This window comes from Malus sylvestris, chromosome 8 (assembly GCF_916048215.2).
Source record: "Malus sylvestris chromosome 8, drMalSylv7.2, whole genome shotgun sequence".
Lineage (NCBI taxonomy): Eukaryota > Viridiplantae > Streptophyta > Magnoliopsida > Rosales > Rosaceae > Malus > Malus sylvestris.
Window position 1 is genome coordinate 14,386,577 of NC_062267.1, and position 118,026 is coordinate 14,504,602.

At 37.5% G+C, this 118,026-nt stretch overlaps 2 protein-coding genes, 4 long non-coding RNA genes and 2 other non-coding genes across 12 annotated transcripts; 4 read left to right on the forward strand and 4 right to left on the reverse strand.

Annotated features, from left to right (window-relative positions):
• Positions 1-23,730: 23,730 nt before the first annotated feature.
• On the reverse strand, positions 23,731-26,518 carry LOC126631830 (putative clathrin assembly protein At2g25430). 2 transcript variants are annotated; one of them, XM_050301990.1, is made up of 2 exons: positions 26,207-26,518; positions 23,731-26,103 (listed from the first exon to the last, which is right to left on the reverse strand). In XM_050301990.1, the coding sequence occupies exon 2, from the start codon at positions 26,055-26,057 to the stop codon at positions 24,075-24,077; it is 1,983 nt and encodes a 660-aa protein (XP_050157947.1). In that variant the 5' UTR covers positions 26,058-26,103; positions 26,207-26,518; the 3' UTR covers positions 23,731-24,074. The 2 variants fall into 2 exon arrangements, with proteins under 2 accessions (XP_050157947.1, XP_050157946.1); XM_050301989.1 differs by having other exon boundaries at positions 26,192-26,518.
• A 17,394-nt stretch (positions 26,519-43,912) lies between these two features.
• TRNAR-CCG (transfer RNA arginine (anticodon CCG)) lies at positions 43,913-43,985 on the forward strand. The gene has a single exon. It is a non-coding gene; the product is annotated as a tRNA-Arg (tRNA).
• An 8,772-nt stretch (positions 43,986-52,757) lies between these two features.
• On the forward strand, positions 52,758-81,302 carry LOC126631833 (uncharacterized). Its single transcript, XR_007626474.1, has 5 exons — positions 52,758-52,949; positions 53,064-53,147; positions 53,241-53,335; positions 53,449-53,758; positions 81,293-81,302. It is a non-coding gene; the product is annotated as an uncharacterized LOC126631833 (long non-coding RNA).
• Positions 58,195-58,299, forward strand: LOC126633625 (small nucleolar RNA R71). Its single transcript, XR_007627112.1, has one exon. It is a non-coding gene; the product is annotated as a small nucleolar RNA R71 (small nucleolar RNA).
• Positions 64,515-69,151, forward strand: LOC126631832 (uncharacterized). 3 transcript variants are annotated; one of them, XR_007626471.1, is made up of 6 exons: positions 64,516-64,775; positions 67,644-67,910; positions 68,167-68,405; positions 68,490-68,708; positions 68,820-68,918; positions 69,010-69,151. It is a non-coding gene; the product is annotated as an uncharacterized LOC126631832 (long non-coding RNA). The 3 variants fall into 3 exon arrangements; XR_007626473.1 differs by having other exon boundaries at positions 64,515-64,775; positions 68,167-68,387; positions 68,820-69,151; XR_007626472.1 differs by having other exon boundaries at positions 68,820-69,151.
• Positions 72,914-75,632, reverse strand: LOC126631831 (uncharacterized). Its single transcript, XR_007626470.1, has 3 exons — positions 75,355-75,632; positions 73,516-73,559; positions 72,914-73,227 (listed from the first exon to the last, which is right to left on the reverse strand). It is a non-coding gene; the product is annotated as an uncharacterized LOC126631831 (long non-coding RNA).
• Positions 81,303-84,117: 2,815 nt separating the features above from the next.
• LOC126633258 (uncharacterized) lies at positions 84,118-85,629 on the reverse strand. 2 transcript variants are annotated; one of them, XM_050303828.1, is made up of 4 exons: positions 85,090-85,629; positions 84,870-84,963; positions 84,698-84,775; positions 84,118-84,608 (listed from the first exon to the last, which is right to left on the reverse strand). In XM_050303828.1, the coding sequence occupies exons 3-4, from the start codon at positions 84,749-84,751 to the stop codon at positions 84,207-84,209; spliced, it is 456 nt and encodes a 151-aa protein (XP_050159785.1). In that variant the 5' UTR covers positions 84,752-84,775; positions 84,870-84,963; positions 85,090-85,629; the 3' UTR covers positions 84,118-84,206. The 2 variants fall into 2 exon arrangements, with proteins under 2 accessions (XP_050159785.1, XP_050159784.1); XM_050303827.1 differs by having other exon boundaries at positions 84,865-84,963.
• Positions 85,630-86,353: 724 nt separating this feature from the next.
• On the reverse strand, positions 86,354-89,099 carry LOC126631062 (uncharacterized). The gene is made up of 2 exons (XR_007626225.1): positions 88,952-89,099; positions 86,354-86,625 (listed from the first exon to the last, which is right to left on the reverse strand). It is a non-coding gene; the product is annotated as an uncharacterized LOC126631062 (long non-coding RNA).
• Positions 89,100-118,026: the final 28,927 nt, after the last annotated feature.

Below are 118,026 nucleotides of genomic sequence, written 5' to 3' on the forward strand. Positions count from 1 at the left end.
CTCATCATCAAGGAATTGGCCAAATTAATTTAAATTCTTTGCGGGTAACCGTGAAATTGACATAAATGCTTTAACATAAATGTCTTCTAAACAATTTTTGTAACCCAATAATACTTAGCATATATTATATTTACCTTCATTGGTAACAGTTAAAAATATCGTCTGTAAACTATTATTTCAATTATTGGAATTGTATAAGGACTTAAAAAATTAAAATATGGAAATGTATGATGAATGTACCTATAACGGTGTTTAATTGTCCAAAAAAAAAATTATGACAATTTTTTTTTTAATTTTCAAGTTGTTAAAAAACATGTAAACGGGTGAAAAATGGGTAATGGTAAAAAAAAAAGATAAACGGGTTAAAAAGGATAAATGGGTAAACGGGTATTAAACGGTTACGGTTAAATGGGTATGCGGTTATGGGTATGGTTAATCGTTTATAAACGGTTATGGGTATGGGTATTACCGTTTAGGCAATTACCCAATGGATAAATGGTTATGCGGGTATGAGTATAAACGGTTATGGATAAATAATCGCGGTTACCTGCCCGCCATAATCGTTGCCCATTCCTAGGCAGAGTCCCTCTTTCTTATTTTTCTTTTTCTTGTTTTTTAAATTGCTTTTGGCTTTATTGCCCCTCTTCCTATGTTCTGTGTGTTGTGTGAATTCACTTATGAGTTCAGAGTTTCAGATAGTATTTGTCATTGTCGGTTGCCTTTAATTAAGAAACCCGAACCTCACATTGTTAACAATGGCCGGTGGCCATCCCTTCCAATTCAACTCTACTTTCATCATCTGTGCAATTTACAATGCCAACTCTTGCCTCAATTATGCCATGCAACTGGAAAGATTAAAATACGTGGCGGGATGTGCAAACATGAGTTAAAAGCGACACCAGTATTTAAAAAATATTAAAATGTATGTTTACGTCGGATTAAAAACGACACCAGTATTTAAAAATATTAAAATGTATGTTTACGTCTGTTTAAAAGCGACACCATTATTTAAAAATATTAAAATGTATGTTTACGTCGGTTTAAAAGCGACACTAGTACTTTATGACGCTTATAAGCGACAGTAAATCCAACGTCATATTCAGTTAGTGTCTCAACTATCTTATCCACCACCATATTAAATTAAAGTGACACCACCTACTGACACTATAAGACCATTTTGTAGTAGTGGTTTGACGAGTTGGTAACAAAATTACATAAATATACTTGTATTCTCGCATTCATCTCTCATAGTAACGGCGTATGATAGGTTTTATGACGCTAAACCTAGTGAAGATACATAATCAATTTTGAGACACACTACCTCCACGATAGAGCATTTCCAACAACTTAGTTAAATGAGGCTTTTTGGCTACCTTAACAAAAAAAATGCAGAAAAACGAAACTCGAACATAAGGAAAAAGGGTTTGGATTGTCAAGTTTGAGAAAAAATAAATATTTTTTTTAACTAAGCTAAAATAGCTAGTATTGGTGAAAGCAGTGGCAGGCCAAATTAATATTTGAATTGCTAAAATAATACAAATTTAACCTAGTATTACTGAAGATGCTCTTAGTATCCCCAGTTCATGTCTCTCAAGTAAAGACTAATGGCTTTTTTATTTGGTTCAAACTTCATATTGCCAACGTCAATTTGTATCACGTTTTCAAAGGTGCGAACCGAATGTGGGCCGTTGGATGAAATCTAAATAGCTGAAAACCAATCCATCAAAATAAGCTTAAGGTGAAACCGGGTCATAAATGACCAATCACTTATGGGAAATGGTACCCATATAAACTTTGAAAGCTTCATATAAACGCAAGTCTAAAAATTCAAAGCAACATTGTCAAAGGAGTCTCTCTTAGTCGAGCTCGTCTTGAAAGGTTAACAGCTTGAGAGACTCAAACCGTAATAAGCATGGTAACGATTGGCCGGTTACGGGCACTAGGAAATAACGCCCTGACCCAGAAGTCCAATACACCTTCCGGCCTTCGAAAAGTTTATACAACTAAAACTAGCAAAGTTGTGGGCTATACCATTCAAACCTGGGCTCTACGCCATTCGAGGGAATAGTCAAAATGGCATTTCGGAAATCATCCAAAGGTGGCTCTGAACTCCGACACTGAGTACGACTACTTCTATCCCATACCAATATACTAAGTCAAGTATGTTTTGCAACATCGAAAGGGGCATCCAGACTAGGCAATCCCCAAAAGGAATTTTACCAACGAAGCTCCGATATGCGGAAATTCTTTGGCCAAGACAGCGAAGGTGGTCTGATCGAAAACGCTTAGGTTCGACACATAGGGTGCGACAAAATGATTCAAAAAATATTTCCAACCCACATGCTGCCGACCAAGTTTCCAAAATTTTTTTTGTTTAAGCTTCATTGGAAACAAACAGGCAATCTAGTCTAGAAAGAAAAATCGCTTTCTAGACTACATTGCAAGTATTGAAATCCTTGCCCTAAAGGATGGGGCAGGATAAAAAAATTGTTACTAATTCGCTCATCGCAGGTCATTCCAAATATAAGCATTGTACTTCTTCAATTCAATAAATATGTTAGTGAGCACGGAGCATAGTAAGGTGGTGCTCCGACTATCGCGATGAATCTTTACGAATGCTAAGATTGGGAGGTAAAGTTTCTTCAAATCAACGTTACCAATGGGGCTTTTGAGCTCTGTCCCAAGCCCACAAACTTATTAGCATTTTGCTATGTTGCTTACTTATTTCTTGAAGTTCATTTACTTAAAAAAAAATTATCAGTTTAAAAATCTTACATGAATATGAAGACATGTAAACAATCATGCAAGCACATGTTCATTATCAAATTCCCAGAGAGGGACTAAATAGATACAATGGTTTGGGGGAGGCAAGCCCTCACCCCGAGCAAAAGGAAATTTTGAAGACAATGCTACATATTAAACATAACTCGCCGATGATTGGACAAAGTACTACTATCAGATTAATTGCGTGCTATGTCCATCTTGATGTGTTTCGAGCACAACATTGTATTGAGGGCGACTATTCTGATAGAGATCTACCACTATTGTCGTCCACAAGCTGAGGAAGAGGAAGAAGGCAGTGATGAAGAGCCCCCGAAAGAATTTCAATCCCTTGAAGAGATTGGGATCATATTCAAATCCTACATCTAGAGTGCTATGATGGGATGAACGTATAAAACAAATCGCCAAAAGCAGGGGACATTAAGATGAGACTATGGCTAAATTAGGTGTTACTTAGCTTTGTTTGGAAGAAATTAGCGAGAACAAAGGAAGTTTTTATTTGCAGAATTTGAACATCTAAAGATCAGGGAGAAAACTGAGTATGGAAATGAAGATTTGGTTAGAACACATAAGTTCCATGTTGTAGAAACAAAAATGGTTGTGAAGATCTCAAAGGAAAAGTGTTTATATAATGACAAATCACTGAAAGAATTTACCATTGAAAATGGAGGGTCGTCACCTAGAGATTGACGGATGCAGGAATCAAAGCCAATCAAATTAAATGCGTGAGGAGCACGCACACAAGGTGGAGACATTTGTCATCATTGCGGTTGATTGTTTGCACGATTTTAGAGGATGCGTGACAGAAATTGAAGCGACTTAACTATCCCAAAATGTCAAGAGTCAAACCAGTGCATATAAAGATTAAAGACTAAGACGATACGTATTCCAGCCTACTCCAAAATGCATAGTCTTTGGGTAACTATCCATTCTCAAGAGGAACATATTGGCTCTCAGATGGATAGTTATGGGCAATTGTGGGACCCTGATTTTCGAGGGCCAAGTTAAGGCTGATCCGAATACAGTTACCTTAGAAGTCCGGTCATGGACTCACAGCTTGGTGCATAGCTGTATCAGATGGACCGCTGGTGCCACCATCACCGTGTTTCAGGGCAATAAGGGGAGTCCTAGTGACTCCGCTAGATGACTATGCTAGTTCCGCAAGACACGCAATCTGATCCAGATATGGACACAATCAAATCCTTTAAGTCTTGGAGTTCTTACAATCTAGGAATTAGCGTCTGCCGCAAGTAATCATAACTCCTAAGAGGGTGCAATGTCTACTTTTAGATATCTTCTAGGATTCTCCCGGCTTAGAACGAGGATTATATCCTAAAAAGGTCTCTCCCATGGTGTAAATACAGCCATCTAAGGTTTATCTCTGGTAATGCAATCTAAACACTTGAATTCTCTTGCCCACTGCTTGAGTCTAAACTCATTCACTAACTTGACCGTTGGAGAGTCTTTGGCCGACACAACCCCGCCTCCCCCCGGTTCTAAGGCTTGGTTACGGTTGTTTATTATTTTGCAAGTTGCTTGAGTTTGTGTACAACCACCACTCACGACAATGCACGAATTTGGTTCCAACAACGTGCAATGCACAGGACTTGTGTTCAGAGTTATTTCGGAATTTTGACCTCATTTTCACAATTTTTTTTATTTTAATACAAGAATACATTGACACTACAAGGTGGAGGAATAAATTGGTTTTGACATTTGACCTCCTTTTTACAAGTTACTTCTCTTTGGTACAACCCAAAAATTTTGGCTAGTTAAAAAAACTTGTTGTGTTCCCTTCAAAAACTTATGGTGAACTACTAAAAAAGTATATTAGGCTCATTACATGGAGTTTAACTAATTGCGAATTTTGAGAATTTAGTGCAGTCCACCTATTCTAAAAAAGAGGAGTTGAAATGTCCTAAATCATCCTGAAAGTGTGGGGGGAGTTATAAAGACCAAAATAACTTTGAAACTAAGTCATGTGCAAGGCCGATGAGTTATTTTAGATGGAAAACTTAATGGAATTATTGTGAAATGACAAATCCTTTATATGAGAAACTAAAAAATGTGCATAAGTTTATATGACATGTCAAAAAAAAATTCCTTTTCATATTTATAATTTACCATGATTATTCATACTACACCGTAACCACTAAACTTAAACCTGAAAGCGGAGTTCTAAGAGAAAGGGATTGTGTTGTAATATATTAAAGGCGCTAAAGGTGAAGAGGGTGTACGAATAATGACTTACCAACGAGAATCCAACCGTGGTCTGCCACGTGCATTTTTTGTTTTGCTTTAAAAGATATGTGCTACTAAGAACCAAATAGAACTTTCGATTGTTAGTATTTCATTTTACGTTTATTTAATAGATTAAAATTTCCACATTTTAGATGATCAAATACTTTAAATCTGGATGATTTTCAACAAATGACCTTTAAATTATGATTAAGCAATTCTAATCGTTGAAATGCATTGAGGAATAACCTTACTGCCTTAGGAAAGATGTCATTACCTTAAGAAGGTTAAAAACAATCTATCGTAAAAAGACTGTATAAACTATCTACCCACAATTATTTTCAATAATTCGTACGATGCTCCTTCAAAAACACCTTTGGTTTGTTGCATCTTGTTTAGGATCTACAACTTGTTATCTTTTTTGGTATAAGCAATAATGTGAAAATTGAACACATAACATTAGAAAAGATAGATACTCGTAATCATATGACCAAATCAACCTCACAATCAAAATTATAGCAATTTCATTTATTGTTCTAAAAATCCTCGCCTAGGTGCTAGGCGGTTGGTCACCATCCCGATTAGTCTCTAGGCATTTCAAAATTAAGAAAGTGCGCCTAGACTTGCTAGCCCGTCTAAACCCACATACATTGCGACTCTTACTTAGACAAAAAATCGATAATTTTCATTTTGTATTTTATTTTTCCAATAAAATGTAAGAGACTTGTTGAATACTTGGATGAGCACTAATTATATGTTTGCTCTCCATGTCTTCAATTGTTTTTAATATTTTATAATATGTCATATTATTTTGCAATTTATGTATGCAATTATGTTTTTTTAAGTATAATTAGCCACTTATTTATACAATATGTAATAAATTTACTTAAATCCATCTAGTTCGCCTAGACTCCTGCGTAGGCGCTAGGCTCTATCACACCGCCATACTAGCGCCTAACGTCTTTTAGTAATTCCAATATGTAGCATACATACATAAACCTACTACATGGAAGTTTGTTTTGGGTTTTTTTTATTAGCACCCCACAATATGTTGAATACACCCTTCATTAAAATTTAATATTAAATGACTTACATACCTAATTTGTAATGACAAATTTCGATCCCAAGTTTATTTATCTTCTTCAACTCTTGAAACCACTCTCATCATCCATTGTAGAATTAATGAAACTACAAACACGTTAATTGAAAAAATTATTCTTGACGAATGAAACGTGAAATCAACGTTCGGAAACTTTACATGAGGTAAGACTTCGTATTTTCATTGTTTTAGTGATTTCAATGACATTGGCATGCATATAGTTGCGTTATGAATGATATCGATTATAAACAAATATGATTGATAATGAGAATCACACACCTAATAAACCTTAGCCACATTAGATCACAAAAATCCCTTCATTTTAAAAGCAACGTAACAACCTAATCTCTTCCTCTAATTCAATGATTCAATAACTAAATCCATTCTCATGATTTGATCAAAGGAAAAGAAGAGGAATCATCATCATCAACCCTAATATTTATTTAATCCCCATTACCTAGTGCCATCGCTCCTACTCTATATAAAGCTCTACACTTCTATAGCTGCCATATTTTTTTTTGGATTTTTTTCTTCCTCATCTTCCTCATCCACTGGTACGGAACACCCACAACCTTCCACCACTTTCCATGGAAGGGATAGAGAAACTGTCACAACCCGTCCCGGAATTACATTATCGTTGATGTGAAAAGACGAAATTGCCCTTGACGGGTACTAAGGTACGTGTGACATAATATTTGGAATAATGCATACTCTCCTAATTTCTTGGAAAATAAACTATGTGGATTTATTTTGTATGCATTTTGTGTGGTTAGGGATTAAAGGATTTTGGATTTGGGCTTGTTTTGTATGGACCACACACACACACGGGACAAGTACTCCCCGTGCTCTATCTCTCCCTTTTCTCAGAACTCTCTCTTTCCATGTCGAACCGTACGGACATATTCACCCACGATCATCCAAACATGGATCGAAAGTTTTGAAGGCACCATTGTGCTCGTGAGGACCCTACGAACTCATCCATACACATTTTAGGTAAGAAATCTTTCGATTTCACGTTGAAAACTCAAGGTCCGATTTGAGTACTATTCATGAACTTTGTAATGGTTGGGTTTTAGGACAATCCAAGCTCACAGTGAGCTTTAGGAGGTTCTCACGAAGCTCAGGGACGTTCGTTTGTAGGTTTTGGACGTCGGGATCACAAGGTTCGAAGGTGGCCGGTTTTGGGTGAAATTTCCCGACGTGATTTCGAAGGTTTTGGAAGTTTTTAAAGGTATAGCCTTCTTCCTCTCATAATTTGTGAAGTTTTGGTGAAAATTTCATGGAAAATGGTTGAGAATCGAGTGAGAAAAGAGCGATTACAGGTCTGCCCAGTTTCCGATGCCGGCGACTTTTTCCGGCGACTAGAGGTAGGTGATGACGAGCGTGGGGCCGCGTGGACCCGTGCCTATCCCGGCGCGTGGGGGGGCGTGGCAAGTCCAAAAATTATTTTAAAAATACCTCGACGTCCGAGACGTCGAGTAGGTCACTGTGGTATATTCATATACCCAATTTGAGCATCGTATGAGAAGTTATTACGTACTGTCGGTTATGCGCTTTAAATAACGTTTTTATAGTTGTTTCGCATATAGGTGATACCTATCCTGAGGACGAGTGCATTCAAGGACGTCACGGGGGTTACGACCCTTCGACTTACCAGTAAGTGGGCCGTATTTTCTGTATTTACCTATATACTATTGATTCTTCACAGAAATTGAATTTAAATGAAAGTGTGTTTTAAAATGTCATGCATGCATATTATATGAAATATATGAATTAGTATTTGATGCATATATGTGAATTGGTGTTGTGGACGCATAGGTGAGTATCAGGTGAGTTTTATGTTTTTTCATATGGTTTATTGATGATGTGAATTGTATTGAAAGCTCAAACATGCACCCCTGGTGTTAGTGCTTATATTATTCACCCCGCACCACACGCTCACCTTGGATCCAAGTAGGTGCATGTCGTACAGACCATTAGAGGGTTCCGACATGTCGTACAGACCATGGGAAGTGGTTCCGACTTGTAGGTGATTTTAGATTATTATACAGCTGTTGATGAGAAAAGCACTAGAGCGTATTCTTACACCTTTCTTATCGTACAGACTACTTCAAGTAGTTCCGATTTACGTGCAGAGTAGCGCCGCACAAGTCATTGTGGTGACTCTGGTTGGATTGGATTTTGAGCTTTAGAATTAACCATACAGGACCAACTGCAGGGTCTCCGGTTGATTCCTCATTTCACCTGTTATAATGTTGCATCCTTATTTTGTTATTGACGTTGGCATGGCATACTTTCTAGTTTTTGATAAAGATTGGTGATTTGAGATATATGAAGATTTATATGTATATTATGTTATTTTCAGGGAAAGTGTACAAGTTTTACAACGAGGAGTTAGAAATGTTATTAATTGAAATGTGTTCAAAAAGCTTTGTTTTACTGACCCACTCAATTTTGTTTTGCGCCCCTCTAGGTTCTAGTTAGCGGTGTGGTGGCTCACGAGGATTCCCACGGCGTTCTGACAGACTACATAAATGTAGGACTCACCTGCGGGTGTTGTAATTTAGTTATGGTCCTACTTGACTGCACCTAGTATTTATACTCTGAATATGTGTGTTTCACACCTAAACTCACCCTAGCACGTTACTTGGTTATTATTGTTAGTATTTGGTTTTAATTTCTTCGTATTGCTCTTATCTATTGCTTCCGCGTCGCACTTTTTGTTACGTCACGCCCACGTGACGGCCAGCACGCCTTGATTTAGGATCGGGGTGTCAGTTTGGTATCAGAGCCTAGGTTGCAGTCCTATATAAATTGTTAATGCTCTAATGATCTTTTGATGTCTTCTGTCAGAACTATGCCGCCTCGTAGGGAATCACGTCGTGCTTCTGAGCCTAATTTACCTGATATAACTCAATTAGGGGAAGCGATGGCACATGCCTTTCAGAATGCAATCTGTCATCCTCCTCCTCAAAGAACACCCTTGGAAACTATGTATAATCTGAAATTGGACCGTTTCATGGGTAATGAGGGTCATGAAGGGGCAGAAAAGTGGTTAGACCATATTGAGAAGACTTTTCAGGTGATGCAGAGTCAAGGGAATCTTCCTGCTAATAGATGTGTTGATACCACTTCTTGGTTTTTAGGGCGAGAGCCAGCAGCTTGGTGGGTAAATCAAACTCAGTTTATGTCACCTGAGATGGCAACTGATTGGGAAGTATTCAAAGAGAATTTTAAGAAAATATTTGTTCCTCCGAAGTACATTAATCGTAAGAAGCAGAAGTTCACTCAATTGAAGCAAAAGAATATGTCGGCGCATGAGTATTACAGGAAGTTTACAAACTTATCTCGTTATGATCCTGATACAGTTGGTAATCAGGCAGAGATGCTTCGCCGTTTTAAGCTGGGAACTAAAAGGAAATGGCGGACTTTTGCTAGTGCACTTCCTTGCACCACTTATCATGAGTTTTCTGAGATTTTGGTTCGGATGGAGGATTCTGACAACCTTCCTAGTAATAGTGATGAAGATAAAGATAAGAATGATAATCAGAAGAAAGATGATAGGAGTAAAGGTATCTCCACTCAGGGACCCCGTAAGACACAGAATTTCAAGAAAAGTGGAGAGAGCTCAAGTTCTTCCAGTGGAGGATTTAGTGTCACAGGCCCGATGAGAGGTAGAAGATTTGCTGGTGGACCCAAGTTTCAGAGACAGAGAGACTTTGGTGGTGCTGGTGGTTCTAGTGCTCCGTTGTGCCGTCATTGTAATTTCAGACATCATGGAGAGTGTAGGAGAAGTGGTGGTGGTTACTACACTTGTGGACAGTTGGGACATAGGGCTGCTCAGTGTCCCCAGAGTCAGCAGAGATCTCAGCAGTCTGCTATGCCACCTCCAGCGACGATTCAGCAGAACTTTGGATCAGGCAGTTATGGTTAGACGGGTCGTGGTGGTGCTTACCACTATCAGGGTGATGCTGCTCCTTATGCTTCCGGATAGAATCAGTATTCCCAGGATCCTTATTTTCAGACTGGTATTCCCAAGATCCTGGAGGTTATACTTCATATCCTTCCATGCCAGCTAGCAGATCTCAGTGGTATCAGGAAGGTCAGCCTTGATAAGGAGAGGTTGCTGCTAGCGGTGCAGGACCGTCTAGGCAGTCTAGCCAGTCAAGATAGGGACGTACTTCTCAGGGGTGAGGTAACCAAGGTAACAGAGGTCGAGGTGGACGACAGCAAGCTCAGGGACGTGTTAATCACTCATCACTGCAAGATGTTCAAAATCATCCGGATTTGATTATGGGTACGTTAAATATTCTTGGTCACTTTGCTAGATTTTTGATTGATTTTGGTGCTACTCATTATGTGATTTCTCATACATTTGCTCAAATGACTCAACCTCACCCTACACCTCTAGGATTTGATTTAGAGTTTGCTATGCCTAGAGGGGACAAATGTTATGTTGATAGTGTTTATCCACGGTGTCCAGTGATGGTAGATGGTGTAGTTGTGCCAGCTAATCTTATCCCGTTAGATATTGTGGATTTTGATGTGATTTTAGGGGCGGATTGGTTGCATTATAATCGTGCCCATATAGATTGTTATTGGAAATCAGTTACTTTTTATCGTCCTGGACTATCAGAGGTTACTTTTGTGGGTGAAAGAAGTGGGGTGAGATATGGTGTTATTTCGGCCATGAAAGCAAAGAAGTTGTTGTCGAAAGGTTGTCAAGGATACTTAGTACATGTGGTGTTAAATGATGTTGTTCCTAGCAGTATGGAGGAAGTTGGAGTAGTTAGGCACTATCCTGATGTATTCCCAGATGATTTGCCTGGATTACCGCCAGATAGAGATGTGGAGTTTTCTATTGATTTGCTTCCAGGTACGGATCCTATATCTTTGACTCCATATAGAATGGCTCCAGCTGAATTGAGAGAGTTGAAAATTCAGTTACAGGAATTAACTGATAAAGGTTTCATTCAACCTAGTACTTCACCTTGGGGAGCTCCGGTGTTGTTTGTAAGAAAGAAAGATGGAACTTTGAGATTGTGCATTGATTACAGGCAATTGAATCGGGTAACGATTAAAAACTGTTATCCATTACCTCGTATCGATGATTTATTTGATCAGCTTAAAGGTGCGTGTGTGTTCTCTAAGATTGATTTGAGATCTGGCTATTATCAGTTGAAGATTAAAGATGATGATGTACCTAAAACGGCTTTCAAAACCCGTTATGGACATTATGAGTTTTTGGTGATGCCATTTGGATTGACTAATGCACCTGCAGCTTTCATGATGCTAATGAATGAAGTATTCCAGCAGTATCTTGATAGATTTGTCATTGTTTTTATCGATGATATTCTGGTATACTCTAAGTCAAAAGCAGATTATATTAGACATCTTAACTTGGTATTAAAGAAATTAAGAGAGCATCAGTTATATGCCAAGTTTAGCAAATGTCAGTTTTCTGGTTGAATCAAGTGGCATTTTTGGGACATGTAGTATCGGCACAAGGAATTCAAGTAGATCCTCAAAAGATTGCAGCAGTGGAGAATTGGGAACAGCCACAAACCGTCACTGAGGTGCGAAGTTTTCTTGGTCTAGCAGGTTACTATCGACGGTTTGTTCAAGATTTTTCTATGATTGTGTTGCCACTAACGAAGTTAACCAGGAAGGATGTTAAGTTCGAGTGGGACGAGAATTGCGAGCAAAGTTTCCAACAGTTGAAATATTGCCTCACTCATGCTCCAGTATTGGTACTTCCTGATGATAGCGATAACTTTGAGATTTACAGTGACGCTTCCTTGAATGGTTTGGGATGTGTTTTGATGCAGCATAATAGAGTGATCGCCTATGCTTCTCGACAGTTGAAGATTCATGAAAGGAATTATCCTACTCACGATCTTGAGTTGGCAACCATTGTCTTTGCTTTGAAGATTTGGAGGCATTATCTCTATGGTGAGAAATGTAAGATCTTCATAGATCATAAGAGTCTTCAGTATCTTTTTACTCAGCATGATCTTAATCTTCGTCAACGAAGGTGAATAGAGTTACTAAGTGATTATGACTGCACTATTGAGTATCATCCGGGTCGTGCAAATGTGGTAGCTGACGCACTGAGTAGGAAACCTCAAGGTCGACTTAATGCTTTGTATGCTTGCCGTGTTCCTCTTCTTGCAGATTTGAGAGCTACTAGGAAAAAGTCTTTTGGACAGATGCAACCACTGCCCGTTCCTCAGTGGAAATGGGAAAATATAACTATGGATTTTGTGTATAAGCTTCCTCATACACAGAATGGATTTGATGGTGTTTGGGTAATTGTAGATCGGCTTACCAAGTCAGCACACTTCATTCCAGTGAGGGAAAAGTATCCCCTGAATAAATTGGCTTAGTTATTCATCACGAAGATTGTGAAGTATCATGGAGTTCCAGTGAATATTATTTCTGATCAAGATCCAAGATTTACTTCTAAGTTTGGGGTAACTTTTCAGGAAGCTCTTGGTACGAAACTGCTTTACAGCACTGCTTATCATCCTCAAACAGATGGACAATCAGAGAGGACTATTCAGACGTTAGAGGATATGTTGAGATCTTCAGTGTTACAGTTTGGTGATTCTTGGCATGATTGCCTAGACTTGATGGAATTTGCCTACAATAATAGTTTTCATTCGAGCATTGGTATGTCACCATTTAAGGCACTTTATGGTAGAGCTTGTCGCACGCCATTGTGTTGGTCAGAAGTTGGTGAAAAATTGCTAGAAGGTCCGGAGATTGTGGATGAAACTACTCAAAATGTTCAGGTGATTAAGTCTAACCTGAAAGCGGCCCAGGATCGACAAAAGAGTTTAGCAGATAGACATGCTACTGATCGAGTATATGATGTGGGTAATTTGGTATTCTTGAAATTATCACCTTGGAGAGGTGTAGTGCGGTTTGGAAAGAAAGGCAAGCTAAGTCCTAGGTATATAGGACCTTATGAGATCACTGAAAGGATTGGTGAAGTTGCTTACAGATTGGAGTTGCCTCCGGAGTTATCTAAGGTACATAATGTGTTTCGTGTCTCGATGCTTCGACATTATGTTTCAGATCCTTCACATGTGATTCCTCCTCAACCTTTGGAGATTAATTCGGATTTGACGTATGATGAGGAACCAGTGACTATCTTGGATTGGAAAGACAAGGTTCTAAGGAATAAGACAGTGAGCTTGGTAAAAGTATTGTGGAGGAACCACTCAGTGGAAGAAGCTACTTGGGAGACGGAAGATCGAATAAGAGAGTTGTATCCGAGGTTGTTTTATGAATATTAATGGATTGTTCGGTTGTATGAATTTCGGGGATGAAATACTATAAGTAGGGTAGATTGTCACAACCCGTCCCGGAATTACATTATCATTGATGTGAAAAGACAAAATTGCCCTTGACGGGTACTAAGGTACGTGTGACATATTATTTGGAATAATGCATACTCTCCTAATTTCTTGGAAAATAAATTAAGTGGTTTTATTTTGTATGCATTTTGTGCGGTTAGGGATTAAAGGATTTTGGATTTGGGTTTATTTTGTATGGACCACACACACACACGGGACAAGTACTCCCCGTGCTCTATCTCTCCCTTCTCTTAGAACTCTCTCTTTCCCTGTCGAACTGTACGGACACATTCACCCACGATCATCCAAACACGGATCGAAAGTTTTGAAGGCACCATTGTGCTCGTGAGGACCCTACGAACTCATCCATACCCATTTTAGGTAAGAAATCTTTCGATTTCACGTTGAAAACTCGAGGTCCAATTTGAGTACTATTCATGAACTTTATAATGGTTAGTTTTTAGGACAATCCAAGCTCACATTGAGCTTTAGGAGGTTCTCACGAAGCTCGGGGACGTTCGTTTGAAGGTTTTGGACGTCGGGATCACGAGGTTCGAAGGTGGCCGGTTTTGGGTGAAATTTCCCGACGTGATTTCGAAGGTTTTGGAAGTTTTTAAAGGTATAGCCTTCTTCCTCTCGTAATTTGTGAAGTTTTGGTGAAACTTTCATGGAAAATGGTTGAGAATCGAGTGAGAAAATAACGATTACAGGTTTGCCCAGTTTCCGGTGCCGGCGAGTTTTTCCGGCGACTGGAGGTAGGGGATGATGCGCATGGGGGCGCGTAGGGGCGTGTGGACCCGTGCCTATCCTAGCGCGTGGGGGCGCATGGCAAGTCCAAAAATTATTTTAAAAATACCTCGACGTTCGTGACGTCGAGTAGGTCACTGTGGTATATTCATATACCCAATTTAAGCATCATATGAGAAGTTATTACGTATTGTCGGTTATGCGCTTTAAATAACATTTTTATAGTTGTTTCGCATATAGGTGATACCTATCCCGAGGACGAGCGCATTCAAGGACGTCACGGGGGTTACGACCCTTCGACTTACCAGTGAGTGGGCAGTATTTTCTGTATTTACCTATATACTATTGATTCTTCCCAGAAATTGAATTTAAATGAAAGTGTGTTTTAAAATGTCATGCATGCATATTATATGAAATATATGAATTAGTATTTGATGCATATATGTGAATTGGTGTTGTGGACGCACAAGTGAGTATCAGGTGAGTTTTATGTTATTCATATGGTTTATTGATGATGTGAATTGTATTGAAAGCTCAAACCTGCACCCCTGGTGTTAGTGCTTATATTATTCACCCCGCACCACACGCTCACCTTGGATCCAAGTAGGTGCATGTCGTACAGACCATTAGAGGGTTCCGACATGTCGTACAGACCATGAGAGGTGGTTCCGACTTATAGGTGATTTTAGATTATTATACAGCTGTTGATGAGAGAAGCACTAGAGCTTACACCATTCTTATCGTACATACTACTTCAGGTAGTTCCGATTTACGTGCAGAGTAGCGCCATACAGGTCACTGTGGTGACTCCGGTTGGATTGGATTTTGAGCTTTAGAATTAACCGTACATGACCAACTGCAGGGTCTCCGGTTGATTCCTCAATTCACCTGTTATAATGTTGCATCCTTATTTTGTTATTGACGCTTATGGCATGGCATACTTTCTAGTTTTTGATAAAGATTGGTGATTTGAGATATATGAAGATTTATATGTATATTATGTTATTTTCTGGGAAAGTATACAATTTTTACAGTGAGGGGTTAGAAATGTTATTAATTGAAATGTGTTCAAAAAACTTTGTTTTACTGACCCACTCAATTTTATTTTGCGCCCCTCTAGGTTCTAGTTAGCGGTGTGGTGGCTCACAAGGATTCCCACGGCGTTCTGACAGACTACATAAATGTAGGACTCACTTGCGGGTGTTGTAATTTAGTTATGGTCCTACTTGACTGCACCTAGTATTTATGCTATGAATATGTGTGTTTCACACCTAAACCTACTCTAGCATGCTAGTTGGATATTATTGCTAGTAGTTGGTTTTTATTCCTTCGTATTTCTCTTATCTATTACTTCCGCGTCGCACTTTGGGTTACATCACGCCCACGTGACTGCTAGCACGCCTTGATTTTAGAATCGGGGTGTGTCAGAAACATGAAGGGATAAACACATGCAAATAATCAAACAATTGTTGGCCCCACTCCAATAGAAAAAATTTTAAAAATTCGAAATCACACCAGCTTCAGATTTACACCAAGGTTACTTTTGGATGACCTTATGTATTTACACCTAAGATTTGAAGAGTGTGAGGTGTACGTAGAAAATAAAAGGTATATGGTGAGAGTGTGGGGTGTGAGTATTATAGGAAAGTAAATGGGGTGTATTAAGATAAGTTTTAATTAAAAAAGTAAATGTGGGGTGTATTCAACAATATGTGGGGTTTCAATATAATAAACCTTTGTTTTGTCACATATTTTTTCTCTTGAGAGGGAAATTTGAATACAAGCCTTAGGGCTTTGATTTAATGCTTCTGATGCTTTGCTTTGCACACCCAGATCCTAATTAATTTTAAAAATATTCAGATTTGGGCCACCGTTCAATGTTTTATCATCATCATTGACTATCTACCAACAAATAAATTAGCCCAACCCAAAAATATATAAGCGAAACTTTATGTATTTGGGCTTTGTAATTAGATCCACAGTGTGTCCTTTTTCTTTCTTTCTATTGGTGATAAAAATAAAAATTAAAGGGCCAATTATTTTTTTTTTTTATTACAAAGATATTACTACGCTAGACAAAATGAAAGGGGAGGACTTCAATTCAAGGTGGATGGAAGAAAAAGGTCCCATCCACCGCCAATTTATTAAGGTTACAATTTGTGAATTCGTTGAATCTCAAGAGCTTGTAACTCAAGTAATTAAAAGTGGGCTAGTAACTCAAGTAATTAAAAGTATTTATCCATGCATTCGATTTTCTAGATTTAGTTTCTCCCTCCCCCGATATTGCTAGTACAAAAAGGAGGCAAATGCTAGAAATAATCACCTACGCAGGCATGGGTACCCCCAACTCTAATACCTTATGGATTTCACATGCATTACGGGTTGGGAGCCAAGCATGATAAATATGCCTTTGCAACCACACACACACACACATATATACGGGTTGGGAGCCAAGCATGATAAATATGCCTTTGCAACCACACACACACACACACACACACACACACACATATATATATATATATATATATATATATATATATATATATATATATATTATATCTCTCTCATTGTGTGAGATAAATATGTGATGATTTGTCTTATCTGACATAAGACCATATATGTCACAACCTGTCCCGGAATTTCATTATCGTTGATGTGAAAAGACAAAATTGCCCTTGACGAGTACTAAGGTACGTGTGACATATTATTTGGAATAATGCATACTCTCCTAATTTCTTGGAAGATAAATTAAGTGAATTTATTTTGTATGCATTTTGTGTGGTTAGGGATTAAAGGATTTTGGATTGGGTTTGTTTTGTGTGGACCACACACACACACGGGACAAGTACTCCCCGTGCTCTCTCTTTCCCTTCTCAGTTTCTCTCTCTCTCTCCCTTCGAACTGTACGGATACACTCACCCACGATCATCCAAGCACAGATCGAAGGTTCCAAGGGCACCATTGTACTCGTGAGGACCCTACGAACTCATCCATACCCATTTTAGGTAAGAAATCTTTCGATTTCACATTGAAAACTCGAGGTCCGATTTGGGTACTATTCATGAACTTTGTAATGGTTGGTTTTTAGGACAATCCAAGCTCACAGTGAGCTTTAGGAGGTTCTCACAAAGCTCGGGGACGTTCCTTTGAAGGTTTTGGACGTTGGGATCACAAGGTTCGAAGGTGGCCGGTTTTGGGTGAAATTTCCCAACGTGATTTCGAAGGATTTGGAAGTTTTTAAAGGTATAACCTTCTTCCTCTCGTAATTTGTGAAGTGTTAGTGAAAATTTCATGGAAAATGGTCGAGAATCAAGTGAGAAAAGAGCGATTACAGGTCTGCCCAGTTTCCAGCGCCGGCGAGTTTTTCTGGCGACTGGAGGTAGGGGATGACGCGCGTGGGGGCACATGAACCCGTGCCTATCTCGGCGCATGGGAGCGCGTGGCAAGTCCAAAAATTATTTTAAAAATACCTCGACGTCCGTGACGTAGAGTAGGTCACTGTGGTATATTCATATACCCAATTTGAGCATCGTATGAGAAGTTATTACACATTGTCGGTTATGTGCTTTAATTAACGTTTTTATAGTTGTTTCGCATATAGGTGATACCTATCCCGAGGACGAGCGCATTCAAGGACGTCATAGGGGTTACGACTCTTCGACTTACCAGTGAGTGGGTAGTATTTTCTGTATTTACCTATATACTATTGATTCTTCCCAGAAATTGAATTTAAGTGAAAGTGTGTTTTGAAATGCCATGCATGCATATTATGAAATATGTGAATTAGTATTTAATGCATATATATATATATATATATATATATATATATATATATATATATGTGAATTGGTGCCGTGGATGCACAGGTGAGTATCAGGTGAGTTTTATGTTCATCATATGATTTATTGTGATGTGAATTGTATTGAAAGCTCAAACCTGCACCCTTGGTGTTAGTGCTTATATTATTCACCCCGCACCACACGCTCACCTTGAATCCAAGTTGGTGCATGTCGTACAGACTATTAGAGGGTTCCGACATGTCGTACAAACCATGAGAGGTGGTTCCGACTTGTAGGTGATTTTAGATTATTATACAGTTGTTGATGAGAGAAGCACTAGAGCGTATTCTTACACATTTCTTATCGTACAGACTACTTCAGGTAGTTCTGATTTACGTGCAGAGTAGCGCCGTACAGGTCACTGTGGTGACTCCAGTTGGATTGGATACTGAGCTTTAGAATTAACCGTACAGGACCAACTGCAGGGTCTCCGGTTGATTCCTTATTTCACCTGTTATAATGTTGCATACTTATTCTGTTGTTGACGTTTATGGCATGGCATACTTTCTAGTTTTTGATAAAAATTGGTGATTTGAGATATATGAAGATTTATATGTATTTTATGTTATTTTCTGGGAAAGTATACAGGTTTTACAACGAGGGGTTAGAAATGTTATTAATTGAAATGTTTTCGAAAAGCTTTGTTTTACTGACCCACTCAATTTTGTTTTGCGCCCCTCCAGGTTCTAGATAGCAGCGTTGGTTGCCCACGAGGATTTCCACGGCGTACTGACAGACTACATAAATGTAGGACTCACCTGCGGGTGTTGTAATTTAGTTATGGTCCTACTTGACTGCACCTAGTATTTATGCTCTGAATATGTGTGTTTCACACCTAAACCTACTCTAGCATGCTAGTTGGATATTATTGCTAGTAGTTGGTTTTTATTCCTTCGTATTTCTCTTATCTATTGCTTCCGCGTCGCACTGTTTACGTCACGCCCATGTGACGGCCAGCACGCCTTGATTTTAGGATCAGGGTGTGTCAATATAGGAGTCAAATTACAATTGATGGGTTATGTGGCAATTTGAAGCTTTATGTTAAATTTTGTACTTCTCCAACCAAATTGTCAAATGTTATTTTGTTATTTAAATAAAGTTTTAAATGGTTGTAATTATTAAAAAAATGTTGAAACACCGTTTTTATTGGTTGAAATGTCAGTGGAATAAGGGAGCCACTAGTAAAATGAATTAAAAATAAATTTGACATTAATGTCAAATTTGACTCCAAATCACAAAACTTTCAAATCCAGTCAACAAATAACACTTCGGTTGGAAAAACTTTTGATGTCAAATATGCACAGTGGCATTCCACCTAAAATTTTGACATCTTCTTTGAAGATGCTCTAAGACAGTTAAAAAATCATATCGTACATGAACTTATAAAAAATTTTACTTTCTATTGTCAATTAATTTTAAAGTGAAATCTTAAGTACCGAATGATGATAATGGGTGAAGGAGAACCCACCAAATTTCATAAATGTATCGAACAAAACGATTTGGCGCAAAGAAAATGATGGGAAAGAAATATAGCAACCAAAAGCTTGAAGCCCAGCATTATGAGCCTCATAAAGATATTTGGACCCATGACCCATCTGGCCCCATAGTTGAACAATGCCAAACTGCAAAATGGCCATTAGTTATCAGATCACAAGCAGGGTTGGTTCAACTGCAGAAAAAATGGTACAAATAATACTGCAGAGTTCAGAAATTAGGGTTTATATCAATCATGTGGTCCTCCACTCCCTCATTGACCACAGTTTAATGACTTCTCTTCATCTTCAGCCCCGCAAGATGCAGAAAGTGAAAATTCTAGAATGCATAAATGCATATGACATACATAGTGGAATTTAACGGTTATATCTGCGCTCAATAATTTGAGAGAATTTAGGAAGGGGATGTGATCTACTTAAAACACAATGTATAAGCCATTGGCCTATTAGTACAATATTTTTCTTCTTTATTTGTAAATGAGAGGTTTCACGTTTGACTAAATAAGTTGAGGTTCTACCATAAAATCAATTGACAATATACGGAATAGCCCAGCAACTTATAAGCACATGCAATGTCACTTTTTTCTCATATGTAGGATTCATACTAACGTGGGGACAGCACAAAATTGGGTGACTTGAACAACCTACTCTAATATCATGAAAAAGTTGAGGTTCCATCATAAAACCAGTTGTTAACAAGGAGAGTAGCCCAACAACATATAAGCACATGCAAATGCTACTTTTTCCCCGTTATGGAATTTATACTCTCAAAATCATCTCCTATAAATAGTGAGTTTGATAATAATAATTTTTTATTTAAAAAGAGGATTAATTGGTAGTCAACCCACGACATTCTATTTTTTCAAGGGTCGGGAAGACTCACAGAGACATTTTAGCCTCCTCCTAACTACTATCGTGTGATTCACAAACGCAAAAAATTTAACCCAAAACAAGTGGTGTAGGGGAACCTGAAATTCGTCTCAATCATTGAGTCATCCCGTAATGATTTAGTTCAATATTAATTTATTATGCTGATGATTTACCTCAAGTCCCCTATATTCCTTGACCATATAAGGTATTTGTACAGCTCTCTTGCAGTTGACCTCTCGATGTTGATTTGGTTTCGCCAACCATTTTAGGTAAAACGAATTATTTTTGAGGTTGCAGCTGCTTGTTACGAGGACCCAGCCATACCACCTTCATATATTGACGTGAAGTGTCAAAGGAATTGTATTTGTTTCCTATTAAGCCTCTATAATTGTATATATTATAAAACAATAACCGATACACCAGGCGGAGTGCAGATTGTAGTCACCGGGACACAGCCATACCACCGTCATTGACTTGGCAAGGCAAAGGAATGATACGAGCCGGTTGTTTTTTATTTTGAATAAATAATATTATTTACACTAAAGAAGATAAAGTATATTTACTCTCATAATGGACAAGCAATAATTTAGTTCAAATTCGTCTTTCGCAATAATTGAACTTAAAACCTCTCATTTACTAATGAAGAGAAATACCACTAGACCATAATGTTAAGTGGCACGAGCCAGTTGTTTAATACCCAAATTTCTGTGAATCATATAATTTAATTTTCTCCCCATCGGCAGTGCCAAAATGCCTATAGATTCTTTTTCTTCGGTTTTCTTTTTACATTTGGTCAACACAATGGGTTCAATAAAAGTTCAAATACCTGGCTACTACTCAAAATTACTGCCAAAAATTTCAGTACTTCTCTTACCGAATAAGATCAAAATACAAAGAATCTTCTATTTTCCGACAAAGGTATTTATGTATGAGATGGTCAAACGCCTCTATCCCAATTTTTCTTCAATGCCAAAACCCATCTAGGGCGTTTGTAATCCTATCAAATTCCTCTTTACGATCCATGTTCTCAAAAGGAAATTTATTCTAATTCTTAGTTTTTAAATTCACATTTTATTCTCAATACTTTATTTTTTAAAGCATAATTACAAACTAAGAATGAATAATGGTTGTCAATAAGACATGCCTATTTGCATGGTAGGATTAGCGAGAAGGTCCATGTTCAATTCAATCGCAGTATATGCATCATTTAGGGTTAAGCATTTTCATTTTTACGATCAAATTAGTCTATCAAATCTCGATATCTAAAGACGATTACATTATGATTCCCTAGTTATCATTGTATCATAGTGACAAACCAAGAGTGAGAGCCATGCCAAGTTGAATAGAGGATTAGCTATAAGGTTTAGGTAGAATCCAACCAATAAGAGCATAATAAATGTCAATTACACATAAAAAGTTGGAGAGTAGGTTTTATCAAACAAAAACAAAAGTGAAAGGTTAAAAGTCGAAAACGCACAAATACGATGTTAAAAAGAAAAAGAAAAGGAAGGAGTGTGTGCGTGTGTGCGTGCGTGGGAGGTGGGTGGGTCATGAGTCATAAACCAATTGGTGCCAAATTCATCTAGAAGTGGTGGTGGTGGATCCTCATATCATACAGAAAGGAACCTCTGCATTCCATTCCAATTGACAGCTGTTTTCCACAAGCCAAACGAAGACAATGTTGTTCTTTTCCTCACTACAATATTTGTTGTGTGTGGACTTTTTTAACCCACCTCAAAGCAAGCATGCATGTTTGATAACTATGATTAATTATGTTAATGTACGGTTTATGATGGACAAACATAGGCACCATTTTTATTGATTGTTAGGGGTTATACTTAGGGGTTATACTAATCTAAGAGACCATATTGGCTAAAAGGAACAAAAAATGGTTATGTGGTAGCTCACCAGACAATTTAACAATAATGCTAATAGATATTTCACGGAATGACCAAAATGATTTATGGTGAATAAACCTATGGACCGCTTCTATTGGTTTTCAATCTCAAAGACCAAAGTGAGTTATGCCAATATCATGAACCATTATGACTAAAAGGCCATATTTTATAAGAGTGAGAATTTGGATTGAACCCTGCAATGAACATGTCAATTGAGTCAAACTTACCAAATAAGTTGAACCTGCAACTTTCTACGTACAAGTTGAGAAGAATACCACTAACATTACGTAATGTTACTGGCACGAATTGCCAATTTAACAGCAAAGAACAGTTACTTGTTTTAAAGTAAGTTAAGAGGTTGCACCATAAAACTATATATCGGCAGTATGAGAAATAAATCAACTACTTATAAGCACATGCAAAATCCATTATTTCTCCAATGTCGATATGAAATTCAATCTCATGGTTTTATAACGTTCTTGTTTATATCCCAATATGCACTTGAAATACTAGAAACATTATGTGATGAGAAAGATACAATAGATGATGAAAAAGATAGAGAAATGAACTAACCCGTTTCATGTATGTTTTTTTTTTTTTCCACTTAACGAAGACCTTGGATTTGGATTTAGGATGCGTAAGTTGGGGTTATCCATTGTCACGGAGAATAAACATAGTAGTCCGAACTGGCATAGGAGGTCGTTTTCAGTTAATTCTCGTTGCTTTCTTTGACATGTGGAAGCTTCTTTGGACTATTGTCTATCGTATGTGTCGCAGGTCTTTGGTTATCCACGAATTAATCACGTATACCTCTCATTATTTTGTTCTAAATTCTAATCTCCCTTCAATCTGGACTGTCTTTTATCGGTTTTTTTTTTTTTAACAAACGATATTATCTACATTAAAGAAGAGTTAAGCTTAACCTCACAATGGACTAACAATAATATTGTTCAAATTCTTTTTTGACGAGAATCAAACATAAGACATCTCCCTTACAAGTGAAGAGAAATACAACTAGACCGTAATACTAAGTGACATGACCCTGTCTTTTGTCTTAGAGCCAAACCATCATCCGAATTATTAAGTCCAACTATGTCCAAATTTGGATCCACATCAAACATGGTTGAAAATAACAACATAAAGCATGCATATCAAAATTGTAATGAAGCTAAGTAGGAATAGACACGATTCAGTTTGGAGGACCGGTTTCACTCAGGCAAGCACGATTATGTACGCGTATTTTGTGCTTTGTTCATAAGTGGAATTCAATATCATTATTTCATCTATATACATACGAGTACTACTTCGCTCCTTACAAGCTAATCAAATTCAGACATACATGCAAAGCTAACCCATCATAATAACAAATGTAAAAGCTTACGCACACCCGTCAAACTATGATTTGTCTGTAAAAATATACCGCACAAGCCTAAAATAGGTTTTGCATCGTATACATAAATGGTTATCAAATCAAATGAATTAAATTTGGTTCTCAAGAAAAACGTAAGAGATTCTACTATTACAAAACACAAAAAGATCACAAATTTTATGTATATCCGAGCATTCAAAATCCAACCCCCTACCCCCCAACAAATGACTCATCTCTTCGTTTTAGGCCCCCTCTTCCCCCCACCATCTTAATGCACAACAGGCTTAGTACATTCAAGCAAGATATAAAATAAAGAGCTAGAAAAATAGCATACAAAATTAACAAAGAGGAGGCAGCCAAATGAGGATCACAAAAATCAGTAAGGAGCGTAGTACCCAGCCGGTGGCGGCATCCCCATTCCGTTCACCGGAGGCATTCCATAGGGTTGCATTGCCATAGGAGCTGCTCCGTAGTACCCGGCACTGCTCATTTTCTGCAAGCTACCTTGGCCTTGCATTCCTTCCTTGGCATATTGGTTCCACAGCTGCTGCTCCTGCGTAAGCAAGTGCTGCTTCTTCTCCAGATCCGCCATTTGCACATAGGAAGGTGGTGGAACGGTTAATGATGCGGCAAAGGGATCCTGATTCACCGCCTGGACTGTCCCGTCTGGAGCGGGAAGAGCTAACACCTGCGTTGCGCTCTTGCCCGGCCCGGGCAATGCTACACTACTTGCACTACCACCAGTCAATTGGGCAGTACTCACATGCTGCCTCACAATGCCCTGATCATACATGCCATCCAACAACAAGGGATCCATCCCACCACCAAGATTTTGCTTCTGCCTCGATAAATTACTCGCTGTCTCCACTAATGCCAGTTCCCAATCAGCCTTTCCCGGCTCTGCAGCTGGAGTCTGCCAAGCCGAGGTGACTTGGGGCTGCCCGTCTGATGGGAAAGCTTCCCACGATCCATTAGCACTTCCACCACCACCAGGACCGGCAAACAAAGCCAAAGCCAACTGATTCCCCTGTGCATCAGCTGAAACTCCATTATCCCTCAAATCCACCAAATCCCCTACCACTTCCTGCTTCACCTCAGCCTTGGCCACAACCTCAGGAGGTGGCGGGGGAGTGAAACTCTCTGGCGCAGGCAGCGCTTTAATCTCATTCATATCGGGTTGGGGCTCCTCCACTGGAGCCACAGGAGCAGCCTCCACCTTCCTCTCGGGACTCTTGGTTGCCTTGGACCTGTCCCTCACAAACTCCTCCAATGTTTCCAGCAACTTGCTCCCAATCCTCTGCACCTCCGGATACTCCGACGACCGAGCCAAACCGGAATCCTTACACCACCCATAAAACCCAACCAGCTCATCAATCTGCTTCGCCGCACTCACATAAGCATCGAAAGCCTTAACGCAATCCGGATACTCCATATCGAAAAACTTATCAAGTAAAACCGCCAATACCTCACAAATATCAGCATACAGCTGAAAGCTCTCCCTCACCAACGGGTACACAGCCACCAGAACCAACCGACTGTTCTTAGCCAATCCGGTGGGTCGGGTCGCCAAGAACCGATCCAACAGCCTCTGCAGATGACCCATTTTCGCGAAAATCCGCTCCGGCTTCATATCCCTCAATGGGGTCACACTCACAATTCTCTTCTCATCTCGCCCGTTTCGACTCACCGAGTCATTCATATCGCCGTACGACCTCGACCTCCTCATCCCTCCTCCATATTCATAATCTCGATCTCGCTCTCCTCCGTACTCATACTCGTAATTCCTCGGCGGCGGAGACCTGAAATTCGAAGACCCGCCGTTGAAGCCGCCAGAGCCCTGCCGATCTTCAGCACCAAGACCAGTTCCGCTGCCTCCTCCGCTGCTCTTTCTCTCAAACAGCATCAGCTCAAGCCTCTGATCCAAGTACAGAGCATAAGTCCTCACAAAGGCGGAGTGGTCCCACGAGCTCGAGTGCGCCTCGTCCCTGAAATCCGATAGATTCAGGAGGCGGGTACCCCTGCGGGTCGCGTACACGATCTCGTCCCCAAACACCGGGTCGCCGTCGTTCAGGAGACGGTGGACCAGCATCAGCGCCTTGAGCGCCACGATCCAGTCGCGCGTCTTCCCCAGACGCTTCGACACCGCCGACACGCAAGCGTTGACGTAGCCCCGGGACGATGACGTCAGCGTCAGAATCTCACGGACGTGCTTCTCGCTCGCCGGATCATCCTCGTGCGACGTCGCTTTGACGATAGCGACCTCGAGGTCCGGGGCCAGATTGCTGGCGACCTTGGCGATGCCGATGCTCGTCTGGTCCTTGACGGCTCCGATTGCTTTCCGGATCGTGCTCGGCGCCATCCCGGCCGTCGATCTGCGTTTCTTCCGATTTAATATACCGCGCGAGCTGAGATACAAAGGAAATGACGAAACGGTTCACTTCGTTTAATTTATTTGGAGAAAGATTGAGTTTCTAAAGATAGAAAGGGGCGTACATTTTGGTAATTTACCGTCGATGTCGGAGTCTCTAGATCTGAGGCGTGGGCAGTCCGGCGGGTCGGATCTCGGAGCAACCGACGACCAATCGAATTTCTCGGGTTTTTTTCGCTCCCTCTGTGCGTGAAACTAGAGAGAGGAGGGGAAGAGGTTGAATTTAAATAGTGGGTTGGAGTCCGGGATGACGTGGAGGGACGGGAGCCGTGGATTAGATCCGAGATCTGGGATCTAGCTGGGTAGCTGGGAGAGACTGGCGGTAGTGTCGGGCGGCGTGTCGGAAAGAATTACGAAACGACTGAGCGTGTTGGTGCGAAGACTTTCGGATTGGGTGCAGCAGGGTGTATTTTAGTTAAAGGAGGCGCGAAATTGAGCGTACGCCGTACCGGTTACGGTGATACTGACCTGAGAGAGACATCCTAAAGTAAACTAGTTTACCTAAAAAATTGTAAACGTGTGAAATTTACTCAAATAGATTCCTTTGTTTACCTCATAGCAAAACTTCTCTAAAGTTATACAGTTGTTTCTAAACTAATTTTATAACTTTAGAAAGGTGAATATTATGGACAGAGGAGTGAGCTAAGCATCACAATGAGTTAGCAATAATTTAGTTTAAATTCGTCTCTAGTGAGAATTAAATCTAAAACTTCTCAATTACAAGTGAATAAAAATATCACTAGACCGTAGTAAATTGACTAACAGAGCTATAGGTAAAAAAATATAAAAAGCTACTAGACCCACCTATTTGTCTTATTTTCCCTCCCACTTTATGTAACCACCCACCATAAAAAGTGCAAAAAAACTTATCCTCTCTTCCCACCTACTTGTGTTCCTAAACTATCCCTATTTTTTAAACATAGCAGCCTATCCATCTCGAAAGAAGATTCTCTTCCCTTCTAATCTCTCCCCACTTCCCTCCCCTCATACTTGGACGATTACGATTAAATCACGTCAACATCTTATATTGATTTTTTATAGAAACAATAAGACAAAAGCAAAGTGAGAGGAAGGGAAGAGATGGGAACATGAGGGGAGAGAATCTTATTCCCTCCACCTCTCCACCCCTCCACCTCTACGGCTCCACCCAGCAACCACAACCACTCAATCCTCTTCCCCAGCCTCCCATTTCCCTTAAAGAGACTTTGTAATATTTATGAAGAAAAGTGAGTTAGCTTTTTTTTTTTTTTTTTTTTTGGTCAATAGAACTTTCATTTCATGGAACACTAGTGCAAGGCCCAAAAGGAACCCCATAGACAACGATAGATAAAATAAAAGACTCAAGCAAAATGAGAGCTACAACCTAAGAAGACCCTCACAAACTTAGGCCGAAAGGCTACAACAACAAACAACAAAAAAACCCTAATCTCAAGCAGCATAAAGACTGCTGCCACATCCTCAGAGGAAACCAAACTCTAAATCGAGAGAATAGACACCAGATCCAAGTCTCCTTCACGAACCCCTGCAAATATATACAAAGAAAGTATCATATGGGTAGAGAGTGAGGCTAAGGGTATATGTAAAATACCCAACACTTAGCCTTGATGTGGATCTAACATGCCTGTTGGGGAGGGGAAGTGAGGGAGGGTAGTGGATCTAGTATCCAATTTCTCATCGGAGCCCACCGATCCAAGTACATGATAGGATGGGGATGGAGTATCATAGCTGAGGATGAGGGAGAAAGGAAAATTAAAAGATAGAAAGCAGTAAAAGTAGATGAAAAATGCCAGATAAGGGAATGAAGCCCAAATCTGAGACAAGCTTAGGGAATAGTTGAGACCTGGCTCAGGAAAAAGTGAGAAAAACTTAGGAGAGAATAGAGAATAAAAATGTAGGAAGGAGTCTGGAAAGGGGGAGGAAGAGGAGGTGGATGTAGGATGGGGATGAGGTAGAAGAGAAGAGAGGGGAGGAAAAAGATAAAAAGGGCAAAAGAGAAAAGAGGGAAGAATGAGTAGCGGGTTGCCACCTACCCCAAGCAAGAGTAAGCGGCGGTAGCTAAACGCTCGAAACTAGGGATGGAGCGTCTAGACCTGGACTTCTAGAGAGAGAAACAAAAAGAGAGACAAAATACGTTTTTGAGTTAGATAGCTATCTATCTCTATTTGTAATTTTGTCTTAAATCTAAATACAATTATTTATTGCTCCATCACAATGATTCGGAAACACAATTTTTATTTTTTTTGTCAATAGAACTTTCAATATATTAAAAAAACTAGTACAAGGCCCAAAAAGAACCTGATAAACAACAACAGATAAGGTAAATGGGTTTTCTAACTTTAATCCTTGAAGAAAATTGAAATTTAAAATAAATCTGATGTTAGATTACATATTGATTATAGTACCTTGATGTGTCCTTAATTCAAAATAGTTAATGTGTATTTTATTCAAAGTCTTCCATTAAATATTTAAATTTATTAATATACACATTTTAATATATTTTTTAACCGAACAAAAGTTTTTTTAATTTATTAATTTTATTTAACATTCTTCAAACTTGAAAAAAAAAACTCAATTAATGTACCTAAATGTTAGTACCGAAATGTATTATATTGAATTAATGTATTTAAATGTTAGTACTGAAATGTATGTACTCAAATGTATGCACCGAAATGTATTATATTAAACTAATGTACCTAAATGTGTGTACCGAAATGTATGTACCCAAATGCATATACTGAAATGTATTATATTAAACTAATGTACCAAAATGTATATACCGAAATGTATTATATTGAATTAATGTACCTAAATGTTTGTATCGAAAATATATGTAATGAAATGTGTGTACCTAAATGTATGCACCAAAATGTATTATAATGAATTTAATGTACCTAAATGAAGAAGACATAGTATATTGAAATATATTGTAAAATAAAAATTAATTTATCTAAATGTTTACAACAAAATATATTACGATGAATGAAATAAAAATTATAATTATAATGAAATAAAATTAATACATTAAAATTAAAGATAAATAATTAAAACATAAAAAATATAATTAATAAATGAGGTGATTAATGTATCAAGGGACTAAAATTAGATGTTGATCTTGCTCATGGTTTTAGTCCAAAAGTCATATTTGCCAATGATTAAAATGAAGTTTCCTATAAAGTAAAAGGCCAAAGCAAAGTGAGAGCTGCAACCCAAGATACAACGGGAAGTCCTCACAAATTTAGGTCCATATGTAGCAATAACAAACAACAAAAAAACCCTATCTCAAGCCACATAAACCAGACCCCTGCCGCCGTCATATCCTCGAAGGAAGCCAAACTCTGAACTAAGAGAAAAGACACTAGATCCAAGTCCTCTTCACGAACCCCTACAAATATATACAAACAAAGTATCATATGGATAGAGAGTGAGGCTAAGGGGGTATGTAAAATACCCAACATTTGGTTTTGATGAGGATCTGCATGCCAATTTGGGGAGGGGAAGTGAGGGAGGGTAGTGGATCTAGTATCTAATTTCTCATTGGAGCCCGCCGATCGGAGTACATGGGGGATGGGGATGGAGTATCACAACTAAGGAGAAGGGAGGAATGAAAATTAAAAGACAGAAAGCAGTAAAAGTAGGTGAAAAACACCAGATAAGGGGCATGAAGCTCAAATTCGAGACAAGCTCAGGGATAGTTGAGACCCGGCTCAAGGGAAACTGAGATAAACTCAGGGAACACTATTACAAAAGGGCTTTATTGTGTTGGTGGTTGGCGTCACTTTTATAAAACATAGTGGAGCTTAAGGCATTCCGACACTTACTTTACATGGTGTCGAAATTACTGTCGTTTATAACCGACATAAACTGTTAATGTCGCTTATAACCGACATAGATTTTAATATTTTTTAATAGTGGTGTTGCTTTTAACCGACATAAAGACTGGTGTCACTTTTTTCTGACGCTAATGATAGTTTTTAAATATTTTCAAAGCCAGTGTTGGTTGTAGCCGACATAAGTTTTAATTTTTATTAAATATTTTTAAACCCGGTGTCGCTTGTAATCAACATAAAGTTAGCATCGGTTAAAAGAAGATTGGTGTAGCTTATACCTGACACTAGAGAAAGTTTTTAAATATTTTCAAAGCCTGTGTTGCTTGTAGCCGACATAGATTTTAAATTTTTTTAAATATTTTGAAACCTAGTGTCGATTGCGACAGATTGGTGGCCTTTATATACCCTCTAGAATAGGTCTAGCAAACAGGTTGTGTCGTGTCACACCTATTAACTTAACCGGTCCTTAATAGATTGGGTCACTTTACCCAACAGGTAAAGTTACCCGACCCGTTAAGAAAAATATATTTTTTTCTTAAATTTGCACATAATATTTTGTGGTATCCACTAGTGTAAATATTTTAAATTGAAGATCGAGTTCTATCGTTGTATTCATATAGGGTCAAGGAGTATAGTTGTAAAAAATCATCAAAATCGGAGTTAAAATAACCGTTAAATTGTGATTTTTTATAGATAACCGTTGAAACGTTTTGTCTCGTTACTTGATCTCTGAATGCTTGTTTTTTGCAATTTTTGGTGTATACGATCTCGAAGTATATACAAACATGTTTGACGGTTGCTATGCTTGTAGATATGTGGAGAATGGTCACTTGCCAACATTATCAAGCCAAACAAATTTGGACCTTTGACGGTTGCTATGCTTGTAGATATGTGGAGAATGGCTCACTTGCCAACATTATCAAGCCAAACAAATTTGGACCTTTCCCAGAATCATTGGTAGCTGTGTACATTGCTCAGGTTCCGTAATATCCTTGCAATTTGTTATTTGTATGTGTAGGCGCATGCAAGTTAGATATTTGGACTTGATATTCGTTATGATACAGGTTCTGTAGGGGTTAGTATATTTACGTGAACAGGGCGTAATCCATCGGGATATCAAAAGTGCAAAAATATTGACTACTAAAGAGGTAACTTGCATGTGTATTTCTCATTTTTTACTAGACGAGTTTTCATATATGGTTACCATCATGTTCTTGTAAAGTATTTGTTCCATTGGGATATCAAGGGTGCAAAGATATTGATCTACCGTCTGTTGCTTGTGTACCTTTTCCTTTTTAGTAATAACTTATTGTATTTCTTGATCTGTATGAGGCATCCTTTTTAGGGACTTGTGAAACTAGCTGATTTCGGTGTTGCGACAAAACTGACTGGGGCGGATGCTAATACACATTCAGTTGTTAGAAAACAATATTGGATGACCCCGCAGGTATTATTTTTTTTCTTTTCCTTTTTTTCCCTTTCATTTTTTATGTTGAGAAGAAATATACTTGTACAGGTAATTCCTCCTGCCATATGGAAATTTCCACATTCGTGCACCTCCTGGAACCACATAAATTGCACCCTTTTCTCTAGCTCTGTTAGGCCCATACACTCCAAACAACCACCAATCTTACCATTATTCCCTGTAATAACTTTTTTGTTGAAACAGAGCCAACTCTATACCTTACCATGGTTCAGTTTATGTGATATAGTTGTCCTTATAATCCTAAAATTGTGAAATATCAGAATTGTTAAATTGTGCGTATAGTTTTACTTTCCTTATATTTTTTAGATTCTTTGGATTTATAAACATCCTCTGATCTTAGGGTGGTACGAGAAAAATTGAAGAATGTATTGGAGGTGTGTTTAATTTTCACTTCAACTACTCACTTGCATTATTTATGGTATAGATTGGTGGTTGCTATGCTCACACCTTGAGCAAAAATTATGCAAGGCTCTTCATTAGAGCTTATGTTTATTTTCTGATTTTCATTGTTTGAGTTTCTTACCAATTAACAAATATATTGTGCTTGATATAAGTTATCTTTTTTATTTATTTTATTATTTGTTTTATTTTTTGCAAAATAAAGATAATAATTGTGGATCAATGTTCGTAGCACTACATTCGAACTCCTTGACAATTGGTTAAAGTGGACATGAAAAACTAGCATTATAAGACATATCATAGGATTGTAACAAGTACTTGTAAAAATTTTACATTGATTTTTTTGTATATGTACTTGAATATATGATTATTAATATAAAACAGTTCTTTCAATAAAAAGTTATCAAATGTTTGTTATGAGTTTTTGTTAATGGTTGACTTGGCCTATAAATGATATATTAGTTGGAATTATTTTCATATAATTTTTTGTAATTATTATGAATTAAAAATTGATTTATAAATTTTATTTTTTATTTTTAATATATCTAGTGTCGCTTATAAGCGACGTCAGCTTGGTATTTTATTTATTTAACTCAAGTGATGTCGATTGGAAGCTATACCAAGTGTGATATTTTAATTATTTATTTGTTACTTAATGTTGGTTTTAACTGACATCATCTCGCCTTTCTATGTCGCTTATACGTTAGTGCCTATATCACTTTTAAGCGACGCCTTTGTTCCTTTTTATTTTATATTACTTTGCTTCATGGTGGCGGATTAATGGGCCTAAGCGACGTCAATACCCTTTTTGTGACGGTAGCATTGGTGTCGGTTCCTCTATCCGACATTGCACGATTTAATGTCGGATTTTGCCCCAATAATCCTACAGTAAGTGGTGTTTCTTGTCGTTTTTAATCCGACAGTAATATCCCCTTTTGTAGTAGTGGAAGAATCGGGAGTAATAATGTAAGAAGGAGACTGAGAAGGGTAGAGGAAAAGGAGATGGATGCAAAGAGGGGTATGAGGTAAATGAGATGAGAGAGGAGGAAAAATATGGAAAGGCAAAGGAGAAAGGAAGGAAGGATGAGGGAAGAAAGAGTAACGGATTGCCGCCTACCCTGAGCAAGAGCAAAGGGCAACGGTTGAAGATTGAAACTAGAGATGGAGCTTGTGGATCTGGGTTTCTAGAGAGAGAAACAAAGGGAGAGAAAACAAAGAAAACGGAAACACAAAATTCAAAATGTACTTTTGGGCGATTTCAAAAGGAAGAATCAAGTCAAAAACCTTACATCATATGGTTTTTCAAAATTTTCCAAATTCAATTTTTTTAGGACAAAAAATCTCCAACGCCTATGATCATTTCTCCCTCTATGTTCTTTTATTTTATATTCCGTATCGTTTCCTCTCTTTTCTCCTCTCAAAGAGACAAAGTATTCGCCAGATATTGTTCGATGTGTGCTACTTCTCCTCTTGGTGGGTGTTGCCTTCAACATTTGGGGATTCTTAATAAAAATATATTTATTCTTCTGTTCTTTATTGTGTAGGTCTTTACGTCATTTTACCAAGGATTAAACTTGCTATTCAAAATTTTGCTACTTAGTTCTACGGTTTAATGTTAATCTTTTTTATATGTAAGTAAGAAGTCTTAGGTTTATTTCTTGCCAAAAACGAATTTCACATTATTGCTAGTCCATTGTGAGGCTTAGCTACCCCCTCCCTTTAATAGAGTAAATTGTACAAATGGTCCCTCAACTTTAATCAAATTGGAGCAATGGTCCCTCAACTAAAAATCCAATACCATTGGTCCCTCAACTTATCAAAATGTGTAGCTATAGTCCTTTTCATTAATTTTGTCAAAATTTTGTCAAAATAAGCTATGTTGGAATGACCATTTATATAATTAGGGTCCCTCAACTCATCAAAGTGTATAATTATGGTTCTTTTCGTCAACTATGTCAAAAAATTTGTCAAAACGAGTTATATTGTAAGGACCATTGCTACAGTTGGATTAAAGTTAAAGGACCATTTATCCACTTGAATTAAAGTTCAGGGACAATGGTAATGGATTTTTAGTTGAGGGACCATAGCTGCACGTTTTGATAAGTTGAGGGACCAAAGGTAATGGATTTTTAGTTGAGGGACCATTGCTCCAATTGAGTTAAAGTTAAGGGACCATAGCTACAATTTCCTCCCCTTTAATATAGATAATATCGCTTATTCAAAAATAAAAATAAAAACTTGTTATTGAAAATTTTATTAAAATGTGACTGGAAAATATTAGCAGCCAAAATATATTATTGACTTATTTATTCTTAAAAAAATGTTGTATTTCCTAAATATTATTCGCCAACTATTTTATTTTTGGATACTTTTGTATTCATTGACAATTATAATTATGTTAAGGGTCTTTCCTTAGTATGGGACAAATAAAATTAAAACTTATTATAATATTGAGCTTATTCCAATACATAACTAATTTTTTTATTTTAACAAACGATATTATCCACACTAAGGGGGAAGAAGTGCGCTTAGCCTCACTGATAGGAGCATATTTATGTGACTTTGTTATCTTATTTCCATTTATTATAGTAATTTAAGCTATTTTTGTATTATTGTAGGTTCAATTGGTAAAGATAACAATAAATGGTCAAATGGAGCAATTTGGAGCAATTTTGGACTTAGATTGGATAGCATGCGTGGATAGCATATGGACTCGACGTTTTTGGGATTTAAAAGGTGTTAAACATGTGCTAAAATCTAGAGAATTTAAAGTTGAGGCTTGGAAGACAATGAATTACACAAGAAAGAGGAATCTTAGTTGAAGAGAAACATTACCTTATCCTATCTTATCTTATCTTATCTCCAGCTGCAAGGAAGATTCCTAATCACATTCTAACACTCTCCACCTGTTTCTTAGAGTCCTAAAATAATTCAAAACGCCTAATCCATTTCCTCCTTGGATTGAGTCGTGCCCTATATATATATGAAGTATCCTGCAATGTTTTAGAAATGTGCCGCGCCTACCATTCATCCATTGAGGTTGCTGGAATTTTTAAAGTTCTTTCTATCTTTGTTTTAAGTTTCAATGTTTATTTTAGATTGCTTTTCAGTTATGATGAACATGTGTAACTACGTTTCCTTTTTGCTAGAGGTGAATTCGAAGCCATGATCATATGTTTTATATAAATTAATTACATCCAATTATTGTTTGATAAAACTTGAATGCGATTTTCTAATCCGGTTTATAGAGAACTTATTCTCGTATTTTTATTAAGGGTGCACACCTAGTTTGCATGTAGGGATTTGATGCTAAAATATAAGGGAATTTCACCTAATCGTTATGAACTTATATTTGCAAGTAGTAAAAGTCACTAGTCATGATTGAGTTAATTAAATCTTTGGCAGGAGTATCATGCTTTTCATAGTTATGAATGTTTTGTCAATGCTTATGATTTTCACAGAATTTAATGATCCTCGAGATGTATCTCTATCATTCTTTTCATAATTAGGGAATTTGAGAAGAATAATTTGATTGCATCGTTGAGTCAAATTCAATGAACTTATGAAAATCTGAGAGTTAATTAGTATTGTTCACAGTTAATTTGGGGCATTGCCATTCATGGTTTATGGGAAGAATAACTTGAAATCGATTTGTATGCATATGATTCATGTGTGGAAAAGAATCCTTTAGCTATTCTTTCACCCATATTTCATTCACAACTTAATTTACTTGCTGCCATTTACTTTTGTTTTAATTAAATTTGTCCAAAATCCCCTCATCCATTGTTTTGTTGTTAGTCTAACTTAGTTTTCAGTTTTATAAGTTTAATTTGTGTTGATTAGCATCCCTTCTAATCCCCAAAATAGAACGATCCCTACTTACTTGTACTATGATTACATAATTTATAGGGTTTAATTTGTGTGTTGGTTTCTACCACATCAAATTTTGGCGCCGTTGCCGGGGATTGGTAAAATTGCTAATCACTCTGCTTTTTGCTTATTGTTCTTTTGATATTTGATTTAGTTTTATTTCTTTGATTTCAAGTACTAGAGAAGCAAGACATGGCAATTGTCTTACTTTTCTTACGTAGCAATATATCGAAAGGTCCACAATGCAAAGTGTGGCTACATTTGGTGTGTGCTATAGGCAAGGATATCATATTGATCAATGTCCTCAATTAATAGAGAATAGGGGATGGGAAAGTGCCAATGTCGTGGGTTACCAAAGCCAAAATCAACCAAGGAGTGACCTGTTTTCCAACACCTACAATCTGGGATGGAGAGATCATCCAAATATGAAGTGGAGGGAACCTCAACAAACTCAATAACAAGGCGGATATAGATAGCCACTTCTAGGGCTCTATCAAAGGTCATTTGCACCACCACAATCTCTCCCACAATAATTCCAACCAAATTCAAGTATGTCCATAAATCATGTTAAAATTCTTCAAATACTAAATACTTCTTGTGCTTCTTTGGCTCAAGATCTAGAAAACCAAGCTAATGAGATGGTCGAATTGAAAAATTAATTTGGACAAATCACAGAATTCATGGGACAAATTCGAGAACAAAACGAACTCTCTAGCTTAACTATTGTCAATTCGATGGGAGATTTTGAAATCACTAAAGCTATCACTTTGGAAAGTGGTATGGAGGTTGGAGTTGAACCAAAGATGTCCAAACATAGCCTAGAAGTGGACAAAGAGTTTATGTTTGAAGAGGAGGAGGAAGACTCGGCCACGACAAGCTTGGAAGAAGCCTTGATGTAGCACCCAATCATCTCTAATTCTATTGCCGCAACAACCCTAACTCCACCACCATCCAATTCTAGTAATGTTGTTCCGAATTCAATTCTTTCTAACCTTATTCCACCAAATGTACCTTGTCCTCGCAAGTTTATGCAATTCAAGAAAGAAGAGAGTGAAAAAAACTTCTTGGAAGCCTTCCGAAAGTTGCAAGTTAATATTCGATTCTTGGTACAATAAAGCAAGTTCCAGAATGTGTTGAATTTTTAAAGAGCTTTGTACAACAAGAAGAAGGATTTAAGAGAAAAAAGTTGCTAGGGAATATCTAGAATTCATCAAAGATGATGTACTTGAGACAACCATCCCCAAAGAAGTTGGATTTTATAACACAAGGCAAGTCACTGCCTTTACACCAAATTTGGCCGAGAGCAACATTCCTGAAACTTTCGAAGTAGTGTTTGTCCTTAAGTTCTTGTCGCAACACACAGGTAAGCCACCTCCTCAAATTTCAATTTCGTTTTCTACTAACATGTTGATTTCAATGATTTAGGCACCCACTCTATAATTTAAACCATTATCGGATCATTTCAAGTATCACCTTCCATTCAAAAATGGAGGTGTTGTCCGGCTAGAAGACGTTAAAGCAAGCGCTTCTTGGGAGGCAACTCATGTGTTCAAATAAAGAGACAATGAAATTTTCGACTCCTACAACCAGATTTGCTCTATTTTACCCTTTTCTTTATTGTTTTTACTTTGCCATGATAGTCTTGTTTTCTAGTCATCTTTCATTGCTCTCTTGTTTAAGTTTATTTTTGAAACATTGAGGAGAATGTTTGATTTAAGTGTAGGGGTAAACATATTGCTTTTCAAAATTTCTCTTCGAATTTCACTACCTATCACTACTAATGTTGTTATTCAATGTTTTGAAGTGATTTATTGTGCGTCACAAACACAAAATTTGAAAAAAAAAATCGAAAAAGTTCGAGAAAAGCCTTAAAGATTTGTTTTTGTTGCTTTTTTGTGTCTTAGGATACCTTCCAACACAATGATGAAGATTTGGTTTTTAATTGCATAATTGTTAAAGAAAGTTACAAACATGGGTGGAAGTTTGATATGTTCTTTGGTTAATACTTAGTTGTAGTTGTCATTTATGAATTGCATGTAATCACAAAGGAAAAAAAAAAAATCAGTTTTTGTAACATGCTTGAAGGAAGACACTCAAACTAATGCTACAATCCTGTGAGACTTAAGCCTATGCTTTATTTGGAGAGTTATTAATCTATGTTATTCTTGTTTTCTAAAGTTGTTGCATGATCTCATTATTTCTTTGCTTGGTTGCTACTTAGAAAGCGTTTTCATCATTTTAGTTCCAAATACTAGAACTCATGCCTGTTTCGTTCAAAGCATAAAATTGATTGCATAACAAATAATAAGATGAAGGTGTTTAGTTACCACCAGAGCCAAAAAGCCTTATCCCTTGCATATATATTGTAGGTTTAACCCCCTTGAGCCTTATTTAGCCTATTTTCTTTGTTAGCCTACATTATCCCTACATAACCTAGTATAAGAATATCCATACCCTTGTTCTTAAAGAATAGTGAAGCATGATTTATTGGGCATTCCTTTTGATCTATGATTGCAGAAAAAGCAAGTGTGGGGGAATGATTTGTTCTTTTGAATCCAGTGAAGTAGTGTTTATGTTTTATGTTTCAAGAAAGAAAAAGAAAAATGTTGAAACAAAAAGGTTGAAAAGAAGTGAGAATGAGTTCAAAAGTGTTGGTTGTTGAAAAAGGGTCAAAAAATATGAATCTGATCCTAAAGTTTGTACCAATCTCCCATTTGTGTTTATAGTTGGGTGCTGCAATCAAAAGTTGAATTCTAAGTGTTGATTTCATTACTTTGCTTACTATCACTTTAAGAACCTTTGTTTATTCTTAACCTTTCTTTGTTAGCCAATACCATAGCACTGTTACAGCCCTTAGACTTTTATCTTGATTGTTATGTGTTTCAATATGTGGAGTCTGAAATTGGTATGAGCATATGGAATCTTTGGTTTTCGCTTATAAGTAGTGACATTCCGTTCATGAGATCATATACATGTTTGTATTAATAATTCTAGAAAGTGCTTTCTTTGTTATAACATATGTGAATGCTAGTCTACATGTTTACATCAATCATCTCACATATACTTAGTATAGGGAGTGTAGTCAGAAAATCTGTGTGAAAATAAAGAGTATATTCGATGAGGAATTGAGTGAAATCTCCAAGGCATGTTACTACTTTCAAATGTTGTTTTAATTGATTAAAAACGAGCTATTGAGTGGTTACGACGGTTAAGTATAAGTTCAAGAGTAAGGATGGCTAAAATTTATGCAAGTAGTGATTTTTAACATGTTATGTTTCATTGGAGATCCATAAGGTAATTGTTGGAAGGTTTATGTTATGTTTTGTTTTCTTTGTTTTGCTCAGTGACTAGCAAAAGCTAACTGTGTGGGAATTTGATAAGAGCATATTTATACTTTTTAATCTTATTTCTTTTCATTTACTTAGTTAATTTCCATTTTATAGTAGTTTAAGTTATTTTTCGTATTATTGTAGGTCCAGTTGGTAAAGATGACAATAAATGATCAAATGTAGCAATTTGGAGCAGTTTTGGACGTGAATTGGATAGCATGCGTGGATAGGATATGGGCTTGACATTTTTGGTGTTTAAAAGGTGTTAAACATGTGCTAAAATATGGAGAAAATAAAGTTGAGGTTTGAAAGGCAAGGAATTACACAAGAAAGAGGAATCCTAGTTGGAGAGAAACATTATCTTATCCTATCTTATCTTATCTTATCTCCAGCTGCAAGGAAGAATCCTAATCACATTCCAACACTCTTCACCCGTTTCTTAGAGTCCTAAAATAATTCAAAACGCCTAATCCTTTTCTTCCTTGGATTCAACCGTGCCCTATATATATGAAATCCCCTGCAACGTTTTAGAAATGTGCCGCGCCTACCATTCATCCATTGAAGCTGCTAGAATTTTGTAGAATTCTTTCTATCTTTGTTTTAAGTTTCAATGTTTATTTTAGATTGCTTTTCAGTTATGATGAACATGTGTAACTAAGTTTCTTTTTAGTTAGATGTGAATTCAAGGCCCTGATCAAATGTTTTATATAAATTGATTACATCTAGTTATTGTTTCATAAAACTTGAATGCGATTTTCTTATCCAGTTTATAGAGAACTTATTCTTGGATGTTTATTAAGGGTGCACACTTAGTTTGCATGCATGGATTTGATGCTAGAATATAAGAGAATTTCACCTAATCGTTATGAACTTATATTTGCAAATAGTAAAAATCACTAGTCATAATTGAGCTAATTAAATCCTTGGCAAGACTATCATCATTTTCATAGTTACAAATGTTTTGTCAATGCTTATAATTTTCATAAAATTTAATGATCTTTGAGATGTATCTCTATCATGCTTTTCATAGTTAGGGAATTTAAGAAGAATAATTTGGTTGCGTCGTTGAGTCAAATTCAATGAACTTAGGAAAATTTGAGAGTTAATTAGTATTGTTCACAATTAATGTGGAGCATTATCATTCATGATTTATGGGGAGAATAACTTGAAATCGATTTGTATGCATATGATTCATGTGTGGAGAATAATACTTTAGCTATCCTTTCATCCATATTTCATTCACAACTTAATTTACTTGCTGCCATTTACTTTTATTTTAATTAAATTCGTCCAAAATCTCCCCAGTCATTGTTTTGTTATTAGTTTAACTTAGTTTTTCAGTTTTATAAGTTTAATTTGTGTAGATTAGCATCCCTTCTAATTAATTTGTGTGTTAGTTTCTACCATATCACTCACGATGGTCTAACAATAATATGGTTTAAATTCGCATTTGACAAGAATTAAACCTAAGACCTCTCACTTACAAGTGAAGATGAATACCTCTTGGGTGCGTTTGTTGCACCGGATTATCTCGGACTAGATTAGCTTCAGGGATTAAGCTGGATTGGCTTAGACTAGATTAAGCTGGACTGATTTAGTGAAGCGTTTGATGCAGTGTCGGATTAAGAAACAAAATAATTAATAAATTTTAATATTATATTTGTTTAATTCATAAATATTATATCATATTATTAATTTATCATTTTCCTTCCTACTCTCTCACTCTCCTCTCCCTCATTTTCTGCCTTTTTTTTCCTCCGGCCCACTGTTTTCTTCTTCCTTCCCACTCTCTCACTCTCCTCTCCCTCATTTTCTTCTCATTTTTTTCTCCGGTCGACCATCTTTCTCCTCTCTCTCTTTTTCTCCCCCATTTCTCCCAGTTTTCTTCCTCAAATGAGGATTTGTGTATTAAAAAGGAGGATATGTGCATTTTCTTCCTCCAAAAGAGGTCTTTTTTCTTGTTCCTCAAAGCAGAGAGAGCATTGCAAATTGGAAATCACATATCAAATTTCTACTATAATTTATGTTTTACAACTCCAAAGTTGATTTCATTTTTTCCTACAAATTTCTAGAGTAGTGCACTGCAACCCAAGGTAATAGATTTCTGGGTTTATCACATATTTTGATATTTTCTGTAATTGGGATTTATAAGCTTTAATCTTTGAATTGAATTGTTGTTTATGGTGGATTAAACTTATTGCAAGCTTAACTGGACAAATTCATCGCTGAAGCAAAGAGGGGGTTGGGTTTGTGGGACAGAGATCAGCGAGTTTCTGATTTGATGATTGGAGAAGGGGCTATAGCTCATGTACAAAGGAGAAGGTAAGATTTTGTGACTGGGTTCACGGGATGATGGAGATCAGCATCGCATGCTTGCAGACGACGCATGGACTAGAGACGGGACTAGCAATCTTCCAGTTTTTGGGGGGTCTCACTAAGAACAGCTAGTGAAGCTGTTAGTCGGTGCGAGTCTGACTTAGTGTCATTAACTTTAATCCTGGTGCAGACCAAACAAGGGACTATAGTCTAGTCCAGTCCAGTCCTTCCTAATCCGGTCAAACAAACGGGCCCCTTATTTATTATTAGTGCATGTTGTATTTCCTAAATAGGATTTTTTGGGGGCAAGTGTTTTATTTCTTGCATATTTTTGTACTCTTTGACAATTAGAACTATATAGAGGCGTGTTTCTTAAGAATGGACCGAAGAAAATTATAATGTATTATAACATAAAGTTATTCCAGCACATAACTAGTCCCAAGTTGAAATTGAATTTTTTTTGTGACTTTAAAAAGGTTACTCTATTATAGAATATTATTTTAGACAGGTTTTACTGTATTTTTTATTTTTATATAATCGTTTACCTTAATATCTTTCCTTTTTCCTCACTGATCCTAATCAATATTTTGATTATATGAACAAAGTAAGTTTGTTTATTTCCCATTAGGAGCTACGTCATTGGAGAAAACAATCAATGGAAGAAAATTCGCAAATTTTTTTTTTGGTCTGAAAATGAAGATGTGTATTCTGCTGAGTGTGTAACTCAATGTTTTATGTTTTGTTTTTTTAAGTTGCTATTATTACAGATGCAAATTTTGTACACATCTGATTTGATGAAATTTTACTTGCAAGAGAACAAACACTGTTAGCCTAATTGACGAACACCCTAAAAAAGGAGAGGCTATGTGGATGCAAATTTCTTCGTCCTTGATCTTGGACAAAATTGCACCTACAAAACAATTAACACCTTAGGTCAAGGCCAAGAGTCTCACGCGCCCACGATAAATGAGGGGGGCTTTGGCCGAAGAACCTCCGATGCCAAAGTTAGAATTGAGAGAGAAAAAGTGTTTGAGAATTCTAGAGAATTTTGGCAAGAGTTAAGTAGTTTTTGGGAGAGAATAGTGAGCTATATATAGGGATATGGTTGACCACATTAGCAAAATAGGGACCGGGCATTTAGGTATTTGTTGGGTGTAAATTGTGGTTAATTAGCCATTAATAGATTAATTAGGTAATAAATCTATTAATTGACTAATTAACATATTTTGAAAGAAATTATTTGGGGAGTTATGGAATGATTAAGATAATTAGCTAATTGATTAGCTAAAAAAGGGAAAATGAGGTATAAAATAGGTTTTGGGAGTTACCTTGTAGAAGGGATTTGATGAGATAGGTTTTGAATTGTTACCTATTTTGGGCACTTTTGACTTGGTTGAGGGATGATTACCCGCTGCTCGTGCGTAGGAATCTCGTTATGCCTCAAGAGTATTTTTGTCCTCTTTTGTCCAAAAAATTCACATGTCGCCTTGTGATTATTTTTGGCTCCACAGGCTGTATGCTAAATGGCGTCCGATGCTAAAGACGAGTAGTATAGAGAAAAGAGAACTTGAGACAATTCTGAGTATAGAAATGATGATTAACATTTTCTTTGTTTGACTTGCTAGTTATAAAGACTAAACCTTAACAGGCAACTGGGAGGGGAGGCTGCAGGCTATACTAGGAGGTTCTTAATGGTGCATGCCAGTCTCCACAGTACTGCCAACTAATAGTCTTGAAGGTTCATGCTAGTCTCCACAATACCGTAATAGTGAGCATTTAGTAGGCGTGTCATTCTTCTATTAGATGTGGTTAATATATGTTTCTCGAGCTGTGTTATTCCAAGTATAGAGAATTATAAATTCTGAAAGTTAACAGTGACATAACAAACAAAAAAAAAAGGTCATTTTTGTGTTTGTTCATAAGTTTGTGTATAATAATGTCAATGTGTGGGAGGGGTCATGCACAAATTGTAGAGTATTATTAAAGAGAGTTGAGTTAATCTCCGCTACAGACTTTCTTGTTAGGTTTTCTTTTATCAAACCTTGATTAGGATTTTAGTATTTTATTTATTTATTTATTTTTTAACAAACAGTATATTATTTACACAAAGTGTGAGGAGGTGGGCTTAGCCTCATAATGGCCAACAATAATTTGGTTCAAATTCGCCTTTGGCGAGAATCGAATCTTAAAACCTCTCACTTACAAGTAAAGAGAAATACCACTAAATCGTAGTTATAATCAATAAAGAATCAAAACAAATTTAGTGGTCCTTCTTTTTCTTGAAAATTACAAGACATCTAGCAATTACAATTTTTTTTATATTTTATTTCTAGCAATACATTTTGCAATAGATGTTTGAAATTAATATTTTATTTTAGTTTTTATACAAATATAGATTCCATTGAAAAGGAAAGGCTTTAGATTAATTTATAAATTAATGGACCTAAGGGAAAATATAAAAACGAAAGGTGAAAGAAAAGGGATATAACAACCAAAACTAGTTCGCATTTTAGTTTCAGGTTTACAGTCATATGAATAAAAGCGGAGCAATTGACAAAAGATCGCGTGGCCTAATGGATAAGGCGCTCGCCTCCGGAGCGGGAGATTGTGGGTTCGAGTCCCACCGTGATCGCCTTGCTTTAAGCCTTGCAATTTTTTTTTTAATTTCTTCCGACTTTTTTGGGTGTTTTCGGACATTTAATTGGTCAAGCAACTAATTTCATTAAAAATAAAACATACTAATCAAAGTGGAGGCAAGTGTGAAGACAGTCTACAACACTAAAGTAAAAGTGCAACCTGTTACAAAAGTAAAATAAAGAAACAAGCCCTAAAAGTGAGCCCATAACAATGCCAAAGTCGACCCTAGATCTAAAAAGGGTTTAGGGTTTAGGAAATTGAGACAAAGAATTGCCAACAATTGAGACAAAGCTTAAGAAAATTGAGACAAACTTAAAGCCAATTGCCAAAAATCAAGGGCCAAAGAAAAAAAAAAAAAGGAAGAAGATGGGGGTTAGGGAAGAAAGAGATGGAATTGCCACCGATCCCACCCAAGAGGAGGTCGTGGCTGGTGATCGTAAGATTGGGTATGGGGGTTCTTGACTTTGGGAGAGAGAGGGATAATTGAGGACTTGCTAATTGCTCAAAGAGTTTTAAAAATGCAAAAACACAATAAAAATAGACAAAGGAGAGAAGATTTGACATTCGGAAATAGGAATCGGAAAGTGGAGAAATATTGGCGATGTGGATGCTACTTTTCATACAACAAAACAAATAAGATTAATATCAGTACATGATAATTTTCATTCCCACAATTAAATAAATAAATAAACAAAATAACATAAAATCCTTTACTTTTATGAGCTCAACGTTATTCAATCACATATCATATCATCGATAATTTACATAACCAAACATAACTCACCTGAGCTTACTTGAGCGTCCACAACACCACAATTATATATAATGCATCATATACCAATTCATATACGAAATATAAATTCATATGCATGGCATTCAAGGCATAATCTCATTTAAACATATTTTCTAGGAAAATAACAAGTATATAAATATATACTGAAAACCAAAAGCCCACTCACTGGTATGTCGAAGGGTCATAGCCCCCGAGTCGCCCTTGAATGCGCTCGTCCTCGAGATAAGTCTCACCTATATGCGAATTAACTCTAAAAACGTTATTTAAAGCACATAGACAAAACTAGCTAATAACTTCTCAAACAATGTTCAAATGGGGTGTTTGAATATACCAATGTGATCTACACAACTCCACGAATATCCCCATATTTTTAGAAAAATTTTACGACCACCCACGCGCGGGCACGTGCCTGGCACACCAACGGCAACAGTGACACCGTTGAAATATTCCGTCAAAGTTGACGGAATATTCTGTCATCCCTAACCTCGAACCTCCGGCGACCGTCGCCGGCGCCGGCGCCGGAAACTGGGTAAAACTTAAAACCTTGATATCTCGGTCGATTTTCATCCAAATTTCATGAAATTAGTGCCAAATTAAAGCTCTCAACTTGTAGAACATTCCCATACCTGTTTTAAGACCTAAATCTCACAGAATTTCGCTGGAGAATTTCAAGAAAACCAACCAAGCTTGAAACTGACAATCCCGACGTCCAAATCGTTTGGTTTTTCTTCTCCGAGCTTCGTAGGGATGTTCTAAAGCTTCCTACAAGCTTCAAATCACATGAAACCTTCACATTTACGTGTGCATGGACAGTGCACCAAATCGGAGGTTATGGTTTCTCGGGTTTTTCAAGGTTTCACGTTTTAAAAATAGTATAGATGTACTCAAGAGCTTGTAAGGAACAAGAATATTACCCTTTTAATGTCGATCTGTGCCTGAAATGGATACTTGAAGCTTGTCCGTATGTGAGGGAAGAAGAGAGAGCACGAGAGGGAAGATAGAGAGAAGGGTACTTCTTTTTTTTGGGTGTGTGCGTGGTCCTTACACTCACACATCATCAACAACATTACACCATACAAATCATAAATTATTTAGGTCTAAGCTTGACCAAAATAAACTAGGGCAACAATATAATTCGAATATCTGCCCAATTCCAGCGATTTGATACATTCCTTAGGGGTAGTCCCGTCAAATTACATCATTGAAAATATAATACAATAAATCCAGGGACGGGCTGTGACATATTGATTTCCAATTCCATGTTAACTGAAAAAACTAATGGCAAAACTAAAATTAGTTGTATTTTGAAATATCCAACAAATTGCCAACAATCTCCAATTGAAATTGATACCAAGCAGAATCTTAGCAAAATATATAATCTTGTACACTAACCATTTATATATCTACCCCATAACACTCAAGATAAACTCTAAGTCGTACTAACACTAGTAGAAAAATAGCTTGCGCGACAAAACAAATTTTGTCGCCTAAGTGGCACGTGCGCGACGAAAAAATATATTCGTTGCTAAAAAATGGTAGGTTAGGAAAAAATAAATAAAATTTATGCGACAAAAATATTTGTTGCGTAAGAATACTTTGCGTGATGAACACTTGTGGTCATCATGGAAGAAAAAGCAGGAAATTTTTTTTTGCCGCCAAGTGTTTGCGCAACGAAAATTTCCACATGTTCGTCGCGCAAAGTTTCACTGAAACAGTCATATACCATTCAACCGTGCCCATTTATAACGCATTTTGCACAACGAACCTCTTCGTTGCGCAAAGTGTTACAAGTTCTATAAAAACAGAACTTCAGAAACCTAGTTTTCAAAGGTTTTGTTTCAAAGGCAATATAGCCGATTCGGGAGAAGGCTCTCATGAAAGGAAAGATGTATTACGAATAGAGAGGTACCATCATAAGCAAGTGCCCTACTTTGAAGACAAAAGTAGGCTAATGCATACGCCAAACTTAGGTTTGATATTGGGGGTTTGGTTCGGAGCTAATGTTCTGCCGAGCTTGAGTCTTGGAAAAAGGTGCCTAAGGAGTTGAATAAGTCCATGGTGGGGGAGTTATCGGTAAGTTTATATTAAATAATGTATAATTATTTTTGTTAAAAAGTAGTATTTTTTTTAAATTACTAATTTATTGTTATTGACATTAATATAGGTTCATTGGGATGTTGATGAAGCCGATGAGAAGCAGCGGAAGTATCTGGATGAGCTTTTCAAGATGCATTTCTGACAGTGGATGTTCAATGTGCTACGAGATGCGGAGTGAGGTGGCACAATTGAAAATGTTCAATTTCATTTAGTAAGGAATGGAATGGTTGAGACCTATAATACTTGGAACCATCATGGGGAACAAGTAGACAATGCTACATCTTCAAATGCCACAAGAGTGGGCAATGTTGAACCTAATATGGATCCTAATGAACAAGTCATGGATATTATAAATGATGTTTTTCCATTTGCATCGACAAACACCAATCAGGAAGGGGAAGATGACGTGCCTACACCAATGGACAATGTAGAGTTCGAACAATATGAAAAACTATTAAAAAATGCCAACCAAAAGTTATACCTGAGGTGCGAGACCTTTTCGATTCTCACGGCCATTATGGAACTAATGCACGGAAAAATAAAGTATCGTATGTTGAACCAGTGTTTTGATTACTTTTTGAGGGTTTTTAAGAGAATGCTTCCAAGGGACAATTGTTTGCCGAAAGACCATAGACATTTGCAAAAGGTGTTGAATGGTTTGGGATTAGGTTATGAAAAAAGTCACGCTTGCAAAAACAATTGTATTTTATTCTACAAAGAGAATAAAGCATTTGATAAATGCCCTGTATGCAATGAGTCGAGCTTCAAAATGACATCTCAGAATAGAACGACTAAGATCCCACAAAAAGACATGCGTTATCTACCTTTGAAACCTAGGTTGCAGTGATTGTATATGTTGACGCATACTGCCACCGACATGAGATGGCATAAGGAAAAATGGGTAGACAACGATGTGATAAGGCATCTTGCAGATGGGGAGGCATGGAAAGAGTTCGATCGAATGTTCCCCTAGTTTGTTGCTGATCCTTGAAATGTTAGATTGGGACTTGCCGCTAACAGATTCAATTTGTTCAGGGTTCTAAACCAATACCACAACACTTGACCGATTTTCTTATTTCCATATAATTTGCCGCCTTGAAAAGGAATGAAAAAAGAATACATGTTGATGACTCTTTTAATAACTAAGGATCCTGGTAGGTCAATCGATGTTTACTTATGACTGTTGGTTGAAGAGCTAAAGGATTTATGGACAAACGGTGTGCGCACGTACGATAAGTGTATTGGGAAGATGTTCACCTTGCGGGCAGTAATTATATGAACAGTGAATGATTTTCCTGCATATGCAATGGTTTCTGTTTGAAATCCCGTTCCAGGATTTCACTGTTATAATGTACGTATTTGTATTATTAAGATTTTATATTATTTTTCAAGAATTTATATTAATTTATTTGAATTTAGATTTCAATTAACCTAGTTACGAAGAGTGAAGTTTGGAAATTATTATTTACTCGTTGACCTTTCGAGGTCACAAGTAACGTTTTCGAATAGATCTTGAAACCATGAACATATAGGAGAAAGCTGTTTGTGAGTCTGAATTATTACGGTATAGTTACGGACGTTTGAAATCGTTTTACTAAACTATAGGTTATAAATTAATTAAAACTCCCATCATGTGGGAATGTTAACCAATCAAAGCTGATGGACCATTCAGACGGAAAAAAAAAAAAGAGTAAGGGACCAATTAAAAAGGAGGGAGGTTTCTTCAAAAAAGAAAAAAGAAAAAAGGATGATATGATTCTAACCTTTTTTTTGGGGGGGGGGGGGGGATGGACTCGTTAACCCATCAACTTGACCCGCTTGTATCTCCTCCGTCCGAGCTCCGTTTTGGGCGATCTTGGTGTCCATGAAAAGCTCTTGATGAGCCCTACATCTCTGTAGTGTTAGATTTCCCATTTTCTTTTCCATCTTTGCAATTCGAAGCCACAAAGCCCACGACTTTTTCGGCGGTTTTATCATTTTTCCGGTGATTCCGGCAACAATTTCCTTTGAGTGAGGTATGAAACTTCATCTACTCTTCATAATCTTCAAGTTGGTATGGTTAGTTTGTGCTTTCGTGTTCATTTTAGAGTTGGGTGTTTAGAACCCTAGAAATCCGGTTTTCTTCGGTGAATTTGGACAGTTTCCGGTTAGAATTTATCATCAGCCTAGTTGTGAAAAGTGTTTCCCTTGTTGAGCTCTAGCTACCATGTAAATTTGATCTCATTTAGTTAATGTTGAAAATTCGGGGTTTCTAAACCCTCCACCTTGGCTACCACCGCGTGTGGCGGTGTGTGGGACCGTCCACGAGTGTTGTCTAAGTACCAAATACCTTCTAGTGACCCTGTGAACCTATGTCTTGGTTTCCTGAAATTCAATTGTTTGGTGTGGTGATCAAATTGGACCGCCACTTGTTTGTGTGATTGACGATAATCCGACCGTTGGATCATAATGAAAATTTAGTATGTTATTCTAGAAGCGTAATGTGGACTTTGGGAAGTTATGGATCAAAAATCCGATGTGCGGATCTTCAGGATTGAATTACGTAGAGTTGTGGACTGATAGGATTTTTACTACTCATGTGAACAGGCTTAAATTTCCTATTTTACTTGCAAGAATCACAAGGTTATTGTAGTATAAACGGATCTCGCAAGGTCGTCTCCACATGGACTATTAAATAATTCGAAACTAATCAGATTCCATTTAATTATTGTAAAGTAGAAGTTTAGGTGATTGATTTTATAACCTAATTAAAATAAAAACGAAATTAATGAATTAAAATAAACAATCTGCAATATTAGAATTGGGAAAAAGAAAACAGTTTTGGGAGAATCAAATTAAGAAAGCACTAGGGTTCCACCATTACCTAGCAATCTTATGAATTTTTACCAATTACTTATAATCTACACATGCCACTTTGAAGGTTAGATTTTCCTAATTCATATTCAACTTGGAATCTCCAACATAGAACGTATATCTAACATGCAACCCGTCCGGACGTTCGGATCAAATCTAAACATGAAAGACTCATTATGCTTTATGAAAATCCTTTGAAAAACCATGCAATCCTTAAGACGTGATATTCATCCTAAGAGAAATTACAATTATTAATCACAAGAAGCCAACATCAATTTCAGGGAACCTTCCGACCAAAATTGCATCAAATTACTTTTCTAAAGATCCTAATGGTGATCAGGCATTACGACAATTAGATAGTTTTTATCCCGGTGATTAACAATTCAAAGTACGCATGCAATCAATCATAAGCAATTAAATAAAAATCACATATTCATGCTAAGGCTCAAGGCTTCGCCCTAGCAAAAGAAATTAGTTCCGCATACTCATAATTGAAATCATAGAAAATATCTTCAAGAAAAGGATTGCAAGCACCTTCAAGTAAAAAGTCTCCAAAACCCTAACAATTCTCTGTCTCCAAAATTGCATAAAAGAAAATGTAGTCTAAAACTGTAGACGGCCAAGCAATATATTTGCTAAACCCCCTCACAAACCCTAAAAACAGGTCCTTTCTTCCCACTAGGAAACTAATAATAATAATTAAATAAAATAGGAAACATAACCCTAAATTAAATGGTGAAATTCGCCTAAAATCTGAACACCCACGTTTTGGACCCATAAGCTGCTCCAAAACTGGCCCAATATAGCTGGATTTAATGTTTGGAATATTTTGAACACTTCTCCAGAAGGCCACGAACCCATCCGAGGTCATCTTGGGCTCCAAAAACGCAATTTAAGCCCAAAAACGTCATTTTCCAGCACTGCGCACTGCTTCTTTATTTTATCGCCAGAAAATAACTGCTTGGTGGAAAAATCCCAAATTTTGATATGATCAAGCTAAGTGACTCACGAACGTCCTCCAACTAGAATTACTCCAAAATGCATCCACTTGGTCCTGTTTTGCTCCAAAGGAAGTCGAAAGTCCTATATTGAAAATACAATTCAAAGTATCAAAATTCTTCCAATATATTAACCAAAATATACTAAGATTAGGGTAAAATATATAATATAAAATCTACTCATCAAATACCCCCAAACTTAGCTTTTTGCTTGTCCTCAAGCAAAACAAGACTCAAACAAAAATAAAAACTTAACAAACTAGACAACTAGCTAAAACTCAACCAAGACAAAACTTCCACCTTCAAGTTGCAATCCATAGCAAATTTTAAAAACTAGAACATCTTTTCAAAAGTTCCAACTAATCCCATCACAGAGTCTAAGCCATTTAGAATCAATTAGAAAAGAATTCACAAACTTCCTTTGGTGTAAAGGGAACCACATAGTTAAGGAGACTCGACTAAAACCCTTACCTCTCGTCCTTCTTTATTTCATACATACTAACTTTAAGTATAACTATTTTTCTTTTTCTTTTTCTTTTCAATTTTTTTTTATTTTTTCAGTAACAGTAGTGGTCGTGCAATGTCGGTTCACTTAAACTTTCAATCCAACCCATGTAGTGAGCTTTAGGTCAATGACTCACAAACCACTAGGGCTTTAGGGCACTAGGTGTAGAACACCCCTAAGGACTTATTAACCCGAATTGAAAAAGCTACGAAACCAACTAATCACCCTGCCCCATGCCAAAACTCTACCGTTTGACGCGGGAATCACTGCTGATTAGGCAGGACTGGCCCGGTTACTAGGCAAAACCTCGGGTGAGACAATTATTACTTTATTCACAATAATAACTGACTTTACTTAAAACAAAAATTAAAAATAAACTTAGACTAAAAGCAAGTGTTTCAATCTCACTCCCCACAAACCATGTTGGTGTGATGTGCAAAGTTCAAAGTATAATTCATGAATTAGTGTGTAAGTAACGATAAATAGCAAAGACTCTAATGTGGGACTAACCTTCACCATGTCCATTTGTTCTAACATTTAAAATAATCTATGGATATTAACTTAAAAAGAATGAACAATTTTAAACTGACACAATAATAAAAAAAAACTAAAATTTACTTTCCCACCCCCAAACTTATTTCACACGTTGTCCTCAAGGTGTGGAAACAAAAGGAAAACTAAAAGAACAATAAAATAAAATAAAACACAAAAACTCTAGCGGACAACACTATAAAAAGAAATAAATAAAAAGAAATAAATAAAAATAAAAATAATGATAAAATAAAATAAAATAACAAAAAATAACAAACAAAACAAAAATCAAAGAGCAAAGAACACCTGGCTTGTATGCGAAACCAGCAGGGCATGCCAAACTGTGGATTCCTTTGCTTGAAAGGCATGCAGTTGGCATGCAAGTGGAAAGGATGTCAGTCATGCAAACCACGCGCCAAGTCCATGTGCACAACAGGCGTGCACCAAAAACCGAGCACCAGTATGTGAACATTGGATTCTCTACGAGATGAATGGGATGCAGCTGGCATCCTCGAGCACTGAGCCAAACGACTCTTCTCCCCCTTTAATTCAAACCGTGTCCCGTGTCCCGTGTCATGCATCAGGAATGGTAGCTCCATAGGATTCCAAATCAAGGGTTAAGATCAATCCATTGGCCCATCTCTCTCTCTCTAGAAAATCTAAAAATGCTTTTAATCCTTCTCAGTTTGGCACCCCTCTGCATACAAACCTTCCATTTTCCTCAACCCACTCTCTCTTTCTCTCAGACCCCATTTTTCTTTAAAATGAAAAATGGTCCTTCGCCCCTCACATTTTTCTCTCATTGCTCTTAACCCGCACAGCCCTTTCATTTCTCAAATCTTCTCTGCCTGCAACTGAACAACGTACCCTTCCCGTAGTGTTTCAATAGCCCATCCGTGGTAGAAATCGGAAAAACTGAAAACCAAAGGTAAAATCATCCTCCAATCTTTTGGTTTCATTGTCAGATGTATTTGTTTTAGAGAAATGGAACATGATCTAACACATGCATGTGGTTTTATCTGTGTGAGGACCCTCAATAGTTGCAAATCCGAGACAGACAACACAAGGAAAATACCCCAAGTCGCCATCTCTTCTCAACCAAACCATGTTGCTCCCAAGCCTCACGTCATCACGGATTCGAGTTCTAAACATGCAGATCGAGACCATTTCGCACATGCAACGGTAATCATCTCCCACTTGGTTCAATATACATGTCTCTCAGCTTGCGAAAAATCTCTCAAAGCTATATTGTCGTGATGAGTCTACGTAGAAGCTTACAGTGATGTTCTTCTGTAGTAGGTACCCGAGATTTAGAAAGATACTGAAGAGACTAACTCAAAAAAAAAAAATTCCCAAACTCACGGATCTGCAAATTTTGAGGTAAAACCCGTAACCCTTTTAATGGATTGACAATGATCTAATATTTAAATAATATAACCACTACTGGGACTGAAAAATGACACTCAAATCCAGCGTATAACTGAGAGAAAACAAGCTTAAGTTGCCGGTCTAATGGTCCCAGAAGGCAAAATAAACGGCAAATGTCTCGGCCGCTGCAAATCATGAAGGTACAGATCTCGTTCTTCTGCAGTTGCTAAACTCAACATTTACATGTTCAACGACAGTTCATTATAATGCCATATTTAACCTGTATGTACTCATATTTTTGCTCTTTATGTAGGGGTATACGGATCCATGATAGAGCCAAGGAAACAGAAGTAAACACACAAGCTCAACGGATGAAAACAGCACAGGCCGCATGACCCAGATCGGTGCATCTGGGAGGTAAAATTTGAATCCTTGCAAGTGTAGTTATTGTAGATCTGGTAATAATAGCTGTACTCAGTTCTGTGGTGTATGGATCTGTGATTTAATTGTGCTTCCTCCATGCATCGCAAAACTGAGCTGCAGAAAATTAATTGCTCTAAATTATGTTTCTGTGCTGGATCTGCAACAATCACCCCCAAACTTGCATCTGTGAATGACTTTATGTTGACTGCTTTAAATTTCCAGCATAGGGTAGATGTGGTTGATGGAACGGTAGACTTGCTGCTGGGTGCAGGATTCCAGCATAAGACGTGCTTTATTTTCCATGTTCGCAACCTGCAATTAACCAATATGCGTTAAAAAAAAAAAAACTGGGTAAATAAAATCAACCTGCAATTTTCCATTTTTGAATTTTTCGTTTTTTTTTGTTTGTTTGTTTTTTTTATATTAAAGAGAAAATCAAACGAAAATTAAAATTAGGAAAAAGTTTAGAAAAATTGGGTTGCCTCCCAATTAGCGCTTTATTTTAAGTCTGTAGCTAGACGTTGCGGAAGTCCAATGGCTAGATCACTGGTTCCTTCAGAGTCAAAGACTCGTATGCAGTATCAAACGGTGACTCCACGTATGGTTTCAGCTTGTGACCATTCACCTTGAATGCGTTGCCTTGAGCCTCATTAGTTATTTCAACTGCCCCATGATAATAGATTTTAGTAACCAAATATGGCCCAGTCCAGCGAGATTTCAATTTCCCTGGAAACAGCTTTAGCCGTGAACTGAATAGCAAAACCTTTTGCCCTGGTTGAAATTCTTTTCGTAAAATTTGACTATCATGAAACGCCTTAGTTCTTCCTTGTAGATGCAAGAACTTTCATAAGCACCCTGACGAATTTCCTCCAGCTCATTGAGCTGCAATTTACGTTGTTCCCCAGCTGAGTCGTACGAAAAATTTAACTCTTTAATTGCCCAGTAAGCCTTATGTTCAAGCTCCATAGGTAGATGACATGCTTTCCCATAAATGAGTCGAAATGGTGACATCCCAATAAGAGTCTTATAAGCTGTCCTGTAGGCCCACAATGCATCATTTAATTTTGAACTCCAATCTTTACGTGTTGAACCAACTGTTTTCTCCAAAATGCGTTTTAATTCTCTGTTTGAAACTTCCACTTAACCAGATGTCTGTGGATGATAAGGTATAGCCACATAATGATTAATCCCATATTTTGCCCAAAATGTCCCCCACAAGCAAAATGATGAGCAAACTTTAAAACACTTTCCTGTTCGGCTTCAGGAATACACCTGCGAATAATCTGGTTTGGGCAATACTTAAATAGGTATGGCTCATCCCATAAATAATGCTTGACATCAGATAAAAGAATCCAATGAATTAATCGAGGCTTAGCATCTTTTTTAGACAACAAATATTTCAAAGCTGCATGATCTGTATAAACAATCATTTTAGCCCCAACTAAATACGAACGAAATTTTTCCAATGCAAAAACAACTGCCAACAATTCTTTCTCTGTTGTAGCATAGTTTAGTTGTGCATCATTGAGGGTTCGACTAGCATAATAAATAACTTGGGGAAGCCTATGTTTCCGCTGTCCAAGAACTGCTCCCACTGCATAATTTGATGCGTCACACATCAATTCAAAAGGTAGGCTCCAATTAGGTGCTGCAATAATGGGTGTTGTAGTGAGGAGTGTCTTTAACTTCTTGAAGGCCTCCAAACAAGCCTCATCAAAAACGAAAGGAGCATCCTTAGCCAATAAATTACACAATGGTCGGCTAATCTTGGAGAAATCCTTGATGAACCGTCTATAAAACCCGGCATGGCCTAGAAAAGACCGAACACTCTTAACAGTTGTTGGGGATGGCAACCTCTCAATTGCATCAATTTTAGCCTTATCAACTTTAATACCCCTGTTAGAAATCACGTGGCCTAGGACAATTCCTTGCTTAACCATGAAATGACACTTTTCCCAATTTAAAACCAGGTTGGTCTTAATGCACCTTTCAAGAACTAGAGATAAATTCTGTAAACATTGGTCAAAATAATCCCCAAAAACAGAAAAGTCATCCATAAATACCTCAACTACATGTTCAACTAACCCAGTAAATATGCTCATCATGCAACGCTGAAACGTGGCAGGCACATTGCACAAACCAAAAGGCATTCTTCTATATGCAAAAGTCCCAAAAGGACAAGTAAATGTTGTATTTTCTTGATCTTCAGGGGCAACTGGAATCTGGTTATACCCTGAATAACCATCCAAGAAACAATAGAAAGCACGACCAGCCAACCTTTCCAACATTTGATCAATGAATGGCAATGGAAAATGATCTTTTCTAATAACTGCATTGATCTTTCTATAATTAACACACATACGCCACCCAGTAGTCAAACGAGTAGGCACAAGTTCATTATTATCATTCTTTACAACTGTAATACCAGAACTCTTTGGCACCACTTGAGTTGGACTAATCCACTTACTATTTGAAATAGGATAGATCATCCCAGCATCTAAAAGCTTCATAACTTTATTACGAACAACTTCTTTCATAATTGGATTCAACCGACGTTGTGCGTCAATTGCAGGCTTTACTCCATCTTCCATCAAAATTTTGTGCATACAAATTGTAGGGCTGATCCCTTTAATGTCAGCTATAGTCCAGCCAATTGCATCTTGATAACTCCTTAAAATGCGCAACAGTTTATCTTCTTCTGTTGATGATAAATTAGCAGCAATAACAACTGGCAGCGAAGAATCTGCCCCCAAATAAGCATATTTCAAGTGTTCTAGAAGCACTTTTAACTCCAATTTAGGCGGCTGTACCTTAGAAGGCTGCAACAGCTTTTTGGGTTCCCCCAAACTCTAAAAAACGTGCCTCCAACGTGGGGGTTGAAAAGGACCACTTTCCAATGCTGAAACATACTCAAAAACCTCTTCATCTTCTGTATTTTTATTCTCAAACCCATGCAACACATTTAACAATGGATCAGATGTCAAATGTGGCATAATTTCGGCATGTAATAAGCTGTCAAGCACATCAACACGCATACAATCATGCACATCACCTGGCCTTTTAGTAGCTTCAAATAAACTGAACACAACAGATTGATCTTGCACTCTAAGTGTAAGTGTTCCAGCCTCTACATCAATTAACGTTCTAGCTGTTGCCATGAATGAACGTCCCAAAATAGTCGGTGTTTGCATATCTTCATCCATATCCAAAATCACAAAATCTGCAGGAAGATAGAGATTATCCACTTTAATAATTAGGTCTTCAATAATACCCCTTGGATAAGCAACTGAACGGTTTGTAGAATAACTGATGTAGGCTTGATTTCTCCTTGTCCCAGTCTCTGAAAAACAGAAAAATGCATTAAATTAATACTAGCACCTAAATCAATTAAAGCACGTTTAAAATGAGAATTTCCAATTGTGCATGAAATTGTAAAACTCCCTGGATCTTGTTTCTTTGGGGGCAACTTGTGTAGCAGGACAGCGCTGCACTGTTCTGTAAGAATCACTTTCTCAAAATCAACGAGCTTCTTTTTCTTTGTGCAAACATCCTTAAAAAACTTGGCATAAGACGAAATGTTCTTGATGGCATCAATTAACAGTAGATTAATCTGAACCTTAGACAAAGTCTTCATAAAATCAGTCAATTGTTGATCCTTAACTTTAGGTTTCAACCGTTCGGGATAAGGCATAGGTGGCTTATATATACGATCCGCAACAATATCTGCCCCATTTTCGGAACTGTTCAAGGCCTGTTCAGAATCTTTAAAATTGGCAAATTTTTCAACATTTCCCGAATCTGTTTTTGGCTGTGAAGCCACCTGCGAATTTCAAATACCATTTTCAACTCTATTATCAAAACTTTTGCCAGAACGCAAAACTCTAACTGCCTTGCAATCTGCACCTCCCCTTGGATTTGGTTCGGTTTGGCTGGGAAATGTACTGGGAGCCCTTTCTGAAACCTGCAAAGCAATCTGCCCCATTTGTTTTTCCATGTTTTTCATTGCAGCCTGTAGATTTTGGATTTCTTGAGTTGTGGTATTTATTAATTTTTCAATTGCAACCTCCCAAGCAGCCTTTGGTGCAGCAAGTTGCTGTACCTGCTGTTGAAATTGAGGCCTAGTGTGCTGTTCTTTGTCCCACTTTAGATTAGGATGATCTCTCAAACCTGGGTTGTAGAAATTCGAATACGAGTCATATTTGGGATGCTGGAAATTGTTAAATGCATTAACTTGCTCTGTTGTAAAATCTGGAGAAACATCTTTATGTGGGCAACTCATAAAATCGTGAGTTATCATGTTGCAGATGCTGCAGGCAGCTGGTATGGGCTGCTGTATAGCAACCTGTGAACCTGGTATTCTTTGTAATAACAAGTCAAATTTTGCATCAAACCTTTTCTCCATTTTTTCAATTTGTGCTGTAACATATGGAGAGCCGTTAGACATCTAAAAAACAGACCTAAATTGTGGCTGCTCAATTGCCAACTGTTGTGTATCCGCTGCCATTTTTTCAAATAACAAACAGGCCTCTTGTGCATTTTTATCCTTGTACGAACCTCCGCAAGATGCGTTGACAAGAGATTTTGTAGTCATATTCAACCATCTGAAAAATATGTGCATTTGATCAGTAGTGTTAATACCCGAATGTGGACATTTTCTAATTAACTCTTTAAACCGCTTCCACGCCTCATGAAACTCTTCATTTGGTTTTTGGGCAAAAGATAAAATCTGAGTTCTCATGTCAAGGGTCTTAGAAGCCGGATAATACTTGTTTAAAATTTTTTCACTAAGTTGGGCCCAAGTACTAATGCTTCCAGATGGGAGTGTGAGGAGCCATCTCCTTGCTTGATCTTTTAGAGTGTAAGGAAATAAACGCAGCTTAATAGATTCGGTTGAAAATCCCCTCACCAAAATATTTTTGCACCCCATTAAAAATTCTGCAATGTGCATGTTAGGATCATCAGATGATAACCCATGAAACGTAGGTAGAATATTCAATATGTGCTGCTTTATTTCAAATGTAGACCCTTCCTCCACTGCCGGATAAGTAATGCAACTTGGTATATTTGTGGTATGGGCTGTCAGTGAATCACCTAGGGGCAGACCAGCTTCTGGAATTACAAATGCCATTTTTTCTTTGCTGTGCAGGTCTTCAGAATTTAAAGATTGTAGACAAGTTACCTGCAAAGGAGGAAACCTCTGCAAAGTTCGCTTCCTGCGTTTCCTCCTTAAATTCTGCTCAAGTTCTGGATCAAATGGAATCAATTTCTGCACTGTTGAACGGGTGCTGACCATGCACAGATTTCTGAAATCTACACTGTTGTATTGTTGTAATCTGTAAAAATAAAATAAAAACGAAAATTAAATTTTTTTTATATGTATAAACAGCAATAACTAATTGAAAATCTGATTAGTAGGGATTATTTTAAATAATCCCCGGCAACGGCGCCATTTTCTTGATAGGATTTTTACTACTCATGTGAACGGGCTTAAATTTCCTATTTTACTTGCAAGAATCACAAGGTTATTGTAGTATAAACGGATCTCGCAAGGTCGTCTCCATAAGGACTATTAAATAATTTGAAACTAATCAGATTCCATTTAATTATTGTAAAGTAGAAGTTTAGGTGATTGATTTTATAACCTAATTAAAATAAAAACGAAATTAATGAATTAAAATAAACAATCTGCAATATTAGAACTGGGAAAAAGAAAACAGTTTTGGGAGAATCAAATTAAGAAAGCACTAGGGTTCTACCATCACCTAGCAATCCTATGAATTTTTACCAATTACTTATAATCTACACATGCCACTTTGAAGGTTAGATTTTTCTAATTCATATTCTACTTGGAATCTCCAACATAGAACGTATATCTAACATGCAACCCGTCCGGACGTTCGGATCAAATCTAAACATGAAAGACTCATTATGCTTTATGAAAATCCTTTGAAAAACCATGCAATCCTTAAGACGTGATATTCATCCTAAGAGAAATTACAATTATTAATCACAAGAAGCCAGCGTCAATTTCAGGGAACCTTCCGACCAAAATTGCATCAAATTACTTTTCTAAAGATCCTAATGGTGATCAGGCATTACGACAATTAGATAGTTTTTATCCCGGTGATTAAGAATTCAAAGTACGCATGCAATCAATCATAATCAATTAAATAAAAATCACATATTCATGCTAAGGCTCAAGGCTTCGCCCTAGCAAAAGAAATTAGTTCCGCATACTCATAATTGAAATCATAGAAAATATCTTCAAGAAAAGGATTGAAAGCACCTTCAAGTAAAAAGTCTCCAAAACCCTAACAATTCTCTCTGTCTCCAAAATTGCATAAAAGAAAATGTAGTCTAAAACTGTAGACGGCCAAGCAATATATTTGTTAAACCCCCTCACAAACCCTAAAAACAGGTCCTTTCTTCCCACTAGGCAACTAATAATAATAATTAAATTAAATAGGAAACATAACCCTAAATTAAATGGTGAAATTCGCCTAAAATCTGAACACCCACGTTTTGGACCCATAAGCTGCTCCAAAACTGGCCCAATATAGCTGGATTTAATGTTTGGAATATTTTGAACACTTCTCCAGAAGGCCACGAACCTATCCGAGGTCATCTTTGGCTCCAAAAACGCAATTTAAGCCCAAAAACGTCATTTTCCAGCACTGCGCACTGCTTCTTTATTTTATCGCCAGAAAATAACCGCTTGGTGGGAAAATCCCAAATTTTGATATGATCAAGCTAAGTGACTCACGAACGTCCTCCAACTGGAATTACTCCAAAATGCGTCCATTTGGTCCTGTTTTTCTCCAGAGGAAGTCAAAAGTCCTATATTGAAAATACAATTCAAAGTATCAAAATTCTTCCAATATATTAACCAAAATACACTAAGATTAGGGTAAAATATATAATATAAAATCTACTAATCATGGATCCTATCGTTGACCGAGAGTTGATTTGTGGTCAACATGTCTCAAAACGTTCTAAATAATAAAATTAGTACTACGGGACTAATTGAAGTCTAGTGGGCTTATATTGGTTAGATAGTGACTTGAATATATGAGATATGATTATTATCTTAATTTCTTATATTGGTATCATTTGTGAATATGATTTGGTCTTATAAATATGATTTCTATTGAAATGTGATTTTTATATATTTAGCCATAGACCTATGTTTATTACATATGATTTGGCTTGTGTACTAATGATGTTTGTGATATATATGTGTTTAATTATCTTTTTAATAATGTGAATGATAATTATGATGAATGTTATGACAATTATGGGATCTAATTATTGTTTGATAATTATTTGGATATGATTGCCAGCTGAATGCCAACTGAATACCTATTTGAACTTGGCATTACTACCTAGTATGTGATAGGGATGAAAGTCAGAAGATGAGTTAGGTACTTTATTAGATTTTTTAGTAGAAATAGTAATTAGGGGAATTCCTTGTGATGTGCTCTATATGACTAGATGCTGGTTGATATGTGGAATCGATAGTGTGTATACGTATAATTGGGTATAATGTGTGATGATGAGACCGCACTATGTAGTAGTGGTACATGGATGGTCCTGCTTGGTATATCCGCGATGGGGGACCATATGTATGCTAGGAGTCATCATGCTTGATATATCCGCAATGAGTGATCACTACCTAGAGTTATATGATACAGTCTTGCTTGGTATATCCGCGATGGGGGACTGTTAGGGGTGATCATGCTTGGTATATCCGCGGTGGGTGATCATTGTTTGCACGATGAGATTAGGCCTATGGTTCCGCTTGGTATATTCGCGATGGGAGACCATACGCATTCTAGAGGTGATGATGATTAGTTGTACTTGGTACATTTGATAGGCGGTCATATTTAGTTTGGTTCCGTTGAGTGGTATGGAACCCGAGGTTGTTGGATTTCGTAGAGTAGTCTGAAATCCCATTATTTGGAGAAGTAGGCTTGGTGTAACTGTGTCACTCTAACCTTAGTTTTATATATATATTTGTGTCAATGGTTTCGAGAATCTTGTGAATTGAGTTAGAAAAGATGTTGGAAGTTTGGGTGACTCATTCGGGATTTTCTATGATTCGATTACGATTTCATAAGGTTCACATTTAGAAGATATGGGAATGATTGTTATTACTTTGATCAAATTAATTAATTAATGTGGCTAGAGAATGGTTTTGTGTTTCGTCGATTCTAAAATATGATGTATGTTGTGAATTGTAATATCATGATGAGACATAATGATTTATATGTAGGATGGAAGAGAAATCATGATTTCATGACGGTTTGTTATGTAGCTTGAGCCCGGGAATTTCATGCTATCAGGTTATATTAAATGATTGAGGAATGTTATGCTTTTCTGCTTGAACTTAGTGGGATAAATGTCTGGTTTTTTGAATGGTGAACTACGAATGACTTGATCCCTATTTAGGGTATGTAGGCAGTCTAACGAGGATGTTAGATGCAACCATAAAGTATATGAAAAAAAAAATTAAAAATTACTACGCAAATTCGAGGCATGAGCTGAGCTTGATACATATCTCGGAGACGGGGTATGTTAGATAAACGGGTTTTTGATGATGTCACGTGTTGGTCTTGGACGTAGGTCGGGATTGGGGTGTGACATTCTGGGTGGAGCACTAGCAATATAGCATGCCCTATATCTAAGGATGATGTAACATTTGGTTGGCATGTTGGAAAGGTTTGTTACCTTGGTCATCGGAGATGGTTGCCATGGGACCACGAGTGGCGGGAAAAGGGTAAATAGTTTGACGGGAAAACAGAGCATCACCTCAAACCTAGATAATGGTCCGGTGATTAGATTTTGGAACAACTTAACCGTTTGGATTTTGCTCCATTTGGAAAAACAATGAGCAGGACCATATCTTCTACACATATGAACTGCACGCAAAAGTCTATGTTTTTTGAGCTCCCGTATTGTTTAAAACTAAAATTGAGACACAACCTCGACGTTATGCTTGTTTAGAAAAATGTATTTGACACATTGGTGGGCACCATTCTAGATATTGAGGGCAAGACAAAGGACATGATCAAAGCTTGTCTTGATTTGGAACGAATGGGAATACATAGGGGTTTATGGATGAATAGGGACATTGATAAAGCCAAAAGGGATCTTGCGTTTTTTTTCTTCCATGAAACTGAATGACAACAAAGAGTTTTTAAAGTTTTTATCATCTGTAAAGTTTCCCAATGGGTATGCTTCTAATATTACGCGTTGCATGAATGTTGACGCGGGTAAATTCACTGGACTAAAAAGCCATGAATGCCATGTGGTTATGCAACGCCTACTTCTTGGTATTCAACACCTATTGCCGGAAGATGTAGTAAAGCCAATCATATTGTTGTTTAGAATTTTTTCCAACGGATGGCAAGAACGCTGAGAAAGACAGATGTTAATCAATTGCGCAATGACATTGTCCAAATCCTATGCAAGTTTGAGATGATATTTCCTTCAGCTTTCTTCACAAGTATAATTCACTTGATGGTTCACTTGCCGGAATAGGCATTGCTTGCTGGTCTTGTCAACTATTGCTGGATGTATCCAATAGAAATGTATATAATCCTCATCATTTGTTTATTCATCATTAACTGACGCTTACTAATTTGACTCGCCTCGTTTTATTTTGGCAGGCTTCTTGGGGGGTTGAAAAAGTGTACGAAACAGGGCAAAACCTTATGTTTTTGCCCAATGTGCACAACCCTTTGGAGATAGCACCTTGGTTCGTACTGAACAATTGTGACGAGACAATGACATACCTAGATGAGCATGAAGAGATGATGAAGCGAGAACATCCATCACATTTGTATGCCAAGAAACACCGTGAATTGTTTCCATAGCGGTTTCTCGAATATGTAAGATATAAGTGTTTTGTATTTGACATATATATTGTAGTATTTAATTTTCTCAAGCTAACATGTGTATGTTTTTGTATAATGTTAGGTGAATAAATTGAAAGCATCGAATTCCCCCACTTATAATGAAGAGTTATATAACTTGGCGTTCGGACTGATTCGCACTGAATTGTTCTCGGGTTGCCATGTTAAATGCGTCAACTTTTTGGTGGCTGTACGAGATGACAAGCTGTGTACGCAAAACAACAATGTCCATGTCCCAGGTGGTCGCGAAAGTACAGACATTGATTTCTATGGCAAACTAACAAGTGTTGTGCAATTGCATTACAAAGACCAATGCAAGTGATCATGTTTAAGTGGCGATGGTTTGATACAAACCCATATAGGCAGGGAAGTGTTAAAATCGACCATGGCTTACTATTTGTAAACACTTACAGAACTTGGTATGATGATGACCCTTACATTTTGGCAAACATGGAAAAATAGTTTGTGTATCTAGATGACCCTAAAAATGGGAGATGTTGGAAAGTTGTTCAAAAGATGGATCAGAGGAATGTGTATGCTATACCAGAACAAGACCCTACTAACGATGACGTCGACAACATCGCTGTCCAACGTTTAGAATCTTCAATAGAAAATGATGCGGAAACATTTCGAGATACAAATCTTATCCAAGAACCATTTCAGATACAAGGAGTGGCTTCAATTGAAATACCGATTTAGTCAATTACAATTGACCTTGATAATCTTCCGCGATACGATGTTGCAGTGGGCCCGAACGACGACGGTGATGTACCTATTGAGGAGGAGGAATGAGAGACTGAAAATGATGATAATGATGATAATGAAAGTTATTGTAGTTCGAATGATGAATAATGCACTTATTTGTGACTTGTTTTGTAAAACATATTAAATCATATTTTTTGTATTTATTTATCTTATATTATAAATAAATTATTTTTATTTGAATAAATTTAAAATAAATAAAAAATTGATGCGTGAAAATTAAATTTTCAGCTCATTGCGCGATAAGCTGAATATATTCTATTCGTGGTGAGCTGAAAATTTAACTTTCTGGACGGGCACAAAAATAATTTCGTGAAAAGTTGAATTTTTGGGCGACAAATATATTCTATTCATCGCGCAAGATCAACGGGATTTAATTGAAATCGCGAACACTTTCCCTCAGCTCTTCCTCTCTGACAGCTCTCTCCCTCTGACAGCCCTCTCATACAACTAAATTTCTGTCAACCTCCCTCTCGGCCTCTCACCCTCTCGCCCCCTCGCACTCTCTCTTCCTCCTCCGACAACCCTCTATCTCTCTGAGGTAATTTTAGGATTATTTCATGCTTTGATAATTGCTTTATAATTAGGGTTCTAAGCTGCTTTGATTTTTATAATTAATTGCTTTCTGGTTGCTCGAAATCGAATGCTCTGAACTAGGGTTCGAATCTGCTTTGATAATTGCTTTGATTTTTATAATTGATTTTTATACACATAATTTGTCGAGTACAAATTCTGAATTAGGGTAGTAATACAAATTCATTGCTTGTTAGTTGTTTGCAAATTATTGGATAGCTTCTGTAAGTCCCGTAGAATTTACATTTTATTGATTTAAAAACTTATAATTCTTTGTTTGTTTTTCATTTTGTAATACCTGATCATATATGGATGAAAGAGGGAACGCTGGAAGATGTTGAATTCCAGAATGCGTGTGAAAAATGTCGATTGCTTTTACTTGTCTAGTTATTTGTTTGTTTGGAATTAAGGCACCTTCGTATGCATGGAGTCGAATAAGTATTGGAAGAAATATGTCCACTGGTCCTTTACTTTGATAGCAAAGTGAATTAGACTGTATAATGTGTATTTGCTTGGTAGTACTCTGTGGTGCAATGGCCGTTGAAATGAATAGTTAAAACAAAGAGTAGACATGTAAAAATGATAGAGTCCATTGCACTCCATAATTGTATCCATTCCCAATTAAAGAACATAGGTATATCCATTCCCAATTTTTTCCTCATCCAAGTCAACTCAAAAAGTCACATTGATAGGTGCAAACATGTAAAAATGATAGAGTCCATTGCACTCCATAATTGATATATGCAATTAAAGAGCTTAACAGATGGTAGATGAAATAGATAAGCTAAATTCTCAGGTTGCATAATCCTCTGTTAGCTGGATGGATCCTGAATTCAAGTTGTTGTGGACTATAGGCGGGTTAAGCTGGTGCATATACTTGAGGCAGTATGCCATGCCCATTGCGATTCTCAGTCGCATTCTCCAGTCCAAGTGCTCAGCTTCTTTTACTGCAGTTTTCACTAGCATTAGATATCTCATGCATAATTAGCACAAACACATACATTTGAGAGAATGTAACTATATGCTCACTGTGTAAATGCTCAAAAAGTGTCCCATTCGGAGCGTATTCAAAAACCATTATTCTGGTGAAAGGTTCCTCTTCCTTCTTAGAAAACTGTAATAGTGAAACTGATAGAAGGCTAGAAAAATTGCAAGCAGTGGTTGAATAGTTTTCTATATTCATCAATAGCAAAGGAACGAAAATATATACAAATACATCAATCCAATCATGCCTTCTTCTACGGCATAGAAAACGTGATCCGTCTAAACTGGGATTTGACCTACCTAATATAAGAAAGTGAATATCCTACAGTAATGATGATATATTACAAGGATTGTACAATATATTACAAGGATATTTCTTAATATTCCTCGCAGTACCCGATAAGGCTGCCAAAGTTCTTGTGGCTCAGTTTCGATAATTTTTCGATCTGAAACCATAACCATTGGAACATTAGGCCCTGCCAAAACAGATTAAGCAAGCATATATCAATGTTCAACTTTAATTGCAAATGGTAGATGAAATAGTTATGTATTTTCAATGATAAAGAGCTTAACAGACATTGAGTATATATGTGATTTCAATCATGTGTTTTTTCCTCTTTGGGTATATATGTGATTTCAATTATGTGCATGCTTCCGCTATTTTATTTCAATTGGAATCGCAAATTGAGAGGTATGTTGTGTTTTGATTAAATCGTAATAGTTTGTCAAGATTGAGTTTATCTTAGAACATATACTTGTCTAGAAACCAGTAACCATCTGTGTTTTATGAATGAGGAAAGCACATAGAATATAAGTCTATTTCGTTTGGTCAATATGAATGAAAGAATGATATCTCGTTTTGTATATATTGTGCCAAATATGAAATAAAATAAATTTGGTAAGCTTTTCTGGTGAGGTTTGAGAAAGCCATCACGGTGCTTTTAGTTAATTTCTTTTGTTTACTGCTTCACACTTGTTGGGGTATGTATTTAGTTTGCACCAAGCTGCTACCAGTGTTTCCCCTTCATCAAATCCACCAAGCTGCTACCAAGCTGATGAGTATGCTAGCTGACAATTTGTGGCTTAATCGACACATAAATGATTGTTAATCTAGACACATATTTTTTTGTACTTGTAAACTGCTATTTGCATGCATATTACCACATAAGCCTTATTAATTGTTATTGTGGTGTATTTGATCAAATTTCAATAACTGGTAAACATTTTCTGACAGTACTTGTCCGCACACCATTGTATTCACTTGAACTCACTGTACAATTTAGTTCCTCCTATTTTTTTGTCCATACAGTTTCATTGAAAGTTTCCATTTTGTTCTAACAATTTCCATTGTTTCTCTTGAATTCTTACTGGTTGTGATTATTTATAGTATCTTCAGTAATTGCTGCCTTCAACATAGTATGATTATTACTTTGGTGACATGAAAAGTATGTCTTTGTATGCTATGCGCTAATGGTAGTTTTGGTAGAGCTAGTGGCAGGCAAGAACTTTAACTGTCTTGTTCCAAGGGGTGTCTGATTAAATTTATTCATCAATAGAATTTCTCTTTTCCTCTTGGGTTTCTCTTGCTTGCATTTTCACATAGATGATTGGGAATTATGCGTCTATACGTGGGAAGAAGGGGAAATCTTAACTAGGGGAACTATAAAGAGACCAACCAGCTAGGAAAGAAGCTAAGCTTCATAGTGAGTGGGACCAGTTAGCAAGACAAACCAAAAGCAGGAGACACATATTGAATTGACTAGGAATAGAATAGTTATGCAGCAATATCACTTTTCCTCAACCCTATCTGCACTTCTATATGCATTAAATTTTTTTTCTTCTAATTGTGCAGATGTCCCAGCTTATTAGAAGTCATAAGGAGGTGATGACTGCACCTTGTTTGATTCCCCCGCCTCCTACTTCAACCGCCACTGCCCTAGTAGAAATGGACCCCAGGTAATTAATCCGGGTGATCCGGTTGGTCCCCAGGTCTCCCAGGTGCCGGAGTCATCAACCTCTTCAGTGGCGCTACTTGTTAGCGCCAGGCGTGGTCACCGTTGCCCTCGCATGCTTGATACGACATCGGCATCCACTGCTGATGCCTCGGGGTCACAACAAGGTAAAGTTAAATAACTCCCTTTATTTCCTTGTGAAATTAGTTATTCATATATTAAGTTCAATCAAAATCGTTACATACTGCAATTGTGCATTTGGTCCAAATTTGGCTTATTCAACTATTGTGATTGTTGTTGGATATCAAATACTATTTATTACAATGTCGAGGGTTTGGGAAATGTTATAATTTTAGGGGAGGTTCTGTCGAAATTTCGGTATAATTTGTAGTGTTTGTTTGACTTTTTTTTAAATTTTTTTAGCAAAGAAAAATACTCGGGGACCTTGTCGCTAGTTGAAGACAGTGAAGGTCACTCGAGTGACCAACGAACGTATCACAATTGGATACAACGACCTGCATCGGGCTACACCAACGGCGGAGCAGCATAGCGCATTGGCCCACGACATTGGTCCCATCGTTCGAACCTATTACCTTATGCGATGGAAGTCTTGGATGGCGATGCTAGACAAGGTGAGGACAAAGGTGCGTGATTGTTTGTTGGTACGTATCCTGACTTTTTATTGCTTTTTCTTTAAAGTTTATATATTTATATTAAATGTAAGTAATTAATTTGTTACATTGCAGACGAATTAAAAATTCGACGACATCAACAATGATATGTTGGTGTACGTCAACAGGCTCTTCGCTGAATGCTACAAGCAGTGGAAGAGCGACATGCACCAATATTTTCAGACATTTGATGATCCACAGGTTGCCCTTGAGGAGGGTTGCTCGAAGGAGTTCGAGGACCAAGAAGAAAATTAGGTGTGGCTGTGCAATCATTTTCAGGAACCCGGCTATGTGGTACCTTTTTTTTATTAAGTCTAAAAGTATTATATGTTTCTTACTAATGTTTATTGATTTTTTTATATTTCATTTAAATTACAACTAATACATTCATTTTGTGTGTAACAGAAGAAGGCGAAAGACAACAAGATTAATAAGAAGAAGAAGAATCTTCTCCACCATTCGGGTTCAAGGCCCTTCTCATATAGGATGGAGGCGCAACGACATGTAATAATAAAGCTATTCATATTCCATTTTTAATATGTCAGTAATATTTATTTTTTGTACTAACATTTTTCTTATCTTGTTCTATTCAAAGGGGTTCAAAATTCCCGAAGATTGATGTCTTTGCAGACGTTTATGTTTGACCCGGGGATGAGTTGCCCAAGTCCCTTCATGTAATTAAGTCTTTAGCTGTGATTACTATCTTACGCATTCAAGTATCATGGTTATTATTTCAATGTTATTATTAATATTTCATGTTATATTACATGGGAGACGATGATGGAGAAGAGGCAATCGATTCTTCAAGAGTTCGTCTCCCAACTTCCTTTCGAGACTATGATTGAGTCAGTGGATCCCCCCGAGGATTCGGGGTTTCAGATCCTTACAGACACCTTGGCAGACACTCAGGAGGAGGACGGGGACGTATTACAGGGGGATGGGGAATGCCCAACGGCGGGAACCTAAAGCCTCTTCATCCTCGCAATCAAAGGGCGAGATCACAGCTTTAACAGTAGAGGTGGTCGGCCTTAGGACTGAGCTTGCCTCGTATAAGAGCTAGATGTCATTGATTGTACATGCCCTCAGTCAGTCCGACATTCGTCTCTCGGATATTCGTCCCCCGTCAACGTCCGAGCCCCTCCAACTCGAGCATGCCCAAAACCTCGCCCCTTTGACCTTTGAGCCCATCCTCAACCCCAAGACCTTCTTGCCCCAAGCTTTCTAGCCGCTTGCGAATGACGACCCCTTAGATTGTTCCACCTTTTTTTCTTAGTTTTTTTTACCCCTGTACTTTTTAAACTTTTTCCTTGTACATACATTTTATTTTTATTTTAAATAAATTATTTTTCTCTTCATTACATTTTTTAATTGCAATTTAATTTTATTATTTTATTACAAAAATAAAACCAGAACAAATTTTTTTTTAAATATTGCAATTTAATTTTATATTTTTATTACAAAATTAAAACTAGAACAAAAAAATAAATTTTAAAAAATATATATTTTTCTTTTTGCGCGACAAATACCTTCGTCTTGCATAACTTTTTGTGACTAATCCATTTTTGTCCCGCAAGAATAACATGTCGTCTAGCAAAGTTTTTAGAGACGAAGATTAGTTGTCCCATGTATGTAGCCTAGCATTTTTGGCGATGAATATATTTGTTTCTAAAAATTTTATGCGTTGAAAGCAAAACCGTCGCGCCTTCTTCTCCGCGACTAATGTCTTTATTTGTCGCGCAAAGTCTTTCTTCATGATCTTTGCGCGGCGGATTTTGTGCGACGAAGTTTTCGTTGCGCATACGTTTGTGCAACAAAAATACGCTTTGCGCGACCAATTTGTGTTCGTTGTGCTAAATGTTAAATGTAGTAGTGTAACCATCAAGCAACATATATTATGGACATGCTCATACTAAGTGACATATTAAATTAGTACTACCAAGTAACACTTTGTTAACAGTCTATTAAAAGATAGACTCATACTGAGTGACATATTAAAATAGCAATATAAACATGAACCATCAAAAGCAAAAACACCACAAGATTTGTGTCACATGAGTGCACGTAAAAGAACAACACAATTTTATATATAAGACAAAGCACCAAATTAAGTAAAAATGAATTAATCAAGACACGTACGTTAAGAAAACATAATGCATTTCTAGTGGTTGAAATAATAATTCATTATTATCGGCTCTTATACTACCAATATTGTTTTCAAGCAAAGCCAAATAAATGTTTAAGTCATAAGCTTGCAAACAACCGATAAAAAATATGCCTTGCTCTTGGGCTTTAAAGATACAGATTCGTATAGTGACTTATCTCTTCGGAACACAATCACAAGTTCAAGAACAAAATATTAGAAATGTTTAAGTTAAAAATGTAAAACTTTGTTTGAATGGCAATGAAATGACAACTGGATTACTTGGGTTATGTATAACTTGTTATGCGAGTTATATGGAACACAAGGAATCTGAGAGCCTTAATAAAATAAAAGTCGTGGAGTTTTATTATGCGTAGCTAACTTATTGAAATCCTTATCAAGTATATACTGAGTGGAAGAGTCATGATGGGACTAATATACTAAAGAGATAGGACTTATCACTCTTATTGATAATAGGCTGGTATGAGTGAAATCCTAGCGTGATATACATGTGTATATATAGAAGTCCCTGCTTCCACACTAATCTGATACTCGAGAGCTAAAACCCTATTCGTTTGGAAGAGAACGCTGTTGTGGCCGGAAGTAGAAGACTACTTTCAGTTGGCTTCTCACGCTGTTGTGTGCTGGAAGTAGAAGACTACTTCAGTTGGCTTCTCAATGGCAACGCCTTCTGGTCAGAGGTTCTTACAGCATGTGTGATTTATATATTGGTTATTACTGATCTGTTTGTTGATGTTGGTAATCCTAGTGCCACGATGGTTTTATCGTTGGCTTAGTTATTTGTAGATTAGCCTTACATGTGGTATCTGAGCCAACCCACGTGGCTAGGGTTCCTTGTCTGCACAGAAGGACATGGTTAATTATTCGTAAATTGAATGATGTTATGATCCTGGTTAATTAATTGCTTCCGCTGCATACTAACCAGATAATTTTGATTTTTTTTTAAATCAAACAAATATAATGAATGATTAGCAATATGGGGAGTAGCCCAAGACCATATAAGCACATAGCAAACCTTGTCCCTCACCGATGTGGGACAACTCTCAACAATTACTTTGTTCCCTCCAGTTTGTGTTTGTTAAATTTATGCAGAGAAGTCAGTTCATCCAGATTGGTGACAGCACTAGGAAAACTCGATCCAATTGCCAAGAAGATCTTTTGGATTCATATTTTATTTGTCAACACTGAACTGATGAGTATAATGTGAATCATAAACAAGGATTTCAACATCTAATCTGCTAAAAAGTGTTTGGATTGTTGTTTTTGGCTTGACATCCAAGAAATTGGACTCGTGATTTGTTTGTAATAAGTGAATAATAATCTGCTCAAAAGTGTTTATTTATTCAAGTCAAACAAATGAATCAATGTATAGTGAAGCATTCGATTGACGAGATTACATTCTTCATCTGCTTAAAAATGTTGGAGTTACGTAAATTGCCCTTGTGTTTGATGCTTTGGCTATGCAACCCTAATATAAACAGTCTCTGTCATGATACTGTGGTTATATGATTATGTTCTGGGAACAATATTGAGATGATAATGGCTGACTGTTATAAATCTTTATGTTTTGTTTTTTCAGCACCTCACATGATCTCTCTGAATTTTACAAACATTGAGACCTTGACTGGTTCTAACTTCAAGAAATGGAAGGAAGACGTTGACATTGTACTTGGCCTTATGGATCTTGACTTTGGCATTGAGGGAAGAAAAACCTGCAGCTAAAGGGGGCATTCCAAAACAAGACAATGCAAAATAATTCTTGGCTGCAGTTGGGGAGAAGTTTACACAGTCAGAAAAAGTAGAAACTGGGACTTTTCTCACACAAATCACTACAATGAAGTATGATGGTGTGGGAAGTGTTAGGGAGCATATCTTGAAGATGGTTGATCTTGCCCAGAAACTGCAGGATCTTAAGGTACCTATGACTGACCAATTTAGTTCATTTGGCTTTGAACTCTTTACCTACAAAATATGGGCAGCTCGAGGTCTCGTATAATACTCAAAATGAGAAATGGGGCAAAAAAAAAAATCGTTGCCTAAGGGTTTGCACCACGCAACCTTCGTCGCGCGCTAACCTACATGCCAAGGCAGTGACGGTAGGATTAGCGTGACGAACAAGTAACGGGCGTCGCGCAAAAAAGGGATTAGCTCAACGCACGTCCTCCGTTGCGCAAAGGGGCTTTGTGCGATGTAGGATGTGCGTCATGCAAAGCTGCTTTGCACGACACAAGACGTGCGTTACGCAAAGTGGCTTTGCACGACATAGGCATGTGTCGTGCAAATCCTTTTTATTTTTTATTTTTATAAAAATTGTAATTAAATTCTAAAGAATAATTAATTAACCAAGCAAAAGTATTTAATTATAAAATATATGAAAATGTACATACAAGATGTCCAAACAAAAAAGAAAAACTACAAGTGAACTAGGTTTAATACATCAGGCTACTGGGTATCGGCAGGGCAAGGTGGCTCTGAGGTCGAAGGTGGAGCAAGATGAGGTGGTGGTAACGAGATTTGGAGGCTGGACATCTGTATGGCTTGTACAAGGTCTCTCACCGTCCCGGCATAGTTCCTCATCTCCTCGCCCTGGGCCCTCAGCTGCACCCTCATCTGCTCGCTCTGGGCCATCCTCTGCGCCCTCATCTGCTTGCCCTGGGACGTTTAAAAACGTAAAAGAACTTCCATTCAGAGGTCAACCAGATAACAAGCACACACAACTCAAAATTATTCATCCTTGTAACTATGATAACAGATCCATACAAACATTTGGAAACATAAAAGCACTTCCTGCCCCATCAACAACTATTATGAATTGCTCACCTGAACATAGCAAGCCAATGTAACAAACAAATCAGAAAACCTATGTCCGAAAATAAACATCTCACGGTGAAAATGAACTTTTGCGAAATCAAAGTGCATTTTTTTCTGTCATAGTATTACCTGCCTTACCTCTGGATGGGCTTCTTCAACTTTAAATTGCTCACCTGACAATTCAATGAAAAAAGTTAAGTAATTATGAATTAAGTGCATAAACTCAGAACAACTAAAGACGGAGAACATGATCAGACGGGGAAGTATTTCTTGATGCAAACAACGAAAAAGAACATAAAAGCAAACATTTTCACTAAGCAAAAGATAACTAACCACTACGCTATTGAAAGAATGAGAAAGAATAATGAATTTATAAAGATCTTGCCCTATAACCCAATGACTCCAATTAAGAGGGATTATCAGGACTTGCAACTTGTCATAGCCAGCAAGCACATTGGCACTTGCAACAGCACGCAATATGTTTGCTCTAGCACCCTTAAACAATGACTTAGCACCCTCGTTTTTTATATTTTTCTTAAATGCATCCAAAGAGCTACTATATTTAACTGCTGCTCCTTAGGTCATCATCATTCGTGGCGCACTGTGTAAATGGGGCTAAGAAGCTAATCTAGAACCAATCGTAATTCCCCATCCCAACAAGAAAACAAGAAGATAGCAAAGAAGCTACCATGCAGGCCACCGGTTAAAACCACACGTTTTAGAGAATCGTACATTCCAAAGTAAAGTCCATGATGCACGATAATTCCAACACAACTAAACCATTAAACTGCCTTTCAACCACCCTTCTTGGCAGCCTTGGCATCACTTGCCAAGCACTGTCCTTGTATTCAACGGAGCAAGTACAAAAAATACACAATTATTTTTTCATAGACCTCACATACTCGAGAAAAGTTGATGTAATCTTATTCAAGAACTGTGCCCAACTCACTCAATTAGTTTAAACTCTCACTCACTTCCCATTTTGTTTCTCCATCATTTGCTCTAGGATTGTGACTAGACAACAACATAAGTAGTTATCTACTACTTATCAACTTGACAAACACCAATAATCTTAACAAACTTAAGTCTAATTAAGAAATTATTAGGTTTTAACTAAAACAAATCTGTAAATTATCAAGAAGATGCCAATGGCAGATCTATAGGGAGAGTTTCTTTCTTTGTAATTTGTCGAGGGTCCAAGCTAGAAACCCCCACCTTCAATACATACTATCATCCCAACCATCCCATCACTATAATTTTACGTGTTGAGTATCTTTTTCTATACAAGCGACAATGGAAAGACATAATCAGACCTAAAGTCTCAAATGCAGAAATAATTGTTCTTAATCACTTGAGTTTAAGTTCGCTGCGAACCTACAAAAACAGTGAAGAAAAAACGGGTATCATACTAGCTAAGTCCTAGAGTGAAAATAATCGAACAGGACATTAAAATCGAGAATAAATACTCTTAACTACTTCAGTTACTGAATTCAACAACAAAATTATGTTACTCAATATTCTCATCGTAATCAAATCACAATCGTTAATCATAAATTCTACAAGTCCCCACCCTGCATGCACATTCAAAATGTAGTTCATATGCCAATCTTGCAAGTTTTGCTTGTACCTGGAAACAAATTGATACCAGTCCAAGGAGCTCAACTCATGCAACTACAAAACATTGAGGGTGGATGGATAGGGGCATTAATGTCATGGTCCTAAACGAACAAAAGGGATGATGCTATTGCAGATGGATGCCCAGAAATAATTGAACAGTGCCCAGAAATTGTTAGCATTTTCCTCCATGTTCATACACAAAACACACATAACGAAAAAAGCAATTTGACCCTAAACCAGAACCAACATCCAATTTTATTTGGAGATTTCGACAAAGTACTCAGAAATCAACATGCAATTTGAGCCTAAACCCTAAATAACAAAAACCCATTGAAAATCAGAAACCCTTACCTTGATTTTGGGACTTGATTCGCGTCGGCTTCGAGAGCGTGGCGGCCCGTCGTTTAGAATGAGGGGGAGAGATTCGCGTGGTGGTCTACGAGAAAGAGAGAGGGAGAGATTCGTGTGGTGGTTCAAGATTTGGGGTTCACGGGAAAGAGAGAGGGAGAGATGAGCGAGAGGGAAGAGAGAAAGAGTTGGAGGTCTTCGGGAAGAAAGCTTTGGGGTTCAACATTTGTTGGAGGTGCACGGCAAAGAATTGGAAAATTGAAATAAACCACCTATTTTTCACTATCACACTGCTAAAATTATCACAACTAGCGCGACGTGGGTATAAAATTTGATGTCGCACAAAGTGGTTTTGCGCGACGATCATATTAAGACGCGCACAAGGTTTTTTTTTCTTTCTAAATTTATTATAAGAATTACAGAAAATGTGACTTTCCTCCTTTCAAATTCAATTTTTTTTTTTACATAAACCCTACAATAAAATATTTTTCTAACAAAAACACACAATAATATATTTTTCTATCGTTTTGATGGGAAACGCATTGTACGAAACTAGTTTGAACGATCCAACCATCAAACTTGTTTGCATATGCTTCGAGATCGCATACGCCAAAAATCGCAAAAAACAAATATTCAGAGATCAAGTAACGGGACAAAACGTTTCGACGATTATAAACGAAAAATCATGATTTAACGGTTATATTAACTCCGATTTTGATGATTTTTTTATAGCTACACTCCTTGACCCTATATGAATACAACAAACTGATTTGATCGTCAATTTAAAATATTTACACAAGTTGATACCACAAAATCTTATGTTATAGTTGATGAAAGTATTAATAAATTCCAAGTGTTAGTGAATTTATCGTTTTGATGGGAAACGCATTGTACGAAACTAGTTTGAATGATCCAACTGTCCGATTTTGATGATTTTTTTATAGCTACACTCCTTGACCCTATATGAATACAACAAACTGATTTGATCGTCAATTTAAAATATTTACACAAGTTGATACCACAAAATCTTATGTTATAGTTGATGAAAGTATTAATAAATTCCAAGTGTTAGTGAATTTATCGTTTTGATGGGAAACGCATTGTACGAAACTAGTTTGAATGATCCAACTGTCAAACTTGTTTGTATATGCTTCGAGATCGCATACGTAAAAAATCACAAAAAAAAACATTTAGAGATCAAGTAACGGAACAAAACTTTTCGATTGTTATAAACGAAAAATTACGATTTAAGGGTTATATTAACTCCGATTTTGATGATTTTCTACAGCTACACTCCTTGACCCTATATAAATACAACGAAATAATTTGATCGTTAATTTAAAATATTTACACAAGTGGATACCACAAAATCTTATGTTATAGTTGATGAAAGTATTAATAAATTCCAAGTGTTAGTGAATCTATTGTTTTGATGGGAAACGCATTGTACAAAACTAGTTTGAATGATCCAACCATCAAACTTGTTTGTATATGCTTCGAGATCGTATACGCCAAAAATCGCAAAAAACAAATATTCAGAGATAAAGTAACGGGACAAAACTTTTCGACGGTTATAAACGAAAAATCACGATTTAACGGTTATATTAACTCTGATTTTGATGATTTTTTATAGCTACACTCCTTGACCCTATATGAATATAATGAACTCATTTGATCGTCAATTTAAAATATTTACACAAGTGGATACCACAAAAGAAAAAGGCAATGCAAGAACCCCCCCCCAAAAAAAAACTTTGCGCGACGTAGGTACCACTGCGTCGCGCAAAGTCTATTTTTTTTTTTTGCCCTTTTGCTTATGAGTACAAAATAAATAAATGAAAATGTACTTAGTAAATACACATAGCATTGATTTTGATGGGAAACGCATTGTACGAAATTAATTTCAACGATTCAACCGTCAAACTTGTTTGTATATACTTCGAGATTGCATATGCTAAAAATCGCAAAAAACAAACATTCAGAGATCAAGTAATGAGACAAAACTTTTTGGCGGTTATAAACGAAAAATTACAATTTAACGGTTATATTAACTCTGATTTTGATGATTTTTTACAGTTACACTCCTTGACCCTATATGAATACAACGAACTGATTCGATCGTCAATTTAAAATATTTACACAAGTGGATACCACAAAATCTTATGTTATAGTTGATGAAAGTATTAATAAATTCCAAGTGTTAGTGAATCTATCATTTTGATGGGAAACACATTGTACGAAACTAGTTTGAACGATCCAACCGTCAAACTTGTTTGTATATGCTTTGAGATCGCATATGCCAAAAATCGCAAAAAACAAACATTTAGATATCAAGTAACGAGACAAAACTTTTCGACGGTTATAAAAGAAAAATCACAATTTAACTGTTATATTAGCTCTGATTTTGATGATTTTTACCATGGTAATCTAACATGGTGTTTGAGGTTCGGTTCCAAGAGGTCTTGCTTTGAAACCTCTAATCCCGCACTCCCCATTTGATGGGGAAAACATATAAGCTCGATTAAATCCTAGAAAATAATAAAAAACATAACAACAAAAGGGTGTAATAAAAACCAGCAAATCCATGCAAATCTGAGTTAAACTCGATCGTAACGAACTTAAAAGGTTGTGGTTTAAAAAGCTCCAGCCTTTGATATGCCCTTACATAGCAAAAGAAATGGAAGCCAATAAAATTTTAATTAACACCATACTCTTCTGCCAAGGCATCAGGCTGTCTTCAAGCAAAAGGTCCAACACCATTTCAATTCCAAAATTTGTTTTTCGTTCTTAGTCAAACACTACATTTAACGACATAGGTAATGAGACTGTGAAGAAAACAACTCCTCTGCTTGATAAGCGATAACCTTTGTTCCATGATCTTAATAAGTTTTGGAAATGAATCGATAAGCAATAAACGCATATTAAAATTATACTACATGAATTTCAAAGAATGGGAAAAGGGGTAGAAGGTGAGTTTCATACGATTACATCACCAATTATTTTTTATGACTTTAATGCACGAATAATAAGGTAAATCCAAAAATCAGAAGCAAACTTAGCAAATGTATTGAATGCCCATAAAAAAATTGATTGCATTTGTGGTTTCACTTTCCACGATGCACATGGGCAGTCGTCGCGCAAAACTGCTTTGCGCGACACATAGGGGTAGGTGTTGCGCAAAACTGTTTTGCACGACGCTAGAATTCATCGTGCAAAGAAGTTTTGCACGACGCCTCGCTCAAAGCAGTTTTGCGCGACGACTGCCCATGTGGGTCGCACAAAGTTGGGAAAAAAACGGTAAATATCCTTCATTTGGCGCCAAAATCTTGCGCGACGCACAAGAGTTTCGCGCAAATGCCTTTTGCGTGACGCCACCTTCGTCGTGCAAAGTTTCGTTGCGCAAAAGACATTTGCGCGACGAAATTTGCTCCGTTGCGTGAATTTCTGTCGCGCAAATAGATTTTTGTACTAGTGTCAAGAAGAGGGTTGGCTCAAGAATGATAAGATTGTGGATGTGAATTTTGTGCAAGCTGAAAAACGCAAAAGGGATCCTGCTTTTGGTTCAACAATGGCTGCTGGTAAGAAGAAGAAGAAAGCAATTTCTTCTTCGTTTAAAAATGCTAACACCTCTAAGTGACCTCACAAAACCAAACTTGTTAATGCTGAGATTGACAAAGAAAAAGAATGTTACTTTTGCAAAGAAATGGGTCACTTGAGAAAGAATTGCATTGGCTTCAAAAATTGGCTTGTTAAGAAAGATAATGAAATAAATATTTTTGTATGTGTTGAGTCAAATTTAGTTTATATTCCTCCTCAAATTTGGTGGTTTGATATTGGCTGTTCTTTTCACATAACCAATTCCTTGCAGGGCTTCTCAAAAAACAAGGGAGATAAATAATGAAGTTTACAATGTTTACATAGGAAATGGAAGCAAGGTTGCCGTTGAATCCATAGGGAGTGTTAAGCTAGTCTTGCCATCTAGTTTTGTTTTAGAATTAAGTCCAGTTCTTTATGTACCTTCCATAAGAAGGAATTTAATTTATGCATCTAAGCTAGTTAAGTCGGGCTTTACATTTGTTAGTGACAATCAAATTGTAAAGGTTTTCCATTAAAATGATATGAATAAATTACTTGGCAATGCCTACCTTAAATTTGATATGTGGCAAATGGATTGTACTTATGAAATTGAAAGTTTTAACGTTCAAAGTGTTGGTTCAAAACGAGTGCTCACTAATGCAAAATCTTCAATGCTTTGGCACAAGAGGTTGGGGCACATCACTAAAGAAATGATCATCATCCTTACAAAACAAAACTTATTGCCACAACTTGATTTTAGTGATTTTAAAGAGTGCATTGATCGTTTTAAAGGAAAGCTCACCAACACTAGGAAGATGATATAGGATCAAACCGTAGCCAATCTCTATTAGAAATTGTTCACACTAACATGTGTGGTCGTTTTCCAAATAAAACTACATGTGGAAAATCATATTTTAGAACAGTTATTGATGATTTCTCACAGTTTACATATTTTTTTTTTCCTGAAAAGTCGGAAGCCTTGGATTGTTTTAAATTATTTCATTTGGAAGTCGAAAAACAACTTGAAATACACATAAAAATTGTGAGATCCGATAGAGGTGGTGAGTATTTTGGCGGGTACACTGAAGTTGGACAACACAAAGTCTAAAGGGAATTAAGTTCGATTGCCATAGCAGCCATTCTCAAATTATGGAAACACATAATGCCAAGTTCCTTGAAGATTTCAAAGAAACTGACTTATGTTCAATTGCAACTGTCTCTCCAGAATTCGAAGAAACACATCTTGATGATGAGTTACTTGGCCATCAAGAAACTCCCATGTTCACACCTGTTGAGATTCTGCCACTATTTCCTCGTGACAATTCACCCATATTGCCAGAAATACAGATCTCAAATGGTGCACATGATCCCCACGACACTGCACAAGAAACTGAAATGGGTGTTCTAGCACAGCCAATTGTGGGAGAATCCTCGAATCCTACAGTTGAAGTGCCAGTTAATATGAATATAAGAAGGGGTGTGCTATCCACACACCCCATTTTACTTCTCACACACCCCTTGATAATTTCTATCCATTGATCTTCTTCAATTCATCCGATCCAATGGCCGAAAATTAAAAAGCTGTGTGAGAAGTAAAATGGGGTGTGTGGATATCACACCCCTATAAGAAAGTCGCAGAGAGTTTGAAAGGTAGCTATATTGCCAGATTTTGTGTACCTTAATGAGGCAGAACAAAGTGTAGGTGATGATGATGACCTCATATCATACAACCAGGCCATTACTAGTGCACGATCAAAGTTGTGGAGCCAAGCTATGCATGAAGAATTGGAGTCTATGGAGAAAAATAAGGTCTAGAACCTAGTTCCAAAACTGACAGGGATCTCTAAAACTATTACTTGTAAATGGGTTTTCAAGACAAAGAGAGATTCACATGGCAACATAGACAAACATAAGGAAAGTTTAGTGGCGAAAGGTTTTACACAAAGGGAAGGAATTGATTACAATGAGGCATTCTCCCTAGTCTCAACTAAAGATTCCATGAGAATAATTCTAGCCCTCATAACTCATTTTGATTTCGAACTACACTAAATGGACATCAAAACATCGTTTCTTAATGGAGAACTTGAGGAAGATATTTATATGCATCAGCCACCAGGATTTGTTGAAAGGGGGAAAGTATCAATGTTTTGTAAATGGTGTAAGTCAATTTATGGCTTGAAAAGGCTTCGAGGCTGTGGAACAATAAATTCGATCAAGCGATGACGGCTTCTGGCTTCCAAGAAAACAAAATGGATGAATGTGTTTATCTCAAGGTTAGTGGCACCAAAATTATATTCTTAATATTGTATGTGGATGGTATTTTATTGGCTAGCTCCGACATGTCTCTACTACAATCAACCAAGAGTATGTTGACTCAAAGCTTTGATATGAAAGATTTGGGGTGGGGCTCAATTTGTTTTGGGGATAGAGATTATCAGAGATCGTGCCAAGAAATCACTTGACCTTTCATAAAGACAATACATCGATAGGGTCACCAAAAGGTTCAATATGGAAAAATGTTCAAGTGGGGAATTGCCCATTGGAAAGGGAGATAAAATGAGCTGCGAGCAATGTCCTAAAAATGAATTAGTGAAAGAAGGCATGAAAGACAAACCCAAGTATGCATGAGATCGGACTTAGCTTTTGCAGTAAGTGTATTGGGAAGATTTCAATCAAATCCTGGAACATCTCACTGGGTTGCGGCTAAAAAGGTGTTGAGGTATCTCAAGAGAACTAGGGATTTCATGTTAACTTATAGTCACGTTGACAAGCTTGAACTAGTGGCATTCTCAGATTCTGATCTGGCAGTGCGTGGATAGCAGGAAATCAACCAATGGGTACATCTTTCTTTTGGCAAACAGTGCAATATCATGAAAAATTCGAAGCAAAAGTGTGTAGCATCCTTGACTATGGAGGCTGAGTTTATAGGGTGCTATGCAGCGACTCAGCAAGCCATTTGGCTTAGAAACGTTGATAATCATTGATGACATTGAAAGGCCTCTTAAGTTGTATTGTGACAACAAAGCTGCAGTCTTCTTTTCGAAGAATAATAAGAGGTCTTATGCAAGTAGATTGATGGACATGAAGTACTTGAAGGTGAGGGATGAAGTGAAGATGGGAACTATTGATATAGAGTACGTAAACACAGGTTTTATGGTTGCTAATCCAATGACAAAGGCCTTAAAAGTGGGAGTTTTCAAGAAGCATGTGTTTAACATTGGTGTAAGAGAAGCTTTTGATTCAGTTAATGAGTGGGAGTAAGCACTCGATTAACTATGTTGAACTCTAAAAAATGGGGGTAAGGCTAGCCGACATTCACCTCTCCCAGACCCTGCGTAAAGCGGGAGCCTTGTGCACTGGGTACGACCTTTTTTTTTTATTGATTACTATCAGTTGCATTACAATTCATTGTTGATTGGTTATGGTAATTTAATCGAATGATTATTTATGTTTCTTTAAACAAATTTTGGTATTGAGAATAATTTCAGTTTGATTTGAGGAACTAACATTACATTTCCTAAGATCGTGACTTTCATAGTAACATAGTATTTTGAGTTAAGTGTATGCAAAATTTGTGTGCCTTGTTTTCTATGGTTCTGCATTTTTTAGAAGGGTAGTTGCAAGCTTTTGTAGACTCAATGATCATCATGAGTTTTGTTTCATTAAGGTATATCATTGACATTCAAGTGGGTTTTTATTATTTCCAACTAACTTATTGAAATCCTTATCAAGTATATACTGAGAGGAAGAGTCATGATGGGACTAATATACTAAAGAGATAGGACTTATCACTCTTACTGATAATAAGCTGGTATAAGTGAAATCCTAGCGTGATATACATATGTGTATATATAGAAGAAGTCCCTGCTTCCACACTAATCTGATTATCGAGAGCTAAAACCCGTTTCATTTGGAAGAGAATCCAGTTGTGTGCTGGTAGTAGAAGACTACTTCAGTGTGCTTCTCAATGGTGACGCCTTCAGGTAAGAGGTTCTTACAACATGTGTGATTTATATATTGGTTGTTACTGATCTGTCTGTTCATGTTGGTAATCCTAGTGCCACGACGGTTTTATCGTTGGCTTAGTTAAAATAATTTTCTGAACGTCTCTGGAACCCTTATATATAAAGCAATAAGACCTCACCCCTTTTCTTAGGGTTTTTTTAGTCAAAATGGTATTTGAGATTGGTATAACTCCTATCTTTGGTTCCTGACAATGAAAATCGATAGAACTGGTCCCTGAGTTTAATCACCGTAAATTATTTTGGTCATTCCATGAAAAATCTTTCAATATCCTCGTTAAATTGTCACGTGAACGACCACGTTACCTCCATGTAAAGGATATTTTTGTCAAACTAACCACTCCACTTTACAAGGATATTAACATATTTTTCACGAAATGACTAAAATGATTAATGGTGGACAAACTTAGAAACCACTTCTATCGATTTTCATTGTCAGGGAGCAAAGTGGGAAGCTATGTCAATTTCATAAACCATTTTGACTAAAAAGCCTTTTATTAATTCTCTGTGTGCCAAACACTTACTCCATTTTGTGGTTCAAAATGGTATCGTGAATTCATATATGTGATCAAGGAATGGTTGTAGCAGTATTCTAAGTGGCAACCAAAATCTACTCTTAAGGTTGTTGGAAATTTTGACGATGTAGATGCTACTTCTCCTACAACAAAACACATAAGATTAATGTTAGTGCATGATAATTTTTATTGCCACAATTAATTTTTTATTTTTTATTTAACAAACGATATTACTTATACTAAAGGGGAGGGGTTGGCTTTAGCCCACAATGGGCTCACTACTAGGAACAACTTCTTGGGTGACGAAGGGGATAGCATCGTGGAAAGGCCACAACCGTCGTCGAAAACATTGGGCGGCAAAGAGAGTGTCGTGCAAAACTCGTGATGTCAGGCATTGCATGACGGAGGGAAACTCTTTGTCTCGCAAATGAAGATTGCGCAACAAAACTGGTGGTTGTTGCGTGTTCCAAGTGACGAAACTGGGGTTCGACCCCTAAACTCTTGCACAACGGATATAGAGGCCGTTGCAGTAAGATTCTAAAATTAGTTTTTTAAATAATTTATTACTTATTTTTAAATTAGTTTTGTAAATAAAAATGTAAAGAAGAATATTGAATTAAACATTTATTGTAAATGTACATACAATGGAAAAAAGTATTTTTAAATTATAAAACAATTTAAAACAAACTAAAAAAAGTAGTCCTTGACGTCACAATCGCTGACTGGTGGTGTTATTACTGTGTCAGGGGGGTTGGGAGGTCGTTTCTGGAGGTGGTTCAACATCGGGGAAGTGAATGCCAGATATTTGAAGTGCACGACGTATTTGGTTCATCAAATTGTTTTGAGCCACAATTTGAGACTGCTGGGCCACAATCTGCTCCTTCAAGCCCGCCACTTCAAATGTTAGCGTTTGGACCTCTTCAGTTCTCTGCTTGGAGGATGAGGCAGACGAGTCCTGAAGGTGGGCTTTCCCAAGCCCCCGGTGAACATTCCCATGCCGACGACCAAGGGTTTGATCAAGTGTATCTGTCATGATCTGAAACCCAGCATCCTCACGAGGAAATACCTCCTCGATCGGGGTCTTTAGGAGAAGCTGGGAAACCACCTCATCCATAACGGTCTGGCCCTTCTTCATCATGGTGGACTAGAAAAATGAAAAAAAACAAATTAATTTGAATATACATGTAATTAATATTAATACTAATTGAATATTAAAAAATTGAAATAACTTACATGAAGCTGCTCCGTCAGCTCATCCCTGGGCAGAACATACACCTCCTTGAACATGTCAATTTCAGGAATTTTTACCCCCTAAAAAAAATTAAAAAGTGTTAACATAGATTACCAAATGTGTAATAAAGAGTAAAAAGATTGAAAACTTAAAATAAATATATGGTTACCTTACTTCACTCCTCCAACCTATATGAGAAGTGTCGTAAGCCTGATCGATGAACAAGTTTCTTCTTCAACCGATTGATCGAGTTTGCCGTCACTTTTTTCTGTTGAATTGAAAAAAAAAACGTATTATTTTAGATATTTATAACAAATGAATGAACAAATGAAAAATTTATTTAAAATTATATAATTTTTTATTAATATATTATTGAAATATATATTATACGTACCAGGTATTTCTCGTCTTGAAAATGGCCACAGAGCCAGTCCTATTTATCCTGACGGTCCACCAACTCTATAGGGCACCCAACTTCTAGAGCGACATTCGGACCATCATATAGCTCATAATGCTTGTGGAGGTCGCTCTTCCATTGAGTGAACCTACCGGAGCAAAGGTTGTTGATGTATTGCAGTTGATTGACATCAAGGTTGGAGAGCTCATAGTGATGCTGCAAAACTCAACAAATAAATAGTAGTTAAAACTTATAATCTTTGTATACTTTAATAAAAATTTAGTATTTGAGGTTAAAAATACTTATCGATAATTCATGAAAAACGACGTCTTTGACTTCTTGTGGGATAGCTCTCCATGACTCCCACATGAGGGGGCAATGGTTCTTGATAACTGACCCAACGTCGGTGCCCAACGCACTGTGATGCTCCTTTGTTGTAGCTGCACAATGTCGAGGATCCCACATAATGGTGATCTTCTCGGTCGTAGTGCGAGTGGTCTGTGACGTCTTAAGGAGTCTGCCAAGGCCCTTAGTTTTTTTTTTTTTTGACCTACCAAATAAACAAAGTAAACATTAGACGAATTCTAGTTTGAACCAAAAATTCGTTAGAACCTCCCTTAAAACTATAACATTTCCTAAAACCTGCAGACAATATAACAACAAAAACAACACATCCACCCAACAATTCAAACAGTTTATACCAATTGGGGATGCTAAAACAAAATTTACATCTTGTTGATATGACTCACAATTTACTCAGTGTTACTTAACAATAATTAATATAGGTCAAAATCACAATTCAAATTAACTAGCTAGCATGCATGTTATTCTCTGCAGAAAAGGGATCATCTCATCGTTTGACAAAGAAAGACGTAAAACCGGTTGATTGCTATTTAGCTTAGCATATTCAGACGAATATATCAATCTTTTATAGCTACAGATTAAAATGTTCAACCCAATAAAATCCACACCAATTTTTCTCTATAAAATTATTTGGAAAAATGGTTATATGTGTGTGTGTGTGTGCATGGGACAAACAGTTCAAACTAATACAAATACTCTAGTTGCAAGATAACTTAAGACTAGAAAACATTTGTATCCATTAATGGAGACTATTCTGAATTATTGTTAATTTGCAGCCAAAACTTGAGAAAATATTAGAAACCACATGTGACACTCGTATATTTGTAAGGAGCATAGCATTATGGCCATGAATAAAGATGAAACCAGAAGCAAGCTTATCAATGGACAAAGCAAGCTTACCTGTCTAAGACCCCTCTCCATGGACAGAGGAAGCCTCACCAGACTGCTGGGCCTCCTCAGAACTCCGGGGCCGTCGATGAGTCTTCCAGGTGCTTAGTACAGGATGCGTCATTGAAGAAGTCAATGACGCAGGAGCCGTAGACACTATTGGCCCCAAATTCTTGACCGAATGGACACCCGTCATGGCCATATCAAGTGTGGAGGTCGCAGCCGCACTACCTCCTGGAGAAGGTGTCAGACTGCTCGTCGGTTTGATATTAAGTTCAACATCTACAAAAACAATTAATTAAAAAGTTACATTCCACTACTTTAATCTGGTTTGGATATACTAAAACATATCCTCACCTTGACAATTAGAAATAAATAAATGAAATTGTAAACAAAGTTCCACATACATTCCTAAGTTACAAAACTTGTACAAATTATGAATGGAAAGCAGTTACAAAAATCGAAAAAACTGACAACAACTGGTACCATGACAGTTACAAAACTTCTCGCAACCATGTCCATGTGTAATGCAAATGTGAATGAGGGTAGAATGTGTGATATAGTAGCTCAATGTCTTAGCGAATGGGATGACATGACAAAGTTAAACACAGTGCTCAATTCCCACCAACCAAATAAAATGAGAACTTAGAGTAAGGTTTTACATTCTTAAAATGAGATGATGAAATTAATTCCAACTAATTATCAAATGCATGGCATTATAAAGTCAAAACCAACATATTATCAAATCAATAATAAGCAGCAGTTAGATTCTACATGGTGAAAATTAGTGAGGTTTTACCAATTAGAATTTGCAGTTAATTGATGATATTGTACATATGGAAGAAGAAACTCAGAAATGAAGGTAAAAATCTCAGACAAGGACTCCAACTTTTATTTCATTTCTTTGTATATGATTATAAGATTGAGGAACAAAAATATAATCCAAAGTATCATGACATTGACAATGAAAAATGCAATAGATAAGGTGTTAGTATTTTATTTCAAAAGTGTAACTAACTGCTCACATCATTTTTAGCAGTAAGGACTAAGAACTTATTTCCTCAATGAAGAACACATGAGCATAGCTCACATAGGGGTGGCAAATTTAGCGTTGTATCGCAGGTATAGTCATAGGCATTTTTTCTTTTCTTATACCTTTAAAAATAAAAGAGAAAATTAGGTCAAAATAGTATTTGGTAAGTGCTTGAAGGCATCATCAGGCTTTTATGGATAAAACCGACTTCTTTCCAAATCTGATATGCAACTGTTACTAATGTAGTAAATGAAAACTTCAAACTAATAAAGCAAATTAAGAAATTATGTAGCCTATTTAGTATGTTATAGTTATATCACTTTCATTCCGATACCACCGATAAAGTTAGAGCACCCAACCAAGGACCAATTGATATGAGTGGAGATGCACATGATGGTAAATATATTCATATGTGAGACTTCACATTCCAATTGTGTAAACACACTCAATGGTACCCTCATGTGTAGTGTAGAGTAACTTGAGCTAAACACATGGAGCTAAGAACGCGGACAACACATACATAGGATGACATGAGAGCACGTGTAACCGTTGAGGCTTGACACGTAGATTGTGTGCTTGGATACGTGATGTAAAATTATGTGCATGGCTTTGCAGTCCCGACGTAAAGATTTATACTCTAAATAATGACTACACCATTCTAAACCTAGACACACAAAACATATTGCAGCTACACACCTTCTCCATAACCAATAATTGAAAAGGTTCAAAACTCCATCTAAAACAAAAATTGATTACACATAATTGATACTGACATATCGGAAACATAAACAAATGCATCAAGATCCAATTTTGACGCTACACTAGGAACAACTATAGTAAGGTGGGTACCACATGCATGTTGTGACTACAAAGATGCTAATTTGAAGTCTCAACTCTGATAAGAAAAAAAGAACAAGCAACCCCTCTTCTCATGAAACACATATCATGTAAAAATAATCATCTCATTACCCCATTTGCATTGATTTTCTCAGCAAACAAACAGAATCACAGAACAACAAAATGATGCTAAAACAAAACAAAACTCAATAGAATCCAAATCACAAACCCTAAACCCAAACTTTAAACTTTATCATCAAATCTTCAACCCCATAAACCCTAAAACAAAAATTAAAACAAAAACCCAACATGCTAAAAGTGATTAATCAAACACAGAGGAACTGAATTATTCAGAAACAATGGGAGAAAAAAGTTTAGACCTTGGAGAGTTCAAGGAGCATGTTTTCACGAAGTTTCGCGTTTTCATCCTTTCAAATTTCTAACTATCATAATAAAAAAAATTGTCCTAGTAAAACACATTTTTCATTATCTAGAAACAAAATACGAATACATAATTATAATAAAAAATAATTAATAAATTAATCAATAACCCAAGATCCCCAATTCGAACCCTAAATTCATAACCTAGGATTCCTAAATCCCTTACCCAGGATTCCCAATTTCAACCCTAAATCCCTAAATGTTGTAATTAGAACAATTCAATAGAAAAATCAATGAAAATTGCACTTATAAATAATCGAATTAAGGGAGATGAATTAAGGAAGACTAGGTGCTTACCTAGTAATGTTGTGGCGTCGGGGAGAGGGCGTGGCGTCAAAGTGGGCAGATGTGATAGGGAGAGTGACAGAGAGACACACAAACAAATAGAGTGCGAGAAAGGGAGAGAGGATCTTGAGTTCGAACAAAATTGAGAGAGAGATTAAGTGCGTTTGAGATAGAAAGCGAGAGAGAGAGAGAGCTAAAGTGCCGAAATAAAAACGCGCCCAATTTTGGCAAAAAAATCAAAATTTTTCATGTTTGCGTGATGAGGGTGTTTAAACTTACGTCGCGCCACAGTTAAAAAAAATGAATTTTTCAATATTTTCGCGACAAACATTTATAAAACGTTGTTGCGCATATGTGTAAATTTAATTTATTTATTTTGTTTAAATAAATAAATAAATAAATAAATAAATTTATTTTGTTACAAAATTTAAAGGAAACTTTTGCTTGTATACAAAATAAATACCATTCAATACATATCATTACATTTACATCACAAATTTTCATTAATCCTTTGAACTAGAATAAATATAATCACTATCGTCAGATTCAGACTCCCATTCCTCCTCATTTGTAGGCTTGTCAACATCGTCGTTCGTGCGCTTGGGGGCATTGTATCGCAGTAGATCCCCGAGGGCAATCATAATGGAGTCGATCGGTATTTCGATTTCAAGACGTCCGACTACTTGATACGGTTCTTGTACAATAGTCATATCCCGTAGTGTATCTACACCAAGTACCATTGAAGTTTCCAATCGTTGGTTAGCAACGTCACCATAATCGTCATCGGCAGCAGGATCTCGGTTCGGAATATCATACAGCCCTCTGTGGTCAATCTTCTATGTAGAAAATTTGTTTGGCCATCGTTGCCAAAATGTAGGAGTAATCGTTATACCAACATCTGTGTGTTGACTGATAGTAAACCATCGTCTCGCTTAATACCTCTAACCCTACGTGGGTTTGTATCAAACCAACGACACTTAAACAGGATAACTTCACATTGGTCTTTGTAAAGCAATTGCACAACACTTGTCAGTTTTCCATAGAAATCAATGTCTGCAATGTCGCCTGCACCTGGGACTTGTACCCCATTATTTTTCTTACAAAGCTTGTCATTGCGATCAGCTGCCAAAAACTTGATGCCATTTACATGACGACTGGTGTAAAATTCTGCGTTTAGGGGCCTAACAACCATGTTGTACAATTTTTCAATGTAAGCGGGAAAATTCATTTCGTTCAATTTCTTCACCTAAATAAATGAGAAAAAGTTGCCGTGTTAGTTTAGCATTTACAATTACTCAAATAACCCAAAACACAAACAACTTACATTTTCACGAAACCATTGAGGAAACAATTCACGATGCTTTTTGACATATAAATGTGAAGGAAGTTCCCGCTTCATCAACCTTTCATGCTCATCTAGGTAGGTAATTGCCTCATCACAATTATTAAGTACAAACGAATGTGTTACCTCCATGTCCATTTTGTCAAACGACTCCCCTTTGATTGGTTCGCCAAATGGTCGTGTAATTTGGACACAAGCAAAAAGTTTTGCACTTCTCACACACCGTCATTATTGCGTTAATGTTAGTTGAACGTAGTCTCAACATCTTGTAGGTACATTGCACAAAATATAAGTGACTCAAATTCGATTCATGCCTCCACGATTGATCCTTTGGTCTTTGCCCTGTTACGTACACTCTTTTTTAATTCACCCAGTAGTCTGCATAAATAAGCAAATTATCGTATAAAATTAGTCAAATTGTACATACATCACAAATTAAAGTATTTATGGCGATTATATACCTTTCTATCGGATACATCCATCAATAGTTTAATGGTTCGGCTAGAAGTGCCTCATTCGGCAAGTGAATCATCACGTGGATCATGCATGTGAAGAAAGTTGGAGCAAATATTTGTTCAAAATTGCATAGCACTTCAATAATATCGTCGCACAACTGTTTAACATCGAACTTCTGCAAAGATCTTGCAGTTAATTGAGAAAAATATCTCGCCAACAACATAATTGGTTTCACCACATCTTCGGGCAAGAGATGTCGAATTCCCACTAGGACAAGGCATTGAAGTATGACATGACAATCATAACTCTTGAGGCCAGAAAATTTGCCTCCATCCACGTTTGCACAATGGCCGATGTTTGAAGCATACCCATATGGAAACTTTACAGAAGATGCAAACTGCAAAAGCTCTTTCCTCTTTTCCGGTTCCATTGAAAATGATGCGAGCTTCTTTCTAGCTATGTCTTCGTCCCTCGTCACCCACAAACCTGGCCTAATCCCATTTTTTCCAGATCAATTCGAGCTTTTATTGTGCCCTTTGTTTTTCCCTTGATGTCCAGTATAGTTTCGACCAATGTATCAAACACATTTTTGTCAACATGCATTACATCGATGTTGTGTCTCAATTTTAATTTGCACCAGTACAGGAGCTCGAACAACCTCATCTTATGTGTCCAGTTTAGATGTGTGTCTGGTCTTGTCCTATTTACGGATTTGCCTAAAGGAGCAAAATCTAACCGATTCACCTTAGCCAAAATTTCATCGCCGAACCATTCTCTAGGGCTTGGTCGAAGCTCTATGCTATTGAACAAGGTTGTCTCGTTCTGACGCCACTCATGGTCCCATGACAACCACCTACAATGGTCTAGGTAACAAACTTTTCCCGTGTACCGACTAGACGTCGTGTCCTCTTTGCAAACTGGGCATGCGTAATAGCCCTTAATGCTCCACCCAGACATCATAGCTTACGCAGGAAAATCTTCTATAGTCCACATCACGGCTGCTTTCAAAGTGAACATCTTCCCGATAGATTTATCGTATGTGGGAACACCGCTTTCCCATAATTCTTTTAGTACATTGACCAACGGTTGTAAATACACATCAATACACCTGCTCGAATCTCCAGTTATCAACAACGTCATCATCATATATTCTTTTTTCATGCACTTCCAAGGTGGCAAATTATACCGAATTGCGAAGATTGGCCAAGTGTTGTGGTTTTGGTTTAGAACCCCGAATGGATTAAACCCGTTTGTCGCAAGTTCCAATCTAACGTTTCGGGGCTCACGTGCAAATTCAGGGTACAATCGATCAAACTCTTTCCAAGCCTTTCCATCTGCTGGATGTTTCATAACCTCATGTCGCTTGCAACGTAGTGTATGTCGACATATACAATTGCTACAACTTGGGCTTTAATGGGAGATAACGCATAACTTTTTGTAGAATCTTCATTCTTTTATTATGAGATGTCATTTTAAACTACGACTCATTACATACAGGGCATTTATCCAATGCTTGATTCTCTTTGTAGAACAAAATGCAATAATTTTTCACGCATGAATTTTTTCATATCCTAATCCAAGACCACTCAACACTTTCTTTGCACTTTTATGATCTTTGGGAAGGCAATTTTCCTTTGAAAGAATCCTCTTGAAAACCCCCAAAAGGTAATCAAAACACTGGTTTGGCATACAAAACTTTGTTTTTCCATGCATCAACTCAATAATGGCCATGAGCACCGAAAATCCTTCGCAACCGAGGTATAATTTTGCTTGGCACTTTTTAATAGTTTTTCGTATTTTTCGAATGCTTCATTGTCCATGGTAGGAGGGGCGTCATCTTCTACGTCCACATTCGTATTCGGACTAGCGGTTGGAAAAGCATAATTTGGTCATTTGGCTCCACAATAGATTCAATTGTATCCACTACTCGGGTAATGTGGGAGGAAGAAGCATATTGTATTATTCCATGTAGTATAGGTTTACATCATCACTAAATGGTATCGAATAGTTTCAAAATATTCAATCATTAAGTTGTTACACTTTCTACAAGGACACCCAATTTGATTTGAACCGCGGTTGTTTGCAATTGCAAAATCGATTAACTGATTTATTCCATCCAAATAATCATCAACACATTTGTTAGAATTAAGTATCCATTGTTTGTCCATTTCACCTACAAACAAAAAAAATATTACAAGGGTTACAACAACCTCAATTATGATATGGCACCTTATGCCTCCGGTATAGGTCCTATCTCATTCGAGAATGCACAGTTACGTGTTGTAATTTATGATTCCAACACATTAGAGATCGTGCGTGGGAAAATTTTGGCAACATCTCCCTGCAGCTCTTCAAGTGCATGATGTAGATGCAAAAACCCACGATGCACCCGAAGAACACAAAGAGATGCTACCACATTTCCAACGTTCAAACTCTAATTCGGGAACTGCAAAATACAATATGTAAATGTGCAATCTCAAATTGTTCAAAATTTTGGGACAATTCAAGAATTAATTGGACTGCAGTCATGGTTTCGCATCCATTCACAAAATCCAACAAATTCTCAAACAAGAAACTAAGCTCATATAAACATTGCAAAACATTTTTTGTACATCTATACAAAAATGATTGCATACAAATACACAAACTCACAACACCTAAAAACTACATACACCACAATTTAAATGAATGGAAATTAAATAAGTTAGTTCATAAAATTTATACCTCAAACTATTGGAAATTCCATCAGGGAAGGCAGTTGCTGCAATTACCAAAATTTTGGACAATTTGAGATTGCACATTTACATGTATTTTGCGGTTCACGAATTAGAGTTTGAACGTTGGAAATGTGGTAGTATCTCTTTGCGTTCTTTGGGTGCATCGTAGTTTTTTGTATCTACGTTGTGCACTTGAAGAGTTGCAGTGAGATGCTGCCAAAATGTTCCCACACACGATCTCTAATGTGTTGGAATCGTAAATTACAACATGTAACTGTGCATTCTCGAATGAGATAGGACCTATACCGGAGGCATAAGGTGCCATATTATAATTGAGGTTGTTGTAACCCTTGTAATTTTTTTTTGTTTGTAGGTGAAATGGACAAACAGTGGATACATAATCACATACTTTTTTTAGGTGCCACTCAATTTTTTGGGCGCCATTCATGTTTTTTTCCATTCACTCTTCAATTTTTTTCAAACCATATACATATTTAATAAATAAGAACTTATTTCATTATACCATTTGTGCATATTTAATTAATATACATATTTATTAAAATGCATTAATTTTATTTATAATAAACTTTAAGTACATATTTAATAAAAAAAATTCATACTAAAAAAACTTAAAATTCATATGTAATTATTAAATAAGCAATAAAATTAAAATAAGAAACCCTATTCTACTCATCCACCTGTTGTTCTGGTTCTTATTGTAGTGCTGCAGCGCGCTCATTATCAAACTTCCACTTCTGGAATCTCAACTTGAACACGTTATCGATAGCCTTCATCAGATTTGGGTCACTTTTGTCAATGTCCCAATGTATGCAACAACAACAACAACAACAAAGCCTTTTCCCACTAAGTGGGGTCGGCTATATGAATCCTAGAACGCCATTGCGCTCGGTTTTGTGTCATGTCCTCCGTTAGATTTTCAAGTACTCTAAGTCTTTTCTTAGAGTCTCTTCCAAAGTTGTCCTAGGTCTTCCTCTACCCCTTCGGCCCTGAACCTCTGTCCCGTAGTCACATCTTCGAACCGGAGCGTCAGTCGGCCTTCTTTGCACATGTTCAAAATCACCGGAGCCGATTTTCTCTCATATTTCCTACAATTTCGGCTACTCCTACTTTACCTCGGATATCCTCATTCCCAATCTTATCCTTTCTCGTGTGCCCACACATCCCACGAAGCATCCTCATCTCCGCTACACCCATTTTGTGTACGTGTTGATGCTTCACCACCCAACATTCTGTGCCATACAACATCGCTAGCCTTATTGCCGTCCTATAAAATTTTCCCTTGAGCTTCGGTGGCCTACGACGGTCACACAACACGCCGGATGCACTCTTTCCATCCAGCTCGTATTCTATGGTTGAGATCTCCATCTAATTCTCCGTTCTCTTGCAAGATAGATCCTAGGTAGCGAAAACGATTGCTTTTTGTGATCTTCGCTAGATTGCTCCGGTCATTAGTGTGGATAAGTATATAAATGGATAGAGATAGGAAAGCAAACACAAGATGTACGTGGTTCACCCAGATTGGCTACGTCCACGGAATAGAAGAGTTCTCATTAATTGTGAAGGGTTTACACAAGTACATAGGTTCAAGCTCTCATTTAGTGAGTACAAGTGAATGATTTAGTACAAATGACATTAGGAAATATTGTGGGAGAATGATCTCGTAGTCACGAAACTTCTAAGTATCGGAGTGTGGTGTCGTCTTGACTTGCCTTATCTGTCTCATAGGTAGATGTGGCATCTTCTCTGGAAGTACTCTTCCTCCATCCAGGGGTGGTATCTTTAACTGGTGGAGATGCACAAGGTAATGTATCAATTTCACTTGAAGCTTACTTGTAGTTTCAGGCTTGGTCAAGCGCGATACAAACCATGTAGTAGGAGTCCCCCAAGTCGCCGAGCTAGGGGGTCTGCTGAAAGAGGTGACAGACAAGGTAAGCAATCAGAGCTCCGACTGATTGTTCACCTTCTCCCCATCTTGCAGCAGCATGAAGGATAAAGAGAAGAAAAATGAGAAGAGATGATATGAGATACTTTTGCTTTTGAAGAAGTAACTTTCCACAGGCTTATTCTTGAACTGAGCTGGAGGGTTTTCTGGTTTCCTCCAGAGTATAAGGCCGACTGAAGAATTTGAGGGTCAAAACAAGTCCATCAAATCTAGAGTACGTTCCACCCTGCTGATATGGGATACTTTTGCTTTTGACAGAGTAATGAATGTATCGGCACGTGTGCTGTTACGCTTGTCTCCACATGCTTCCTTGTATCCTTCGCACTTGCCCTATCTGTTCCTCAAGCAGATGCGGAATCTTCCCTGGAAACATAAGATGTTGAAGATGAGTACTCGAGAGCAATGCCAGGTAAGTAATCAGGTAAGGGGTTCCAGGCAGTCAGTTCCTGGCTGGAAGCTTGATTCCAAGTGCTGACTGATTGCTCTCTTTCTCCTTGTCTTGCAGGTAAAAATAAGGCCAAAAGAAAAGACAGGGAAAAAGCATGATATGGGATACTCTTGCTTTTAACCCTGATGATATGAGATATTCTTGCTCTAGTATAGCTTGTTTGCAGAGGTATTATCGGGGGGAAAGAAAGCTGAATATTTCGAAAGGCTTCGTTGGGAGTGCCCTCTCAGATATGATGAAGGGTTGAGCATTTTTGCAGGTCTGCCTGTCCGTTGGGGATGGAGGTCGACATATATAGGAGTCTCCCTAACAACAAGTAGTAATGCTATTCCTTTACCCTGCTTGGTCATAGCACAGTAGTGGGAGCTGCCAGTTTCACATGTTTTAACTCTGTCAGAGCACTTTGAAAAAGTGGTCTGTGGTATCTGGCTCTCGAGATTCGGAGAACGAAGCCTCTTCGATTTTTGAGAAAGCAATCATGCTGGGGGTATGACTCTCGAGATTCGGAGAGCAGTGTCTCTTCGATTTTTGAGGAAGTAATCATGTTGGGAGTCTGGCTCTCGAGATTCGGAGGGCGGTGCCTCTTCGATTTTGGAGCAAGCAATCTTGTTGGGAGTGTTGTCTCGAATGTGAGTAAAGGTTGGGCATGTTTGCTAGTCTACCTTGCCACGAAGCACAAAGGTTGACACACAGGGACTTTCCAATTATCCAGCAATGGTACTGTTCCTTTACCCTCTCTTCGATTTTGAGAAAGTAGTCATGTTGGGAGTCTGGCTCTCGAGATTCGGAGGACGGTGCCTCTTCGATTTTGGAGCAAGCAATCTTATTGGGAGTGTTTTCTCGAATGTGAGTAAAGGTTGGGCATGTTTGCTAGTCTACCTTGCCACGAAGCACAGAGGTTGACACACAGGGACTTTCCAATTATCCAGCAGTGGTACTGTTCCTTTACAGTTGTGGGTAATAATATGGTAGCTAGACCTTCAAAATTTATGTGTCTAAACTTTTGTTAGTGCTGTTTCTTTGCTATTCTTTTACCTTTCTTGGTCAGAGCGATGTAGTGGGAGCTGCAAGCTTCACGTGCTCAACTTTGGCAGAGAACTTTGGCAAAGTTATTTGTGGTACCCATGAGTTATTGTTGCGTGTGGGAAGTGGGTGATTGAACAGTAAGATTCATGTGCTTTCTACTTCACCAGAAGTCTTCGACAGAATGCCCATAATTTCTGCAAAGCTGAGTGTGCGTGTGACAGGTGCTGACAAGGCTAGAAAAGTAGGTGCCTCTTCGATTTCTGAGATCGGCCCTCGTGGTCTCTGAGCAGCCCAGCTTTTGAGAAAGCGAGCGCCTCTTCGATTGATTCGGAGAACGATGCCTCATCGATTTTTGAGAAAGCAATCATGCTGGGGGTCTGGCTCTCGAGATTCGGGGAGCAGTGTCTCTTCGATTTTTGAGAAAGTAATCATGTTGGGAGTCTGGCTCTCGAGATTCGGAGGGCGGTGCCTCTTCGATTTTGGAGTAAGCAATCTTGTTGGGAGTGTTTTCTCGAATGTGAGTAAAGGTTGGGCATGTTTGCTAGTCTACCTTGCCACGAAGCACAGAGGTTGACACACAAGGACTTTCCAATTATCCAGCAATGGTACTGTTCCTTTACCCTCTCTTCGATTTTTAAGAAAGTAGTCATGTTGGGAGTCTGGCTCTCGAGATTCGGAGGACGGTGCCTCTTCGATTTTGGAGCAAGCAATCTTATTGGGAGTGTTTTCTCGAATGTGAGTAAAGGTTGGGCATGTTTGCTAGTCTACCTTGCCACGAAGCACAGAGGTTGACACACAGGGACTTTCCAATTATCCAGCAGTGGTACTGTTCCTTTACCCTTGTGGGTAATAATATGGTAGCTAGACCTTCAAAATTTATGGGTCTAAACTTTGTTAGTGCTGTTTCTTTGCTATTCTTTTACCCTTTTTGGTCAGAGCGATGTAGTGGGAGCTGCAAGCTTCACGTGCTCAACTTTGGCAGAGAACTTTGGCAAAGTTATCTGTGGTACCCATGAGCTATTGTTGCGTGTGGGAAGTGGGTGATTGAACAGTAAGATTCATGTGTTTTCTACTTCCTCAGAAGTCTTTGACAGAATGCCCATAATTTCCGCAAAACTGAGTGTGCGTGTGACAGGTTCTGACAAGGCTGGAAAAGGCTTGAAAAGTAGGTGCCTCTTCGATTTCTGAGATCGGCCCTCGTGGTCTCTGGGGAGCCCAGCTTTTGAGAAAGCGAGCGCCTCTTCGATTTTTGAGATCGGCCTTCGTGGTCTTTGAGCAGCCCAACTTTTGAGAAAGCAAACGCCTCTTCGATTTCTGAGATCAACCCTCGTGATCTCTAAGCAGCCCAGCTTTTGAGAAAGCAAACGCCTTTTCGATTTCTGAGCAGGCGCCTCTTCGATTTCTGAAGCTTCGTCGAGTGCAGATTTTTATAGGGGCTGGCATTAAGTTCCAAAGCACACTTGAATCTCCACCAGTAGAAGCTTCATTCTTGCACTTCTAAGATCTTGATTTGTCCGACCTCTTCTCTCTTCAACACCTTTGAAAATGTCTGGCCCCTCCGACCGTCGTTTTGACTTGAACCTTGTTGAAGAGGCAGCCCCGCCTTCTCCAGACAACATATGGCGCCCATCCTTCGTCTCCCCTACTGGTCCTCTTACCGTTGGGGATTCCGTGATGAAGAATGATATGACCGCTGCGGTGGTGGCCAGGAACCTTCTCACTCCCAAAGATAACAGACTACTTTCCAAACGGTCTGATGAGTTAACTGTTAAGGATTCGCTGGCTCTCAGTGTTCAGTGTGCAGGTTCTGTGTCTAATATGGCCCAACGCCTATTTGCTCGAACCCGCCAAGTTGAATCATTGGCGGCTGAAGTGATGAGTCTCAAACAGGAGATTAGAGGGCTCAAGCATGAGAATAAACAGTTGCACCGGCTCGCACATGACTATGCTACAAACATGAAGAGGAAGCTTGACCAGATGAAGGAAACTGATGGTCAGGTTTTACTTGATCATCAGAGATTTGTGGGTTTGTTCCAAAGGCATTTATTGCCTTCGTCTTCTGGGGCTGTACCGCGTAATGAAGCTCCAAATGATCAACCTCTGATGCCTCCTCCTTCTAGGGTTCTGTCCAGTACTGAGGCTCCAAATGATCCCCCTCCGGTGCCTTCTCTTTCTGGGGCTCTACCGACTGCTGAAACTTCTCCAAAGCAACCTTTGTGAAGGCTCCCTCTTGTGTGCTTATTTTGACTCATGTATATGTACATATTTGTAGCTTATCGGGGATATCAATAAATAAGCTTTCCTTCATTTCAACGTATTGTGTTAAATACACCAAAGCCTTCTTCGCTAAGTTCTTTGAATTTTCTTTTGTTAAAGCTTGTATGTTGAAGCTTTCTGAGTGGAGCATGTAGGTTGGGGTAGTGTTCCCTTAATTTCCCGAGTGAGGAAAACTTCTCAGTTGGAGACTTGGAAAATCCAAGTCACTGAGTGGGATCGGCTATATGAATCTTAGAACGCCATTGTGCTCGATCCTGTGTCATGTCCTTCGTTAGATCTAAGTACTCTAGGTCTTTTCTTAGAGTCTCTTCCAAAGTTTTCCTAGGTCTTCCTCTACCCCTTCGGCCCTGAACCTCTGTCCCATAGTCGCATCTTCTAATCGAAACGTCAGTAGGCCTTCTTTGCACATGTCCAAACCACCGTAACCGATTTTCTCTCATCTTTCCTTCAATTTCGGTTACTCCTACTTTACCCCGGATATCCTCATTCCTAATCTTATCCTTTCTCGTGTGCCCACACATCCAACGAAGCATCCTCATCTCCGCTACACCCATTTTGTGTACGTGTTGATGTTTCACCGCCCAACATTCTGTGCCATACAGCATCGCCGGCCTTATTGCCGTCCTATAAAATTTTCCCTTGAGCTTCAGTGGCATACGGCGGTCACACAACACGCCGGATGCACTCTTCCACTTCATCCATCCAGCTTGTATTCTATGGTTGAGATCTCCATCTAATTCTCCGTTCTTTTGCAAGATAGATCCTAGGTAACGAAAACGGTCGCTCTTTGGTATTTCTTGATCTCCGATCCTCACCCCTAACTCGTTTTGGCCTCCATTTGCACTGAACTTGCACTCCATATATTCTGTCTTTGATCGGCTTAGGCGAAGACCTTTAGATTCCAACACTTCTCTCCAAAGGTTAAGCTTTGCATTTACCCCTTCCTGAGTTTCATCTATCAACACTATATCGTCTGCGAAAAGCATACACCAAGGAATATCATCTTGGATATGTCGTGTTAACTCATCCATTACCAACGCAAAAAGGTAAGGACTTAAGGATGAGCCTTGATGTAATCCTACAGTTATGGGAAAGCTTTCGGTTTGTCCTTCATGAGTTCTTACGGCAGTCTTTGCTCCTTCATACATATCCTTTATAGCTTGGATATATGCTACTCGTACTCCTTTCTTCTCTAAAATCCTCCAAAGAATGTCTCTTGGGACCCTATCATACGCTTTTTCCAAATAACACATAATTATTATTTAACTAATGAAATTAACACATACAACTAACTCATCAATCATGTACATCTTCAGCTCCTCAAAGATGGCTCTCCAAGACTCCCAATTTGCAGCACATTTGGTACGGACCAATGCTCATACGTCGGACCAAAAGCTGGCGCGCTTATCTGACTTCACAACCCCTATTATTTCGTAAGTAGTGATTCGGTAACAGCTCCCACCATAAGTGTGTTGGACCCGTACCGCAACTTTTTTCTTCTTGTCTGTCAATAAAATATATTTTCATAATACTTAAGCTAAATAAAAACTTTATACAAAATGCAAAAATTTCAACACAAACCTTTTCCAGAACCTTCGCCATCCGTTGTCTTTGATGAACGCTCACTACTTTCGCCTATCGTACCAACACTCAAAGAACGAACTGATTATAATCATCAGAATTGTAAAGTGTTTCCGAAATGAAGTGTTAAGAATAAGGAGAGCAGAAGTGCATATTTATAGAAAGGTTAGGGACTTTGAGCGACAAAGACTTTGTCGCACAAACAGCTGCAGTAAATACGGTATTTATTTCTCTGATTCAGATGCACCAAATACACTGACCTAAAACTGAACGCCACTTGCGCAATGAAGCCTTTGTCGCGCAAGGGTTTTCACAGCGACATCTTTGTCGCGCAAACATTGTAGCGACGAACTTGATCGACTGTAATTATGAAGTTCATAATTACAAACAAATTTTTAGTTATAATATGTATTCTAAAAATAATTACTACCTTAAATAAATTGATATTATATTCCATTCAATTAATACATTAAATCATTAATACCTTAAATAAATTGATATTATATTCCATTCAATTCTTTAAATAACCAAATTAAGTCCAAATACATAGCTTATAAAATAAAATAAAAAACCTTAAATTTAAATATTGTCATACAAAACATAAATTTAAAACTACTATTTCGATGGTCCTCCATTTTGCTGAACTTCATAACGCCACCGATTGTAACCTCTCTCCAATGCATCCTCCATTAACTTCATCAACTGTTCGTTTGTGTCATCATCAAGAGTATACTTACACTGTTACACATATATGCAAGTAATTAATTCTAACATATCACAAAAAATTTGACAAAATTAATTATTGATCCATCAACAGTATACTTACTAGTAATTCATCCATCACCGCCTTCTTCGCATTTTGGGCACATCTTTCCAAGAATGCCACTCAACAGTAGGACAATTATTTCTCATAGCTACAACAATCGCATGTGTGAACTTAAAATGCTATCTCAAATCATTCGGCTCGGCAGCGGGCACGCTTTGATCCTTGTTTTTATCCTCCATCCTAGCACGAACATAATTGAAAAGCAGAAACACATATTTATAGGAAGGGTAAGGCCTTTGCACGACTAAGACTTTGTCGCTTAAAGACCCGCACTAAATAGTCCAGATTCTTCTGATTCACATACATTGAATAATTTGAATCAAAACTGACAACAACTTGTGCGATGAAGCCTTCATTGCGCAAATGTTCTTCTAATTCCCATGCTTCGAATGCTCTGCCCCAAAAACTGAAGGATCTTTGCGCGACGAAGACTTTATCATGCAAAGTTTTCTCTGGAAAACCTTTGTCGCGCATTTATTTTACGCCAAAAAAAATCCCTAGGGTTTTCTTATTGGTTTGCGCAATGAACACCTTTTTCTCGTCATGTAGACACTATTGCGCCAGAAATGCCTCCGTTGCTCAAAGTTCACCATCTTTGGATGACGAAGGATCTCTTGTCGTTGAGCAAAACATCTTTGGGCGACATATTTTGCTTTGTCTTGCAAAATTCAGTCGCGCAAATAGTTTTTCCTACCAGTGGTTAGCAATAGACTGTAGTACTAAGTGGCTTCCAATTCCATGTTAACCAAAAAACCCAACGTAAGACTGAAATGGAGTGTTAGTTGTATTTTGAAATACTTAACTAAATAACATAAAATACTTTACTTTTAGAGAGTAGAAATTGCTTTTCGTAGTTACTTCACAAGAATAACATGGTAGGTTGAGGTGTGTAAGTTCATTGTCCTTAAAAGTAGATTTCACCCCTCAGAGACAATGCCTTGGTGTAGCAGGTTATGGCGCCTTACTTTCCAGGATTTAACAACCTTTGGTCTTTATAAATGTACACTCATAATACTTTGAATCTATGAGCAGCTCAATTATTTCGTTTGGTAAAGAGGAAGTAAAGTATATAGTAGTACTCGGAAGTAAACATGTCATTTGTGTCGTGTTTCTCATGTTCGTGTCATTTTCATGACATACCCGATATCTTAAAGGGTCGGGTCATGTTACTCCCATTAAAGTAAGCAAGTAATATGACCCGACCTGAAATCGACTCATTAATATTATCAGGTAATACAACCTGACATGTTACCCATTAAAGAAAATATATTTTAAATTGAAAATGAAAAATATAATTTGACCCAAAAAAATGGAAAACATAATACTAAATTAGTATATGTGTATCGCATTGTCACATAAATATTACTTCAAAACATAAATAATAATAATAATAATAAATAAATAAATAAATAAAATAAAATAAAAACATTTGTCTTTCAAGTATTACATACCCCAAAATAAGAGCCTAATAAAAAAACATTAGTATAGTACTACAAAATACCAAATGTTCAAGGATATGCAAAATGAAGGGAGTTGTATTTTCAAGGTTGAGAAAGCAATCCTGAGCGTTTATATATGCTTTCATATTTTTCAAACTTGTACATTAATGATTATGAATTTTATTTATTTTGTACTCCCTTAAATACACTATTCATGAGGTCTTGTATGGTTCTAAAAATTCAAATGGCGATGTACCTATCCTCAAAGCGTAGAGGATGCAATCACGAGCATTTGCCTTTTTTTTTTTCACATTTTTGCACTTGTAAATTAATTATTATAATTTTTTAATGTGTTTAGTGTTTTTAAATTACTAGATATTTTTATTTTTAATGTGTTTTATAATTTTTCTATCTCACTCTTTGCCTATTGTATACTATACAAATATATAAATAAATAAATAAAACTTAAATATAATAATACAATAATACATATTTGATATACAATATATATACACTATGCCTATTGTATTTTATAGAAAGTTTTTATTAGTTTAAAAGATTAAATTTAGGGGTGGGCACGGGCCGGGCCGGGCCGAGCCCAAATTTAGAGGAATCGGACCGGACCCGCTTAAAAAGAAACAGGACGGGCCGGGTCGGGTATTGCAAATTTGATCACTGGAATCGGACCTCACTCGGCCCGTTTGAAACGGGCCGGTTCGGGACGGGTGCACGGGCCCTCTTTACTTTTTTTTCTTCTTCTTCCAGTTTTGATCGCCTCTCAGACCCGATCTTCAACTTGCTCATCGTCCTCCCGATCTTTAACTACCTTATCGTCTCGGACTCGACCCAGACCCAGACCCGCTCCACCATCACCGTCAGATTCGTCGTCACTACAACCTTCCTCTTGCACTTGTCGAGCACCTTGAAGAGTTCCGCCCTCACATCCGCCGCATAAAACCTAACAATAATTTCATAAATTCAAAGCTAACATTTTAAATTAAAATATTTAGATAAACATATACATGTGTATATATGTGTGTGTGTGTGTGCGTGTGTATATATAATTTTACTGTACCTGTGGAGGACGGGGCGGGAGGCGGAGCTCAATGTCGCAGATCTTGAGTCGGTTCCTGGGTATATACTTGGTTATGCTTTGTGAAGGTTGGAAAAGACAAGAGGAAGAAAGGGGTTGAGTTGAGTTTAGGGCAGGTGAGATGGGAAAGAGAGAGAGACTGTGGGAGTGAGAGAGAGAGAGGGAAGAGATCGAGAGAGATTGAGAGAGATCGAGAGATGAGGGAAGAGACTCGAAGTGGACTCGAGAGAGAGAGGGTAAGGGTGAGGCTTGAGTGAAATTAGGTTTGAGAAGGGTAATAAACAATAGTCAGTAGGAATGAACGGTCCGGGCTAGGGGCCTGTTTTCTCTAACTTTTAGAACCGGCCCACCCTGTTATTTACCAGGGACCGGCCCGGCCTGCCCCGTTTTGTATTTATAATTTTTGGACCCGTCCCGTACCCGCCCCAAACCGCAAGGATCCACCCCGACCCACGGGTCCAGGACCCGTTTGCCCACCCCTAATTAAATTCATCTAATTAACATTTTTCTTTAACGTGTCGAAAACTGGTTACCCGCGTTCACCCCTGTGTTAACCTGTTAAGAACCTATTATTAACGGGTTCTTATTGTGTGATCCAATATCAACCCAATTAGTTATTGTGTCGACCCAAAATTTGTTATTTTCGTGTCATTTATGTGTCGTGTTAATGGGGCGTGTAAGAAATTGCTAGGTCTACTCGGAAGAAAGACGAATAATGGAGGGGAGGAGATCCGTAATAATCTTGACAAGAGGAATGCTAGCTACCTTCTCCATTTGTATTTTCCTAGTTACCTTTATCATTCATTGTGTGTCATGTGTCTTCCATTATCACTTGACACTAGGTTTTTTTATTTTTTTTGAAGAAGAAACGATAGCTGATTTTATTCATAATATCAAGAAAGTGTACAATCTTGTAAAACTGCATCCCAAAAAAGATCTGGAGGATCCTCAAACCAACAACTAGAAAAATTAGAAATTAAGGCCAACTTGGCTCTTATATGTGTCGCACAATTAGTGGACCGACGAACATGTTGAACTCACCCTGAAGACTATACTTAATATCCTCGAACAATAAACCATAGGCAGAGGAATCACAAGTAAGGCTTCCAATAGCCTACACAACCTGCAATGCATCATATTCCAGAATAATTTGGGTCCAACTACATTGAGATGCCAGCTGAAGGTCCTCACGAGAAGCCAGGATCTCAACCATATTATGAGAAATCACATAAGAAAATTTTCAGGCGAAACTTCCAGCATTGCTACCAGCTTCAACTCGGAAAACAACACCAATACCCCCAGACTGAGTAGCTGCGCAATACTCTCTATCAACATTTATTTTGATCCAATGCAAATGAGGATGAGACGAGTGAGATGGGGACAATACAGAACACTTCGAAGAGGCAGGTTGGGCAAGAAGAAAGTCTGATAAATAAAGGGCAACAAGTTTACTTACCGTAGCAAGGTTCTCCACCTTGTTATCCCATAGCAAAGAGTTCCGAGCTCGCCAAATGGAATGGATAAGTATGAGGAGAATATCAAATTGGTTGCGAGGAAAGGCAACATCACAGTAGCAAAGCCAATCAATAAAGGAAGAGGTTGCTGCAATGCTAGGACCAGGTGCAATGTTAGAGGCAAACAAAACAGCTCTTGCAAATGAACATCCGTTGAAAACATGTAGCACAAAAAACTAGGTATTTAATTAGCTTAGAAATTGACAATTCATATCCCTTATAAATCAGTTATAATTATTTTTTTCTTTTTCCATTTGCCTTTTCCAAACCCTACAATCCAAACGAGACGGCGTCTTCTCCGACGACAACGATGTCGGCATGGATGATAACGGCTTTCTGTGCACCGTTTGAGTTCTAGTACAGTCAGTATGGAGGTTAAGCCTTTGGCCGATCACAAGCGGCCTTTCTGCCCTTCGACCCGCCTACAGGCACCGTTGGGCTAAGCATCTGCCATAGGTAATTGTTGGGGCGACAATGGAGTAGTGGGAGAGAAAGGGTCGGCCAATTTTTTATAGGTGAAGTGGAAAGAACAAAATGAAAAGAAAATGAGTTATAGCTGGTTTATGAGGGGTATGAATGGAAAAAGAATAGTCAAATTTTAAGCTAATTTTTTTTTATCACAAAGTCAACTTTCATTATGATAAAAACTAGTACAAGGCCCAAAAAGGACCGGAAAAATAACTACATGAAAAGTAAAAGACCCAAGCAAAATGAGAGCAGTAACCTAAGAGACAACGAGAGGCTTATACAAGCTTAGGCTCGAAGGCAGCAAAAAGCAGACAATAAAAATCCCTAATCTTCAGCAACAAAGACCACATCGCCACCACCGTCACATCCTCAGAGGAAGCCAAACTCCTAACCGAGAAAGTAAACACCAGATCCAAGTCCCCTTCACGAACTCGTGCAAATATATACAAACAAAGTAACAACATACAGGTAGAGAGTGAGGCTAAGGGGGTATGTAAAATACCCAACACTTGGCCTCACTGGGGATCTGGCATAGGCATGCCAATTGGGGGAGGGGAAGTTAAAGAAGGAAGTAGATTTGGTGTCCAATTCCTGATCGGAGCCCCCCTATCCGAGTACATGATGGGATGAGGATGGAGTATCACATCTAAGGATAAGGGAGGACAGAAAATAAAAAGACAGAAAGCAGTAAAAGTAGGCAAAAGATGCCAGATAAGGGGCATGAAGCCCAGATATGAGACAAGCTCAGGGGATAGTTGAGACCCAGCTCAGGAAAAACTAAGATAAACTCAGAGAAAAATGGAAATAAAATGAAAGGAGGTAGCGAGTTGCCGCCAACCCTGAGCATGAGCAAAAGGCGGCAGCTGAAAGTGGAAGCCGGAGAAGAGGCTTTGGATTTGGGTTTCTAGAAAGAGAAGCAATGAGAGAGAGAGAGAGAGAGAGAATGCATCCCACCTCAGATTATTATTTTTGAACTTTTAAGCTAATTAAATACATAATTTCAACTGATGGTGGAAGACACATGACGCACAATGAATGGAAAAGGTAAGTAGGAAAAGACAAATGGGAAATGTATCTGGCATTTCTTATCTAGATAATAGAGATTGACAAATGTATAAAAACTTAGGTTGGATACAACTATTGGAGAACCAATGAAATTTACAACCATTAAATTTGAATGTTATGACCTTAATTGAATATTGTATTAGCACTCTCATAATGGTTGCATTAAACGGAAAGGGATCCTCCTTAAATCCCTTCCGCCTAATCCACCAAGTCCGGGGATCCAGGCCATTGAAATTTGATCTAATGACTACAAACAGGGGCTCACTTTAAAAGTTATAATAACTTTAGCCGTTAGATCAAATGTCAACCATCCGGATCCTCGGACTTCGTGAATTAGGAGGAAGAGATCCAGAGAAGATCATTTTCCACATTAAAAGAAGGAAACTTCTAAAATTGTATGTATTTTAATTCCTTATGCAATAAAGAATTAGTTATTAATTTCCAATTCCATGTTAACGAACAAAAAAAAAAAAAAAAACGATGTAAGACTGAAAGGGAGTGTTTGTTCTATTTTAAAATACTTAACAAAATTCCAACAGAAATAACCCTAACAATTTATAAAAAGTGCAGTTGGACCCATCCCACTTTCTTATGTACTCACTCACATTAGAATTCCACCTACCATAGAATGCTAAAAAATTGAAATGCTATCCACATCCACTATTATTACTAAAATAACCCCTATTTTTTTTTAAATTTTCAGTAGAATAACTATTAGAATGCTAATAAGCCCAGCGGAGCCTCCACTCTTCCCCATTTTTATTATGGTAAATTCCAAAATCCGATCATATCTCCAGTTGATTGCAACTCTCATTCCTTCCCTCTCTTCAGACTCCTAATGCAACCTCCTTTTATCCCCCATCCAAATCCACAACCAAGCCTCATGCCACATTCCCAAAATTTCATCCTCATGCCCTTTCCCAAATTCTTGACAACCCCCAATTCCTTCTTCTGTTCTCTTATTTTGTTTTTCAAATTTTAAATAATTATTTCATTAGTAAGATATATTAAACTGTTATAAACTTTATATTTAAGTGTGATTGTGTAAATCCTAGATTATATTTGAGTCTAGTTATTCTACCCTATTAGGACTTGTATTCCTTGGAGGAGAAGGATTCTTCCCTCCCTTATTACTATAAATAAAGGCACTGTGTAGGAAGAATAACATATCCTCTACACAACCTTACAAACCCATCTCTCTCTATTTTCTCTCCGTGGCGCCGGCCCATTCTCTCCCTGTCAGTTAAAATAAGCCACAACATGTTATCTGTACGTTCCTATCGCTGCACTTATGAATTTGATGTGCAGGTTTTGTGCATCAAACCAGTTCATCAATATTATCACGCAATCAGGTTCTTTCAAAACAACGGTTTTTATCTCGATATTTTTGTAGCCATGATAGCATGAACATTCACCATAATGCATGACCTAACTCTACGTTTTTTGAATTTTAGATTCTACATAAATTGTGTATGCATTATATTCATAATTTGAATTATGTGAATTTATACTGCATGAATTGAATCATATATATGCACATGCATTGAATTATATGTTGAATATGCATGAAATTGAATTAAATTTATAATCTGAAATATATATATATATATATATATATAGTTAGGGTTTTGTTGAAAACCCATCCACCGTGTGAGCTGCGGCTGGCGAGTTGCCAAGCTGTCGAGCCCAGCATGCTAGGCTAGCAGCCTGAGTTGCTGGAGCTGAGCCAACCCATGGAGCCAACAACTCCATGCCCTTAGAACCCAAAACTCGACGCCATTATTTGCGTCACCACTGATTTTTTGACAAAAGCATGGCTTGCAGCCATGCCCAGCCATCACGACTTTCATTCCTGATGATCTAAAGTCATCTCTATCAAAATCGTGGCTGAGATTCTTCATAATTTCATCAAATTTTGAAAACCCTAACTCGAACCCGAGGGTTTCTTGGTTCGTTGAGGTCAAGATTCCATTCTCTGTCACCCAATAAAAGGTTCTACGGTAAACCGTAACCCAAGACCGCTGCCAGCAGCAACGACTCATGCTTTCTTCCTCAGCGAGTGTACCTAGCATGCAACTAGGGTATTTTTTAGTCTAAAACCAAGTCCACTTAGGCAATGGTTCTTCTCGACCTAACCTAAAACTAAGTTTTGTTTTTTGGGCTTGCATACTGTAGCCCACAACAGCTCCTCATTCCGGTCCACTCGTGACACTAGCCCACGTGGCTCTGGTGTCCCGTGTCCCTATTGTAGTGGAACCCAGCCTACATGGCTGTTGTGGACTCCCTGTGTCGTGACACATCGAATCCCAACCTCTGATTGGGGCATCTGTGTTCCCCAACGCACACAATCAGCACCCCTGTTTGGGCCTATTTTTTGGGCCCGTCCTTTTTGTTTTGGTAGCTCGTTTGTTGCCTTAGGCCTGAAGCCCCTTAGGCTTGATCAGCCTATTCCAACCCATTCTTCTGGGCTTGGGCCGCATGGTTTCACTCTGGTCAGCCTACCCGTGGGCTTTGGTCCTTGTTTTTGGGCACAGAGCTTAATTGTTTTTCTTTTTTTAAGATAATTTGGGTTTTATAATTTTTCACCCACACTTTAATTTTGGCTCGAAGTCCAAATAATTAATTCAATTTTAATTCTAGACTTGAAGATCTATTTGCATATTTTCCTGTTGTATATTTCTGTATATATATTTTTGTTTGTCTGCAAGAACATATGAACCTGAAGTTCATAATTCTTTCAAAACCTAAAGTTTCTAGAAACATGCATTGTTTGAAAACCTGAAGTTTTCCTTAAAAACATCACCCATGAAAACCCAGAAGTTTTTTCATGTAAATTTAAACCAATAAATGTCTATTAGAACTTGTATGTTCTACTCATGTGTGAATGGATTATTTTTTTTCTCCATTACACTAACCATATCTTGTCCATTTATTGTCTGATAGGAACATGTCAAATTTGAACAAACTTGACTTCACCGCTTTAGAGGTCTCTAGAAGAAACTATCTCAGGTAGCTCCAAGATGTGAAGCTCTACCTCACCGCAAAGAATTTGCATCCTGCCATTGAAGATGAGATGGACAACCTGGTTGGTGAAGCTGAGAAAGCCACTACCATGATCTTCATCCGAAGACACATTCATGATGCACTGGAAACCGAGTACCTTGCTAAGGAAGATCCACGACCACTTTGGGTCGCTTTGGCTGATTGTTTTTATCACCAAAAAGACATCTTCTTACCTGAAGCAAGACATGACTGGCATCATTTACACTTCCAAGACTTTAAGTCTGTGAATCAATATAATGCTGAAGTTTGTCAAATCTGATCACTTCTCAAGTTCTGTAATGAAAACTTGACTGAAGAGGATCTCTCGGAGAATACCTATTCGACCTTCTCTGCGACCAATATTATGTAGCAACAACAATATAGAGCTCAAAAGTTCACTAAGTGTTCGTATTTGATCTCTATCTTACTTCTAGCTGAAAAACAAAATCAGCTGTTGATGAAAAATCATCAAGCTTGACCTACTAGGACGACTGCAGTGCCTGAAGCACATTATAACATAAACCAATGCCCAAAACGCCAACATAGGTGTGGTAGATGTGGCCAAAAGCCACCCCCCGTCAAGGTCAACATAGCCAAGGCCCATATAAGGGAGGAAACCGAGCCTAGAAGCTCCATAACTTCGCTCCCAATGCCTCAAACTTCAAGAATAAGGGCAAATCACCTGAAACCAATGGATGTGAACATGTGCTACCGCAGTGGTTCAAATGACCATTGGTCCCATGTTTGCCGTGTTCCCCAGAAGGTTGTAGCTAAATATCATTCTCGTTGTAAGAAGTTTGAATCAAACAGTATGCAAGTGGATGAACCAGAGAGTACCAAGATGGAGGTTTCTTGCTTTCAGGAGGCTATTACCCATATGGAAAATTATAATCTTAGATATGAACTATTTTTAATTAAATTTTAGAATAATGGGGCCAAATTCCACATAATGGCCGAACCCCCCTTGTTTTTTGTTTAAGTTTGCACAATTTTCCTTTATATTTGGTTTATTTGTTGGTGATTTGTTTTTGGATATTAAGTTTTTTGTAATTACCATCCTTGAATACTTAAATTATTTTGAGTGGATATTTGTTTTTAGAACTTTTATGCATGTGACCGATTCAAATTAATTTTTATTTCTAGGTATATAACTAGTCTAGGCAGTTCTTGACACGACTTGATAACCCAACACGACACGACACAAAATTAACAGGTGTTCGGATCGACGCAATAATGAATCGGGTCGTTATCGGGCAACTCGATAAGCACCTGTTAAGATAGCGGATTGGTTCGGGTATACACGTGGGTAACACGGTACATGATAAGCAAAATATTAATTTTATAATTTTATAACCCTAAAAAATACTATACTACTTATATATATATATATATATATATATATATATATATATTAATTTAACAATTTTATACCCCTAAAAACTATAATTATATATATATAACACACACATATATATATATATATTAAATTAAATATTAAATATTGGTGACCATTGGATCGGCTTCAATATGCATACCATTCAATTTCTTAAGTGTTATATGTACAAAATAAATAAATTTAGATCTACTTAATAAATATATATAAAAAACTATAATTATACACACACACACACACACACACACACACACACATATATATATATATATATATATATATTAAATTAAATATTAAATATGGGTGACCATTGGTTCGGCTTCAATATACATACCATTCAATTTATATATATATATATATATATATATACCATTGAACTTGATGGGATACGAATTCTACGAAACTAATTTCAACGATCCAACAATCAAACTTGTTTGTATATTCTTCGAGATCGCATCAGCAAAAAATCGCAAAAAAACAAACATTCAGAGATCAAGTAACGGGACAAAACCTTTTGATGGTTATCAACGAAAAGTCATGATTTAATGGTTATTTTAACTTCGATTTTGATGATTTTTTACAGCTACACTCCTTGACCCTACATGAATACAATGAATGAGATCTTCAATTTAAAATATTCACCCTAGTGGAATCTTATGTTATACTTAATGAAAGTGAATAAACTCTTAAGTGTTAGAGAATCTATTGTTTTGATGAGATACGCATTCTACGAAACTAGTTTCAACAATCCAACTGTTGAACATGTTTGTATATACTTCGAGATAGCACACGCCAAAAATTGCAAAAAACAAACATTCAGCAATCAAATAACGGGATAAAACTTTTTGACGGTTATAAACAAAAAATCATGATTTAATGGTTGTTTTAACTCAGATTTTGATGATGTTTTAGAGCTACACACCTTGACCCTATATGAATACAATGAACAAATTTGATCTTCAATTTAAAATATTACACTAGTGGAAATCTTATGTTATACTTAATGAAAGTATAAATAAATAAAGTGTTAGTTAATCTAACGTTTTGATGGGATACGCATTCTATGGAACTAATTTCAATGATCTAACCACCAAACTTGTTTGTATATGCTTCAAGATCGCATAAGCCAAAAATCGTAAAAGACAAGCATTCAAAGATGAAGTAATGGGACAAAACTTTTATGCAGTTATCAACGAAAAATCATGATTTAACGGTTATTTTAATTTCGATTTTGATGATTTTTAATAGCTACACTCCCTTGACCCTATACCAATACAATGAATGAAATCGATCTTCAATTTAAAGTATTTACACTAGTGGATACCACAAAATCTTACATTATACTTAATGAAAGTGTGAATAAACTCTTAAGTGTTAGTGAATCTATTGTTTTGATGGGATACGCATTCTACGAAACTAGTTTCAACAATCCAACCGTCAAACACGTTTGTATATACTTCAAGATCGCATACACCAAAAGTTGCAAAAAACAAACATTCAAAGATCAAGTAATGGGACAAAACTTTTCAACGATTATCAACGAAAAATCATGATTTAACGGTTATTTTAACTTCAATTTTGATGATTTTTCACAGTTTCACTCCTTGACTCTATATGAATACAATGAATGAACTCGATCTTCAATTTAAAAGATTTACACTAGTGTATACCACAAAATCTTATGTTATACTTGATGAAAGTGTGAATAAACTCTTAAGTGTTAGTGAATCTCTTGTTTTGATGGGATACGCATTCTAGGAAACTAATTTCGAATATCCAACTGTCAAACATGTTTGTATATACTTCGAGATCGCATACACCAAAAATCACAAAAAACAAACATTCAGAGATCAAGTAATGGGACAAAACTTTTCGATGGTTATCAACGAAAAATCACAATTTAACGGTTACTTTAACTTCGATTTTGATGATTTTTTACAGCTACACTCCTTGACCCTATATGAATACAATGAATGAATTTGATCTTCAATTTAAAATATTTACACTAGTGGATACCACAAAATCTTGTGTCATGATGATTGATGAAAATTGAGGATTTTGTAAAAGGAATAACATTGAAAACAAAAACTCTTGAGAAAGGCTTCACAACCTTGAAAACAAAAACTAGTGGATACCACAAGCTTTGAGTTTCATGGGCAAGGTTTAAACTTTTGAGAAAGGCTTCACAACCTTGAAAACAAAAACTCCTTCATTTTGCAAATCTTTGCACATTTAATATTTTGTAATAGACTAGTAGGGTATGAATGTTTGTTTATTAGGCTCTTATTTTCAAGTGTAGATGCAGTACTTAAACGGCAAATGTGTTTTAATGTTTTGAAGTAATATTTATGTGGCAATGTGTGGCATGTGCAAATTTAAGAAAAAATATATATTTTTCTTAACGGGTCATAATGGGTCAGGTTAGGTCACTTGACCTGTTGTTAAGGATCTGTTAAGATAACGGGTGTGACACGACACGACCTGTTAAGATAACAGGTGTTAGACGAAAACAACACAAACACGATAGACATGACCCGTTTACCAGGCCTATATATAACTAGTGGGAAAGTTAGTTGTCTTGCAGATAGTGCAACCACACACGTTTTGCGTGATCGCATCTATTGCATAAACTTCATACCTAAGAATGCACCTAATTGAAGGATACGATAAGGCACATATAATGTTGTCTAATGGTACAATCCTGACCCTTGACGAGGCACTTTATTCTCCACGTTTCGGAAGAATGTTATTGAGTTTCAAGGACATTAGAGATAATAATTATCACGTTGAAACCTATGTAGAAAATTAAATTAAATTTCTATGCATAACTTCCTACGAATATGGTCAGAAGCGTATTCTAGAGAAGATGGAGCGTATCCCCAATGGTATGTATACTACAACTATACACCTTACAGAAAGCCACTATGTGATCAGCCCTATCTCTGGGACCGTGCACGAAATTACACTTTGGCATGATAGTTTGGGACATCCTGGATGAACAGCGATGCACCGTATCCTCAAATCATCACACGGGCATCCACTAACTCGAAGTTTTGGTTCGATTCAAGAAATCATATATTAAACCTGCTTCATGGGAAAGCTTATTATTAAGCCTTCTTATGACAAGATTTGTTCGAATCCTTCTATTTTTCTACAAAGGATTCAAGGGGACATTTGTGGACCGATTCACCCTCTCTGTGGACCATTTAGATATTTTATGGTTTTGGTTGACGCTTCCACACGTTGGTCACACGTGTGCTTGTTGTCCACAAGAAACACTGCATTCTCGAAATTGTTGGCTAAGGTTATCAAGCTCAAGGCTCACTACCCTGATTATCCGATCAAATCTATTCGATTCGATAATGCTGGAAAATTCACATCTAAAACTTTTGATGACTATTGCATGTTGGTTAAGGTTGAAGTTGAACATCTAGTACCCCATGTTCACACCCAGAATAGCTTGAAAGAGGCATTCATTAAGCTCCTGATCGCTGCTTGGGGCCATACAATATTGCATGCAACCATGTTGGTTAGTGTGAGGCTTGTTGTGACCCAACCATATAGTACCCTTCAGTTGGTTACTAGATACGAACCCGACATATCGCATCTACGCGTTTTTGGTTGTGTGGTCTATGTGCCGATTTCGCTACCTTTATGTACAAAAATAAAGCCTCATCAAATGATAGGAATCTATGTTAGATATGATTCTTCTTCAATCGTTTGTTACTTAGAACCTTTGATAAGCGATCTGCTTATCGCTCGTTTTGCGAATTGTCCCTTCTATGAGACAGTCTTTCCGTTGTTAAAGATAGATAAGAACACAACGTTCCTGAAGAACGACACGAATTATCGTGGATGACTTCCACTTTGTCTCATTTAGATCCCCGAACTGCTTAGTCTGAAAATGAAGTGCATCGCATATTAGATTTTCAGAGTGTAGCTCAGAGCATGTCAGATGCTTTCAATTATCTAGCGAGAGTGACAAGATCATATATTCCAGCTGCGAATGTGCTTGAAAAGATAGATGTACCAAATATATGCCAGACTTCCTTCCTGGGGGCCCGAAACTCCACTTTGGCCGATCCACATACATTAGCGGCTAACCAATAGTCTGCCCCTACACAGAAGCATGGCAGACTACTTGGTTTAAAGGATTCACACCCTCGAAAAAGGAAACCCACGACACAGGCCCCTCTTAATCCTACCATGAGTCCGACTGTCACCTACTCATTCTATCCAATTCATAAGGAAATTCTACATTACGAAAGTGTCTTTGAAGAGACGAATCCACCTTCTGAAAATCGAGAGATTTCGGTCCATTATGCTAGCTTGGATGATGTTTAGTGTAGAAATGAGATGATCATCGACGATGTATTAGCATATGCAGTAGCTACTGGGATCATGTTGAGCGATGACATTGAAACCGGTTCCGTTGATGAATGTTGACGTAGAACTGATTGGTCAAATTTGAAACAAGTAATCCAAGTCAAACTTGATTCACTTGTGAAACGTAAGGTGTTTGGACCTATAGCTCCTACTTCTCCACATGTGAAGCACGTTGGCTACAAGTGAGATTTTATTCGAAAACGTAATGAGAAGAACAAAATTGTGCATTACAAAGCTCATCTTATTGCACAAGGCTTCTCACAAAGCCCCATAATTGACTATGACGAAACTTATTCACCCGTTGTGGATGTGATTACTTTTCGCTACCTTATCAGTTTGGTAGTTTCAGAAAAAATGAGTATGCAGCTGATAGACGTAGTAACTGCATATCTCTATAGGGATCTTGATACAGAAATTTATATGAAAGTTACCCAAGGACTTACATTAACTGGATCAAATATTTCCAAACCCCATAACAAGCTCTCAATTTAACTGAGGTGTTCACTCTACGGTTTGAAGCAATCCGAAAGAATGTGGTATAACTATCTAAGTGAGTCTTTGACTAGTCAGGATATGTGAACAACGAACTATGCCCTTGCATATTCAATAAAAAGCCACATTTCGGTTTTGCGATTGTTGCATTTTATGTCGACAACATGAACCTCATCGGAACTCCTAAAGAGCTCACGAGAACAGTCATGCACCTGAAGTCAGAATTTGAGATGAAATATCTAGGAAAGACTCGATAATGTCTAGGTATCGAGATAGAGTACCGTTCAGATGGAATCTTAATACATCAATCGAACTACACCCAGAAGGTGTTGCGCTGCTTTAACGAGGATAAAGTAAAGCCTTCGAGTACTCCTATGGTTGTTCGATCGCTAGATGCAAAACGAGATCCCTTCCATTCGAAGAATGATGATGAAGAAATTTTAGAGCCAGAAGTTCCTTATCGAAGTGAGATAGGCGCGTTATTGTACTTAGCTTAATGCATTAGACCCGACATCTCCTTCGCTGTTAATATTTTGGCAAGGTACAATAATGCATCAACACGCAGACATTGGACTAGTGTTAAAGACATTTTTCGTTACCTTAAAGGTATTACGGATCTGAGCTTGTTCTATCCCTATGGATCCTCGAGTGATGCCGTACCCTTTTATCTTGAGTCAATATTGCCTTGTTGGTTATGCCGACGCAGGATACTTATCTAATCCGCACATGGTGCGTTCTTAAACGGATTATGTCTTTACCATTGGAGGCACCGCAATCTCTTGGAGGTCAAATAGACCTTAGTTGCCACTTCGTCTAACCATGCTGAAATTCTCGCCTTACATGAAGCAACTTGGGAATGCTTTTGGTTAAGAACAGTTGTGGGCCATGTTAGAACCTCCTGCGATCTTTACCCTGTCGTTGACGTCCCGACAACGATCTATGAAGACAACGCAGCATGCATCGAACAACTTAAGAAGGGTTACATCAAAGGAGACAACACCAAGCACATTGCTTTGAAGTTTTTCTTCTCACATCAATAGTAAGAGCATCAAAAGATTGAAGTCATGCAAATTCGTTCACAAGACAATCTAGCCGACCTCTTCACCAAATCACTACCGAATGCAACGTTTCAGAAGCTTGTTCAAGGAATAGGTATGCGTAAATTTTCTGAGTTGTAACATTATTAGTTCTCTTTGGAATTATGTCAAACTTAGGGGGAGTATCATGAAGTATAATTGTTTGATCTTAATGTACTCTTTTTTCCTACGATTAGGAGCATTTTTCCCATTGGGTTTTTGCTACCGAACGAGGTTTTGACAAGACACCCACCTTAGGTTGATCATATTCCTGATGACGTCCCGTAGACGTTTCATTTGATTTTGCATTTCTCATGCATTTTTCCATAGACTATGGATTTTGTCCCTACTCGGGTTTTACCATAACCATAGGGTTTTTTGTGAGACTTAGTTCCATATGCAAGTTCCTACTTTACTTTGAGACTAGCCGGTTCCCAGAATCAGTGCCAACGAGATGACTTCCTGAACTCTATATGATGCCGA

What these genes read in the sequence shown, in the direction of transcription:
- LOC126633258 (XM_050303828.1), bottom strand. Translation starts at nt 84,751, where the DNA reads ATGTTCAAGGAGGTGTATGTTCTGCCCAGGGATGAGCTGACGGAGCAG. An exon ending in AGCTGACGGAGCAGCTTCAT is followed by an intron (nt 84,609 to 84,697) that starts GTAAGTTATTTC and finishes TCATTTTTCTAG; the next exon opens with TCCACCATGATGAAGAAGGG.
- LOC126631830 (XM_050301990.1), bottom strand. Translation starts at nt 26,057, where the DNA reads ATGGCGCCGAGCACGATCCGGAAAGCAATCGGAGCCGTCAAGGACCAG.